We start from the raw sequence: 107,865 nt of genomic DNA on the forward strand, positions 1-107,865 counted from the left end.
ACACTTTGACTACTTGTCCTCAGGAGATAAGGCAATTCCATTAGCACCTGGAGGTCAGAGATCCTAATTCTCATAGGCCCCTAGGAAATAAAGCCCTGTATTTCCATCAGCCTCTGGGAAGCCAAAGTTCTCATTCTTATTAGTTTCTGGGATGCAGATAATGGAATTTTAATCTATTTTTGGATAATGATATTTGCAGTGTGTACCAAATGAACAGTCAACATCTGTGAGCTAAAGCCTACAATTCCCATCAGCCCCTGGGAGGTAAAGACTCCAATTCCCATCAGTCCTTGAGAGAAAGAGACACTAATTCCCATCAGCCTCTGGGAAGCCAAAATTCAATTCCCATCAGCCCTGTGCAGCACAGACTCCCATGTCAACTCCAGGAGTATTAATACTTTGACTCCTAGTTGTTTCAGGAGATAAGGCAACTCCATTAGCACTTGGAGGAGACCCCCAATTCTCACAGGACTTTGGGAAACAAAGACCCCCACCCCAACCCCTACCTACTCCCATTACCCCCTGGGAAGCCAAGCCTCTTATTCCCATAAGCCTCTGGGATGAAGAAACTTGAATTCTCATTAACTCTTGGCAAAAACGATTGCCTTGTGCACCAATCTAAGTCAATTTCTGTGAAGTAAAAGACTACAATTCCCTTCAGCTCCTGAGAGGTTAAAAACTCCCAACTCCCATAAGCCTCTGGGACATAGAGACTTCTAATTCCCATCAGCCACCTGGATTCTAAACACTCCAAATCCCATCAGGCTCTGGGAGGCTAAACCTCTAATTCCCATCAGCCCCTGGAAAACAAAAGCTCAATTTCTATGAGCTCTTGGAAAACTGAGGTTCCTCTGTGAAGCACAAACTCCCATGGGCCCTCCCTCCCCACAAGGATGGTGGAGTGAGAGTGATAGCTCCACGAATCAGGGACAATGGCCCCTCCCTGCCGCCACACCTGGGGAAGCCTGAGGACTACAATTCCCATGAGTACCTGGGGCTGGCCAGCCTCCTTCCTAGGGAAATCCACCCTAGCATCTGATGGGTGCTGGAGTTGGTTCATCCTGGGGACTGCCTGGTGGGGGCAGGGGGTTGTCCCCTCTCTTGCTGCCCAGTCCAGCTGTCCCTTGGGTCGCCAGAGTCCAGACAAAGGTCTACTGTCTGGAGTCCGGACAGCTGGACCCCACCCCCATCCTAAGGCGGGTAATCAACTTTGAGATGCAGACTTAGAACTCCCAGGAGACCATTGCTGGGGTGTCCAGTCATAGCACCCAGAGTTATGCTGGGGGATGAAGGGAGCCTCCAATGCTCCAGAGAGGGGGTTTTGGAAGAGGCCTGGGGCTTTGCTAGGCCCCATTGCCCTAGCAAATAGGAAAGGGATCTGCCCTTAGCAAATTGGGTCTGGCTGAGGGCATCAAGATGATCCAGTATCGAGTGTTCCCTGCAGCACAGTAGGGCGAGGGACTGGGGCTGGAGAGGAAGGGGGAGGATCAGCCTGTGTCCCCCACTCGGGATGGCTCAGGCTTAGCTGTCCTGTTGCTGGGGCACAATCGGCCTGTAGCCTCAGGCCAGCTCAGTGTGGGAACAAGGAGTGTTAGGAGTGTGTGTGTGTGTGTGGGGGGGGTTGTCCTTGGGCAGTAAGGAAGGGACTGGGCCTTCAGTGGCCCAGCCAGGAGAGCTCAAGTTTCCCCAGGCCCCTCCACGCCTTGTTTCTGGAAATGTCCCCCCCTAGGAACTTGGGGAGGGTGCATGGGGGGCTGGGTGTCTATAAATACCTACAAATATTTCTTGTTCTCGTAGACGTCGTGGAGCTTGAGGACATGTGGGTGCTCAATGAGCTTCAGGATGGCAATCTCCCGCTCCACCTGGGGGAAAAGGAATGGAGGTCAGCCTTGCCTCCCTCCCTGCCCCCAGCCCCAAAGGGTCCCCTCTTCCCCCAGCACACAGACACACCTTCATCAGCACCGACTCGGACAGCTTCTCCCGGTTCACGATCTTGATGGCAACCTTCTGGCCCGTGATGCAGTGGACCCCGAGTTTAACCAGACCTGGGGGATCGGGATTGAAAATGTGGGGTGCGCTCCCAGGGCATTCTCCCCACCTCTGACTCCTAAGCCCCCCTTGCCACCCCGTTTCCTCTTTCTTCCCCTGCTGGCTGTTTAACAGTGGCCTGAATCACTCTCACCTGAACGCCTGGGGGCTGACAGCCGCCATTCCCACCAGACGCAATTCTCTTCCGGCTCCCTGTTGCCCAATTCTGTTCCTTCTGATTGTCCGTCCACCTACCTGCCTCCCCCTCCCTCCACAGCTACCCTCGATTTAAGTTCCTCTCTCCACATAGTCTTGCCTCCTTGAATCTCCGTAGTTTTGTCTCCTCCAATCTGCCTCCTTCAAACAAACCTCTCTGTCTCTCAACCCATCACTTCCTTGAATTCTTGGCCCTTTACTCTTCTGGAGATACCATGTCTCCCAAGGAGTATAATCTTACGATTGTCCCCTTCCCAGACCATCCTCCTCCACCTCCTCTCAAACCCTGACCTCTTAATCCCCTTCTTTGACCTTCTTTTAATAGCAGCTGTAGCTGGAAGCATGCACACCCCAAGGGTATCCCCACTCCCCAAGGGTAAGCCCCAAAGCCACAGATCCAGGAGTCCCAGCCCCCAGCCCCTCTTCCCTCAGACCCCCAAGTCCAGGCCCATGGCCCCTTCCGCCCCCATAACTCAGGAATTCAGGTCAGCAACCCCTTCACACTTTTTGCACTAAGATATGGAGTCTGATCCTCTCCCAGCCCTGACCCTCAGCTTCATAGAGATCCGGGAGCCAATCCTGAACCTCGTACCCAGAACACAGGTGTTCAGCTCCTGTCTTACAGCCACCCACCTCCCACCTGGCAAGAAAGAGGTTACAGAGGTTTAGCAACAGTGAAAGACGACCCCCCCAATCCACAGCCACTCCTGAGGGATCTGCCACTTGCATCGACCTTTCCACCTCTCCATTCCTGGGCCCCACATTGAGCCAGCATGCCGGAGGAGGGGCAGAATGCTGTAGACCTCATCGCCCCAGCTTCAGTCCCCCGTAACCCCGACAGAGGCCCTCCTAGGCCAGAGGACAGTGCAGAGAGAAGCAGCTTCCTGAGGCGCACCCCCATCCCAGCACCTCACCCCGGCCTGCGGCTGTACTGCACCAAGGACCTCAGCTCCCGGCCCAGACCCTGGCTGCAGGCCGAGGCCCCTTTCCCACTGTGGCTCGGACCCCCCCAACCTCTGTCCTCAAAGGGTGGGAGCCTCTGGGCCCCAGTAACTCCTCCCAGGAGTCCAGGCCCCCAGCTTCCTTCTCCCCAGGACCCCAGAGTCTGAGCCCTCACCCCCCTCCATCCTAGACACCCGGCAGTCTGGACCTCAAGTCCCTTCTCTGTGAGGGACTCAGGGGTCTGAGCGGCCAGCCCTTGCCCTTTGAATACCCATGAGTCCCGCCCTCTGCCCCCATCTCCCCTCGCCCCCGCGCCAGGTGTCCCCTCCCCTGACTCACCTGTCTGTCCTTTGCCCAGCGTCTTCTCCAGCCGATAGGGGCCCACATATTGGGCGTGCTGGGGTGGGTGTGGGTGTGCGTGCGGGAGGTGGTAGGCAGGGGAGCCCCCGCCCCCCTCCTTGCCCCCGGACGACATGATGCCCTTGGTCCCGGCCCGACCGGCCCCCCGGCCGCCCCCCTTGCGGCCGGTCGCCCCGTCCCTCCGGTGGGGGCCGGCGACCGCTCCGTCCCGGCCCCCCCGGCTGCCCCCCACCTCTCCGGGGGTCCCCAGGGGGCTGGGCTGGGCCCCCCCCAGTCGGCGGGCCGCGGAGCTGGGGGAGGGGGGGCTGGCCCGGGGGGGTCAGGCCCCGGGAGTCAGCATGGCCCGGGGGGGCTGCGCGGCCCCCCCTCCCCAGCCCGTCCCTGGCCGGCCCCCCCCTGCCTGCGCCTCCCCCCGCCGGGGGGGTCTGAGGTGCGGGCCGGCGGATGCTGCAGGCCGAGGTCCCCCCCGCCCCCCCACGCGCCCTCTCTCCTCCGCCTCCTCCTCCTCTCCGCCTCCCCCCCGCCACCTCGTCCTTTCTCTCCCGCACGCTGACATCACCATCCGGGGACTCCGGGCCCTTCCCCAAAGTTAACCCTTTCGGAGGGGGGAGGGAGGAGCGGGGGCAGGGGGCGGGCCTGGGAGCTGGAGGGATGGAGAGGAAGTGGGAGGATGCTGGGAGGGATGGAGGGATGCAGGAGAGACGATGGAGGGACGGAGATGCGGAGCAAACAGGCAGGGGCTGAGGTGGAGCCACACAAAGGGAGATGAAGTCTGACAGGAGTCAGGGAAAGAGACAGATGGCAAGGGAGATGGAGACCACCAGAAACAGTGATGGGGCAAGAGAGGGAGATGGGGGAACACGCGGGCAGCCAGAGACAGGCAGAGACAGGAGAGATGGGGGGTGGTCAGAGAGACAGGGAAATGGAGAAAAGGAGAGAAGGTGATGGGGAGAGACAGAGATGGAGGAAACCAGAGATAGAAATGGAGAGAGACCGAGATGAAGGGAAAGAGAGTTGGAGAGACAGGGAGTAGGGGGTGGGGGATAGAGGCACAGAGATATGGAGAGACAGATGGGAAGAGAGATGAACAGAGAAAACAGAGCCAGAGATGGGGAGAGACCCAGAGTAATGGAGGGGAGACCACAGAGAGACAGCAGTGGAGACACAGAGAGATGGGGGAGAGAAATTAACAAAAATAGAGGGATGGGGGCAGAGAGGGGCAAGATGTAAAGGTAAGGTGCCGGGGAAGATGGCAGGGGAAGGATGGAGGGTCAGAGAACAGGAGAAAAGTGGGAGAGAGAGATGGAAAGGGACCAGGGGGGAGGAACAAAACAGAGAGACAGGTGGAGGGAGAACTGGAGAGAGACAGAGAGATGTAGAAAGAGAGACTGACAAAGAGAGATAGAGTTGGGGACCACAAAAGATGGAGGATACATACAGGTGAAGGGCTAGATGCTGGGGGGATATGGGACAGATTGGACGGGCAGAGAAAAAGGGAGACAGAAGCAGAGAGAGGGAAAGCATTAGGGGAACTGCTGATCCAAGGCTCATCTCTGTTCCCCCAGACCCCCAAGCTGTCCACCCAGGCCTCCGTTCCCCACTAGCATCAGGACCCTGTATCCACCCACAGCCCAGGGTGCCGGGTTTTAGATCATCTTGGATCCATACCTCCATTTAGTATCCACGATCCTCCTACAGAGAAACTTCCAGAACCCCTTGAGGTCCCTGTGTTTTTTTTAGGCCCCTGTCTATTCTCTGTGCCCACCATTGGATCCCGTAGATCTTCATGTGGGCTCCAGTATAATCATATGTCCCACTATAGCTCATCCATGGACCTGTGCACAGCTAGATTGCCACGTGATCCGGGATTCCCCTGTATCAGACACCCAAAGGTGTTAGGCACCCATTTAATTTCCAAATCACCTATAGAGTGTACCCATGAACCTTAAGTCTCCTAGTCAACCACTTTCATTCCGTGAATCTATACTCAGTGCCAAATCTAAGCCAGATACTGTTCCCAGTGTTGAGGGTACAGCAGGGAACCAAATCAACAAAGATCCCTGTCCTATGGAGCTCTCACTGCAGTGGATGAGACCAGAGATAAACAAGATAATCAAAATATATGGTATATTGGGAAGTCCCTGGTGGTCCAGTGGTTAGGACTCCGTGCTTCCACTGCAGGGGGCACAGGTTCGATCCCTGTTAGGGGAAGTAGGATCCCACAAGCCTCACAGCCAAAAAACAAAACAAAGAAAACAAAACAAAAAAAGCACAAAATATATGGTATGTTACAGAGTCGTGATCAGTGATGAAGTGGAAACTAAAGGAGGCAATGGGGACAGGAAATGTTTGTTGAGTAATTTTCTGTATGATTTTTTTTAAAAAAATATTTATTTATTTATTTAGGTTGTGCTGGGTCTTAGTTGCGGCACGCGGGATCTTTGTTGCGGCATGTGGACTCTTAGTTCTGGCATGCATGCGGGCTCAGTTGCAGCATGCATGCAGAATCTTGTTTCCCGACCAGGGATTGAACCTGGGCCCCCTGCATTGGGAGCATGGAGTCTTACCCACCAGACCACCAGGGAAGTCCCTTTATATGGTTTTCACTACCGTGCCAAGAAAGGCCTCCTCAGTGAAGGGACACTGAAGAAAAATGAGGGTCAGAGCCATGTAGATAAAGTGCCAGGAGCCTTCCAGGCAGAGGAAACAGCAGTGCAAAGGCCCTGTGGCAGGAGTGTGCCCAGTGTGTTATGGGAAGATTGAAGGAGCCAGTGTAGCTGGAGGGGAAAAGTGAGAGGAAATGAGGTGAGGAAGCAGATCAAATAGAACCTTAGATGCAGGGTGACCAGGGAATTCCCTGGTGGTTCAGTGGTTAGAACTCGGCACTTTCACTGCTGGGGACTGGGTTCGATCCCTGGTCAGGGAACTAAGATCCTGTAAGCCGCGTGGCCACAAAAAAAAAAAAAAGGAGGGTGACCACATATCCTGGTTTATGTCTGTTATTCTGTAATTATTAATAGGGTCCGTTTTCACTCTCAAGTGTCTTGCTGTGGATGGAAAATTATATGATCATCCTTCTTACAGATCATTGTAAAAGCTATGTCTTTTTTTTTTTTTGCGGTACGTGGGCCTCTCACTGTTGTGGCCTCTCCCGTTGTGGAGCACAGGCTCCGGACGCGCAGGCTCAGCGGCCATGGCTCACGGGCCCAGCCGCTCTGCGGCATGTGGGATCTTCCCGGACCGGGGCACGAACCCATGTCCCCTGCATTGGCAGGCGGACTCTCAACCACTGCGCCACCAGGGAAGCCCAAAGCTATGTCTTTTAGAGGGTACCTGAGGAATTTTCATCTAGGCTACCATTATATTAAACATATGTTCATATTTGTAATGTTATATACAGTTACGTGTTATATGTACGTATATATTATATGGCATTATGTATAATAATATATGTAAACAGTATTACAGATAGATGGACTTGTACATATGTGTACATAGGTATATTAGGCTGAACAACGGGTCCCCAAAGATGTCCACATCCTAATTCTCAGAACCTGTGAATATGTCACCTACATGGCAAAATGGACTTTGCAGATGTGATTGAACTGAAAATCTTAGGTGGGGAGGTTGTCCTGGTCATTTGGGTGGGCCCTAAATGTAATCACAAGAGTTCTTATGAGGGAGAGGCATGAGGATCAGAGTCAGAGGAGGAGATGGGATACGGAAAGAAACAGTAGCCAAAATGATGCAGCCACAATCCAAAGAAAGTGGGCAGCCTCTAGATGCTGGAAAAGGCCAGGAAACAGATTCTCCCCTGGAGCCTCCAGAAGAAACACAACCGTGCTGACACCTTGAGTTTAACTATTTTAACTCAGTGAGACCCATTCCGGGCTTCTGAACTGTAAGGTTATAAATCTGTGTTGTTTTAAGTTTTTGGTAATTTGTTAACAGCAGAGAGAGGAAATGGATACAATAGGGTACCCAGGGGCCCAGATCCTGTCTGATAGCTATCCTCCTCAGTGCTACACACACACACACACACACACACACACACACACACACACACACACACACACACACACACACACACACACACACACACACACACGGCTTATATGTTTGGTCTTCCCATCTCTGTCCAAAAGATCACCCGGCACATCCCAGACCGAGCAGTGTGCTCAATATATCTGCGACCTGTGGGCTCCACCAAAGTTGCGTACAACCTTTTCCTGGAGTGGGAGGGCCTCTTATGGAAGAGAGAACTAGGATTTCTCTAAGCCCAGTCCAAAGCAAACACCTCCAAAGACCAGGCACATTCCCGGACCTGAGCCCCAAATCTGGTGCAGGGAGGCCTCGAGCCGCCTAAACCACCTTGCCTGCGCATTTTACTTCCAGGCTTCAAGAATCACCTCCTTTGCACCTGGCAGGACTCAGGGAAGATTCCACGAGGGGGACGCTGGAGGATAAGAGAGGTCCGCACAGGTGCTGCAGGTGGGGGTAACGGGCAGCCTCCTATGACGAAAGGGGAAATTGAGGCCAAGAAGGCGGTGGGACAGGCCAAACTCTGCCTGGGTCAGGTATTAGTGTTGAGAACCCAGGGCTCTAGTAAAAGACGGAATCGGGGCCCAGGTGCAGGGGAAAACGCCCCGAGGGTGAGGGGACCCTCGCTACAGGCAACCACGGGGTGGGGCGGGGCCAGGAAGAGGGCGGGGCTTAACGGGGAGCGGCGGGTGCACGGGCACGGGGGCGGGGTTTAGCTGGGAGAGGGCGAAAGGCCTAGAACAGGGGCGGAGCCTTAAGTGGCGGCGAGGGGCAGAGTTTAGAACTGGGACAGGGTGCGTGGGTGTGGAAGGGGTCTAACCAAGGCGGAGCCAGACCGGGGAGCGGGGCCTACACTAGGGCAGGGTGGAGCTTGCAATGAGGAGGAGGGGCTCATTAGGGGCGAGATCCGGGCAGGGGGCGGGGCTTACACCAGAGCGTGAGCGCGGGGGGCGTGGCCTAGGTGAGGGGCCAGGCCGAGCGAAGTATCCCGCCAGGTGGGAAGGACTTAAGAACCGGGAGAAGTAGCCTCACGCCCAGGTACGGCCCTTAGTTGGGTGGCTGCGCGGGGAAATTCCGGGCGAGACCGTGAGTATTTCCGGTCAATATGGCGGCGCCCAGCAGAGTCAGGTGCGGGCGGGTTTGCCTTTAGTAGCGGCGGCGACACGAGGCCCGGGAAGGTGAGGTCCGCCCCGCTCAGGCTCCCCTCTTCGGAGAGGAGGGAGGAGACTTGTTGCTAAGAAGACCACAGGGAGGGCTTGTTGCTCTGAAGGCTAGGCAGTGGGGTTGCTAAGAGACGGGAAGGACTGCAGTGGAAATGGAGGAGGGGGTTGCTAGGGAGAGTAGGTGGGGCCCGTTGCTAGGGAGGAAGGAGGGACTTGTGACTTCGGGGAAGGGTCCTGTCGGTATGAGAGAAGAAAAGAGGGCTGTGGTTAAAGGGGGTGTGGGCAGAGTGGTTTGGGGTCATGCGGGGCCGCGGAGCTTCCCTAAAACGACCTTATCAGCAGACCCCCAGGAATCGACCCGCCAGGACGCCAGAGCTACCTCAGCGGGGACCATACCCTACCCCAACACATTCTTCCCTTCTTTGCAAACAGCCCATGGCGAACCAAGGCTCCGGGAGCAGTCGCCTTCCCCTGGCGCTGCCCCCAGCCTCCCAGGGTTGCTCGTCAGGGGGCAGCGGCTCCTCCGCGGGCGGCTCCGACAATCCCCCGCCACCGCGAAACCTCCAAGGTCTGCTGCAGATGGCCATCACGGCGGGCTCTGAAGAGCCAGACCTCCCTCCAGAACCCATGAGTGAGGAGGTAAAGGGTGGGGACCCGAGGAGCTGGGGTGAGGAACGTGGGGACAGATATCTGGGGAGGGGCGGGAGTCCCGCTGTGAAGGCATAGTAGACTGTATTTGTGCTCGATAGGGTTATTGTAGACTGAAGGTCAGATCCCTGGATCCCTGCACTGTGCTGGGAGACAGAGAGTCTTATGCTAAAAAGAAAAAGCAAGGGCTCTCCAGAGCCAGACAGTCGTGGATTCAGCATCATACAGCTGTGTGACCTTGGGTATATCACTTCATGTTTCTGAGCGTCGAGTTATTTAGTTGCAAGTTGATGATAAGAATAACAGTGGTACTTCACAGGGTAGTTCTGAGGTTCCAGTTGAAGTAGGGCTCAACACAGAACCTGGCACATAGGTCGTGCTCCTGAAGGCAGCAGGATATTATCATTAAGAACACAGGCTCTGTGGACAGACCGCTTAGATTTGACTTAAGGCTTTGTGGATGGCTGACTATGTGACCTTGGGCAAGTCGCACTTTTCCGTGCCTCCATTTTCTCATCTGTGAAGTGGGAATAACAGTAATCCTTAACCATGGAAGGTTGTTTCGGAGATTAATAGCAATATTTGTTATACATGATGTTTAGTTGGTGATGACAATTACAGTATACAAAATATGGTGCTAATTCGGTTACATCCATGATGTCATTGAACCTCTGGGACCATGAGGTAGGCAACAGGCACAGAAAGATTAACATCTTGCCCAAATTTATCCAGGACAGTGACCATGGAGCCTGGCCAAAAACCAAAAAAACAGCGGCCAGTTTTCAGCGCTTATCTTATTTGACTTACTAGTAGCATTTGATTACTACCCCCTCCCCTTGAGTTCTTTCTTCATTTGGCATCTGGAACAACATGCTTTTCTGCTTTTCATCCCACTCACTGGCTCTTCTTCCCCATCTCCTCTGTTGGTTCATCCTCATTCCCCAGCCTCTTAACCATGGAGCACACCAGGACTCTCTCTTCTACCCTCACTTCCTGTGTGATCTCACGTTGACGTTTTCCTCTGATGATTCTTTTAATTTTTTTTATTATTTTTTTTATGTGGTACGCGGGCCTCTCACTGCTGTGGCCTCTCCCGTTGCGGAGCACAGGCTCTGGACGCACAGGCTCAGCGGCCATGGCTCACGGGCCCAGCCACTCCGCGGCATGTGGGATCTTCCCAGACCGGGGCAAGAACCCATGTCCCCTGCATCGGCAGGCGGACTCTCAACCACTGCGCCACCAGGGAAGCCCTGATTATTCTTAAATTTATATCTCTAGGCCAGTGGTGTTCTCCTGGGGGGGCAGTTTTAACCATGGTGGGGTTGGGGGGGTGGGAGGTGGGGGCAGTGCTGTTAGCATCTGGTGGGTGGAGGCCAGGGATACTGCTCAATACCCTGCAGTGCACAGGACGACCCCCACGGCAGAACAATCCAGCTCAAAGTGTCAGCAGAGTCGAGGTTGAGAAATCCTCGAGGTTGAGATCAAGGCTGGACCTCCTCCCTGAACTTCAGGCAGCGTACTCAATATCTGGCCTTGGGTGTGTCATGGATCCCTCAAACTTAACAAGTTCAAAAATGAGCTCTAGGGCTTCCCTGGTGGCGCAGTGGTTGAGAGTCCGCCTGCTGATGCGGGGGACAGAAGTTTGTGCCCCGGTCCAGGAAGATCCCACATGCCGCGGAGCAGCTGGGCCCGTGAGCCATGGCCGCTGAGCCTGCGCGTCCGGAGCCTGTGCTCCGCAACGGGAGAGGCCACAACAGTGAGAGGCCCGCATACCGCAAAAAAAAAAAAAAAAAAAAAAAAGAGCTCTAAACCCTACTCCTCTTACTCCACTGCTGCTTCTCTTGCAGTCTTCCCCATCTCCTTCTAGTTGTTCAGGACAAAAACCTAGGTGTCCCTGACCCCTCTTTTCCTCTCACGCCCCACAGCCAGTCTCTCCATAGATCTAGCGTCTAGAAACGAGTCTGTGAGTAGAGAAGGTGCCCGGTAGGTACGTGCTGACTGAAGGACACTCAGCTCTCAGATGTTGGCTGTTATTATTAACGACTGTTGTTCCTGAGGTGATTATTGATGAGGTTTGCTTCTTTCCCCCACCCTCCCGCTCCGCCTCAACCCCCAGAGGCGCCAGTGGCTGCAGGAGGCCATGTCGGCTGCCTTCCGGGGCCAGCGGGAAGAGGTGGAGCAGATGAAGAACTGCCTCCGAGTACTGTCCCAGCCCACAACCCCCTCAGCTGGTGAGGCTGAACTGGCTGCTGAACAGCAAGAGCGCGAGGGGGCCCTGGAGCTGCTGGCCGACCTGTGTGAGAACATGGACAACGCCGCAGGTACAGCCAGGCCCGCTCCAGCCTGCCCCCAGCCTCCAGGGTCCTGTCCCTTCTGCCTTCTGGTCTCCCTTCTGTCTCTTGCCTCCTCCTCCTAAGCCCTGGGTCCTGCTGCAGCCCAGCCCTTGTCCTTTGTCTCAGGGACCACACAACCAGCCTCCTCCCAGCCTCCCAGCCTCACCCCTCCATTCCGGCTCTGACTCAGGCCCCAGGTGAGACTGCCCTGTCCCTCCCTGCTTGGTCTGCTTGCCATCAGGAGCAGTGATGGCGCCAGGTTCAGTCCACCACCTCCCTGATGCTCTCTGAGACTGACCATGTCACCCTAGTCTGCTGGAAGTCCATTGCCACTCCCTAGAGTAAGAGACAGGAGGTGGTCCTGGATGGGGTAGTCAGAGAAGGCCTCCCCGAGGAGTGGCATTTGATCAGAGACCTGAAGTGAGGGCGTGAGTCATGGGATTAGCTCTGGAAAAAGCATTCCAGGTAGAGGGAATGACCAGTGCAAAGGCCCTGAGGTGGGAACCTGCCTGGCCTGTGTGGGAACAGCAGTGAAGCCAGCAGAGCAGAGTGAGTGAGGGGTGAGGTCTAGGAAGTGACGCTGGGCATACAGGGGCTCACGGGCCAAGGCTGGTGCTGTGGGTTTTATGCTAAATGCCGAGAAGCCAATAGAAGGATGAGTGGTCACTTCCACTTGGAGGGGTGTGGTGTGGTCGTTGATGGTGTGGATTTGTCTGTTCTGGACATTTTAGGTACATGGAATAGTAGAATATGTCACCTTTTGTGACTGGATTCCTTCACTGAAGGTGATGTTTTCAAGGTTCTTCCATGTCGTAGCTGTATCAGAACTTTATTACTTTTTGTGGCTGACTGAGGCGCCAGTGTGTGGATGGGCTACATGTTGTTTATTCGTTCATCAGTTGACGGGCATTTGGGTCACTTCCCCCTTTGGTTATAGTAAATAATGCTGCTGTGAACACTGGTGTACAAGCATGTGTTCAAGTTTCTGCTTTCGATGCTTTTAGATATATATGTAAGAGTTGTCACAGGGTAACTCTGTATTTAACTTTTTGAAGAACCCCCAAGCTCACCAATACAGAAAACAGGTGGTAGGCTATAGTTTGCGGACGTCTGGTGTGGTGTGTTCTCCCACAGGAGATGTTCTGATTGTCACAAAGACTGGGGGTCAGAACTGGCATTTGGTGGACTGGAGCCTGGGACCCTGACCCTCCAAATGCTGACATTGTTGAGACACACTGGCCTTGGACAGACCCCCAGTTGGGTGCTTGGGGAGAGCCTGCCCTTGGGGGCAGGCTCCCCTCAGCCTCACCTGGTGTATTTGTCCAGTTGGGCTGCCGTAACAAAGCACCACAGACTGGGGACTTAAACAACAGAAGGCTCTTCTCTCACAGTTCTGGAGGCTCGAAGTCCGAGGGTTGATTTCTTCTGAGGCCCCTGTCCTTGGCTTGTGTATGGGGGCCTTCTTGCTCTGTCCTCATGTGGTCATCCCTCTGTGCATGCCTGTGTCCTAATCTCCTCTTTTTTATAAGGGCCCCAGTCATATTGGATTAGGGCCCCATCCCATGACACCGTTTCACTTTAATCACCTCTTTAAAGCCCTGTCTCCAGATAGAGACATATTTTGAGACCTTGGGGGTTAGGGCTTCAATGTAAATCTGTGGGGACACAGCTCAGCTCATCACACCTGGCCTGTCTGCTCCCCTCTCTCCACACAGACTTCTGCCAGCTGTCCGGCATGCACCTGCTGGTGGGCCGCTACCTGGAGGCGGGGCCTGCAGGGCTGCGGTGGCGGGCAGCGCAGCTCATCGGCACGTGCAGCCAGAACGTGGCAGCCATCCAGGAGCAGGTGCTGGGCCTTGGCGCACTGCGCAAGCTGCTGCGCCTGCTGGATCGGGACCCCTGCGATGCTGTGCGCGTCAAGGCCCTCTTCGCCATCTCCTGTGAGTGTCCTGGGGGCTGCCGGGGAGGGGCTCGGGTCCCTGGGGCTGGTGCCAGCTTCCGGATCTGCTTTGGGGCAGAGAGAGAGGGGCCTTGTGTGTTCGTTTATCCCCAGTACCTGCCGGGGCTCTGCTGGGTGCTGGGAACAGAGCGGTGAGCTTGCCACACCTGCCGCTGGTCAGAGAGCCAGAGCCTCACAACACGGGACGAGGCCCAGCTTGAGTGCTTTTAGGCCCCTCAGGGCTCTCAGTCTTGGCACTGTTGACATTTGGGGCCCCGATCACTCCTTGTCATGGGCGGGGTCCTCTCGGGGGCTGCTTGAGTGTCATCACAGCTCAAGCTGGGCAGTCAGCTTCTCCCAGAGAATGCAATCCAGGATGCCAGGTAGGAGCTACAGGAACTATCAATTCAATGCCCTTTATCTTTTTTTTTTTCCCTCTTTTTTGGTACCTCTTCAAACCCACCCCTGTCTTGTCCCTCCCCGCTTCCCTCTCATCACTGGTAACCACTAGTTTGTTCTCTACATCTGTGAGTCTGCTTCTTTTTTATTATATTCAATAGTTTGTTTTATTTTATTTTTTAAAAAATATTTTATTTATTTATTTATTTGGTTGGTTGTGCCGGGTCTTAGTTGTGGCAGGCAGCCTTCTTAGTTGTGGCATGCGAACTCTTAGTTGCAGCATGCGTGTGGGATCTAGTTTCCTGACCAGGGATCGAACCCGGGCCCCCTGAATGGGGAGCGTGGAGTCTTAACCACTGCACCACCAGGGAAGTCCCTCAGTAGTTTGTTTTATTTTTTAGATTCCACATATAAGTGATAACATACCATATTTGTCTTTCTCTCTCTGACTTATTTCACTGAGCGTAATACCTCCAAGTCCATCCATGTTGTTGCAAATGACAAAATTTCATTTTTTCCTTATGGCTGAGGCCTTTTATTTTTATTTATTTATTTTATTTATTTTTATTTTTGGCTGCGTTGGGTCTTTGTTGCTGTGCATGGGCTTTCTCTAGTTGCAGCGAGCAGGGGCTACTCTTCCTTGCGGTGCGCAGACTTCTCATTGTGGTGGCCTCTCTTGTTGCAGAGCACAGGCTCTAGGTGCTCAGGCTTCAGTAGATGTGGCTCGCAGGCTCTAGAACGCAGGCTCAGTAGCTGTGGCGCACGGACTTAGTTGCTCCGCGGCATGTGGGATCTTCCCGGACCAGAGCTCGAACCCGTGTCTCCTGCATTGGCAGGCGGATTCTTAACCACTGCGCCACCAGGGAAGCCCGAGGCCTTTTATATTTTTAAAAATTGATGTAAAATGCACATAACTATTTCCAAGTGTACAATTCCGTGGCATCTGTCTTCTTTTTTGGGGGGTGGGCATGGCTGCAGGGTATGCCATCGTGTGGCGGCTACCATTTGGAAAGTGGTTAGGACAGGCCAGCCCTGGTGCCACGAGCCCTTTCCTTGGTCGGTCTCCTGACTGCTCCTGCGGCCCGGTGCGTGGAGGCTCACAGAGGTTCACCCTCTGGCCGCAGACCAAGAGAAGGTCAGGTGGAGGAGTGTGTGAGAGCTGTGGAGGAGGTGGGTGGGGGCGCCCCCAGGGAGATGCATCTCCAGGCCACTGGCATCTAGTGGGCTCAGGCCAGGGCTGCCGCTCAACACCCTCCAGTGCACAGGGCGGCCCCCACGACACAGAATGGCCTGTACCCGCATGTCAGCTGTGCCCAGTGGAGAGGCCCTGGAGTGAAGGGAAGTGGTTGCTCCTGGATCCATCGTGAAGGCAGAGCGGACGTGGAGGGTTGTCCTGTCTTCCCCTCACCATCCGCCTGTCCTTTTTTTTTATTTTTTAAATTGAGTAATGTTTTATCTAACCCCATATATCCAAATTATTATCATTTCGGCCCATCATTATGTGGAGTATTAATGAGATATTTTACATCTTTTTTTTTCACTCTACGTCTTTGAAACCCAGTGTATATCCTACATATAAAGCACATCTCACCTCAGGCTGTATTTTTAGCTGTCAGTGTGGAGTGTAGTTCTAGTGAGGGGACGAAGTTGTGCTTAATGGGAACATGCTGTACCACTGCTTCACTTTTTACCCTAAACTGAAATAAATTAAACTCAAATGAGATTAACAACTCAGGTCCTCAGTGGCACTTGCCACGTGTCAGGGATTTACTGGCCACGGGTTTCTGGGGGCTCCCATCTATCCTGGCCTAGACCCTGCCCAAGTCGGCGCCTCCTTGGAGGTGCACCCCTCAGGCTGGTTCTGTCATACTCGGAGGCCTTCCAGGGTGCCTGTCACCCTCACGAAGTAGTCTGGCTCTCTGGGTCTTAGTTTCCTCATCAGTAAAATGGGATTCCTAGAGCACTCACCTCCTAGGGTGGTTTTGAGGATTAAAAAGAGATAATGTTCCCATCAATGGATGGATGGATTAAAAAAAACGTGGCTTATTCATACAATGGGATACTATTCAACCATTGAAAGGAATGAAATATTGATTCATGCTGTAACCTGGACGAGCCTAGAAAACATGCTGAGTGAAAGAAGCCAACCACAGAAGACCACATAGTGTTTGATTCCATTTATATGAAATGTCCAGAAGAGGCAAATTCATAGATGTGGAAAGCGGATTAGTGGTTGCCAGTTGGGGGAAGGGACTGCTAACAGGTATGGGGCTTCTTTTGGGAGTGATGAAAATATTCTGGAGTTAGATAGTTATGGTAAGCCAACCTTGTGAATATACTAAAAACCACTGAATTGTATACTTTAAAAAGGTAAATTGTACAGACTGTGGAATTATATCTCAATTAAAAATATATTTTTTTAAAGTACTCTGCTCTTTTTTAAAAAAAATAAATTTATTTATTTATTTTTGGCTGCCTTGGGTCTTCGTTGCTGCACGCGGGCTTTCTCTAGTTGTGGCGAGCGGGGGCTACTCTTCGTTGCGGTGCGCGGGCTTCTCTTGTTGTGGAGCACGGGCTCTAGGCGCACGGGCTTCAGTAGTTGTGGCACACGGGCTCAGTAGTTGTGTTGCGGGCTCTAGAGCGCAGACTCAGTAGTTGTGGTGCATGGGCTTAGTTGCTCCGTGGCATGTGGGATCTTCCTGGACCAGGGCTCGAACCCGTGTCCCCTGTGTTGGCAGACGGATTCTTAACCACTGTACCACCAGGGAAGTCCCTAAATTAAAAATACTTAAAGGTAATGCTTGCGAAGCACGGACCCGTAGAAATCGATGATGAGGATGGTGATGATACTGATGACGATATTGGTGATGATGATGGTGATAAAGGTGATGGTCTTGATGGTGATGATTGTGGTGTTTATGGTGGTGATGGTAGTGGTAATGATGGTAATGGTGATATATTGGTGATGATGGTGATGATGATGGTGGGTGATGATGATCATGGTGATGGTGGTGGGTGATGATGGTGGTGACGGTGAGGTGATGATACTGATGGTGAGATTGGTGATGGTGATGAGGGTGATGGTCTTGATGGTAATGATTGTGGTGTTTATGGTGGTGATGGTAGTGGTAATGACGGTAATGATGATATATTGGTGATGATGGTGGTGATGGTAATGATGATGGTGGGTGATGATGGTAGTGGTGATAATGGTGATGATACTGATGGTGATTATTGGGGATGGTGGTGGTCATGGTGATGATGGTGATGATGGTGATGATGATGAGTGTGGTGGTGATGGTGGTGATGGTGGTAATGATGATGATATTGGTGGTGATGGTGGTGGGTGATGACAGTAATGATGGTGGTGATGATGGTGATGGTGAGATAATGGGGACGATAATGGTGGCAGTGGTGACTGTCACCTCAAGGCCCCGCCTTCCCCCCTCCCCAGGCCTGGTCCGGGAGCAGGAGGCTGGGCTGCTGCAGTTCCTCCGCCTGGACGGCTTCTCTGTGTTGATGCGGGCCATGCAGCAGCAGGTGCAAAAGCTCAAGGTCAAGTCGGCGTTCCTGCTGCAGAACCTGCTGGTGGGCCACCCTGAACACAAAGGTGGGGTGGCCAGGGCAGGGAGCTGGGATGGTTCCTAGCGGGGAGTGCACAGGGGAAGGGACTGCCCCTCTGACCCCCTGGCCCTTCCGCAGGGACCCTGTGCTCCATGGGCATGGTCCAGCAGCTGGTGGCCCTCGTCCGGACAGAACACAGCCCCTTCCATGAGCACGTGCTTGGAGCCCTGTGCAGGTGTGCTGGGGCCCAAAAGGACCGGCCCCCCCGTGGGGGCTGAAGGGTTTAGGGTCAGAGGGGAGCAGGAACCACGGCGCTGGCCCTCCCTGAGCCTCAGTTTCCTCACCTTTGGGGGCTGCCACAGCAGCCTGGGGAGGAGGGGGAGGGTCTTTCTCACACTCATACTCCCCCATCCCCCGCACAAAGTACAAGCAGATTAGAGTCTTAAAACACGATGGAACGGAGCGGCTGGACAAGCAGGCAGCAGCTCTCACGTGTGGAGTCGGCTCCAGGCCGGGCACTGTGCTGAGTGCCCTGTTTTGTACAAGTCTCATCGAAGTCCCTGGGCTGGGGCGGGGACAGGAGTCAAGTCCACGTTGCAGGTGGGGAAACTGAGGCCCAGTGTGGGGGAGCAGCTTGCCGAGGCTCCCGTGGTTCGGGGCGCTGTGCAGAGCGAGGTCCCAAGAGCTGCTCTCCTGTCCCCGCAGCCTGGTGACGGACTTCCCCCAGGGTGTGCGGGAGTGCCGGGAGCCCGAGCTGGGCCTGGAGGAGCTTCTGCGGCACCGGTGCCGGCTGCTGCAGCAGCACGAGGAGTACCAGGTACTGCTGATGGGGGGCGGGGGCGCTGGCCCAGGGGACCCGGCCGCTTAGTGGGAGGGGCCAGCCTGGTGCCTGCCTTCTGGGTCTCTGTGGTCTCTTCGCCCACGCTTTTGTTTACATCCTCTTTGCAATTCATGTGTTTCTCTAGTCATCATTCAGCAAACATTTATTGCCCCCCCCACCCCATGTGACTCGTGCTGTGTTAACACCAGGGGGATTGCAAGGAGAACCAGGAGCTCGGGGTTTTGAGAGTTAAAGAGTTAACGAATTCATTTAATTTTTTTTTTCTTTTTTTTTGGCCATGACTCACAGCTTGCGGGATCTTAGTTCCCCAAGTGGAGATAGAACCTGTAACCCCTGCAGTGGAAGCATTGAGTCTAACCACTGGACCGCCAGGGAATTCCCCCAAACTCATCTAATTATTATCCAAATTATTTAATATTGTTGTTTACATCATATCATTCAAATATTTAAGTATTTTTAGATTGATAAATAAGTAAATGATAAATAGCAACAAATTAAATATTTGATTAAATAGGTAAGTAACTAATATGTGATAAATAACAACTCATTAGCTATTTAATTAGATAAAGGGTAACAAGTGATAAATAACAAGCAATAAATAACTCACTAAATAGTTAAATAGATAAGTAACAAATAAGTGATAACTCATTAGATATTAATTATATAGATATTGAGTAACAAGTGATAAGTAACAACTCAGGTATTTAAATAGATAAGTAACAAATAAGTGATAAAGAACAACTAATTACATATTCAGTAGTTATTTAATTATTTAACGGATTAAGTGATTTAGTTAACTTTGCTTAAGTAATTTATCCAGCCGTTATAGTACCGCCCAGACGCTGGTGCTTCAGCAAAGCTGGACACAGCAAACGGGCCAGCTTCTTGGGACTTCCATTGTGCTGAGATCATTCCTCTGTGGACACCATCAGGTGTTTACAGAAGGGTGCTGGGCACTGGGTGTGAGGAGCGGGGGTGACTGGGAGAGGCACAGTGCCCGCCCCCAGGGGCTCGCCCCCTGACCTCGTCACGGGAACCCGTGGAGATTTGTGCCCATGGCGGGCAGGGGCAGCCCCGGCCCTCGTCCGGCCTGTGGTTTTAGCCATCCTTGCTTGATGCATCCGTGTGTTTGTCCCCTGAGCCTCTGGTTTGCCAGATCCTGGTACCAGACCATGAGACCAACCCGGTGAGGGAAGCCTCGCGTGAACCGGCCAACATGCCTTGTTTTTTGTTTTCAAAACAAATTTTAGCAGCTTTATTGAGGTATAATTTACCTATATTGAAAGTGTGCAATGTGAGAAGTTTTACATACGTATACAGCTGTGGAAACCTTCATTTTTCCATCAGGGGCAGGTCACCCATGTGCCAGGTCCCAACCTGAGCACTGGAGATTTGGAGCAAAGGGATACAGCCTTGGTTCTCATGGGGCTCATGGGGTAACAGATAAACATGTAGACAAACGCACACACAAATACATATTTACAGATACATATCTATCTATACACACACGTGTAATACGTATCTATATAATTTAACATATACTGTCGTGTATAATATGACACAAGGAAGTTAGAACTACAGTGAGGAAAAATTAAACCAGTGAGGGGTTAGAGAATGGTGGGCTGTGATATTTTAGGTAAGGTGGTGCATTTGTTTCCTAGAGCTGCTGTAACAGAGTACCACACACTGGGTGGCTTAACACAGAAATGTATTGTTTCACAGTTCTGGGGAACAGAAGTCTGAAGTCAAGGTGTCAGCAAGACCGTGCTCTCTCTGAAGGTTCTAGGGAAGAATCTTTCCTTGCCTCTTCCAGCTTCTAGTAGTTGCTGGCAGTCCTTGACGTTCCTTGGCTTATGGATACATCCGTCACTCCGATTTCTGCCTCTGTTTTCACATGGCCTTCTTTCTCTCCTATGTGTCTGTCTTAGAACTCTTTCCAGATATGTAAATAGAAGTGTGCTTTAATTTCAGTGTAATTCAATATTATAATTGCATAGTATTCTCTGAAGTGATTACATCATGATTTAGCCAGTCCTCTTTTGTAGGTATTTTTGTGGGCCCTGTGTAGGGTTAAATTAAATTACATTGGTGCTTTTTGAATAGGCCCCACAGTCATGTGGTTCAAAATTCAAGATGCATGAGAGGATAAACAGTGAAAAGTCTCCCTCCTACCCCTATTCCTATCCACCCAGTTCTTCCTGTGGCCTTCCTAAGATAGTCTGTGCACATACAAGGAAATGTACATATCAATTCTTTTCCTCTTCCTCTCTTCATTTTGTGTAAACTCAGCCTATTCTGACCACTATTCTGCTCTTGCCATATTCCCTTTCTTAACATATCCACGAGTGTGTTTCCTGTCGGTGCCTATGGCTCTATCCTCTTGGAGTTTGTTTCCACTCTTTCACTACTATCAACTCTGCTAAAAGAATAACCTTTTACACATGTAACTTTAGGAGTATGTCTCTAGAACAATTTCTAGAAAGGGAAAGGCTGGGTTAAGGTAGGTTAAAGATGAAGTTACAGGGTTTAAGCGCCATGTCCTTAGCTGTTGCCAAGCTGTTCTCCATAGAAGTTGAACCAGTCGACACTGCAGCCATGAGGGTACTCAACTTTCCCACATCCTGGCCAGGATAGGGTGCCTCAAGACATTTGACCTTTCTTCAAGCTTTTCCTCAAGCCATTTGACCTTTCTTCAAGGTTATTGGTGAAAAGCAGTATTCCAGTCCAGTTTATGTTTGCATTTCTCCCGTGAGTGAAGTTGGGCATCTTTTTCCTTTTTTTGTGAACTACTCATTCATATCCTTTGCCCATTTATCTAATGGGTGGTGGTTTTGCAACTGATTCATTAAAGCTTTATTTTTTTTTTAAAAATTTGATTGATTGATTGATTGCTGCATTGGGTCTTCGTTGCTGCCTGCGGGCTTTCTCTAGTTGTGGCGAGCGGGGGCTACTCTTCGTTGCAGTGCGCGGGCTCCTCATTGCGGTGGCTTCTCTTGTTGCAGAGCACCGGCTCTAGGCGTGCAGGCTTCAGTAGCTGTGGCACGCGGGCTTCAGTAGTTGTGGCTCACGGGCTCTAGAGCGCAGTCTCAGTAGTTGTGGCGCACGGGCTTAGTTGCTCCGTGGTATGTGGGATCTTCCCGGACCAGGGCTCGAACCCGTATCCCCTGCGTTGGCAGGCAGATTCTTAACCACTGCGTCACCAGGGAAGCCCCCATTAAAGCTCTTGAAGTATTAAGTATGTTAGACGTTTGTGATGAGTTGCAAATATTTTTCACCTCAAATTGTTTTTCTTTCACTTTTGTTTCTGGCATCTTTCTGCTATGCAGATACCTTTTATGTTTATGTGGTCCAATCTATCAGTGCTTCTTTCTTGGTCTCTGGAGTTTGTATCCATGGAAGGGATTTTAAGTAGGGATTAATCGAGGTTGGTCATTTCTGGGAGTTAGGACAAGCTGGCGGGGGCTGATGTGAGGACAGACCAGTGGGGTGAGACAGGAAGCTTCTGGGGTGGTGGGTGGGAGGGAAGAGGAGCCGTTTCTGCAGGCAAAGCTGGTGAAGGCAGGGGGTGGCCTCTGCACTCAGGGCTCCCAATTTCACACCCCAATCCAGGAGGAGCTGGAGTTCTGCGAAAAGTTGCTACAGACCTGTTTCTCCACCCCGACGGACGACAGCATGGATCGGTGAAACCCGGTGGCTTCTCTCCCTCTCTTTGTGGGAACCCCAGGCCTCCTGACGCCCCCTCACCCACGAGGCCCTCTCCCAAAGGAGAGCAGGGCCTTGATGGTGCCGGGGCGTGTCAGCCCGTCTCTTCTCAGCCCTCAGAAGGGGCGCTGAAAAAGGCACTGGCTCCTTGGACCCCACCTCTCGTGCACCCTCACTCCATTCCCCCTTCTCGTGTCCACACTGGTCTTCCAGTAAAGGTGTTTCTCCTTCACCACCTCCTTCACTGCCACCTTTGTCACCTCCCCTGGAGAGTGCCTTGGTTGGGGAGGAGGGGCACGATCTTAGGGGACATGGGGAGCCATGGAGGGAACAGCAGCGGGCGGAACCTGGGAATAATAAAAGTGTTGCTATCTAAAGTCCAGAGCCATTGTCTTCTTTCATCCTCCTGGCCTCTCTGGAGAAAGAAATGTGTGGGATAGTCCTCCTCTTTGGCCCCTACCGTCTCTGCAACTACTCCTCTGTTTCAGGACTCTCAACGTTATACACCCGTGCTGCGGACCCTAAGGCGGAAGCCAAGTTCTTTCCCGGCAGGACGTGCGGGGGGGGGGGAATCACGTCGCTTCAGCTCTGCCAATCAGAGCTCGCCGTGCACCCGCTCGCGAGCCGCGGCCGGAGAACGGGGAGCACGTTGCGGAGGTCCCGCTGTACTGCCCGCGCCAGGGCTAGTGGTCACTCTGGGTACCTGGGGCAGGCCGTGGTTGGGCGTGGGCTTTGTTCCGACAGGAAAGCGCTAAGCCTTTTCTCCAGCCTTCTCCGAGATTGGGGGGGCGAGCTGGGACAGAGGGAAACTGCCTCGCCTCCTTTAATAAATTGCTTTTCAGTTTAGTCAAAGGAGCTTTCCTTTACAACCAAGAGTCCTGACCGGTGGTATATTTCAGACGAGGAAGCTGAGCCCAGGGTGGTTGTTCCGTGGCCAAGTTCATAGCCAAAATTTAGTCCTGGGCCAATTCCAAAGCTGTGCCCCTCCTCCCTGTATCCTGGTTTCCTAGACCCATTTAATGCCAGACTAATTCCTCTCCTGTGGAATTTACTTGTACGGGAGGGAATGGTTATTTTTTCACTCCCCTTCCCAAATTCAGGATAAATCGAAAGGTAGCTACAGGATCCGAGAATTGGAGATAACATATAACCTGTATCACTTTTAGAGCAGATACGAGAAAGCGGCATTGGTCTTGCTGCCACTTCACCCAGCATTGGATGTGGTTGTCTGTCTGGTCATAGGCAGTGCAGTCCTTCCCCTTGGGTGCGGGCAGCAGGTCAGAACACTGGGCAAGCTGGCTCCAAGAGGAGGGAAGCTGGAGGGCTGAGCCGTGATGCCTATCCAATCCAGTAAATCATTCCTCAGCCTTTGGAAGGGGTGAAGAGGCAAGGAAAGAGACAGCAATAGAAGTTTCTCCATGTGGAAATGTGAGCAATGGGGAATGAGTGTTCCCACCAAACACTTTTTTTAAAATAAATTTATTTATTTTATTTATTTATTTTTGACTGTGTTGGGTCTTCATTGCTGCGCGCGGGCTTTCTTTGGTTGAGGCGAGTGTGGGCTACTCTTCGTTGCAGTGCACGGGCTTCTCATCGCGGTGGCTCCTCTTGTTGCGGAACACGGGCTCTAGGCACGCGGGCTTCAGTAGTTGTGGCACGTGGGCTCAGTAGTTGTGGCGCATGGGCTTAGTTGCTCCGTGGCATGTGGGATCTTCCCGGACCAGCGCTCGAACCTGTGTCCCCTGCATTGGCAGGCAGATTCTTAGCCACTGCACCACCAGGGAAGCCCCCCCCCAAACACTTTAAGAAGCTCCTTCCAATTCTAATGCAAAGAACAGCATTGTCGAGCTGTGAGTTCTGACAAGGTGGAGACCCAACTTCAGTCCTAAGCCCCTGCAGCTTCCCAGGTTCTTGGAGATGGACTTTGTCAGCTTCTCAGGTTCCATTTGGTGATTTAATATGGCCAACCCCCTGCCCCTCAGTTCCTGAGCTTATGCGTTAAAACAGTGTGGCAACTATGCAATCGTATTGGGGAAAAAGCAAGCAAAATGCTGTGCAAACGACAAAAGAAGCTGATGTAGAAGATGATTCAAGGAACAGAAGGAAATGCCTCACAGATGCTTCAAGCTGTATAACAATAGTAACCTGTGTCCATTTTTAAACAAGACCTCAAAGATGAGAAGGTAAGCTTGGCAAACCTAAGGAAACAAATCGAGGACTGTGGTAATTAATAAATTAGATGGTTCAACAAATATCTGCTCCCTCTCATTGCACCTCCATGAGAGAAGTACATTTCCTCACCCATGGTGGGTGGGGCGTAGATGCCCGCCCCATGACTTTGGGCTTGACCACGTGACTTGCTTTGACCAATGGATGGTGCCACATGTGAGGCAACCTGAGCCTTGAAATGTGCTAACACAGTTTGGCTTGATCTGAGGCGCCTCTGTCTTTTCTTATGAGATGGTGCCCTGGGATGTCCATCGGTGCCCAGAGTACGAGAGACATGAGGAACAGAACCAGCCTCACCAACCTTCACACCTGCAGCTCTAAGCTGTGAGCATGATAGGTTGTGGTTGCCTGTCACTCAGCAGTAGCTAAGAACATCACATGCAACAAATACACTGGAAATAGCAAGGAGCAGAAGAGACACAGCTGTAAAATGAAATTATTGACATGTGGTAATCAGCAGATGCAGGTAGAAATGACAAAGATTAAAGCAATTACAGAGAAGCTAACAGATGTTAAGCACAAATGCATAACTGACATCCTTGAAATAGAGAACAAACAACTAAAATAGGATTCAGTGAAAATGTCGCTGAAATGGAAAAGGTAAATCTGCGAGTTAAAAAAATTTTTAAATGCCGATTCCTTACACGCACTTACAGCGCTGATTCTTACAGAAGGCCTGTAACATGGCAAGAGAGGGGTATGAAAATTGAGGAAACTGAGGATCAGAGCAAGATGGGACCTTAAAGAACATGGACACAAAGTCTAGGAGAACCCTTCCAGTCGATGTTGTTAGAGGATACTTGGTGCAGCGGCTGGCAACAGTAAAGACACGGCCTGGGCAAAGGCCTAGAAGTGGGACTGAAGTTAGCCCAAGGCACAGAGGAGGAAGGCGTCGAGAAAGATCGCAGCGGGACAAAAAGCTCCTGGCCGGGGTTGGAGAGAAAAGCCGAGATGGATTGCTCAGGAGCCGACCCTGGAGGCGAAGCAGGAATGTGATTGGAGGAGACAGAAGAGCAAGTGGATATCCAAAGGGAGCGAGGGGATAGAGAAATTCAGGAGCAGGATTTCCTGTGGACTTTGGAACGGAGTCGCAGAGAAACGATGCCCTAGTGTGCAGTGGGGCCTGCGCACTGGGTTGCCTGGGTTTACTTAGGAAGAGACCGTTGGCGCATATCGGCGCAAGCACTTCTGCGGCGGAGCTGTTCTAGCTGGGCGTGCTCCGCAGCGGCTGGCCCAGCGCGCATGCGCACTGTAGGGCTCGGGCACGTGGCCTCCGCACACCTGCGCACCGAGTCGGCGGCGGGAGGGCGGGGCCTCCTGTGTGCCTCCGTTCTCAGGGGATTGTGGGATAGTGGCGGACGGAGCCGGGCGTCTGAGGCCCTGAAGCCGACTGCAAAGCCCGGGAGCCTCGCCGGTGTGGGGAAGGGGGCGGTGGAGGAAGTGGGCCTCGGCTTCCGTCAGCCGTTGCTCAGCACTGCGGCCTGTTCGGACTGCGGAGTAGGACGCCTTCTGTGACCGGCCCTTGCTTTTCCGCAGGGCGCGCCGGGCCGGGGAAACCGGGGCGACTTCCCAGCTGAGGGCCTACGTGGGCCTCGCGACCCCGCCAACCTCCCTCAGACACCTCGCCTGCGGGCCCCGGACCCCCGCCCCACCCGGCCGGCACTGACCCCCGAAACTCTGGAACTCGGCGCGCGAGGGCCCCCCTAGGCCCGAGACGCTTGCGCGAGCCCCGGCGCCAGGGCGAGACCCCGCCGCCGCCCGTCGCCCCTACATACCGGCTCCCTGAGGAGGGGCCGGAGCCGCCGCCGGCGGGGCGGGGGGGGCGCCCCGATGAGCCCCGAGTGCGAGGAGCCGCCGCCCCCCCGTCCAGGTGAGCGGGCCGTACCGGGAGTCTCCCCGCAGTCCAAGCACCCGAGTCACCCTCCCCTCCCCCGAGTGCCCCGCCCAGGTATCCCTCGAGTCTCTTCACCCCTTCTCCTTCGGACCCTGTCCCTCGTCCGTGGGGGCTCCCCACCCCCGGTCTGTCCCTCTCAGCGCCCCAGGTCGCCTAGTCTCTCCCCCTCAGACACCCTAGTCTCCTGTCTCTCTCCCCCTGAGGCCCCCTAGTCTCCTGTCTCTCTCCCCCTCAGCCCCCATAGTCTCCTACTGTCTCTCTCCCCCTGAGGCCCCCTAGTCTCCTGTCTCTCTCCCCCTCAGCCCCCCTAGTCTCCTGTCTCTCTCCCCCTCAGCCCCCATAGTCTCCTAGTCTCTCTCCCCCAGCCCCCCAAGTCTCCTAGTCTCTCCCCCTCAACCCCCCAAGTCTCCTGTCTCTCTCCCCCTCAGCCCCCCTAGTCTAGTCTCTCCCCCTCAGCCCCCATAGTCTCCTGTCTCCCCCAGCTCCCCAAGTCTCCTACTTTCTCCCCCAGCCCCCCAAGTCTCCTAGTCTCTCCCTCTCAGCCCCCCAAGTCTCCTAGTCTCTCCCCCTCAGCCCCCCTAGTCTCCTGTCTCTCCCCCTCAGCCCCCAAGTCTCCTAGTCTCTCCCTCTCAGCCCCCCAAGTCTCCTAGTCTCTCTCCCCCAGCTCCCCAAGTCTCCTGTCTCTCCCCCTCAGCCCCCCAAGTCTCCTGTCTCTCCCCCTCAGCCCCCCTAGTCTCCTGTCTCTCCCCCTCAGCCCCCCAAGTCTCCTAGTCTCTCCCCTTCCGCCCCCCTAGTCTCCTGTCTCCCTCTCAGCCCCCCAAGTCTCCTAGTCTCTCCTCCTCCAGACCACCCTTCCTTCCCCTCTCAGGCCCATTCCCCTGCCTCAGTGTCTCTTTTTTCCACCTTCCCCTCCCTCACCTCGTGTCCTGCCTCCCCCCTCCTCACCTCCTGTGATTCCACGGGTGCCCCCTGTAGTTTTTAGTGTCTTCCCCCTCTGACCCCCCTAAGCCCCTGGGCTTCCCGCCCACTCCCTTCCCCTGTGGCCCACTCCCCCGCGGACCCTTCCCCAGGACACCCCTTGCCCTCCCTCTCTCTGCCTCACCCGCTCCTTCCACGCCTGCTTCGTAGACTCTGGGCTCTGCCTCTCACCCTGGGCTCAGGACACTAGAGTAGTCAGGCTTTCACCCTGGCCGTGGCTCCGCGCCCTGCTGTGTCGGGCTGTGAGGAGGGCCGGGAGCCAGGCTTCTGTGGAGCAGCCACCGCTCCGTCCCCTTTCTGTGAGGTGAGGCCGGCTGAGGGCACAGAGGGAGGGAGGGAGCAGCCCAGGCCCTGCCCCGGGGAAACAAAGGCAGAGCCGGACAGTCACCGTTGCTGGTGTAGTGACAGAGGTAACTCAGGGTGTTGTGGAGGCCACAGAGCAGAGGGACTGGTGAGACTGGCTCAGCGGGTGGCTTTTTCTATCTAGGAAGGGTGAGTAGGAGTTGACAGATGGAAAGTGGGAAGAAGGGCCTTCTGGGTGGAAGGAACAGCACGTGCAGATGTGTGAAGGTGGGAACCCAGGAGTAGTCTGCGCACCTGCGGTGCAGATGTGCTGGGCGCGCGGGTGGAATACCTTGGTCAGGCTGCTTGTCCAGGCCCTTGAACGTGACCCGGTTAGGGTCTTTCTTGCTGGATGTTTTACATACCTGTACGTCAGTGCCGAGGACACAGTTGTTACCGGTAACACCAGCCTGAAAGGCAGGATGTTTCTGGAAAGGAAGATGTGTTGTCAGGTGTGGGATGGGCTTCAGAATTGTAAAGAAGAAACTTCAGTGGGGTGTAGAGTGGCACTGACGTCAGTGCTGTCCTCATAGGGTGGTTCCGGGGATTCAGCGTGCTGTTTGTAGAAGCCTGTAGCAGAAAGCAAGGCACAGGAAGTGCACCAGGATGGGGAGCTTTTAGGGTTATTATTTAGTTTGGGATTATCCATTGCAGTGGTTCTCAACTCGGGGGTGGGGAGCGATGGTATCCCCCAGGGGACGTTTACTAACGGTGGGAGACATTTTTAGTTGTTACAGCTCAGGGGATGCTACTGGCATCTAGTGGGTGGAGGCCAGGGATGCTGCTCGACCCCCTCCAGTGCAGAAGACAGCCCCCCACAACACGGTGTTTTCCAGCCCAGCTGTCAGTAGTGCTGCAGTGGAGAAACTGCTTTCTTGCTTGGGTGTTGTATCCTTGTGGCTTATTTGCTTTCTTGCTACTGTGAGCGGCTGTATGTTCTGAGTTGTGTACTTTCATTTACTTTTGTGTTTTTAGTAGTTAGTTTTGTTGGGATACCTATTGTTCTTTCCAGCAAAGGAGAATCTGCTGGTCTCCCCCCAACCCACCCACCCACCCAATGTTCTTTCAGGATCCATGGCCAGGTGACCATAGCAGGTCACCTTTCCCCTCTGGACTCCAGTTTTCATCAGTTCAAGAAGTATCTCGAAAACAACAAGGCCCTATTGTATAACACAGGGAACTATATTCAGTATCCTGGGATAAACCATAATGGGAAAGAATATGAAGTAGAATGTGTATGTAGGTATAACTGAGTCACTTTGCCGTACGGCAGAAATTAATACAACATTGTAAATCAACTAGGCTTCAATAAAATAAATTAAAGAAGAGAAGTATCTCTAGCTGTGGGCTTGGCCTTATGCTAGGTCCCGGGAAACTGGCATCTTGCTGCGGGAGGCAGGCGACCGAATAGGCAAGTTCTGTCGCAGAGCGCTTGGATGCCATCGTAGTGTGACCACGGGAGCTGTGCAAGTGTGGAGAAGGCCTCTAACGCAGTCAGGGGAGGCTTCCTGGGGGAAGTGGTGTCTGTGCTGAAGCCTGAAGGACCCACGAGGAGCTAGCTAGTCAGGCCCAGAGAGCTGGAGGGAAGGCAGAGGGAGCAGCCGAGCAGTCAGGTGTGGCGGGAGTGTTGAGCACCATGCGGGTTGCAGCAAGAGATGAGGTGAGAGAGGCCCGGACGCCCTGGTGGAAACCAGAAGCCTTCCCCGCATTGCCGGGCTCAGTACCTGGGGGGTGGGGACACACCTTCCTTTGCAGGCTGCACCATGGTTTCCCCCGAACACTGCTTTTGTGTATCTTCCCATGGGAAGGGCCATCTTACAGTGGCCGCGAGGTGTCTCTCAGGGAGGAGACTGAGGCTTAGTGGAGTGAGGTCTGGTCTAAGGCCCCAGAGATTGGAATTTGGAGAGGCAGATTGGAACTCAGGCCTTTCTGACTTTGGATCACCCTATAACACTCACTCCTGCCCTCTGATTTCCAAGAGCTATTTCAAAATCTATTCGTTGCTCTTTTCCCCTTTGAACCCATCCAGGAGATGGCACTGAATGGGAGCTTTCGGGCCCCTCCTCAGTCCTTGGCCGGGTATCCCATTCTCTTCTGTTTCCTAATTGTTCCATCCTCTGGGATTGGACCAGAGCTGCCACCTCCCCTGGGCAGGTGTGGTCTAGGGCCAGGGTGGTGGGAGGTATTGCCCCTAACTGCTGCCTCCCCACTCCCCCAGCCACCCATGGGAAGGATGAGCCACAGGAAAGTTCCAGCCCATCGTCCCGCGTGGCCTTGGCCAGGTCCCTCTCCTCTGGCTTCTGCGGCCCCTACTTCCAAATGGATGTCCCGCCGCTTACCTTGCTGGGTCTGTGTTGGGTCCTGCTGTTGTCCATTGTCCCCTTCCTGGAATTGGAAGTCCCCCACCCCCATTACATTTCAGATTTGGCTGAGAGCTGACGGACGGGGGGCAGTTAGAGGGTGGTGGTCTTGCCGTCCTCTGACCTGCTGGGCCCTGCAAGGGGCTGGGAGCTGGCCAACCAGCAGCAGGTTCTCCCCTCCTGCGGCTTGCCTGGCCGCTGTCCCTTTAGGGGCCTGTTGGCCGGTGGTGGCTGAGGGCAGCAGCGGCAGCAGGCCTGAGCTGGCTTCTCCCAATGTTGGAGTCTCTGGGCATCTCAGGTGGCCGCCCCAAGGCCCTCCCAGAGGCCTCTTCACACTTGACCTCCACTTCCGGGTGCTTCAGGGCCAGGGCAGGCGAGAAAGGGGTGGCAGATAAAGGATCAGCCCACGGGCTCCCTTGCAGGCGGGGCTGTGTTTGGACGGACAGCGGCAGCAGCGGCAGTGGGGACGCTCTGTGGGAGCTGCAGTCGGGCCCTGTCTGAGCCCAGGCAGGGCCAGGGGCTGGCAGGCTCCTGAGAGGGGCAGCTGGTGTCGGAGGCCTGAGAAGAACGCAGCAAAGCAGGAAACCTGGGGCGATGGTGCAGAGCTGGCAGAGAGAGAGGTAGTTTTCGTTTTTAATGGCTTCCTTTCTCATTTACAGTTTCCCCTTCTTCCGTTTGCAGTCAGAGTCATGGTTTTCAAACGGTCGCTAAAAACCAGTAGGTAGTCACTTCCGTTTTCTTGAAGTTCACTAAAAGTTGCAACGAGTGGGGGTGGCGGGGTGTATGGCGCCCACCAGAGCACTTGAGTGACCTCGGTCACTCAGGCAAATGGGGCATTTCCTCAGGTCTTCTGTTTTTAGCGCCGTCACCCTGGGTAGTGGCTGTTCCTTCCCTCCTGCTCAGAAGTGTCCAGCCTCTAGCCTGGCCTCAGGGACAGATAGGAAAGGCCAACACCTGCTGAGCACCTGCTGTATCAGGACCACTAGCCTGACCCTGCTGTTCTCATAAAATGGCCCTTCCTGATGGCTGTGCCCCCATTTCACAGATGAGGAAACAAGGCATTTGGATGCCAAGTGCCTGCCCATATTCACCCCCTTAGAGAGTAAGAATGAAACCCACCTCTCCTGTCCAGTTCCCAGGGCTTCCAGGAAGTTCCATTAAGTGGAAGGTGGGATTGACTGTCAGGACTTGAGGCTAGAGTGAATTGAGAGTTTGTGGCGGGGGAAAGTGTTTTTCTCTGTTTTCTTATTTCCACTTCTCCTGTATCTGCATCTCTGTTCTGCGTAGAGCTTGAGACCTGATGTTTGTAGGATACTGACTACCACTCGACTGCATCTGATCTTTGCAGCCTTCTCTGATTTTCAGAGGAGGGACCTGAGGTTCTGAGAGTTAAGGGGCCACCTGGTTTCTGAGGCCGCTGGAGTCCACACCCCCAGCTTTGGGAGGGAAGTCCTACCTGCTGTCCGAAGCAGGTGGGAGGGGTGGGATGGGAGGAGCGTAGCCTGTGCCTCGTCTCCAGATGCTTTGGAAGTGTGTGGGCGTGCCTCAGCCTTGAGAATTTCCTCCTGTGCTCTGGAGAGGGTGCTGAGTCCTGGTTCTGCTGTGGCTGGACCCCTGCGGGTCCCCATCTCCTCAGCTATCAAATTGGAATAATAACAGTGCTGTACCTAGTCGTCTTGATTAGAGATACAGTGCCATGCAGGTGCACAGGTTCTCTGAAGGGGTTGCAGGGCCCTGTCCCCCAGCTCTGGGGGGCCTGCTTAGCTCAGGGACAGCCTTGGCAGCGAGGGGGGACCTGGGTGTGCTCCCGAGGTGGAGCCTTCACGCCTCAGCCTCGGCTCTGCCCTGGCGGCTTGTCAGTTCGGGGTGTCTTGGATGCAGAGCAAGGCCAAGGCCTGGCCCTGTCACAGCAGCCTCAGGCAGCTTTGGTGTTGTTTGTTTTTGATAACTGGTTTTTTGGTTGAGATGTAATTCATACACATATGTGACTTATTCATTTAAAGTGCACAATTAAACAGTTCCTGGTCTATTCAGAGTTATGTAATCATCAATCACCACAATGGATTTTTTTTTCAAATTTTAATGACTATTATAGACTTTTTTATTCCTTTCCATTTTGACAGTATATCCTAATCCAGACATTTTGTGGCTTAACCATTTCTTTCTTTTTTTTTTTTTTTTTGGCTGCGTTGGGTCTTCATTGCTGCGTGCGGGCTTTCTCTAGTTGTGGCGAGCGGGGGCTGCTCTTCGTTGCAGTGTGCAGGCTTCTCACTGCGGTGGCTTCTCGTTGTGGAGCATGGGCTCAGTAGTTGCGGCACACAGGCCCTAGAGCGCGCGGGCTTCAGTAGTTGTGGCGCACGGGCTTAGTTGCTCTGCAGCATGTGGGATCTTCCTGGACCAGGGCTGAAACCCATGTCCCCTGCATTGGCAGGTGGATTCTTAACCACTGCGCCTCCAGGGAAGTCCTACAATGGATTTTTTAAACTGAGGTATCGTTGACAAATAAAGTTGTATACAGTTGGTTTTAGAACTTTTTTTTTGAGAACATCCTTTCCCCAAAAGGAAACCCCATACCCGCTAGCAGTTCTTCCCCCCACCCCCCATGTCCACCATCTCCTGAAAACCACTAATCCGCTTTCTGTCTCTATGGATTTGCCTTTTCTGGATGTTTCGTGTAAATGGAAATATATGACGTAGTCTTTGGTGATTGGCTTTGTTCATGCCACCTGGGTGGCCTTTTGACCTCTCTGGTCTCCTTATCGCCGCACAAGTCTGTGATGTAGAAAGAGGTGGTGTTCTCGCCATGGTGAGCTCCTTGTCCCTTGGGCCCAGCAGTGGCTGCCCCTTGAAGTGATTCTGGTCCCAGGTCCACCTAGCTCAGGAAACCCATTCAGGCCCGGCTGTGTGTTGAAGTGAAGAGGACGGTGGAAGGGTTCCTCAGAGGTCTGGGAACTGGGCAGAAGTGGGGAATTGCCCTCGTGCAAAGGCAGGTCTCTGAGCACTTGCAGAGCGGGGGGTGCTGCCTTGATTTCCTTTTGGAGCAGTGGTCCTCACTCCGACACAGGGACCCACGTTCGGCACCGGGTTCAGCCCACTCTCCTTCCTCCCATCCCCAGCGTGCCTGCCCTGGTGGTCACCCCTACCCCACCCCACCCGACCTGTGACTGTGGTTTATAGGGAGCCTCTGAGGGTGGCGGCTGGGGGAGACAGGGTGGGAGCGGGTCCCTTTACTGATTCCCTGACAGGTATGTCAGCTTCCTGCCTCAGGAGCAGGGTCCGTGGGAAAACTTGGGGTGCCTTTCAGTTAGTGTTTCTGAGCACATATTGCATGCCAGGTACCGTGCTAGGTGCTGTCCAGGGTGCTCACAGCAGCCCAGCAAGGAAGGTTCTCTCTGCGTTGTCCGCCATCCTATCAGGGCACATTCAGCGTAAGGGCTGTACAGGCTGTGAGGGATCTGGCCCAGCCTTCCTCCCTGAACTCAGAGATGTCCACTGAGTAAGTGCTAGACTCGAGGCTGAGCGTTTCGCTAAGCCCTGCAAGGACCAGAAAAGAGCTGGCCTTCAGCTCCTTGAGGGTGTCAGCTGGTGAGAGCCAGGTTAGGGAAGGCCGTAGCCAGGGCAGAGCCAGTGCTGGCAGCCACCTCGGGCCTGAGTTCACTCACTTATTTTGTGAGTGTTCATTGGCAGTGGCTGGGCACCAGTTAATGGGATGAGGCCCTGCACCCTGAGAAATTACCTCCTGGGGTTTGGGTGCCGTCTCCACAGTTCACCAGCCCCCAGACCTCGGTGTACTTCAGTTTCCTCACCTGTAAAATGGGGCCATCGGTTCCTTCCTTGGGGGCGATTGTGAGGGTGGATTGAGATAATGGCTGTGTGGGCCTGGGAACGGTGTCAGGGGTGCAGCTAACGTGGTTTGTCCACTTCATGTGTCTGGCGTGTTGTCTGCAGTATGCCCCCATTCCCGCAGAACCAGAGGCATAGGGCTGGAGGCAGTGACGTCACACAAGAGGCTTCTCAGGGGGCTGCAGGCTCTGAAGGAGATGCGCCCTGAAAGGGCAGTCGCGGGGCGACATGTGAGCAGCCAGGCCAGAGCTTGCTCGGGGAAGGGTGGTACCAGGGGATGTGGCCTGGGCTCGGCACACACATGGAGGTGGGTCGGCCAAGAGGGTGGCAGGTGTGAAAAGCCTGGTGCACATACTCAGACAGGACTGGGACGGTGAGTGCTGAAGAGCAGGAGGTCCTGGGTGGGGAGCGCCAGGAGATGGTCAGGGGCCCTCGGGGTCTTCGTGCGGAGACAGGGGAGCCACCTCAGGGTCTCCTGGGGGGAGCAAGCATGAGGTGCTCACGTTTGTGTTTCAGAAAAGCGTCCTGAGTTGGGTGGGGTGCAGGGCTAAGGGGGCGGTCCCGGCATGCTGTCGGACAGGACCCATGAGGCCTGTGGGACTGGGGGCCCTCAAGTGCCCCCTTTGTTCACCCACTGTCTGGGGTCGGTGTCTGCTGCTGTCTCCCGAGGTCATGGCTCGTCCACTCCACCTTCAACCGTAGGTGGCCAGGGCTTAGGAACTGACATGAGTCCCGGCAGGGATTGCAGATTTAGAGCCACTTGTTCCCAGTCACTGAGAAGTCACCCTGAGGGCTGGGAGGAGATAAGTGAGGCTCCTGAGGAGGCTGGAAGGGAGAGCTGGATGCTGGTGGCGTCTTGAAGGAACCGAGGGGCAGAAGGCCAGTCGCCTGCCCGCGGCCACACGTGCCACCCAGCTCTGCCCCGCTTTCAGCCCCAGCTGCTTCCCGAGTCAAGCGTCTTTCTCCCCTGGGCTGGTGCCCCGTCTGGCAGGCATGCTCTCCGTGGTTGGGATGGTGTGGGCCAGAAACGGCGAGGGAGGGCTTTGTAGGAGAGGAACTGGCGTGTGCATCTGGGAGGTTCCGGGAGGGGCATCCTGGTCTCTGGGTCTGTCTTCAGTGGTCTCTGCTTCAGGTGGTCTCCACGAGGTGGCTGACGTGCGTGAGCTCTGGTCAGCGCCTGCACGGTGCTCGGGGGGCCCAGCTTACCCGGGTGTGGTTGCCCGTACAGTGGGGTGACCACAGCCCCTCCCGAGGGTCATAGGCACAGCACCCGGTGCATAGGGAACCTGAGTGGGCAGCAAGTGACCTGGGAACTGGCGGCCAGCTCAGGGCGGGTTTCTACCCGGTGGTCGACGCTGGGAGCCTATAGAAATCTTCAGAGGAGCAGCCAAATCCCTGCTGGTCGAGGGCTTGGACCCGCCTGGCACCTGCTCAGTGCTGCACCCGAGATGGCCCTAAGGCCAATGCCGGGTGGGGTGGGCCACAGCCAGGCGTACAGGGTCTCCAGTGCTGGCCAGCGAGCTGCCATCCTCCAGTGCTGGGCGCTGGCTTTCTGTCCTCCCTGCTAAGGTGGTTCCCTGTCCTGGTTCCTTTTGGCCCTGGGCAGCAGCTGTTCTGGGAGCTGCCACCCCCTCCCCTCAAACTTTTCCTCTTCCTGTCATGGCACTGGGTACGGGGGCTTGGGGGGTGTGTGTAGTGTCCAGGCAGCGGCCACAGCCTGGAGACGTCGCAGACCTTCCTCCCTCTGTCCCTACCCCACACCCTGCACACAGCACAGAGGTTGCTGGGCTGGATGGCAACCGTGCTGGCTGTCATGGGGCATTTTAATTTGTTCGGCAATGCAGATTGAAGCGAGTCTGATGCCAGAGGTTCCAGGATGAGCACAGTTCCAGCCTAGATGTGGGGACAGTGGACACAGGCCCTGCGGGGGACAGGATCATGGTGGCTCCGTGCACAGCATCGGGGCTGTTTTCCACGGGGCCTGTGTGTGGTCGCACCCGGGGGTCTTCCCCAGGCCTGGGGGCTCGGCAGTGGACAGGACAGTCACCCATAGGGTGGTCCTTGTAGGCTGGGAGGTGGAGGGAAGTGGGCGGGGTCGGACCCCACGTGTGACAGCCCCTGCCCGCAGGGCGCCATGTTTTGGAAGTTTGACCTGCACACGAGCTCGCACCTCGACACGCTGCTGGAGCGGGAGGACCTGAGCCTGCCCGAGCTGCTGGATGAGGAGGACGTGCTGCAGGAATGCAAGGTCGTCAACCGAAAGCTGCTGGACTTCCTGCTGCAGCCGCCACACCTGCAGGCCATGGTGGCCTGGGTCACCCAGGAGCCGCCGGCCAGCGGCGAGGAGCGGCTGCGCTACAAGTGAGCCCCGCCCTGTCGGTCCCCCACGGTGGGACACCCCGACTTGCTGTGGGCATTGTTGACTCCCGTTTTTGTTACGAGACTTCCCAGACGGAGGGATGGGCAGAACGAACCCGAGGACCCTTCCCCAGCTGTTAGGGGTGCTGTGTTTGGCCAGTGTGTTTCATTGGCCCACACCCCACCCCCACTTTATTTCCATGGTGTATTCAGTTGGATTTTTGTTCCCTTTTTGGAGGATGGGCAGCGTGAGGCCTGCCCCCTCACCCCCCGCGTCCCCCGTGCCCAGTGTGGCGCCAGGTGCTAAGGGTGTGCCTGTGCCCCTCCCCCACGCTCTTCTGCCCTTCCCTCCCCCATAGGGCCCTCGGGTGTGCCAGAGAGGGTGGGCGAAGAGGACAGGGCCTGCTGAGGGTCAGTAGGAATCGTCCCCATGACGGGAGGCTTCTGTCTGCCCTGGTCTCTGCTGCCCTTCTTTTTTATTTATTTATTTATTTTTGGCTGTGTTGGGTCTTCATAGCTGTGTGCGGGCTTTCTCTAGTTGCGGCGAGCGGGTGCAGGTGCTACTCTTCGTTGCAGTGGCTTCTCTTGTCGCCGCTGTAACTAAGCACGGGCTTAGTTACTCCGCTGCATGTGGGATCTTCCCAGACCAGGGCTCGAACCCGTGTCCCCTGCATTGGCAGGCGGATTCTTAACCACTGCACCACCAGAGAAGTCCCTTTGCTGCCCTTCTTGAGCCCTGCTCAGTCTGTCCTGGACAATCCTCTTGGTTCCCTGGTGTCGCCCTCTCCCTGGCCCCTCACACTATAGACACACAGGTGGTCCTTACGAGCTCTGCATCTTCTGTCCCCGGAGGTCTTGAGCCACATGGGGAGTGGGTGACTGCTTTTCCTCACTTTGCCCTTTGTGAAGTGGGGGTCTGTGAGGTGCTGCCAGCTGCTTAGTGTGGGGTCTGGTGCACAGTGGGGACCTCTGGGGGACCAGCAGAGTGTCCCCTGTGTCCCCCAGTGTTCATCTGTCACTTACCTGCCCCCACGTGTGTCTTCTCCCTTCTTTGCTTTGTTCGCCCGGCCTCTGTACCCCCTTGAGTGTGTCCAGTGGCCCCGTGGACTGGGCTTTGCTCATAGTAGCAGGGAGCCTTCATTCTGACACCTGTGCCGAGCTGCCCCTGGGGTCCCTGCCGTGCCTCAAGGAACCCGCTTCCCAGAGGCCTTATAGTTTATGGGGCAGAGCTGGAGAAGGTTGTGGTCCCCCAGGGCCCTGGGTGGCAAACTGGGTGGGGCAGTCCTCTCCCTGTCTGTACAAGGAGGTGAGGGGATGAGGTTGGATTTTAGAAGGGTCATCGGGGCTGGGCCTGGGTCAGACTGGAGGGTTGGGGGTAGAGGGACTAGAGGGACAGGTGTTGATAGGGGGTCAGGTCCAGGCTCAGGAGGCTGGATGCTGCCTTGGGGGGTGGGGAGCATGAATGGGCTGCGACTGGGAGGCGGGGTGGTTTGGCCTCCGCCCCCACCGTGCCCTCCCCGGCCCTTTCTGGGTGTGTCAGGTACCCCAGCGTGGCCTGTGAGATCCTGACGTCGGACGTGCCCCAGATCAACGATGCACTGGGTGCGGACGAGTCCCTCCTGCACCGGCTTTACGGCTTCCTGCAGAGCAGCGGCAAACTCAACCCGCTGCTGGCCAGCTTCTTCAGCAAGGTCATGGGCGTCCTCATCAACCGCAAGACCGACCAGGTGCCTGGGGCCCCGAGGAGGGTGGGCGGGTGGGCGTGGGGCCGGGTCCTGCGCTGACGTGCCAGTCCCTGTGTCCCCAGCTCGTGTCCTTCCTGCGGAAGAAGGACGATTTTGTGGACCTGCTGCTGCAGCACATCGGCACCTCGGCCATCATGGACCTCCTGCTGCGCCTCCTCACCTGCGTGGAGCGGCCGCAGCTGAGGCAGGACGTGGTCAACGTGAGTGCTGAGGGGCTGCTGCGGGGCAGCTGGGCAGGGGCGGGCGGCAGGAGCGGGGTCAGTGAGCGGAGCTCCACCTTCTCGCCCCCAGTGGCTCAATGAGGAGAAGATTGTCCAGCGGCTCATCGAGCAGATCCACCCATCGAAGGACGACAATGTGAGTGCAGCCCGCCCACCTGATGTTTCCAGCCTCCGCCCCACACCAACTTGTCCCTCCACTCCCTTCTTAAACGAGTTGATGAGAAAAGGAAGCATTTGGAACTGTGTGTATTTGAGCGGGGGGCTCCTGCTGAGAACAGAAAACGGGTGTACACACGTGGAACGTTTCTCAGGAACTTGGCCCATCATCCCTTGAGGGGTCAGGGCTCTGAAGGGGGTCCTTTGGCCCTGGCCCCTCGCTGCTGCCCTTCTCAGGGGCCCCTCTCCTCCTCCCCTCTGTTGCTGGCTCTGTGGCCTGGTGGCTCTTCCTGTCTCTTGTGCCTGGATCAGCTCTGCCTGTCCTTCAAAGAAGCCACCCAGGAGCCCTGAGTCTGTCCGCCCGGCCCACTGGCTTGTAGGCAAAGGTCCACAGGCGCAGGTAGTCAGCACCAGGCACTCAGCCAGTGCCTGGCCTGGGAGAGTGATGGCTGTCCAGGCCTTTGTGGCAGAGGGACTAGGGGTATCTGCCATGAGCCAGGTGGCAGGGCATCTGTGAGGGGCTCTGAAGTGTGGCCCTGGCCTGGTTGGTCTGCATGGGCCGGGGGTCTGTGTGGGTGGGCCCTGGAAGCACCTGTTGGGTTAGACTCAGAGCTCTGCTTATGGTTTTCTTTGTTTATCTTGCAACAACTTTATTACATACCACATAATTCACCCATTTAAAATCTAGGATTCAGTGGTTTTTAGTATATTCACTGGGTTGTGCAGCCCTTGCCATGTTGACTTTAGAGTATTTTTCATCACTCCACGGAGGAAATCCTGTACCCATTAGCTGCCGCTCCCCATTTCCCTTGTGGTTGCTTGGCCCCCACCAACCCAGTTTGCTTTCTGTCTCTGGGTTTGCCTGTTCTGGACGTTTCGTATAAGTGGATTGCATGATGCAGGGTCTTCTGTGACTGGCCTCTTTGCCTTAGTGCCAAGTTGTCTGTGTTCATCCATGTTGTAGTGTGTGTCAGCGCTTCATCCTTTTCTAAGGCCAAAGAACGTTTCAGTTTGTGGATAGACCACAGTTGCTTATCTGTTCACCAGGTAGTGGACGCCCAAGTTGTTCTCCTCTGTAGCTACTGTGCATAGTGTGGTGTCTGTGTGGGGTGTCTCCTTTTCCAGGAAGTCGGCTTTGGTTTCCCTTTCTCTCTGTCGTCTCTGCCTTCCCAGTGTTTGGTGCTTTTGTTCTCTCCCTCGGCATTTGTGTCCCGGGGTCTGTGTGACCCTCTGTCCTCAGGGGCGGGTGCCCAGTCTTCAGCTTGTGGGGCTTCCTGACACCAGGGCGGGGCCGGGGTGTCATCTCTGTCTCCCCCCTCCCCCAGCAACATTCCAACGCATCCCAGTCCCTGTGCGACATCATCCGCCTGAGCCGGGAGCAGATGATCCAAGTGCAGGACAGCCCGGAGCCTGACCAGCTGTTGGCCACCCTGGAGAAGTGGGTTTGCAGGTGGTGCCCAGTCCAGAGGGAAGGGGGAGCCATCTGGGGGCCCTCCTCCCTGACGCTTGCCACCCCCGCCCCAGGCAGGAGACGATCGAGCAGCTTCTGAGCAACATGTTGGAGGGGGAGCAGAGCCAGTCCGTCATCGTGAGTGGAATCCAGGTGCTACTGACGCTGCTGGAGCCCAGGAGGCCCAGGTGAGAGGCTGGCCTCCCTCCCCAGGTGACCCCCTCGGAGCCCCACCCTTCAGTTCCGGGGTGGGGGTCACTAGGGTTCCGGAGGGGAGTCCTCTTGTTCCCTTCTGGCAGACGAGGAAACAGGGTGAGTAGACCGCCTGTAGCTTCAAGCTGGTCTTTAGGATCCAGGCTGCTGGGGCGGTCACTGCCCCCAGGATCCCGGGCTCCCAAGGGCAGCAGCTTCTCACTCCCTCCCAGGTGTGGCCCACACGTGCAGACGTGTGCACACACATGCATGTGCACAGGCTGTCTGGGCGGTTCACTCTGCCCTCTGCCGTCCCTCTGCAGGTCTGAGTCTGTGACTGTGAACAACTTCTTCAGCAGCGTGGATGGGCAGCTGGAGCTTCTGGCCCAGGCAACCCTGGACAACGCCGTGTCCAGCGTGGGGACCCTGCATGCCCTGCGCCCACGGCTCAGCCGCTTCCACCAACTCCTGCTAGAGCCGCCTGAGGTGGGTAGGGTGCGTGGGGGAGGGGGTGGCAACAAGGGCGCCCCGCCGTCAGGGCAGCGCTGGGGCAGGGGCTGAGCTGCTCCTGTGCCTGCAGCTGGAGCCGCTGCACACGACATGGGGCACCCTGGCCCCACCGCTGGGCAACACACGGTTGCACGTGGTCAAGCTGCTGGCCAGCGCCCTGAGCGCCAGCGATGCGGCCCTGACCCAGGAGCTCCTGGCACTGGACGTGCCCAACACCCTTCTGGTACAGGGGACAAAGGGCAGGAGGCGGAGGGGGCACTGTGTGGAGGGATGGTTGGGTGGGGAGGATGGGGACTGGGTGGGGGCCGCTCGAGCCAGCCTGTGCCCCTCACCCCCAGGACCTCTTCTTCCATTATGTGTTCAACAATTTCTTGCACGCCCAAGTGGAGGTGTGTGTGAGCACGATGCTGAGCTCTGGGCCTCCTTCCAACAGCAGCTCTGACACACCCGCCCAGAACCCTGTCGTGAAACACGTGAGTGGGGCTCCCAGGTCCCCCTTTGATCTCTGGGGGTGAGCTCTGCCCCACACCTTCCCCTCGCCTGTTGGGTGCTGCCAGGCCATTCATGTGCCGGGGACTGGGAGCTCAGCCTCTTCCTTAGGTCGAGAGTCTTGGAAAGTAGAGGGTGACGTGTGGGGGTGGGGATGAGTGGAGTGGCGACCTTGGGGGACAGTGGATGTCGTGGGGGACTAGGAAGGGTCCTCCCAGGGTGATGGCCACCACGCTAGTGGAGATGCCTTTCTGGTTGTAGCCCGGGGCCTAGGGAGGAGCTGACCAGTGGGGCGCTGGGGGTGTGGACAAGCAGGAGTTGGAGGCAGGTGGAGTGGCTCTGGGGTTTGCTGGGTGGGCTGAGCGGGCGTCACACAGGCAGGGGGCATTTCTGGGTGAGCAGAGGAGGAGCGTGCGTGTGCACACTGGCTGCACGCTCCTTGTAGGCAGACCAGGGGCTTGGAAGTGGGCTGGGGTAGCAGGGCCCAGCCGTGGTCCCACCCCACGCCAGCCCCTCGCTGCTCCCCCGCAGCTGCTGCAGCAGTGCCGCCTGGTGGAGCGCATCCTGACCTCCTGGGAGGAGAACGACCGTGTGCAGTGAGCGAGCGAGCGTCAGGGCCTTCCCTGGGGAGGGCAGGGCTGGGCGGGCGGGGCGGGTCTGTGTCCAGCCGCGGCCCCTCTCACCCAGGTCCGCAGGGGGCCCTCGGAAAGGCTACATGGGCCACTTGACAAGGGTGGCCAACGCCCTGGCGCAGAACTCGGAGAAGGGGCCCAACGCCGAGCAGCTGGGGCAGCTGCTGAAGGGTGAGGGCTGGGGCTGGCCCGGGGGCGGGAGGAGGCTGGGCGCCCGGGGCCTTGTGTCCTCACACCCCCCTTCCCGCAGCAGAGCTGCCAGAGGACCAGCGGGAGCGGTGGGAGGTGTTCGTGTCGGGACCCCTGGCGGAGACCAACAAGAAGAACACCGTGGACCTGGTGAGGCCCCTGCACCCAGGCGCGCCCACGTCGGCCCTCACCGGTGCTCCTCCTTCTGGTCCAGCCTGGACGCCCCTCCCCACAGCCCCAGCTCGCGCACGTCCTCTCTGGGGGCTCCGCAGGCCCTGACCCCTGCCCTACCCCACCCCCGCTGCCCAGGTGAACACCCACCACCTGCACTCCTCCAGCGACGACGAGGACGACAGGCTCAAGGAGTTCAACTTCCCAGAGGAGGCAGTGCTGCAGCAGGTGGGGGCGGTGGGGGGGCGGGGCGGGGCGGGGCGGCTGTTCTGGACGCCGGGCACTGACTGCCCCCTGCACCCTGGCAGGCCTTCATGGACTTCCAGATGCAGCGCATGACCTCAGCCTTCATCGACCACTTTGGCTTCAATGACGAGGAGTTCGGGGAGCAGGAGGAGAGCGTAAAGTGAGTGTGGCCCATGCAAGGCTGGGGCAGGCGGGGCCCGCCGGCCGCGTGACACGAGGGACGTGAGGTGGCGAGTCAGCACGCGCTGCCGCAGCGTGCTCCTCCTGCCGTCCTCCCCGCATCCTCCTAGTGTCCCCACTGCCCGCCTAGCCCCACGTGGGGCTCAGCCTGGAGAGCAGCCGGCCTCGGGCCCTCTTCCCGCCACTTGAGGACCAGGCAGGAGGCGTGGGCGTCCTGGGACACGGGGGCTGGCTGTGCAGAGCTGGGCTGCGGAGCTTGTGGGACAGACACTCGCAGACTCAGAGCTGACCTACCTCCCCCCGTGGAGGCCTCAGAGCCTCATGAGAGATGGTTTTCAATGACCAGGTCTGATTATTTGTGTTTGTCCGGTAACACTGACAGCAGTCGCTTCTGGCCTTGCGCTCGTGAACTACGTTCTTTATTGTCCAAGTTTTTTGCTGACAGAGAAAAAATTAAAAGTTTTAGTGTTTTGTCAATTTCACGAGCAGCCTTACGACAGCAATGGGTAGATAGTGAAAGGAAGGTCAGGCAGCGAGAGTCTGAAGGGGAGACTGTGTCGGGGTGGGAGCGGAGCCACCGCCTGTGGACTCACACTGGACCCTGGGGGCCATGCAGGCTCCTGGGGGACGTGCTCAGTGACCGGCGCAGCCAGTGCTGTCAGAGTAGAAGATGAGTCCATGACACCCAAGAAAAAGTGGAACGGTCACCAAAGGGCGTGCCGTGGGGGTGTTCCTGAGCTGGGTAGTGACAGAAAGGCCCGGCTGGCCCCTTAGGGGCTGCATGTGGGGGCCGGGGCCCTGGCCTGGTCTGTTTCATCACAGGCAGCATGCCGGGCCCTCTCAGGTGTTGCCTAGTTATGTGCCATGACGACCCTCTGCTCAGGGCTCAGGATCCCATCTGCAGCCGGGACGCAGTGTTGTCACTCACCCCAGGGCACTCATCAGTTACTGTGGGAGGGTCAGCTGTGGTCTCTCGGGCCCACAGCGAGACAGAGACCCTGTAGGACTCAGAAGTGAGGTTTGTGTCTGCTGCTGCTGCTCTGTCCCGCACAGCGCCCAGTGCTGGGAGGCCCCCTGGAGAGGAAGGGCACCGGCCAAGGAAGACACCACCCCTCCTGGCGGGGGTGGTGACACTCGGTGAATGGCCTCAGCTTAGCCGGCTGCCCTTTTGGGATGAAATTGTGTTGCTTCTTCCGTCAAAATAAATCCCAGTGAGGTTAAAAGCTTTAAACGTAAGAGAAAAGTAAAGCCGTGAAGCATTCTGGAACAGAAAATGGATGAGTATCTTTCGTCTCAGGGCTGAATTAGCTGTTCGCAGGGCTCTGGTTGCTGGGCCTACCAGCTGTGCGTGCGGGCTGCTCCCTCTCTGTGAAGGAGATGAGAATACCTGCCCTGGTGGTGGTTGTGAGTCCATTTGTCACGTGCTTGGACGATGGCTGTGCCAAGTCAGCACTCAGAGATTGTTAATGTACTTCCTGAATCAGAGAGACAGATAACAACCTGGGGAGGATCCCTACCACATGGCGTGGAGCCCGGACCTCGGCATAGATACAAAGCGCTCTTTCCACAGAACAGGAGAAGGATGGACTGGTGCCCCAGGAAAAAAAGGGGGTGCAGGATGCAAACAAAACAAGTAGGAGGCTGTTGAAAAATTGCACAGTCTGTGGGTAGGAGTATAAATTAACAAATCTCTTTCCACAATTTGTGTCTGTGTTTAAAATGCATGGGTTTAATTCCTTAACCCAGGAATTGCACTTCTGTGAGGCCTTCTGAAAGAGAAAGAATTGAGCAGAGATGGGTGTGGGTGGATGTGGACACTGCAAGGCTGGAAGTTGGAGATGACGAGCACCGCACTCCCCGTGATCCCTAGGATCACTCGCCCCCATCCGGGTCCTGCCTCAGGCTGGCAGTGGGGCCCACACAGAAGCGTTTTTGTTTCAGCTCCAAGGCTGATTCTTTTGGCCCAGACTGACCCTCTTTGGGCTGGGGCGATGCTTTGTGTGGGGCGGCCCGTGTGAGGCTGCATCCAGTAAAGTCACTGTGAACAGTGAGCTGTCTCCTGTGGGAAGTGTGTACATAGAAAATGAATAATCTCACCCAGCATATGATCTCAGACCCTAAAAACAACCTCTCCAGCTAGGTTCTGTGTCCTTTATTTTACGGTAGAGGAAACAAGGTTCAGGAGTCTTATGTGGGGCCTGACCCCGTCTCCTTGTGGGACCTCACTCGGCTGGGGGTGTGCAGCTTGGGCGACTCACTTAACTCCGCTCTGCAGACATCTGCGCTGATGGAGGGTGCTGCCAGAGTTGATACGGGGTTATAGATCAGCTTTAGCGAGGAGGTGCGTTCGCTGGTACAGGGCCCGAGGAGAGCGAGGGTCGTCCAGCAAGGGGATGAGAGGGGGAAGTGGCCCGAGCCTCCCCTCAGTGCCCCTGTGCTTCTCCCGCAGTGCGCCTTTCGACAAGACGGCCAACATCACCTTCTCCCTCAATGCCGACGACGACAACGTGAGTGCTGCCCCCTACCCCTGCTGGTGGGGGCGGGCTGCAGGCAGTCAGCTCACCTCACCACCGCCGCCCCCCCCCCCCCGCCCCCGCAGCCCAACGCCAACCTGCTTGAGATATGCTACAAGGACCGGATCCAGCAGTTCGATGATGAGGAGGAGGACGAGGAAGAGGGCCAGGGTTCGGGGGGGTCTGATGGAGAGGATGGTGCCTGGCAGGGCGGCCAGCTGGCCAGGGGGGCCCGCCTGGGCCAGCCCCCGGGTGTGCGGTGAGTACCCTCCTACAGGCTCCCCAGCACAGCAGGGCCACAGGGCCCATGTAAAATGGTTTTCATCAGCTGGAGTGAGTGAGGAAAATAAGGAGAAGGTAGTATGTCTATTATTTGGGGCGCTTTCAATTGTGAGTGATAAAAACCCAATTCAGATAAGTTCAGTTACAAAAGGAGTAGGATAACCGCTTGTGCAAGGCTGGAACGGTAGGTGGGTCCTTCAGGTACAGCTTGGTCCAGGTGCGAATGGAACCATTATCTGCCCTCCCCCCCACTCTCCTCTCCCCTGCGGTAGCTGTGGGGCAGGTGTTCTTCCCAAAAGGGCAGTAAGTGTCCTGTCAGCTCCTTTCCCAAATTCCAGTGAAAGGAGACACGATGATTGTCCCTCACAGTCCCAGCATGCGGGTCAGTAAGCTGTGACCTGCTCTTGGTACAAGAAGTACATTATTTTTTCTCTTACTGGTTGGCCCCAGAATCACTGACTAAATGCATTTGGGTGGCATAGACTTGCCAATGTGGATACCAACTCAGGGCCTGCACCTTGACCCCTGTGGCTTCTGATTTGAGGGTTAGAGTGTTTTAACTTTTTAAATTGACGGGTGACTAGCATACAGACAAGTAGACGGATCTTAAGTGTCCGGACACGTGGACATCCCTTTGCCAGCACCCAGAGGAGGGAGCTGAACCATCCTTGTACCCCCGTGCCTTCTGCTGGCCGCCCTCCGAGGGTGACGCTCTCCTGACTTCTTGCCCTATAGATTCTGCCTCTTCCTACATGTGAGGCCTATCCCTCGGGTGGGTGTGGTTGTGTGTCACTTGCCATCCGCTGGTATGTCATTGTGTGACTGCCAAGTTGATTTGCACTTACGGGTGTCATTGCCAAATCCAAGGTTGTGATGCATCCCTGTGTTTTCAATGTCAGCTTTTAACGTTTAGGTTTTTGATCCAGCTTGAGCTAGTTTTTTAGATGTGGTGTGAGGTGGGAGGGTCCAGCCTCATTCTTCTGTGTGTGGGAATGCCAGTGTCCCAGCATCACGTGTTGAAGAGACTCCCCTCTCACTGGATGGTCTTGACACCTTTGTCAAAAATCTTACTACTGTACTTGCAAGGGTTTATTTCTGGCCTCTGTCTTCTGGTTCATTACTGTTTCATCGTAGTGAGTTCTGAAATTGGAAATGTGAGCATCCAGTTTGTTCTTCTGTTTTAAGTTGTGTTGATCATTCCAGGTTCCTTGAGATTCCAGGTGAATTTTAGGATGAGTTTGTCAGTTTCAACAAAGAAGCCAGCTGGGACTCTGAGAGGAATTGCCCTGGATCTATAGGGCAGTTCAGGGAGTGTTGCTATTTTAACAATATTTTGTTTCCCAGTCCATGAACATGGGATGTCTTTACATTTATTTAGGTGTTCATTACTTTTCACAGTGTTTTGTAGTTTTCAGAGTATAAGTTTTATGCTGCTTTTGTTAATTTTATTTCTAAGCGTTTTATTCTTTTTGATACAATCCTGAGTGGGATTGTTTTCTCAAAGTCATTTTGAAGTTGTCATAAGTGTGTAAAAATAAAAGTCCCTCGCACATTGATCTTGTATCCTGCATTCTTGCAGAACTTGCTTTTTCTAACAGTTTTAGAGGACTCCTTAGGTTTCTATATACAAAATCACCCTTTCTGCAGTTAGAGATAGTTTTGCTCTTTCCTTTCCAAGTGGGAAGAGCAGGCCCCCACATCACTTCCCTGATCTGGGGGGACATTGGGTCTCCCTGTTGAGTGTGACATGGGTTGTGGGTTCTGGAGATGGCCCTCCGAGGTTTCCAGGTTCAGGAAGCTCCCTCTACCCTGTCTGTCTACCCAAGCGTCTGGCTCGTTTTCACTGTGCGGACAAGCCCCTTCTGGTCACGGCAGTCAGTGACGGTGGAGCAGCATCCACGTTTGCTTAGCGGTTCCCCACTGGACACAGTGTCTGCGTGTTAGTCAACACTCAGCCGTTACGTTTGGAGCAGCTGCGCTGCTGGACTTTGCCCTCCTCCGAGGCTATAATGGATGGAGGAAGAGTGCGGAGTCAGCCTTCCCTGCGAGAGCTGTGCAGGGGGTGGGAGGTGTCCCCGTTCCTGCTGAGGGCTGGGCGGGGCTTTTCCGCCCCTGTGCTGCTGGCCGCGCTCTTTCCAGAGGGCACTCAAGTTCCCACCTGCCTTCCCACCACCATGGGACATGGGCTCTTTCTCTGGGCCTCTTCCCCGCTGCCCCCTCCTCTCCATCCCTTTGATTCCTTCCCATCGTTTGCCTGGGGCTGGCCTTGGTGGGGTCAGAAGGGTGCCCAGCACAGTGGCTGACTGACAGGTGTCCCTGGGGCAGGAGCGGAGGCAGCACAGACAGTGAGGACGACGAGGACGACGAGGACGATGAGGACGACGAGGATGGTGACCGGCGGGTGGCCCGTGGCAGGGCTGGGCCCACCTGTCATCCCAGCCCCGGCCCCCAGCCTCCGGGTGGGTGCATGCGCGGGGCGGGCGTGGTCAGGTGCATCCGGCTGTCTGCCTCTGTGCTCACCCCTGTGCTGCTCTCCCTCTCCAGGCCCCAGCTGGACAGCTACCTTTGACGCAGTGCCTGTGGATGCCCCGACCGGCCCCCAAGCCTGCAGGGAGAAGGAACTGCACTCTGGGCCCCCTGCCCCACAGGAGCCCCGCAGTGGGCCCCTGGACCTCCCTACCCCGAGCCCAGCTGGCCCTGCAGCCCCCAGCACCCTGCAGCTCAGGTGAGGCCTAGTGGTGGGTGCCCAGGGCCTGGTTGCCTTAAGCTCCAGCGCCGACCCCAGCTGCAGGGCGGCGGGGGGGCTGCACCTTAGGCTCCTTCTCTTGCCTCCTAGGTCTCAGGATCCCATCCCTTCCTCAGCACCTCAGGAAGCCACAGACGGCAGCAAAGTAGCGGAGCCCTCGGGTGAGCCGCTCTCTACCCACTCCCCATCCTGCCCACCTCACCCTCAGCCCTCCATACACAGCTGTCCCCTGGCCTTGTCCACACCTGGTCCTGAGGAGCGAGGCTGGTGTTAAGCTCGCCGAGTCTCACATCTCTGGGCCACTCTACTCCGCACAGCCCCCTGCCAGGCCTTGGTCAGTGTTGGGGACCTCCAGGCCACCCTCAGAGGGACGCACTCCGCCCCCAGCTCCTTGGACAGGTAACTGGCTAGGGAGCAGCCACTAGGGGGCCAAGAAGGGGAGACTCTGGGGCGGCGGGTAGAGCCTGGTCCCTGGGCTGTCCCTGCCCTGGAGCTAATCCACGTGGCCCTTGCAGGACCCTCCTCCCCACAGGTGTGTGCCACTGCCTCAGAGCTTCGGGAAGCTGAAGGTCTAGGGCTGTGCCTGTGCCCACACATGGCCACAAGAGAGGATCCTGGATCCCAGGGTCCCGCACTCAGCCCTGGGGTGGGAAGGCCCAGTAGGATCAGAAGGGGGCTGGAGTGTGCAGAGCTCGTGTCCCTCTAACCTTGAGCTGCTCCTGCCGGTGGGCAGGTCCCAGGGGTCTTCGGATGTGAGGGACGCCCCTGAGCCGTGCACTCCTTCCCTGCTTACACAAGCAGGGGGCTGAGGGATGAGAGTGCCCAGGAGGGTGTCAGTGACAGTAACCTCACGGGTCCCCCCACAGTGCAACCAGAGACCCTGCTACCTCTGTCCTGGCCCCCAGGGCCCACCAGCACCCCCAGACCACGGAGGGGGTGAAGAGCCCAGAGTCCTTGGGGCTCCCCCGAAGCCAGAGGTAAGCATGGTGCAGCCTCACAGGGCAGCTGGTGTTACATAGGGGGCACTGACCTCCCCATGTCGTCCCTCTCCCCCAACAGTGCCCTGGCCCTCGAGCCACTTCCGATGCCCAATGGCTCTGCCCCAGGAGGGCCGGCGGCCCCGGGCTCCCAGTGAGTGGTGGGGCTGGGGGCAGAGGGTGGGCTGGGGCAGGGCAGGCAGGAACTTCACGGGGTGGCCACAGGGTGGCAGGCTCCTCACGTGGGTCTTCCTCTCGGTTCCCAGGTAACTGCCTGGTCCCAGTGGTGGCAGCCAAATCCTCCGTACTCCACGTGGACCCTGTCCGGGTGGGGGCAGGGCAGGTTCCGCAGTGGCCCTGTTGCCCCATCACCCCATCCCTACCCTACCCACCCCAGGTCCTCTCTGGACTCCCAGGAGGCTGGTGCCAGGGAGACAGGCCCCTCACCCCACCCCCATTTGCACTGAGAGAAGAAATTATGGAGTTTTGTCTCCTAGAATAGAGTCAAATAGAGAGAAAGAGAGAGAGAGAGAGACCTATATTATATATTATGTGTGTGTGTATATATATATATATATATATGTGTGTGTGTGTGTGTATATATATATATACATATATATATATATATATATATATATATATATATATATCTCGAGGGGGGAGAGAGTGGGTAGGCGGGGAGCCAAAAGGAAGCAGGACTGGGTGGCAGTGGCTTGGACCTTCACCCTGTCCCACTGGGGCTGCTGTGGTGAGGGTCCTGAGGCTGCCACCCACCCTCCCCTCCCACCATGCCCACACACCCTCCGGTGCAGACGCCCACACCCACACTTGGCCTTTCAGCTCAGGTCCACCTTGGGGGAGGGCCCGAGTGGGGGTCGTGCCTTTGCCCAAATCCCCTTGCCTCGGACCCTGCACTTTGACCCAGGCTGGGAGCTAAAAGACCCTCCACCTGGCCCAGCCAGCTCTGTGGGAGGGAGCTGGGGGTCCTGGTCCCAGGGGGCCTCCCCAGTGACATTCCCTTGGGGCCCTCATGCACTCACTGAGACCCCCCCATCTCCCATGGACTCTGGGGTGGGGGTCTGGCTGGGGTCCCCGTCCTACTCCCAAGGGTCTGGGGTCCAGCCCAGCTGCCAAGTGACCTTGTCCCAGCTCCCTCTCCCCAGGCTGGCGTGAGTGTGCGCGTGTTTGTGCCGAGCTTCTGTTTCATATTGCAAATATAAACAAATAAAGGAAGACAGTTTAAGACTCTTGCTGCTCAGACCTTGAGTTCTGGGACATGGGGTCGGGGAGCCTGAGCTGTTCCCGCATCGTGGCCTCTGGGGTGGGACCCTTGGAGCATGGAATTAGGGTCCTCAACCTCCAGGCTCTGCTGTGGGGTAACTTCTGCTGAGACTGCTAAGCGTTTCCTGGAGGAGCTGAGCACTACCCGGCCTCACGTGGGTCTTGGTCCCAGCGAGCCATCCCCTGTCCACATGCGCAGGCTCTGGGAGGTGTGGTGAGTGGGCTTCTAACCAGCCCCCTTCCCAGCACCCCCTCACCTGCCCAGCGTGTTGCAGAAGCCATGTCCCCTGAACCCTTTCCCCGTGGTGGAGCAGTGGTAGTTGGGGGCAGCCAACCAAGCCAGACAGGTGGGCGCCCAGCGGGTCCATGTCTTCCAACGGAAAGGTAAAGAACATACCAGGTGCGCTGGTGGACATGTGCGGGAAGCCTTCCCTGGAGCTGAGGGCTGGCACGGCCTCCTGGGTCAGCTCCTTCCTGTTGGTTCAGCAGGCGTTTGTGGTGGGCACTCCTGCGGGAAGGCCAGGGCCGAGAACAGCGAGGGGAGGAGGGAGTCTCCCGACCTGTCCCTGGGCTGTGGTCCCCTGCCCTTCCCCCCAGCTCATGGAGGGGAGGGCATTGAAATTCCGCACCCCATTCCCTTCTGACCTGCCAGGCACAGCACAGTGGGAGGGGCGTTGGCAGCCATGGCTCCCTAGGCAAGAGACGAAGCCAGGGGCAGGGGGCTGTGGAGGAGGAGAGACCCCTGGGTCCCAGTGGGCACCTTATCAGCAGGTGCCAGGCAGGGCCATCCCCAGGGTGGGGGCAGCACCTCCCTGGGCCCTGTTATCAGTCCCAGAGTCCACAGGACGCTCCTCGGGTTAACGTGTAACCACACGCCATCCCCTCCACCCCGAAAGCCACCGGTGCCCACATGCAGGCCACTTTGGGTGGGTCACACGTTGACATGGACACCCGGGAAGAGGGGCTGCCTGGAAAACCTCGCTTTTCAGCTCAAGTGAGAGCCACGGAGTGTGGGGTGGGAGCTGGGCCTGGGCTTCTGGGAACCCACATGACCTGAAGAATTGGGGGGCTGGGTTCCGTGGGGTTGGATGTCCTGGTCCCCGTGCAGCTGCCCCCCTACCCCGGACAGCATGGCTGGCGTCCCTGGGTGGGGGTGGGATGGAAGCCCTGACTCCCAACTCCTGGCCATGTGGGGCCTGACCCCCGAAGGCTGGGAACTGGCTGAGACCAAAGCCAGGAGGGTTCTGGAGCCTGGTCCCAGGGCCTGGGGGCTGGGCTGAGTTCCAGTGGCTCAGCGGCCCCTTTGTCCCCCGAAGCAGCCGCATGTGGGCAGGTGGCTGAGCCCGTTCTTCCTCACCTGTGCCGTCTACTTTCTCCTCTGGAGCCCTGAGAACCAGCCGTCCTGGGTCGGTGCCCTGATCAAGTGCCTGCCCGTCCTCTACCTGGTGGTGTTCCTGTGGACCGTGTACCCCGGCGGGAGCTACAGCTTGCTCCTGCAGGGGGCCCTTCTGTGCTCAGCTGTGGGGGACTCCTGCCTCGTCTGGCCTGAGGCCTTCCTCCATGGTGAGAGGGGCTGTGTTGTGTTGTCCCTTCTGGACCCCGGGGGGGGGTGTCCGGGGTGCAGGGGGAGACTCCCCAACAGAGCCCCTGCCAAGTGCTTGAGCCAGTTGGCGTGTAAAGGCACTGGGAAATGGACGACAGTGAGGGGGCCATACCCAAACCTTGGGCCCCGAGGAGCTCTCCTTCCATGAGGGCGCGGGCAGCATTACCTGAGGCTGTGGGAGTGTCCAGAGGTCACAGTCCTGGGTACGCTGGTCGAGGACAGCCTCGCCGAGAAGGTAAAGTCTTGAAGCGGGTGCAGGGTACCAGCCCGGTGCCCTTCCAGGGAAGGCCCTTCCGGGCAGAGGGGCAGCAAGTGCAGAAGCCCTGGGGTGGGTGTGCCTGATGGGTGAAGCCGACTAGGGACTGAGCAAGATGGGGTGTCAGTCAGTGGACAGTTCTGAGCAGGGTGAGGATGGGATGCAGTGCGCGTTTTTAGGTCATTCTGGCGCCAAGAGCAGGAGGAAAGAGGACCACCAAGGAGGCCAGCGTTGTAATCCTGGCAGACGGGGTGGTGTGGCCAGGGTGGGAGCTGGTGCTTGGGGAAGGCCCTTTTTCTCAGGCTCTGAGGGCAACGAGGTGATGCTGGGAAGCAGGGGTCTCAGCAGGCGCACCCACCCCTGTCTCCTCCAGGCATGGCTGCCTTCGCCGTGGCCCACCTGCTCTACCTCTGGGCCTTCGGCCTCACTCCCCTGAAGCCTGGCCTCCTGCTGCCTCTTCTCCTGGCTTCCATCCCATATTATGGCCTCCTGCTTTGGCACCTCCCGCCTGACATGGTCCTGCCCCTGACGGCTTACTCCCTGGTCCTGGCCGTTATGCTGTGGCGTGGCTTGGCCAGGGGCGGGAGTACCTGCTGGGGCGCCCTGCTCTTCACGCTTTCAGATGCCGTGCTGGCCTGGAACCTCTTCGTCCATCCCCTGCCCCATGCCCACCTGGTGGTCATGGCCACTTATTATGCTGCCCAGGTCCTCATCGCCCTGTCGGCCTTCCAGAGCCCCAGGCTCAAGTCCAACTGACCAGGGGCTGAGGCAGGCAGATGTCCACCCCCCTCCTCCCTCAAGGACCTGGGCCCCCAAGATCAGTGAGGCCAGAGAAACACCCTTGGGGGTGAGAGCCAGTCCCCCAGACTCCCATCTGCCGGTGCCAGTCTATCTGGAGACACAGAACTGTTTCTGGCCCTGATCTGTTTTTCTGTTGCCTAAGTAAAGTGGGTGTTGCAATGGTGACATCTCCATTATTTGGGGAGGGGTGGGAAGGGAGGGGTGATCACAATAACAGCAAGTGGTTCGTTTTCCTTTTTTTTTCCTCCCACAAAATTTACCATTTTAACCACTTTTAAGTGTATGACTTAGTGACGTTAAGTACATTCACAGTGTTGTGCATTGAACACTTGCTGTGAGATCTACCCTTGGAACACGTTTTCACATGTACAACGCAATGTTTTTAACTATACCCACAGCAGACTCCCTGTGGACCAGTCCTGGTGCCCAGGACTTAGGGGATATGGAATAACCAACCGCCCCCCACCCCAGGCCCTTTGATGGTGGTGGGGATTCATTATGCTCATTGTACAGATGAGGATTTTACAGATTTGAGGCCAGGAGGAGACAGCTTGGTCAATGTATTAGTTTCCTGTGGCTGGTGTCACAAATTACCATAAACTGGGTGACTTAAAACAACAGATTTAATCTCTCACAGTTCTGGAGGCCAAAAGTCCAAAAACATGGTGTTGGTGGGGGTGCCCTCCCTCCAAAGCTCTAGGGGAGGGTCCTTCCTGCCTCTTCCAGCTCCTGGTGGCCCCGGCCACATTCACATGGTGTTCTCCCTCTGTGAGTCTGTCCTCTCCTGAGGACACCCATTGTTGGATTTAGGGCCCACCCTAAATCCAGGACGATCTCATCTCAAGATCCCTAATTACATTTCCAAAGACCCTATTCCTAACTAACATCACATCCATAGGTGCTGGGGCTTAGGACTTGGGCATATCTCTTTGGGGGCCACAGTTCAACTGACGACAGTCACTTACAGTACCAGGAGAGGAGAGGGTTGAGGAGATGAGGAAACTCAAGAAGAGACTTGGAGGAAGGGGTAGGTAGCAACACGGTGGGAATAGAGTACTAAATAAGAAAGAACCTGGGTATGGCCCTCGTCCTGGCTGTGACCTTGATAGCCCACTGCTCCTCTCTGGGCCTCAGGTTCTACATGTGAGGACAGAAAGCAGTCAGAGCTGCTCTCCAAACCCTGCTCAATTTCTACAGACATGATGTGCTTTTAGGGACTCTTACAGCAGAGAGGAGACTTCTACATTCATGATGTGATTTTTTTTAGGGACTCTCATAGCAGAGAGGAGACTTCTACATCCATGATGTGATTTTTAGGGATTCTTAGAGCAGAGAGGAGACTTCTGCATCCATGATGTACTTTTGGGGACTCTTATAGCAGAGAGGAAACATCTACATTCATGATGTGATTTTTAGGGACTCTTACAGCAGAGAGAGGACTTCTACAAACATGATATGCTTTTAGGGACTCTTATAGCAGAGAGGGAACTTATACACCCATGATGTGGTTTTTTAGGGACTCATATCAGAGAGGAGACTTATCCATGATGTGTTTTTAGGGACCTCCAGAGCCCACCGTTGGTTTCTAGTCCCTGCCTCACCTTCAGGCCAGGATCCCCACTCACCATAGAGGAAGGCCTCAGGCCAGAGGAGGCAGGTGTTCTGGGTGGGGGTGCCCTGCTCTTCACAATCTCAGATGCCACGTTGGCCTGGGATGCCTTCCTTCAGCCCCACACCCACTTGGTGGTCATGACCACCTCTTACACTGCCAAGGTCCTCATCACTCTGTCAGCCGTTAAGGGTGGGAGACTCATGACAGACTAACTGGTGGGTAAATGAAGTGAGCACCCTCTCCCTTCCTAAAGGGCCCCCCAGAACAACCTTCCACCCCAGGGAAACGTGCTAAAGGAGCAATATTTCCAGCCTCCATCTGTCTAAAGCCCATATTCTGTTTTGTTAAATTGAGATATAGTTGATATAAAACATTGTGTACCTTTAAGGTGTACTGGTGTTGATTTGATACATTGATATGTCACAGTATGATTATTACCCTGGTAATGTTAGCTAACATCTCTATGGCATCACATAACACCTATTTTTTTTTTTTGTGGTGGGACCAATTAAGATCTAGTCTTTCAGCAACTTTGAAATTTATGATACAGCATTGTTGTCTGTAATCACTATACTGTGACCATGTTCTGTTTGAAGGCATTTATATCCAATTCCTGAAAACGACGTTATGATCGCAGCTTTATTGAGATACTCTTCATATACCACCAACTGCCCACTCAAAGTGTGCATGTGGTTTTTAGTATTTTCACAGTTTTGCAGCTATCACCACAATCAGTCTTAGAGCATTTTCATCACCCCCAGAAGAGACCCCGTGCCTTTTACAAATCACCCATCCCCTCCAGCCCAAGGAAACCACTAGCATAATTCACTTTTTTTTTTTTTTTTGCTGCGCCGCGTGGCTTGCAGGATCCCCGACCAGGGATTGAAGCCGTGCCCTCGGCAGTGAAAGTGCAGGGTCCTAACCACTGGACTGCAAGAGAATTCCCCATAATTCATCTCTAAATGTTGGTGTTTCCAATCATTTGGGTGGTTTTCAGTGTTTTTTTTTCTTTTAATTTTTTTAAAATTGAAGTATAGTTGATTTACAATGTGTTAATTTCTGCTGTACAGCAAAGTGATTCAGTTATACATATACAAACATTATTTTTTAAATATTCTTTTTCATTATGGTTTATCCTAGGATACTGAATATAGTTCTCCAGGGACTTCCCTGGTGGTCCAGTGGTTAAGACTCCTCACTTAAAATGCAGGGGGCGTGAGTTCCATCCCTGATTGGGGAACCAAGATCCCCCATGCCCTGTGATGTGGCCAAATAACAAAAGCAAACAAAAAAAAACCCCGTCAAATATAGTTCTCTGTGCTGTACAATAGGACCTTGTTTATCCTTGTGTTTCATGATGATAAACAATTACTACTCTGCACTCAGTTCCAGTGTGGGGCTTGCTCCCCTCACCAACAAGCCAATCTCCAACACCAGCTGGGCGTCCTACAAGTCAGCTCAGTTCTGACGCTATCCCACAGGTTAAGGACTCAGTCCTACAAGACTGCCACCTTTTACCCCCCACCCCCACTTCAGATTCCGGTGACAAGCCCAGGTTGTTAACCTGTGCTTCTGACCAACTGGCTATAAATCAGAGGTTCCCAAGACCCCCCTCCTCGGGTTGGATTAATTTGCTAGAGCAGCTCACAGAACTCAGAAAAACGTTTTGCTTACTAGAACACTGGTTTATTACAGAATGTAACTCAGGAACAGCCAGATGGTAGCACAGGCACAGGGCAAGGTGTGGGGAGAGGGCACGGAGCTTCCATGCCCTATCCAGAAAATGTTCCTCTCCCCAATCTCCACGTGTTCACCAACCCCGCAGGCTAACTATAGATTGAGACTAGGCTGGGACCGGGTGGCCTGACCCCTACTTCAAGGTCATTCCCTCCAGTCCCATTTCCACCTGGCGCTCTGGCCACACAGAAATCCCCCCAGATTACCCCCAGCCCTCTCCTCCCTCTTAGCCCTGACATGGGCTCTCCCCTCTGCCTGTGATGACTTCCCAATGCAGTTCTTCACTTGACCAAACCCTGCTCTTGTACGAAGACTCAGCCCCAGTGTCACCTCCCACTAAGGGACAGATGCTTCCTCGGTGCTCTCACCATTGTAGCCCACTTCATGTCACTCTGCGGTTACCTTCCCAGTCTGCCTCCTCACCACAGTGTAAGCTTGGCCAGGGCTGGAAGAGGCTGTTTGCCCTTGGAGTCCCCGGTGTTGGTAGAGCTTGTGGTCCTGCCTGTAGGAAGCCATAGGTGTTGGGAAAACACCTGCAGGCAGGCAGGGAATTGCTTCAAGACGGTGAATGAACACGGCTTCAGTTCTTGAACCACACAAGGAGAGGAAAGCGTGGAGCAGAGAGACTGAAGTCCACTGAGCAGCAAAAACAGTGAGAAACTCCTGGGAAGATTGAAGGGGATTGTGAGCTGGTGGTGGAGGGGTGGACAGGGTTGGCAGCTGGAGCGGGCTAGAAAGAGGATAGCCACGGAGTCTGTAAAAAGAGAGTTTGGCCCCTCCTGGGGGCAGGCCCCACAGAACTGAAAACATACAATGTTTTCGTACATACAACATACAACTGAAAACATACAAGTCAAGCAACATTATTTTTAACAGCCAAAAAGGTGGAAACCCAAATGTCCATCAGCTGGTGAATGGAGAAACAAATTGTCATCTATCCATAGAGTGGAATATTATTCAGCCACGAAAAGGAATGGAATATGGACTTTGGATGATTATCATTGTTTTCATCAATGGTAACGTGTACATTTTGGGGATGTTGACAGTGGGGGAGGTTATGCATGATGGGGGCAGAGGGTGTATGGGAAATCCCTGTACCTTCTACTCAGTTTTGCTGTGAACCTAAAAGTTGTGGTGAAAATAACTATGTCATGGGCCAGCAAACTTTTCCTGTAAAGGTCCAGGTAGTAACTTAGATCAGACATGGGAGCAATGAAGGTGAGTGGACTCCAAATCCCATCAGGCCATGGGGTCATGACTTCATGAGCTGCAGCGACACAGAGAGTCCAAGTGCTCATGGGAGTTGTAGTTTAAGGGGGCATGTCTATTTGGGGACAACAGAGAATGAGGGACGAAGAGGTATTTTGATTTAGGGGAAGGAAGGGATAAGCTATTTCTCAGAGAACTGGCCTGACTGGTGAGGAGTGGGGAGTTGGAAAGCCCTCCTGGATGGAGCCTACTGATTCCTCTTGTCCCCTCCACCCAGCCCCGGACCCCGTCACCATCACCTCCTGTATCAGCACCTCGGGGGGGCCACGGAGTCACCCTCACCTAGTCCTGCCCCCTGGGAGGCTATGAGGCCTTTGAGTTGGAGGTGGGCGGGCAGCGGGACTCCAGGACAGCTCCTCTTGTGGGAGAGACGTGTGGGTGTCGGGACTTAGGCCGGCTCAGTCCTACCCAGCCACCATCACGACCGTCTGGGATGGAATGAGGGCCCAGTCTGCCTCCGTGACCTGCCACACCGAGAGCACAGGTGAGCAGAGCCCCACGGGGACAGAGAGCTATTGATACAATGACATTCTCTCCAGACCCCTTCACACCCTGTTGTGAGACAGTCTCACCAACCCATGGAGTCCTTTTTGTTTGTGTTTTATTTCCTGCTTTCTTTTAAACAGCTCTGTTGAGTTGTAATTCCTATAACATACAACAGTTCACCCATTGAAAGTGTACAGCTCACTGACTTCTAGTATATTTGCAGTATTTGCCACCATTATTACCATCAATTTTAGAATATTTTCATTAACCCATAAAGAAGAGTCATCTCCTTAAGCCATCACCCCCTAATTTCCCCAATCCCCCACCAACCAGCCATTGGCAATCTCTAATCTGCTTCTGTCTCCATAGATGTGCCTCTTTTAGAGCTTTCCTAAAAATACAATCACACAGTATGTGGTCCTCTTTGACTGGCTTCTCTCACTTAGTATAATGTTTTTAAGGTTCATCCACTGTTCTGGTGTGTATCAGTGCTTCATTACTTTTTATTGCCAAAATAAGATTTCATTGTGTGGATAGACCACATTTTGTTTATCCATCTGTTTGATGGGTCTGTTGGGCCATTTCTACGTTTTGGCTATTCCGAGTAATGCTCTGAACATTCGTGTGCAGGTTTCCATGTGGACGTATGTCTTCATTTTTCTTGGGTGTATACCCAGGAGTGGAATTGTTAGATCATATGGTAAGTCCGTGTTTAATCTTTTGAAGAACTGCCAAATTTTTTTCCAACGCTGCCGCACCATTTTTCACCCACCAGTGGGGTATTTGAAGAAGTTTGAACCTCACACTCAGGAGATCTTTGATCACGTACCATTGACCGTGGTCATGGGCCTCCCTGGGCCCTGTCAACCATTTCCTAGGAATGAAAGCCTCTTATGAGATGGGGTCTCTGATCTGGAGACACTGGAGTTCGGTGTACTGATAAATGGATGCTCTTCCAAATTGGGCTCAGTGGGTCCCAGTGTCCAGGATTCTCTGGTTTAGCAAGAAGGGTCTCTGAGAAGACAGGGCCTCTTGGATCCTGGACTGGATCGCTCTTTCTGATGGGGAGGGGAGGCTGCCCTGGGCATTGTCAGATGCTGTAAGCAGCATCCCCGGCCTCCAGCCACTAGATGCCAGTGGCACCACCATCGCAGCTGTAATAACCAGAAGTGTCTCCAGACATTGCCCGATGTCACCTGGAGGGCAAAATCGCCCTCTCTGAGAACGACTAGTCTAGGCCAACTTGGGGGAGAGTCACTCTCTAACAACCAGGTCACTTGAGAAAGTGATGCCTTTGGATCAGGCTCCTCGGGAAGTGAGGACCTAAGGGGGAGAGGTTGGGTGGGAGGTAGGGCTCTAACCAGAAGCTTTCTCCTTTCCCTTCTCTGCCCTCGAATCTACCCTCTAGACCCTCTGATCACAGTCTGGGTGAGGACAGAGGTAGGGGAGGTGGGACAGCAGGAGAGCAGACCTAGGCTCTCACAGCCCACCACGCCTCCTTCCCCCAGGGGCCATCGTGGGAGCCATAGTCAGTCCCCTTCTGTTTCTCATCCTGGTGGGCCTGCTGGTTTTCTTCCTGAAGAGGAGGTGAGACTTGGCGCAGGGCTTATCGGGCGCCAGGCGGGAGGGGGCCTGGGGAAAGATGGGGATCCGTGGTTCTGGCCTCACTCCCCATGTCCTTTTCCCAGGCATAAGAAGAGTGAGAAGAAACCAGCACCCGGGGGTCTGGTGTTCAGGTGAGTGGGTTTGGGGAGCATTCAAAAGGCTCACTGTCAGGTCAAATCCAGCTGGTCACTGTATAGGTCAGAGGGCAGGGCCAAGGAACCCACCCACACCAGCCTCAGATCCCCACTGCGGCAGGGATCGCAATGCCTTCACCGCTGCCCACTCCCTAAGCAGCCTGGGCCGATGGCTGTGGAATCTCTTTCAGTCTCAGTTCTGGGACTTCCATTCATTTATCCAAAAAGACATTCACTGAACCCCTGTTAAGTGTCAGGGACTGTTCTAGGTGCCGAGGAAACTGGCTGAAACAAAGATTCCTGCCCTTGTGGAGCTTACATTCTAGCACAAGCAGCCATTAATAAACAAGATGATTAGGAATTCCCTGGCGGTCCACTTGTTAGGACTCCACGCTTCCACTGCAGGGGGCATGGGTTCAATCCCTGGTCGGGGAACTAAGATCCTGCAAGCGTGCAGCGCGGCCAAAACAAACAAACACACAAAAAACAAAACCAAGATGATAAAGAACGTGATGCTTACTTGGAGACAAATAAAGCAAGAGGTGGAGGCAGGAAGGGTGGAGGAATATTTTAAATAGAGTGTCCAGGAGAGGCCTTACTAAGAAGATGACTGAGACGAAGTCATTTGAGGACAGACCTGAAGCAAGTGAGGGCAAGAGTCCTGTGCCCATCTGGGGAAAAGGCATTCCAGGCAGGGGGATCAGCAAGTGCGATGGCCCCGAGGCAGGCACAGGCTTGGCGTGTTTGGAGAACGTGGTGTGTCTCTGAGACTGAGCAGAGTGGATGAGGCGGGGTGGGGGTGGGGGTGGGGTAGGAAATGAGGTCGGAGAGCTACCAGGTGGGATCAGATCAGGTTGGGCCTTGTAGATGATAGTGGGGACTTTGGTTTTATCCTGAGATGGGAGTTTTTGGAGGTTTTCGATAGACCTGTGACACAGTCTCACATTTTTATGAAGCAAAGGCAAAAGTAGGGAAGCAAAGGAAGACGTCTGTATATAATCCAGATGTCGGTTATGTCTTGGAGCAGCAAACAGTTAGAGGGAATCAGATTCAAGATGCCGTTTGAGTGTTTGAAGAGCAGACCTGGTTGAAGAATGGATGTATGGTGTGGGATTCGGAGAGGGCTCAAGAGTGAACCCCAGGAATTCAGCCTGAGCCCCAGGGAGGCCGGAATGGCCATTACTTGAGACAGAATGACTATGCGGGGTGCAGGTTTGGGGGAAAGTATCAGGAGCTCAGTGGTGGACACACTGATTTTGGGATGCTTGTCAGACATGTGAGTGAAAACGCTGAATGGGCTGTTGGATACAGAGTTCCGTGGTTCAGAAAAACGTTTGTGCAGATGTCTTCATCACTCTGAGTCCCCTTTAGGTTGGGTCAATCATCATCAAATCTCTATGTCAGAATGATCCCCAGGGATCAATAGAGGAGAGATAGACCAGGGAGTTAAGGGATGTTGCGAAACCAGGTGAGACAGCCTGGGTGTAAAAGAAAGAGGCATAAACTGAGGGCGTGGCCATCAGAGGCAGGGGCTTGAGGGAGAGTAAATATGATGATGTCCAGTTTCTCCTTCGCCATAGAATCTGTCCTGGCCAGCGTCCCGCCCCACTCACCCTGTGACCTCTCCCCTCCTTACCCTGTGTCCATTATATGGCATCTGCAACAAATCACTGCACCCATTGGATTCCAAGTCTGGCCCCACCTGTATGCTGAGCATCTTGCCCTCCTCAACCTCAACGTGCGTGTTTGGATGTCCCAGTGATGACCCTCGAGGACACACAGGTGGAGATTCCAGGAGGCAGGTGGGAAAACAGCTCTGAAGCTCGGGAGGGGGAGAAGTAGGGACTGGCAATGGAGATTCACAAATCACAGGTGAATGGATGGAAAGCGAAGCTAAGGAAATGGACAAACCCCATAAGAAGTGTGTGTCCAGTGAGAAAGGGGGGATTGAGGATGGGCTTCTGGGGATGCCCACCTTTTAGGATGGGCAGAGGACAGGGGCCCACCAAGGAGATGGAGAAGCAGCAGTCAGAGAGACGGTGATGGTGCAAACCAGGAGAGGGTGTTCAGGAAGAGGGTGGATCCGGAAGAAAGGAAGGCGCGGTCAAAGGTGCGAAGTGCTGCTGAGCACTGAGAGGTGGCCTTTGGAATTGGTGATAAGGAGGCAAATAAGATAGGGGACTTTGAAAAAAGTCCTTGTTCCCCTGTAGTCGTGGTGGAGACACCAGGCCATGGTGAAGGTGGGAAGGAAGCAGAGAAAACCGGTCAGTGTGAGAAGTTTGAATGTGAAGGTGTGTTTTCATAGGTCGTCTTATTGTTTAGGTGTGATAAGGACAATGGATCCAGAGACAGACACCACCGAAAGATAGTTCATTACAATCACAGATCCCAGGAGAGGGATTACACGTTACACCAAGCAAGGCCATGCAGAGAAGCACAAGGGTCAGCTGGGAGGTCGGGGAACACCTGAGGAAGAGGCTTTACTGTGGTTTCTGCAGCAAGAAGTGGGCAATCCAAGGCAAACGGGTTTAGTTTGAATCATTTCAGTGGACTCTGATGCACAGGGCCTGTCCCCTGTTCCTGGCGGGGATTCTAGCAGATGGATCCCCAAAGGGGAGGTGGTGAGGGTGTGGATTTAATCAGCTTCTCAAGAAGGAGAACTGGGGAAATGCCTGGCGGTCCAGTGGTCAAGATTCCAGGCTTTCACTGCTAGGCCCGGGTTCAATCGCTGGTCGGGTATCTCCCACAAGCCACGCAGCGTGGCCAAATAAATAAACAAAACTGTAAAAACAAACAAACAAAAATACCAGTCACGCAAAAAAGAAGAAGGTAAACTGACGAACCTCCAACCAGGGTCTCAAAACTGAGTCAAGACTGTATATATAACATTGTATATGTAACACTATACTACAAGGGGAAGAGAGACAAAGAGCGGGAGCTGGAAGCACAGGAGGTCTAAGGATTCTTTTTTTAATACAGAAGTAAGATTAGCATGTTTACACACAAAAGGGAAGGAGGAGAGGGGAGAGATACAGCAGAGAGGGAAGAACCACAGCTAGAGAGGGCCACAGGGAATTGGGGCCCAGAGAAGGGCAGTGGTCCTAAGTGGGAGAAGAAATACCCTTTCCTTTTTTTTGAGTCAAAACAAATTTTGATGGTGGTTAAAAAAAAAAAAAAACAACCTCCAAATAACAAATTTACCACCTCAACCATTTTTAAGTGTGCAGTTCAGTGGCATGAAGTCCATTCACGTTGTTGTGCAACCATCACCACCATCCATCCATAGAACTCTTTTTTTAAAAAACTTTATTTATTTATTTATTTTGGTCACGCCACGTGGCTTGTGGGATCTTAGTTCCCCGACCAGAGATTGAACCCACACCCTCAGCAGTGAAATCGCGGAGTCCTAACCACTGGACCGCCAGGGGATTCCCCGTAGAACTCTCTTCATCCTGCAAAACTGAAACTCTGTACACATCAAACACTAACTCCCCATTTCCCCCATCTCCCAGCCCCTGGAAACCACCCTTCTACTTTCTGGTTGTATGAATTTGATGACTGCCTCATATAGGTGGAATCGTATTTGTCCTTTTTGTTTGTTTGTTTGTTTTTGCGGTACGCGGGCCTCTTACTCTTGTGGCCTCTCCCGTTGCAGAGCACAGGCTCCGGACGCGCAGGCTCAGCGGCCATGGCTCACGGGCCCAGCCACTCTGCGGCATGTGGGATCTTCCCGGACCGCGGCACGAACCCGTGTCCCCTGCATCGGCAGGTGGACTCTCAACCACTGCACCACCAGGGAAGCCCGTATTTGTCCTTTTATTTGTCCTCTTGTGACTGGCTCATTTCACTCAGCATAATGCCCTCCAGGTTCATCCATGTTGTATGTGTCAGAATTTCTTTCCTTCCTTAGGAAGAATAATATTCCATTGTATGGTTAGACCAAATCTTCTTTATCCATTCATCTATCAATGGACACTTGGTTTGCTTCCTCTTTTTAGCTACTGTGTATAATGCTACTATGAACATGGGTGTACAAATATCTGAGACCTTGCTTTCAATTCTTTTGGATATGTACTTACAAATGGAATTGATGAATCAGAAACAACATCACTAACTTGAAAAGATATCTGCACTCCCATCTTCATAGCAGCATTACCCAGAATAGCCAAGATATGGAAACAACCTAAGTGTCTCTCAATGGATGACTGAATAAAGAAGGTGTAATATAGGGCTTCCCTGGTGGCGCAGTGGTTAAGAATCCACCTGCCAATGCAAGGGACACGGGTTCGAGCCCTGGTCCAGGAAGATCCCACATACCATGGAGCAACTAAGCCCGTGCGCCACAACTACTGAAGCCCGTGTGCCTAGAGCCTGTGCTCCGCAACAAGAGAAGCCATTGCAATGAGGAGCCCTCGCACCGCAATGAAGAGTAGCCTCCGCTCACTGCAGCTAGAGAAAGCCCATTCACAGCGACAAAAGACCCAACGCAGCCGAAATAAATAAATTAATTTTTTAAAGGTGTAATATACATATAGAATGGAATATTATTCAGCCGTAAAAAAGAATGAAGTAATGCCATTTGTGGCAACATGGATGGACCTTGAGGGTATTATGCTAAGTGAGATAAGTCAGACAGAGAAAGACAAATACTGTATGAGATAACGCTTACACAGTAAGTCCCTTACACACAAATGAGTTCCGTTCCAAGACTGTGTTCATAAGTCCAACGAAGTTAGCCTAGGTACCCAACTAACACAATTGGCTATATAGTACTGTACTGTAGTAGGTTTATGATACTTTTCACACAAATAATACATAAAAACAAGCAAACACACAAAATAAAACATTTTTAATCTTACAGAACAGTACCTTGAAAAGTACAGTAGTGCAGTGTAAGAGCTGGCATACAGGGGCTGGCACTGAGTGAACAGGAAAGAAGAGTTACTGACTGGAGGAGGGAGAGGAGGTGGGAGATGGCAGAGCTGAAGGATCCTCTCAGCCTTAGGAGACGGAGGGCGAGCTGCAATGTCACTCACGCCTTATGTGATTGGACATGCGAACTCACATTCGCGTCTTTGAAAGTTCACAACTTGAAGTTTCGTATGCAGGGGACTTCCTGTGTGTGGACTCTAAAAAAAAAACTCGAGAGAATTCCCTGGGGGTCCAGTGGTTAGGATTCAGTGCTTTCACTTCCAGGGTCCCGGATTCGATCCCTGGTCGGGGAACTAAGATCCCACAAACTGTGCGGCGTGGCCAAAATTTAAAAATTAAAAAAACCTCGAACTCGTAGATACACAGAACAGACTGGTGGTTACCAGAGGCAGAGGGTGAAATGGGTGAAGGTGATCAAAGGTACAAACTTCCAGTTATAAGATAAATAAGTCCTGGGGAGGTAAAAAAAAGGAAACAAAACACAAAATCCTTTTCTTTTATCCCAAGCGCACAAGGTTAAAGGAGGTTATGTGCCCCTCTTCCCCCACAGCTTCCCAGGGGACGTCCTGGCTGAAGACTTTGCCGACCACGTCAGGAAACACGAGGACAGCGGCTGTGGCTTTGCTGAGGAGTACCAGGTCGGGTGAGAACAGAGGGAGACGAGCTGAGCCCCACGTGACCACGGAGACCTTTCCACCCCTTTGGGATTGAACAGAAGCAGGGATACATACTTGGTTGGCTCATACAGAAATTCTCAGCCATGATTATCCACCTTCTTGACTCACTGAACTCTTACTGTAGTGTTGGTTGGATGGGTTAATCCTAAAGCAACACCTTGGTTTTCCCCTGACCCTTCCTCTCTCACCTACCTCTCCAGTCCCCATCCTCCTGCCCTTCCTCCAAAATGCCCCCCCGGGGGATGGTGCACACACTCGTCCTATTTCTTTCTTTCTTTTTTTAAAAATAAATAAATTTATTTATTTATTTTTGGCTGCGTTCGGTCTTCGTTGCTGTGCGCAGGCCTTTTCTAGTTATGGCTCATGGGCTTAGTTGCTCCACGGCACATGGGATCTTCCCAAACCAGGGCTCGAATCCGTGTCCGCTGCATTGGCAGGCAGATTCTTAACCACTGCGCCACCAGGGAAGTCCTACTTGTCCTATTTCTGTAGGTGCTACAGAATTCCAGGGTGTAAGGGGTGAGTGGGGTGGCACTTAGGAAGGCGGAGGGAGCAACGCGGGTATCCCTGGGGGAGGGCAGAGAAAATCCAGCATCTGTGCACCCTCCCCTCACTTCGCCCCGAGCAGCCGGCCCTGGAGGACCACAGCCAGTCCCAGACGGTGGCCTCAGCTCCGGAGAAGAGCGCCAAGAACCGTTACAGAAACGTGCTGCCCTGTGAGTCACGAGCCTCTGCTGACTTGGTTCTCAGCCGTGACTTTGTCAACATCCCAGGCCTGACCCTTGCCCCTTATTACCCCTGAGGGACAAAGCTCTTGCCCCCGTGAGCTGAGAAACCCCAGGCCGGCTCCTCCCGCCCGAGGTCCCTCAGACCCTCTCCCAGCTCCCCTTGTCTGTGTGCAGCGTGACGTGTCAGCGTGACCTCTATCCCGGGTCTCCCACCCTGCCCCCTGCATCGCTAATGCCGGCCTCTTCCCCTAGATGACTGGTCCCATGTGCCCCTGACGCCCCTCCCTGGGGAGCCAGGCTCTGAGTACATCAACGCCAGCTGCATCCCGGTAAGGCTGCGGTTGGGAGCCAGGAGGAAGCTGAATGAGCCTCGGAAGACGAGGGCCAGATGAGGCGGGATGTGACCTACCTGTTTTCCTCAACCAGGGTCTCTGGAGCCTCCGGGAGTTCATTGCAGTCCAGGGCCCCCTTCCCCACACTGTGGGCGACTTCTGGCGCCTGGTGTAGGGGCAGCGGAGCCCCACACTGCTCGTGCTGACCAACTGTGTGGAGTCTGCCCAGGTGAGAGGACACCTGGGTCCTGGGTGCTGACCCCTGAGCTCCAGCCCGTGACCCTGCCCCAGACACTGATCCCAGGGTAGACCTTGACTTAGACCTCACTGATTCCCTCCACCACAGCCCCAACCTTCCTGTCTCCCCCAGTCCACCCATTTGTCCACTTACAGGGTGAAGCTGATCTCAAGGACCTTGTGAAAGAAGAGTCCTCCCGGCTGGGATGAATCTACACCTGGCTGCCTGTGGGTCCTGCCTTGTCACCAGAGCAGGGGGGATTCCCCGGCACTGAATACAAGAGCCACCCTGCGGAGGGGCACCAGGGAAGGTGCTGTGGGGCCTCCTATACTCTGACCCGCCCCAGTCTTCCCCCAGGTGAAGTGTGAGCATTACTGGCCTCTAGACGCCCAGCCCTGCACCCATGTGACCCTGGTGGGTGAGGAGGTGATGGAGAACTGGACAGTACGAAATCTGAAGCTCTGGCATGTAAGCCCCCATCCCACCCCTTCAGCCCCACCTTGACCCTCAGTTCCTCCCCCGTGATATTCCAGGCAGTCCCCTCCCCAGAGCTCCCCATGAAGTCTAAGCTTCTGCCACTCCCGCAAGGGACCACAATGTGCCCCAGGGATGTCCCCACCGGTCAGAAACCAGCCCCTGGGTCCTGAGCTCCCCCCAACTCCCCTCCATCTAGATGCAAGAGCAGAAGACTTTATCTGTGCGTCAGTTCCACTATGTGACCTGGCCAGACCATGGCGTCCCCCACTCTCCAGACCCCTTGCTGGCCTTCTGGAAGATGCTCTGGCAGTGGCTGGACCAGACCGTGGGGGGAGGCCCCCCCATTGTACACTGCCCGTGAGGACCAACCAGAGCCCTCTGTCTGTGAGGAAACCGCCCCCTTGGGGCTCAGAAACCAGGGTTCTCTGGGTCCTTAGGAACTTCTAGAGGAGGTGGAGGAGATGGGGAGGGCAGAAGGTGAAGGGGCGGTGATGCAGGTCAAGAATGATGATAAAGGTGAAGAGATGGGAAAGAAAGAAAAAGAGGTAAAGGAGGAGGCATGCATGGGGAGAAGGAGGGAAGAGGGGTGAAGAGCAGGAGGGAGAGGCAGCCAAAGGTTTTAAGAAACATTTAAAACAGCTCCTTGGGGGCTTCCCTGGTGGTCCAGTGGCTAGGACACAGCACTTTCACTCTCGAGGGCCCAGATCCCACAAGCTTCACAGCGCAACCAAAAAAAAAATTTTTTTAATGAAAAATAAAATAAAACGGTCATTTTCATGTTTAAAAATTTTTTTTTTTTTTTTTTTTTTTTTTTGCGATACGCAGGCCTCTCACTGCCGTGGCCTTTTCCGCTGCAGAGCACAGCCTTCGGCCGCGCAGGCTCAGCGGCCATGGCTCATGGGCCCAGCCGCTCCGCGGCATGTGGGATCTTCCTGGACCGGGACACGAACCCATGTCCCCTGCATCGGTAGGAGGACTCTCAACCACTGCGTCACCAGGGGAGCCCTAAAATTTTTTTTTAAATGACAAGCTTGGGAGCTCATCTTCCTGTGTATGAACCCTAGCTCTGTCACTTACTAGCTGAGTGGCCTGGGACAATCGACTTCACCTCACTCAGCCTCCATTGCCCCGTATGTAAAATGGGCACGCTCAACTAATGGTTCCTACCTCTTAGGAGTGGGAGGAGTGAAAAAAGCACGTAAGGCACCTGGAACAGGGCCTAGCAGGTAGATAGAACACAGAGCATAGTCATTTGTTATTACTTCCTACTTAATGAAGTAACCCCCACTTAACACTGTAGCCTCCAGAATAGTCTCACTGAATACCCTGACCCCTGGGTGCTCCGAACACAGATCCCTGCAGTCAGCTGAGACTCCCCCTCCCGTGGTCTGACCCTTCTTGTCCCCGCCTAGCGCTGGCGTGGGCCGCTCGGGCACCCTCATTGCCCTGGATGTCCTGCTGCGGCAGTTGGAGAGTGAGGGTCTCGTGGGGCCCTTCAGCTACATGATGGAGATGTGAGAAAGCCGGCCACATATGGTGCAGACTGAGGTGATGGGGATCCTCGGGCACCGGGTGGGTGGGGTGGGGTGGGGCCCCAGAGGAAAGCAGGCCGAGGCTCAGTAGCGCACCCTCACCTGCCCATGCTCTGTCCCCAGGCCCAGTATGTGTTCCTGCACCAGTGCATCCTTAGGTTTCTGCAACAGTCATCCCCAGTGCCCGCTGAGAAGGGGCCCACCTATGAGAACCTGCTTTTCGAGAATGTAGCTCCTACAGAGGCCTAAGCTGCGGGAGGGCTGAGACCCCAGCCCATCTAGACTCAAATTCTGCATCCCTACTTCACCCCAGATGCCTGGACCCCTGGGACAGCAGAGGGCTGGGGTCCCACACCCCTGGGCCCTGCAGGAAGAGGGGGCTGGCAGCCTAAATTCCTGCTTTCCGGAGGGGGAGAGAGGTCAGGTGGGAGCCCAGATCCTGGATTTCCAGTTCCTTGAAGAAGGAGAGGGATAGGATCTAGGATTTCCTTGTTGCTTTTTGAGGGAGGAAGAGGCTGCAGGGTCTCAAGGAAACAAGCTGATTTCTGAGGAAGAAAGGAAGTAACAAGGGTCCAGAATTGTGGCCACCCAAGGCGCGAGGGCAGGCCAGGCAGGATCCTGCCCGTATTTTACTCCAGAAACTGAATCATCAACCTTCGAGGATCTGAGGTTTCCCTGCACCCCACTGCCTGTACATATTTTTTCTTTTATCCCATAATTTATTAAATCACTATGCTCCCCAGAGACACTTGCCCCATTGGATTTCTGGGTCTGGAAATAATATTGGGGTGGGTTCCTGACGTTTAGGTACTGAGGCCAATGTCCTAGGGAGGAAACTAGAGGGACTCACAATTTGCACCTGAAAAATGTAGGTTTGGACAGTTGAGTCTCTCCAAGAAGGCTGTAGGTCTAGGGTCTGGGCAGTGTGGACTCGCTTCCCTGGAGCTGGGAGCACGGGGGCTTGCCTTCTGGGCACGGCCTTAGGGGAACTTAGAGGGTGGAGTGAAGTCTTTATCGGATTTGCTGGAGAATTTCACGCTTAGTCTCCTGTCTGGATATCTGAATAGCTGGGTCTCCGGAGAGGGTCTTCTGGGTCCTAGAACCCGATATCCTGGAGCCTGGTTCTATGGACAGTCCCGGGGTCTGGGGTGGGGAGAAGGGGTCTGTATGCCCGGTGGCTGGACTAGAAGGCAGAAATCCTTGGGACCAGGATAAATATCCGTGGGCGCCCTGGTGGTTCCAGGCTGGGGCGGGACGAGGGCCGGGGCGGGGTTCTCCACCTTCCGAACACGCACGCGCACACACACATACACACTCTCAGGCTTTCTCTCACACACATATACACGCTTACACACACGCACACGGGCACATACACACCCCGGGCCGGCTCCGTTCGGCTGAGCCCCCGCCCCACAGCGCTCCGCGATCAGCACCCAGGACAGCGCCAGCCACACGCGTGCCGGGGCGGGGTCCGGGCGGGGCCGGCGCCTCGGTATCTCTCGGGAGGGTCCTGTCTAGCCACCGAGCAGGTAGGAGCCACTGGAACCCCCTCCCTAAGCCCCATCCTCATTTCCATCCCTAGAGAGATGGTGTGTGTATGTGCGCGCGTGTGTGTGTGTGTGTGGTGGCGGGGACACTGGGAGAGACCAGCAGATGGAGTGGGAGGGCTGGAGCCTGAAATAGGGAGAATGGGATTTAGAGACAGTTGTGGAGACAAAGAGCCAGAGGGAAGGGAGGAGCAGGCAGTGGAAGAGGGTGCGAGACCCCGGTAGACTGAGATCAGACAACAGGCAGAGGCCAGACAACCCAGACGGAGGAGCGGCGAGAAGCCGACGGGGAGACGGACCTCGATGTGGGGTCGAGAGAGGAATGGAGGCCGAGGCGGTCACGAGGACAGGTGTGAAGACAGAGCTCAGGGTGCGCGGAAGAGACAAACAGGCTGAAAAGGATGTGGTGGCCCAGCCAAGGCAGCAGGGCAGCCGCCCGCCCCTCACATTCCCCGCAAGAGTGGGAGAGGGAGGGCAGCCTGAGTCTTCACTCCCAGGGCCAGATGTGGAGGGAGGAGCCAGCCTTGGGCGCGTGGACAGACGCACGGGCAAGGCCGCGTCCTCCCCATCTTCGCTTGTCAGGGGTATCCGGGTCTGAGGTCCCAGGTGGGACGGGGAACCGAACCGGCTTGCGCCTCTGGGACTCGGCTTCTGTGCGTCAGCCCCGCCCGTTGTCCTGGCAACAGGCCGTTGCCGGGGCAACCAGCGCTACCTTCACCCCGCCCTCGTGGAGCCAGCCGTTGCTCTGGGCAACCCGGTGCGCTGGTTCCCACGCCCGCCCTCGCCCACTTCCGGTTCAGGCCCCGGGGAAGGGCAAGGAAGGGACAGAAGTCAGCGGGATTGGATTCCTGGAGGCCTTGGAGGGAGGGGGCGTCCCTTGGGATGAGACTTGGTCCTGGAATCCACCCCCAGCCCTCGCCCTCCGTCGCAGGAAGGCTGAAACAACAACCCCCAGCATGCCTCGCGGCGGTTGGCAGGTTCCCATACGGGACCATACGGCCCAGGGTGCCGATGGGAGTTGGAGTTCTTTGTTGTTCGGATGGCTCGACGGATGCACGGGGTGGGTGTGGGGGGACTAGAGCATTTGGGTGCCTCCGCAGAAAGAACAGTAAGACCCCGCCGCCATGTTCCCGGAGCCCCCAACACCGGGGCCTCCAGCGACCGACACGCCTCCTGACTCGAGTCGCATCAGCCACGGCCCTGGTGAGCGAAACCCGGGGTGGAGCGGAGGGAAAGCCAGGCTAGGATTCCCAGGGGCGGGGTTCGAACGGGTGAATTCAGGCTGGCGGGCTGGAAAATACGGGTGAGATTATAGTCGGCATCCTGGATTGGAATCTAAATGAAATGAAAAAGGAACAGGTTTGTGAGAAAATCAGGAACCAAATCAAGGGGTGTGGAATGGAATGGAACTGTGGATTGGTGAATTGGAAGGTCCACCTCTCCCTTCTTTTAAAGAGGGAGACTGAGGCCCAGAGAAGGGTTAAGCCTTCTAAAACACAGCGGTTGAGCAAAAAGATTAGAATGGGAGTAGAAGAGGAGGTGGAACTAATCCTAATAGGCAAGAAAATCTAGATGGTGTCAGCCTGCCTTAGGTCTTCAAATAGTTTTATATGTGAGACCAGTTGGAAGGAAAACATGGGAATAAAATGGAATGGAAATGGCTGGAGGGAAAACAAGGCCAGGATTTCAGCTGACACGTGTCATACAGAATGAATCAGCCTGCTTGTCTCTCAGGGCCTCAATGTTTGCTGTTTCCATGTCCTCTGCAGTGCCCCCCTGGGCTCTGGCCACCATCGTGCTGGTCTCAGGCCTCCTCGTCTTCAGCTGCTGTTTCTGTCTCTACCGGAAGCGTTGTCGGAGGCGGATGGGCAAGAAGAGCCAGGCTCAAGCCCAGGTCCACCTTCAGGAAGTGAAGGAGCTGGGCCGGAGTTACATAGACAAGGTGTGGCATGGCCCAGCCCCTCAGCCCTGCTCCTTCCTTCACCCTTACTCCTCTCAATGGCCCAGCAGCCTCAGTCCCTGCTCCATCCCTCTTACACCCGCTGTGTTTGCTCATCTCCCTTGTGTGTCTAGCCCTAACCTGGACCTGGGGACCTGGAGATAGACCAGACATTCACAAGAACCTCCAGCCTGATGGGGAAGTCAGATGCTCATATAGACATTCAAACTACAGGGTGGTATGTGCCACATTAGAGGCAGTACAGGGCATATGGGAGCACAGAGAAACCACCTGACAGCCTAGGCGGTCTGAGAAGGCTTCCTGGAGGAGGTGACTTCTGTGTTGAGACCCAGAGGAACTCAGAATTAACTGAGAGCAGAGAGAAGGACATTCTACCTCAAAGGAGGAGCATGTGTTGAGGCCTGGAATCCTGATTCTGAGGGATATTTGGAGAACAAAGAGTCATTCTTCACAATAGCTGGGGTATAACATACAGATATCCTGTGCTCTAGGGTGAGGTTTCTGGAGAGCTCAGCAGTACCCATGTAATGAAGGTGATTGGGAGCCACAGAAGTTTTGAGTGGGAGAGGCACAAGGTCACATGGGCTTTAGGATGAATCCCCTGGAACCCTTGTGGAGGACAGGTCTGGGGCAAGGAGACAAAGGAGGAGGCTGTATGGCAGCCTTGAGAGGTTGAAGCAAACGCGAGTTGGAAGACGTCGTTGGCGTGGAAAGCTACAGGTGCAGGTATCTGAGCACTGGGCCTCTGAATGCAGAGTGGAATGAGACTCTCCTGGGAGCCAGAGTCCTAGGTTTCCAACCCAGAGCAACCGGCTCTGTGACCTTGGGAAATTCACTGTTTGTCTCTGAGCCTCAAGTTTGTGGACCATAACTAGTATTTCCTTACCTCCCTTTTCAACAAATAGCTGTTAAAATTATTACCCTTAAGGGGTGTCCTTTAGGGCCCTGGTATCCAGTCTTCATCCCTCTCCCCTAAGCCAGTGACTCCAAAGACCATCAGCATCAGAATCAGTTCAGGTACTTGTTGAAATGCAAATTCTGGATCTTGTGCCAGACCTACTGAATCAGAATCTCTGAAGTGAAGGCATTTTGCCACACTACTCAGGGGAATTCTGATTCACATTGCATTTTGAAAATCGGTGGCTTAGGTTAAGAAGTTTTCTGACTTTGTTGTTCTAGTTTAGAATGGCAAATACACACTAAATATGCCATTTTTCCTCCATATTTTCTGTCCAAGATCACTGATCAATGTGGCAGTTTGGACAATCATCCCAATACATCCATTAAAGTGTGAACTAAAATCTGCATCCATCCTGTAGGCAATGAGACACTGTCAGTGCTTGTTTTTCTAGTCTAGTCATGACAAGCACACTGCATGTGTGTCATCACGTCTATGCCCCACCGGTAGCAGGCATCACTAATAAAACACTGACAGATGTACCACACTGTGTTGCCATGGCTAGTCCCACCTGTGGCAGACATCACTAATCAAACACCGACTCTGCTTAGCTTGCAAGTGTTCAGGTATAGCTGGAGGGATCTGTGAGTCTCCTTTGGCTTCTGCGCCTGGGTGGATATCACTATCAGGGGAAGAGTTCACCTGCCCTTGCCCCTGGCTCTCTAAGGTGCAGCCAGAAGTGGAGGAGCTGGAGCCGACACCATCTGGGCCAGGGCAGCAGGTGGCAGAGAAGCATGAACTAGGACGACTACAGTACTCACTGGATTATGATTTCCAGAGTGGCCAGGTGGGTGTGGAGGAGGGGAGATGCTTTGGAGGGGAGGGTCCCAGGGGTTCTAGCCCCTTCTTGGAGGAAGCTCTGGAAGGGAAGCTAAGACTAGGGTCCCCTTATCACTGTACAGCTGCTGGTGGGCATCGTGCAAGCTGAGGGATTGGCAGCCTTGGACCTAGGTGGCTCCTCTGACCCCTACGTGCGGGTTTACCTGCTGCCAGACAAACGGAGGCGGCACGAGACCAGGGTGCATCGGCAGACGCTGAACCCACACTTTGGGGAGAACTTTGCCTTCAAGGTGAGCTCGTGGCCTCAGTGCTTTATGCCCGGCAGCCTGTCCCCAGTCTCTGAAACACTTGGGACCGATATCTTCGGCTTTTACTGGTGGCAGCTACCAGCTCTGGGGACTATTCCACTGGACCCTGCGTTGTCCCTTTGGGGGGCACTACTGGCCCCTGGACTGCTTCGTTGGTCCTTGAGCTGTCCCATTTGGGGTCCATAGGCACTCCCCTAACTGTTCCTTGGGACCCTCGCTGCCCCCACTCATCGCCTTCCACCTGGATGTGCTGTGTCCCACTTCCTACTCTCACCGTGTGCTTTCTTTGCGTCCCCCTTCCCCCAGGTCCCCTACGTGGAGCTAGGGGGCAGGGTACTGGTCATGGCAGTATACGACTTCGACCGCTTCTCCCGCAACGACTCCATTGGGGAGGTGCGGGTCCCCATGAGCTCCGTGGACTTGGGGCGGCCAGTGCTGGCCTGGCGGGAGCTGCAGGCGGCTCCTCGGGAGGAGGTGAGCACGCGTGGCCACGCCCCCATATCTGGCCCCGCCCACCTCAACCCCGGGCCAATCAGATCACAGGCCTCCGCGATCCTCTGGGCTACGGCACTTCCACCTGCTGCAGAAGAGTAGCTCCCAGGTCTATCCTGGTGGATCAACGCCTCCCCTCGGCAGTCCCCCTCGGATTGTACCACCCGGGTCTTAACTCTGGACCATACCATTTCAACACGAGGGGGAGGGAAGAAAAATCGCAGAGGGGTTGGATGCGGAGCCCCGGTTCTGGTGATGAGTCCCTCTCCATCTTTTAGCAGGAGAAACTAGGTGACATCTGCTTCTCCCTCCGCTATGTCCCCACGGCCGGGAAGCTCACCGTCATCGTCCTGGAGGCTAAAAACCTGAAGAAGATGGATGTAGCAGGGCTGTCAGGTGTGTGGGAAGCAAGCAAATGGTGATGATGGGCGGGGGAGGTTCTCTGGCTAAGGTTCTGGCAGTGTCTGGGCCCCGAGGGTCTCATAGGGGAGAGGGGGATCCCGGCTGTCATGGAGGATTTAGATTCTATTTGGGCACAGAGAAAGGGAGACCTGAGGGGTCCATGGGCTGTCTCTGTGTTGTTCCAAAGAAGAGTCTCATGCATTCCCCTCAATCTGATCCCTTTGGACTCACCAGAGTGGTGGGGTTATAAGATTCCTCCTCCCTCTCCCCAGATCCGTATGTCAAGGTCCACCTGCTGCAGGGTGGCAAAAAGGTGCGGAAGAAGAAAACGACCATCAAGAAGAATACTCTGAACCCCTATTACAACGAGGCCTTCAGCTTCGAGGTGCCCTGTGACCAGGTCCAGGTGAGCTCAGACCTGCCCATAGCCCCTGCCAGAGCAGCCCTTACCCCGGAGTCCCAGGCCCTTAGAAACCCCCGTTGCTAAGGGAAGGGAGACTCCTTAGCAACCCTGAGAAGCCAGGTCTTGGGGGTCTGATTGTGTTCTCAATCTCAGTTTCTCCCATGAGGACCAGGAAGCCCCACCCCCAAGCAAGACCAGGGTGCCCGTTGCCCTCAGGAGCTCTGGTTACTGAGAAAAAGAGACTTCCCCACAACCCTAAGGCCCGGCCCCTCCACCCACTTCAAAGTCTTGAAGATTTGCCCCCCTTAGGAGGCTGACCCTAAGGGGCCTCCTAACAACCCCTGAGCAACGGGGTCCTGAGAGTTTATCCCCTCCCCCGGTCCAAGCTCCAGATGAAGCCTTAGCCCAGGGGCCTAGGAAGACCCCTCAGAATGAGGGTTGTGAGGGAGAGGGTCTCCTTAGCAATGAAATCTGAGTCCCTCACATTACCTCCTTACCCCACTCTCTGTCTCTTCTTCCTCCTCTGCCCACCTCAGAAGGTTCAGGTGGAGCTGACTGTGCTGGACTATGACAAGCTGGGCAAGAACGAGGCCATCGGGAGGGTGGCCGTAGGGGCAGCGGCCGGGGGCGCTGGGCTGCGGCACTGGGCAGACATGCTGGCCAACCCCCGGCGGCCCATCGCCCAGTGGCACTCGCTGCGGCCCCCTGACCGAGCGAGGCCACCGCCAGCACCCTGATACCCACCCTCAAGCCCCTGACCCCAGACTCCTGTCCAAAGCCACGTCCATGCCCACCTATAAGCCTTCTCTGAACGCTAACACCGCCCCCCCACTCTACCCATTCCTGCCTTCTCCCCATCCCCATTATGCCAATCATGATAACCTGCCAACTCCCCCAATATGGCACATGCCCCAAAGCCCCAGGGACCCCTGGGGGAGGAGGAGAGCAGTCTGGTCTCCCGCCATCCCAGGGTCTCGCCCTCTGCTTTGACAATCAGTGATCCCAGCCTACTATCCCCTTGGCTCCCAGTATCCCTTTTCCTGCACAGTATCACCCAGTCCTGTCCCCGGTCTGATTCCTGCACCGCTCCTGGGACCAAATAAATACTCAGCAACTTTGCTGGCCTGGACCGGTGCTCCTTGATGGAGGTGGGTAGGGGTGAAGACTGGGAACGCAGGAGGGACCCTCCAGGGGTGGGACCACACAAGGGCAGGGATAGGGCTGCCTATCCTGGAAACACACACGGAAACTCACCCACCCACTCATCCATCCATCCTTTCACCCACTCACTCTCCCATTCACTCCATCACTTATTCATTCACTCACCCCTCCAAGCTTCAGCTTCCTCACCTGAAAAAAATCATGATAATACTAACACCTACTGTACATTTGCTGTGAGGAGTCAATGAGAATTCACTTAGTTATTCATGAATTTATCTGCTCCCTCACCCATGATTTACATAGATTTTCGTACCCATATTTCCCTCCCTCCCTTTCTTTCTTCCTTGCATCATCCATCCTTTCTATATTCCCTGAGGCCCTCTGTATGCCAGCTTCTGTTGGAAGCTCGGGACCCCGAAATAGATGCAAATCCAGACTTTACTTCCAAGCAACTTATTGTCATCAAGGAAACAAAGTAGATATGCAGCGTCTAGGAATAAAATCCCCAGAGAATGAGAGAAAGGGCAAGATTTCCTCAGGGAGACACAGTAGTTCCAGCTACACCTCATTCTTTTTGCAGCAAATTCTTTCTCTCAGTCTGTGTCTAGGAAAGTTGATCATGTTATTGGCTTCTCCCCCATCTCATCCCAGACAGGATTTCAGGTGACGGACAAAGGTCCATGACATTTGGCAAGAGAGCTCTCTGAGCATCAGGTAAAGTGGAAAATGAGCCAACAAGTACTGCCATGTGCTAAGGAAAGGGGCAGAACTTACCCCTGAGCTTCCTGGTAGCCAATGGGAAAAGGGAAATCTGATCAGTTACCTAGGTTTTGAGGTCCATGAAATTTAAAAATTTCCTCCAAAGGAATGCAATAATTTCTCATGTGTGAGTGAGTGGGGGGCATCTTTATAACGACAGTACTATGTGTATGTTATTACTATTACTGCTGCTACTTTTGATAATAATCCTCACAGCAACCTCATTAAATAGACACGATTATTATTCCCAGTTGACAAATGAGGAAACTGTGCTTCAGGGAATTAACATGACCTGCTCGGGATCATACATCCAGGAAGTCCTTCTCTAAATCCTGGGGTTGAATCTGTTCTGAGTTAGATGATGACATTGGGATCCCTGGGTCTATGTCTCCACAAGTAAGCAGACAAATGAGAAGTATAAAACCATTACAAGTGGCGACCAAACTGGGAAGGAAACCAGTAAGGGCTCAGATCATTTAAAAAGGGTTGTCAGGGACAGCTTCTCTGAAGAAGTAGTGTTTAGGCTGTGATATGAATGACAAGAAGGCATGAGGCTTCCAAAGATGAAGGGGAAATACGATGGAATATGATCCAGTCACAAAAAGGAATGAAGTAACTGATTCATGCTATAGCATAGATGAACCTTGAAAACACGATTTTAACCAGACATAAAAGGCCACATATTGTATGATTCCAACTATATGAAGTATCTAGAATAGGCAAATCCACAGAGAAGAAAAAAGTAGACTAGTGGTTTTCAGGGACTAGGGAGAGGGATAAATGAGGAGGGACTGATTAATGAGTATGGGGTCTCCTTATGGCATGATGAGCAATTTCTGGAACTAGATAGTGGTGATGGTTGCACAATACTGTGAATGTACTAAACATCATTAATTGTAAGCTTCGTATTGTGTGTATTTTAACACACACACACAAAGATGAGGGGGAAGAGAATTCCATACAGAAGGAACCCCAAGTTCCTTGCAAAGGCCCTGGGGGCAAGAACAGGCTTGATGTATTCTCAAAAGAGCCAGGAGGCCAGTGTGGCTGGAGAGGAGCATCAGGGTGGATGTATGGGGGTGGAGGTGGGGACATGACGTAAGAGACACAGCCAAGAGCCAGATCACACAGGAACTAGGAGGTGAAGCTAAGGAACTGGGATTGTATCTACCTGCAGTGAGAAACCTCAGTAGGGTTTTAGAGGGAAGTGGCATGGCTTGGTTCACATTTCAGATTACTCTGGCTCCTCCGTGGAGGAAACGTTGTGGAGAGTGGCGGTGATGAAGATAAAAGACATTAAGCCTCACTGGAGAAAGTCAGGATCTGGGGCTCTAGTGGGCTGAAGGCTGACTCAGGAGGGGCCCAGGTTGGCTGGCCCACTCCTGGAGGGTTGCTGAAAACTCAGCCTTCATTTCCTTCCCACTAACCAGAACTGTCCTCAGCAGGCAGGTGGACCTTCTTTCAACCCACCACACTCCTGCTAGTTGCATGTTACCTTTCCCATTTTACAGAACATGACACTGAGGCAGAGAGGGTGACTGACTTGGCTAAGTTCATGTAGCAGGGTGAGGAGAGGGGACAGAGAACCGAGGCTCCTTGGGTGCTGTGCCCTGGGCTGGGTGCTGGGGATGATCTGGAGATGTGTCTCGCTGGAGTCCCTGCCCTTGTGGAACTCACAGACAGGTTAAGTCACCTGGCCGAGTTCTCTCAGCCAGCAAGTGACAGGACAAGGTGTAAACCCAGCCATGGCTGGCACCAAAAGCCACATTCTCAAGCGTCCTCAACCCCAGATATAAAGTACTGGGAGTCACAGGGTAGACTACAGTGGCCATCTGCTGAAAAAGCAGGAGCAGAAATCAGGAAGATCCCTGGCTAAGGTTAGAAGGATTTGGAGTTTTCCAGGGGGAGAAGGGGAGGATGTTAGAAGGAGCAACACAAGCCATAAAGGGACTTCCCTGGTGGTTCAGTAGCTAAGACTCCGCACTCCCAATGCTCCCAAGGCAGGGTGCCCAGGTTCGATCCCTGGTCAGGGAACTAGATCTCACATGCCGCAACTAAAAGATGCCATGTGCTGCAACTGAAAAAAAAAAAAAAAAAGATCCTGCGTGCCACAACTAAGACCTGGCTCAGCCAAGTAAATAAATAAATAAATAATAAATAAACAACAACACAAGCCATATAGACCTGGAGACAACAGAGGACTTGGTGTGGTTCCTGAGGTGTGCTGTTACCATCTCTCTGAAGCCCTGTTGTGTAGCTTGCCCCCTTCCATGGTGTAAATACTGTCACTGTGGCTGATTTCAAGCCACCGATGTGAAGTCTGAATATAGAGTTGAGAAGAGATGCCTACTACCACACCATCCTATAGTATTTCCCAGAGTAGAACAAGGGTCCCAAAATTTAAGGCAAAGCCAAAACAAAAACAAAGTCACCAAAACCAACACACCCAGTAATCAAGATAGAAAGTATTTTAATGCAATATTTTTTAAAAAATTTAAAGACAGGATCTGACCCTTCACTTGGACCTCTCTGCCTTATCCTAATCCTGGCCCTTGTTCTAATAAAACTTTATTTACAAAAATAGACAGCCCATGGTCCTAGTTTGCCAACTTCATTTTTTAAACTATCGCATGAAAATAGCATTTCCTTCTTACAGGTACAATAGCCGTAAATAACCTTAAGACCATCAATAATTGTAAAATATAATAAAGTAGGAAGTGATGAGTTTTGAGTATGATTACTTTTATTTTAATGTATTTTATTGGAATTTAATTTTTAGTAAAAAGTTTAATTTTTAGTAATGATTGTGTGTAAAACCAGGTCATAAAATTCCTGAAAATGTAGCAACCGGAGCCAGTGCTAGCTGGCCTCAGTACTTCGCTGTGTTTTTCTCACCTGGAGAGAAGCCCTGTGTGATAGAGCCAGGGTGTGAGGGGAAATGGGGCCACAGAGGTCTATAGTTTATGGTCTAAGCCACCTCAGTTTAATTTGGGTTGATCAAGATTCTGTTCCGTTCTAAATTTGAATCGGCCCAGGCCTCCAGCTTCCAGAAATTTGGATCGCCCCCAGCTCCGCCCCAGCCTCTTCCGGCCCCGCCCCTTCCCCTTCAGCGCCGTCGTCATGACAACCGCGTCCTCTCGCCCACCGCTCCCACAAACCCTTAGCGCTCCCATTGGCTAAAAGTTTGCAACGGGCAGGTCTCCCTCGCTCTCATTGGTCAGTTGATGGCGGTGGTGCCAGCCCGCACACTCCTATTGGCCGACTGATTGAAAAGGGCGGGGACTATGGGCAGCAGTTGTGTAGGGACCTTCGGATCCCAGCGCCGCACCGAGAGGGGAGGGAGGGGACGTCTCGGGTTATTTAGAAGGATAAAGGTGAGGGGGCTGTGAAAGGGGCGAGAAGTCAGCGGAGGTGAGAGGGGAATGGGTGGGCAATGCAGACACGATATTTGGGGATTCCCGGGTTGTTTGTCCCGCAGGGAGATGACCACACCAGCGGGCTCGGGCACTGGCTTCGGCTCTGTGTCCTGGTGGGGCCTGTCCCCGGCGGTTGACCTGCAGGCTGAGAGTGAGTCGCCCACACAGGACTACAAATCATCCGACACAGCGGCTACTTTCACAGCCTGGCAGACACTAACGTTCTGGCGCTAACGTTCTCTGAGGCTCCAAGGGCGGGGGGCGCCCTCCAGTGGACAGCCTAGATACCTCTGCGAACTACGAGTCCCAGAATGCTTAGAGGCACAGCTCCTTTTAAAACCAAGGCCAGGGCTTTCCTCGTGGCGCAGTGGTTGAGAGTCCGCCTGCCGATGCAGGGCACACGGGTTCGTGCCCCGGTCCGGGAGGATCCCACATGCCGCGGAGCGGCTGGTCCCGTGAGCCATGGCCGCTGAGCCTGCGCGTCCGGAGCCTGTGCTCCGCAATGGGAGAGGCCACAACAGTGAGAAGCCCGCGTACCGCAAAAAAAAACCAAAAAAACAAGGCCCGGGGTGCAAGTCCTGCTGGGAGTTGTAGTTCATCGTGTGGGGGGTGGCTGCAGGGGGCGTTCTCCAGGCCACCAACCCCAGCCCGCTGTCGTCTTGTCAGGTCCTCCTGTGGACCCAGACTCACAGGCCGATACAGAGCACGGGACCCCCGAGCTAAATGTGCTGCTGTTGGGCTCCGTGGATGGGCGACACCTGCTACGGACCCTGACCCGGGCGGCTCTCTGGCCTCGAAGGAGGTTCCGTGTAAGCTGGGATTATGGGGTCCTGGAAGGAGGAGGATGAAGATAAGAGCACAGATTCCTGAGTCCTTGAGGGAGGAGGGAGCTGGGGACCCAGACTCCTAGGTCCTGAGGAGGGAAGGGGCTGGTGTTGGGGACTCCTGGGTTGAAGTGAGAGGAAAAGCCTAAGGATCAAGTCTCCTGAGTAGTGATGGAGAGGAGGGTTCTGAGTGCCCACACTCCTGTGTTTAAAGGAGTGGGGCTGGTGTACAGGTCTCCTGGGTCCTGTGGAAGGAGGGGGCTGAGGTTTCCCACTCCAGGGTCTCCTAGGGGCCAGGAACACAGGTCTCACAATCATTTTTCCCTGTCCATCCTTCCAGTTTTATGTGCTGGAGAATAATATGGAAGCTGTAGCCCGACACATGCTGATTTTCAGCCTAGCCCTGGAGGATCCTGAGAAGATGGGGTTGCAAGGTCAGCAAATACCCGGCAATCTGGCCCCCAGCTCCTTCCCCCTCCCTGCAGGAATTCTGGCATTTCAAGGGTGCGGTTAAACATTTTGGACATTGTTCCCTATTTCATCACTTGCTCACTTGTTTGGTAGCCTTAGAGCCTCAGCTTTTCCCACCTTTGAAATGGGGATAAAAGATAATACTTCCTAGAATCATTTAGGGAATTCCAGGAGAAAAGCAACGTAAAACTCTCAGAACTGTGCATGACACAGTGTAAGCATTCAAAACCTCTTAACGAGGGAGAAGCCCAAAAGAGATCAAAGGGCTTCCTGAGAGGTAGTGAGTCCCCCAGATGTGGGGAGGGTTTGGCTGAGCTGAGCTCAGTCCTGCCCAAAGCCTGAGTCCTGAGTCTCCCTTAGTTAGAGGTGGGCACCCCAGGGAATCTGCGTGGAGGAAGCGGCCTTGGAAGTAAGATTATAAGGAGGAGGGGGAGAAGGAGGATTTGGGTGGGAAATGATTATTTCCCAGTAACAAAATCTTCAGTTTAGTGCCTAGAGCAGAGTGTAGACTCAGGCAGGCTGTATTCAAATTCTGACTCTGTTTGCTGTGTGACCTTAGTTGCGGCAGGCGAACTCTTAGTTGCAGCATGCATGTAGGATCTAGTTCCCTGACCAGGGATCGAACCCGGGCCGCCTGCATTGGGAGCGCCGGAGTCTTATCCACTGCGCCACCAGGGAAGTCCCTTTTATAAGATTCTTAACTAAAATGAAAATATTCAACACTTTAACACACATAAATCTTCATCTCCATCTATATCTATATAAAACTTTTCCATTTTTAAGGCAAGGGAAACAAACATGAAATTCAGGATTGGGGTTACCTGCAGGGGGTGGGAAGGAATAGGCGAGGAGACCTAGGTGGGGTGTAAGTTATTCTTCGTGTTCTAGCTATTCGGGTGGGTAGGGAGTTTGCCTGCGTCCGTTGTGCTGATTACACGACTATGGAATAAGAAGATCACTATAAAGTGGGTATGCGTCATCCGCACGGGTCTCATTTCTGGGCTCACTCCTCTGCCCCCTCCTCTAATTTTCTCCCCCCTCCCCGCAGAGAGGAGCGAGACCTTCCTAGAGGTGTGGGGGAACGCACTGCTGCGCCCCTCTGTGGCCGCCTTCGTGCGCACCCAGGCCGACCGCCTGGCTCGCCTCGTCCCGGAGCCCGATCGCCTGGCGGAGCAGCTGCCCTGGCTCAGCCTGGGCGCCCTCAAGGTGCCGCCGCCCGGCCTGCGACCGTCACCGGCGTGGATCCGGGTGGCGGTGGGAAGAATGGGGATAAGCAGTCCAAAAGGGTTTGCGTTGATGGATAGAGCTGAGGGCTCCCCGGCTCCCACAGTGGGATATGGCCCTGGGGGTGGCTTCTACTCTTGGAGCCTCAGTTTCTTCATCTGAGAAAAAAGAGAATCGTTCCCACGCCCTGGGAGGGAAGGGAGGATCAGGTAAGAGAAGCCGCCTCTCTCTCGTTCTCTCTCCACGCGGGCCTGGTCGTGCAGTTCCGCGAGCGCGACGCCCTGGAGGCCGTGTTTCGTTTCTGGGCCGGAGGGGAGAAGGGGCCCGAGGCTTTCCCCATGAGCCGCCTGTGGGACTCGAGGCTGCGCCACTACCTGGGCTCCCGGTACGACGCCCGGCGCGGTGTCAGCGACTGGGACCTGCACATGAAGCTGCACGATCGCGGGGTGAGGGCTGGGAGGAGGGGCCTGGGGTCTCCAGTCCTGGGTGTGTAGGAGGAGGGGCTGCGGCTTGAGGAAGCAGCGGTTGGGGGCCCCGAATCCTGGGTCTGAAGGAAAAGGGTGCCAGAGGCCCTCAGTGCTGGGTCTTTGGGAGGAGATCCTGGGATCCATATACCAGATTCACTGAGGCCTCTTTTCTTGCATCCCCCCACTCCAGGCCCGAGTCATCCACACCAGTGAGTTCCGGCGCTGGAGGGACACAGGAGTCGCCTTTGAACTCAGAGACTCCAGCGCTTATCACGTGCCCAACCGGACCCTGGCGTCCGGTCGCCTCCTGAGCCACGTACGAGTCCACTCCCTGCCCTGGCTGCTGCTTCTTTTCGGGGGCCCAGGAGTCGGAGTCCCCAACATCGACCTCACCCGTCTCATCTCTCCCTGATTTCCCAGCGCGGGGAGCGTGTAGCAGCGCGCGGGTACTGGGGGGACATCGTCACAGGGCCCTTCGTGGCCTTCGGCATCGAAGCGGACGACGAGACCCTCCTGAAGACCAGCAACGGTCAGCCTATCAAGGTTTGAGGCTGGAGGTGCTGGGGCTGGAGGCGAGTTCGCGAGGCCCCGCCCCCTATGCGCCCCCTCTCTACTTCCTAGGGCCAGTATGGAAGTGTAAGCTTGCCCGCCAGATGCTAGCTCTGGGTGTGGGGGAGTGTGGGGATGGCGTACTCTAAGCCTCTCCCCTGCCATTCCGGCCCCGCGGTCCTAGCCCCGCATCCCGCCACGCCCTTTCTCCCCCAAAGACCGCGGGCGAGATCACGCAGCACAACGTGACGGAGCTGTTCCGAGAGATGGCCGCCTGGGAGCGCCCGAGAGCCACCCAGGGAGACCCCGCGCAGGTGCAAGGCGACGCGGATGGAAGCCCGGAGCCTGGTAAGCGACGGACTCAGCCTTCTTCCTTGAGATGGGAATTGGGGCTCGGGTGATCATGTCTGGGAGAGAATGGGACCCGGACCCCCGTCCCGGGCTTCAGGCTCCTGGTGTTTCAAGTCCAAGCATGAACTGGTATGGTACCTAATGCCTGGACAAGTGACCTCCCCTTCCCGACATCCGGTCTATTTTTCTCTCCTCTCTTTGAGCTTGTCTCCCTTTGCTAAATCCTGACACCATCCTTAGCATTCTGAATTCCAGTAGTAGAATTCTCATCCTACCTGCAGAAGTCCAAGAGGCTGAGAACATTTTAACAAGGTTAAGCTGGGTCCCAGCTTAACGCTGGAGAGCCCTCCCCCCCAAATCTGGTCGTGCCTCCTTCCACCCATCCCCTAACTTGGCCCTCCCGGGTGAATGGATGTCTTGTGTGGCCATGGGCCAACCACTCTCTTTTCTTCTCTTGAATCTCAGTGGCCTGGTCTGTAAAATGGGTCTCTGTGTGCCAGGCCAATCCTCCCAGAATTTTCCAGGAATCTGCCTAAGAGGAAGGATGAGAAAGGGCTTGAAGACGGACAAGGCGAGTCATCTCCAAGTTTTGTCTGTTTGCCTAACCCTGCCAGTCTTCCCTTCCCCAGCAGCCCCTGTCCCGGAATCCTTCACTGTCCACTTCCTGTCCCTCGGTTCTGCCCAGACCCTCCACCACAAGAGCTGCTACAAGGGACGGTTCCAGCTTCTCTACGTGGCTTGTGGGTAAGAGGGCCTGGGAGGTTCCCAGATTTTCCTCCCCCAACCCCTCCTCCCTCAGACCCAGAAATCCAAGTCTCCAGACCCTCCTTAATCAGTGTCTAGGTCCCCAGCCCGCCTCTTCCCTCAGGACCTAAAAGTCTGAGCCTCAGCCCTCCCCTTTTTCTCTCTGCAGGATGGTCCATCTTCTCAGCCCTGAGCTCGGTGCCTGCGTGGCCCCCGGCGGACGCCTCATTGTAGAATTAGCCCAGTGAGCCAGCGGAGAGCAGGGCGGGGAACTTCCAGGCTGGGGGCGGAAAGCCAGGTCCCCTAACACGCTGCTTCCTGGTTCCAGGTTCCTAGTGGACCTGCGGCAGGAGCAGCTGCAGGGGTTCTCCACCCGGGTCGGGGAGCTAGCACAGGCGGCTGGATTCGCCCCACAGCCGGGTGCCAGGAGCTCGCAGACCTTCGCGCGCTTCTACAAGGCCAGAGACTCTGCTCCCAGCCACAAGGACCCAGCTGTGGGATCTGGGACTCCGCCCCCTGAAGTCCTGGCCCCGCCCCTTGAGGCAACCAACCCTCCCCCCGAGGACCTGACCCAGCCCCTTGAAGGCGGGATCCCACCCTCTGAACCCCTCAAACGGCTCTCAGAGTCTCAGGCTTCACTGTTGGAGGCTTTGGTTCCACCCACAGGGAGTCAGACCCCCAAACCAGAGTCTGACTGTACCTCCGGAGACCAACTCCCCAATCCCTAACTTTTAAAGTCGGGTCCTAGAATCAGAACGCGCCTCTAGAATACTCAATTATACTCCCAGCATTCTCAGCGCCAGAGGTGTCGCTAGAATTTCAGATTCCATTCCTGGGATTCTATATTTTATTCCTAGAATTCTAGATTGTTCTCTTGAGTTCTACATTCCACTCCCAAGACTCTAAAACCAGCCTGGAGATCCGGCCCTGGGGCTCAGGCCCTCTGCGTGGTCCCCTCATCCCCAGGCGTCCCATTCCTAACTAGGGGCTGGGGGTGTCTCCTCTCACAGGCTGGTCAACACTAGGGTGGTCCAAGTAAAGAGAGCCAGATCCTCTTCTCCGTGTGTCCGTGTGTCTTTCCTGCCCTCAGTCTGTCTCCAAGGGCTGGGAGAGGGGAGGGGCAGGAGTGTTCAAGAGAAGAGACTCGAGACCAGATTTCTGGGTTCCCAAGAGGGCTAGGGGTGAATTTCTCCGTGCTGCCTGCTGAGAGCCTGGGCACCCCACACCTGGATTCTCAAATAAATCAGCAAAATTTATGGATTGGCTAACAGGTTTGGGGCACTGAAACTGACCATAACAGGGTAAAAAAATGTTCTAGCCCTCAAGGAGAATTACAATTTAGTGAGGGGGCGGGGCCTAGACTCCTGGGTCTGAGGGAGGAGGACGTTGGGGTCCGAACTCTTGTGTCAGAGGGAAGAGGGGCTGGGGGCCTGGACTCCTGTGTCAGAAGGAGGAGGGTTTTGGGGGCCTGGACACCCATCGGGGTCTGAGGATGGAGAGGTTGGGGGTCTGGACTCCTAGGTGGGAGGAGGGAGGGGCTGGATTCCCAGGCCGCCAAGATGGAGAGGTGATCCAGCTGGAGCATGGCCCGCCCCAGCCCTCACGCGCCCCGTTATCTCGAATCCTGGGCAGGGAGGGGAGGGGGCAGCAATATATTTAGTCTCTGTCCTCGCCCTTTATCTCAGTGTCCTCAGTGAGGCTTGAGCAGACCGGACGAGACAGAAGCCCCAGGGGCCTTCAAGGTCACTCCGGACGCCCCCTCACTGACCCTCCAAGAGCCCCTTGTCCCCTGCTCTGCCTTCCGCAACCCCTGGCTTGAGACTCAGCATGGCGGACCGGTGAGTAATTGGTAACCGGGACTCCTGAGAACCGAGGCAGTGGCGGATAGGGGGGTGATCCCTCGGGTTCCTGTGAGGGGTGAGAGCTGCGAGGTTGGACTCCAGGCCTGAGAAGGGAGGTAGGGACAGGACTCCTGGGCATCGGAATGAGGTAAGAGTCTGGGAATCTGACCCAGAGGAGCCGAGAAGCGGCAGCTGGCGGGCCGGACTTGTCGGTCAGAGGGGCCTCTGGGGTCCCTTAGGACACGCGTGGACAGGACCCAGGGCTACCATTAATCCCCTTTTCCTGGTTTCTCTCCCTCCAGGAGCGGCGATGCGGTGAGAGTCGGCGTGGGCTGGACCCGCCTGGCCGGGGAGGGCGCTGCCGGGAGGGCTCTGGGGCGAGAGGCTGCAGCCCTGGAAGACTGCATGGAGAGGGACTGGGGGGGGGGGTCCCTGTGATAACTCAGCTCCGTTCCCCAAATCCCAGGCGGAGGACCCGCCTCCCGCGCCACCCCCTGTACGACGCCGCTCCTCAGCCAACTACCGCGCCTACGCCACGGAGCCGCACGCCAAGGTGAGGGCGGGGCCAGCGCGGTGGGCGGAGCCGGGCGGGACTTCGCAGGATCCGGATTCGGATTTTAGGTTACCCGCGGCTGGGGGAGGAGAGGCGGAGCCAGGGCCTTTACCGGACTTTGGTCGAGGGCGGAGCCCAAGCGGATGAGGCGCTTCAGGGGCGGAGTTTATCAGAGGTCTGGGCTCTGTTTGGTGAGAGCTTGCCTATGGGCGGAGTCCCGCTGCCCGTGGGAACTGAGATTGCTTCGAGATGGTGGGGGGAGGTGCGTAGCCAGAGACAGCACATTGGTGGATGGGAATGAGGGGCGTGGCTTCCCGTAGACTGAAGGCTGGAGTTGGAGGCGGGACTAAATCTGGACCCGGCTTGAGGGGGCGGGTTCTGAAGCTCCTCCCGGCGTCCTCCTTCGGATCCTCCTCGCTCATCCTTCCTTGCTCTGTCTCACCCCGGCAGAAAAAGTCTAAGATCTCCGCCTCGAGAAAACTGCAGCTGAAGGTGCGATGCGCCTGGGGAGAGCGCCTAGGTGTCTTCAGGGGGCGGGGCTTGGAAGTTGGGTGGGGCTTCGGAAGAGAAGGTGGGCGGGAGGCCCTGAAAGGGAGGGGCGGGGCCTTGGAATGATGGACATCAACCTTGGGGGTTCAGGTCTCTGGAAGCAGGCCTGGGATTAGAGGACGGGGCCCGGCGGGGGTGGCTATCCCGCTCTGTCCTCATCCCCATACCTGTGCTGCCATACCCGTCGTGCCCTCCCCAGACCCTGATGCTGCAGATTGCGAAACAGGAGCTGGAGCGTGAAGCAGAGGAGCGGCGAGGAGAGAAGGGGCGTGTTCTGAGCACGCGGTGCCAGCCTCTGGAGCTGGCCGGGCTGGGCTTCGCGGATCTGCAGGTACCGGCTCCAATCAGGGACTCCTGCCTAGCCCGGCATCTGAGTTTCCTACTGTCCGGTCTTGCATCCCTTAGGACTCAGGGGTACAGTTACTATGCCCCCTTTCTGCTCAGGACCTTCGGGTCCACTCTCCCAATTCTTACCCTCAGGAGTTCAGAAATGTGGCCTGCAGCTGCCTACAATCTCAAAACCCAGAGGTCGGTTCCTCCAACCCACTCCAGTCCAGATTCTCAGAACACCTGGCTCTGGAGTTCTGCTTTGTTCGCAGTCCCCCAGGGTCTGGCTTCAATCTACTCCTCCAGGACCAGATGTCCAGGTCCCCAGCTCCTCCTCCCTCAGACCCCAGGAGTCCAGAACCCCAGCCTTCCCCCCACCACGCACACTGCATTCCTCCACCAGGACTTGTGCCGACAGCTCCACGCCCGCGTGGACAAGGTGGATGAGGAGAGATACGACGTGGAGGTGAAAGTCACTAAGAACATCACAGAGGTGGGAGACACTGGGCCGTCTGGGTCGCTTCAGGATGGGAGGTGATGCCTGGGGCTCTGGTCTCAGCCTGGACCCTTGCAGCTGCTTAGACACCAGGAGACCCAGGACAACTCTGTGAGCCTGGCAGGGAGGGGGCAGAAGGATGAGTACAATACGGTCAGGGAATGCTGTTCTAGGCAGAGGGAACAGCACATGCAAAACCCAAGAGGTGGGAAAGCGGAAAATATGTTTGTGAAAATGTGTGGCTGGAGCCTCAAGTGTTGGTAAGTGAGTTCAGGTGTGGGCCAGGGAACTGTGAGATGCATGTAGCTGGACTGGGTGTGTCAGTAGTTTTCAGAGATGAGGGTGGGGCAGATCAGGTTCCAATTTCAGGATGGGGAGCTTGGATTTTGTCTCGAAGGTGGTAGGAGCCTAAGCTAGGTAGAACCTGGATCGAGATAGGAGGGAAGTGCAGGGTGGAAGAGTGAGGCAAGGAGGAAGTGGAAGGAGGGGTCTCCACCTCTCCTTATGGCTGCTACCAGATCGCAGATCTGACCCAGAAGATCTTTGACCTTCGGGGCAAGTTTAAGCGGCCCACTCTGCGTAGAGTGCGGATCTCTGCAGATGCCATGATGCAGGCACTGCTGGGGACCAGGGCTAAGGAGTCCTTAGACCTGCGGGCCCACCTCAAGCAGGTGAAGAAGGAGGACACGGAGAAGGTGAGTGGCTACAGGTCCAGGAAAGGGGGTGCTTAGGGAAGAAGGTGTGTGTGTGTGAGCGATTCTAGGGACTAGCCTGAGGGCAGGTGGCAGTTGGAGTTGTGGGGAGAAGTATCTGGTAAGGGTCTTCCACAGGAAGTACAGGAGGGGCACAGGAAATGCAAGAGGAAGACAGAATGTAGAAGTGGAAGACAGGAAGTGCATTAGGGAGAATGGAAATGGCAAGGAGTCAGGAAGTGCATGATGTCTGCAGGATGTTTGTGAGAGAAAAGGAGTGCAGGAGGGAGACAGGAAGTCCAAGAGGGAAACGGGAAGTGCAGGAGGAAGACAGGAAGTGCAGGAGGGACACAGGAAATGCAGAGGGGAGACAGGAAGTGCAGGAGGGACACAGGAAATGCAGAGGGGAGACAGGAAGTGCAGGAGGGACACAGGAAACGCAGAGGGGAGACAGGAAGTGCAGGAAGGACACAGGAAGTCCAAGAGGGAGACAAGAAGTGCAGCAGGGAGACAGGAAGTGGGGCAAATTGGAAGGGATCTTCTGAGGGGACAAGAAGTATTCCAGAACTAGACTGTGTGATGGGCGTCCAGAATAGAATGGCCCAGCAGGCGGGAGGGCAAGTGGAGGATATCTGAGAGCCTGTAGACCAGGAAGACACCCTAACCTCTGACCCATTCCTCCAGGAAAACCGGGAGGTAGGAGACTGGCGCAAGAACATCGATGCGCTCAGTGGAATGGAAGGCCGCAAGAAAAAGTTTGAGGGCTGAGCCGGCCTGTGCACAGCCCTGGCCCTGGCCCTGAGGATGGCCCCGAGGAATAAAGCTTCTCTCTGAGCTGGGAGTGGCTGTGTGTCTATTACCAGGGGCGCTTAGGTGTGAGAGAGGCGGGAGAACTGAGGGCCAGGCTCCCCCAAAGCCACAGCGCACATCAGGAGCAGAGCTGGGTCTCCACGTGGAGAGGAAAAACAGGCGGAGATTCATGGGAAGAAGTGCACAGAAAGGGGAAACAGACAGATATACACAGAGAGACAGAGATGACCTCGCCCTGGAAGAGACAGAAATAAGGACCCACAGAGGGAGAACTGCAGATACAAAGAGACACCCGCCCCCCCCCACAAGAACTAGAAAGATAAAAACAGACACAGAGCTAAAGACCCAGAAACCGAGTCACGGAGAAGCACAGGGACACCTGGAGACACAGACCAATAGCCAGACATCAAGAGAGGCAGATACGCAGAGACACCCGCGGAAATGCAGAGAGAAAAACTGGCGGCACAGAGACAGGCAGAGTGAAGAACTCAGAGACAGAGATGGAGAGAGAGCCCCAAAGCCAACCCCTGAGAAATGCATAGAATGAAATGCGGAGAGAGACAGACACTGGCATGGAGGGGTGAGGAAGCCCCTAGAGTTCAAGGTTGTGGATTGGCTGGGAAGGGGGAGGGGCTACCAAAAAAGATCGGTGTCCGATGGAGGTGGGGAGTGTGAGGTCCTCTGGGCCTGACACACCCCCTCCCCCGCCCCTCCTCCTCCCCCTCACACACCTGTTTCCCTGCTTTAGCGCCTGTTGTCACCAGGGTGGAATCCTGGTGGCAGACAAAGGGATGGGGGTGGGGAGGGGGGGACAGAGAGATGGACAGAGACAGAGGTGGGGAGACGGAGAAGCTGAGACAGACACACACAGAGAAACACAGACGAAGAGTCACAGAGACAAAGGAGAGACAGAGACAGGGAAACGGGGTATGGGAAGTGGAGGCCCAGAGAGACACAGAGAAAGGGACCCCTTCATGGAGCGAGAAGGGGTCCCTTGTACCCTTTTCATCAATAAGCGTCCTCCAAGGGGCTTCGGAGCAGTGTGCCGTGTGATCTGGGAGATGTGGAGCCCGAGGGTGGCCTGACCCAGCCCGGGTTCCTGGACAGTGCTTTTGGGATGGAGGAGAGGCCTTGGAACAGCCAGGGGGTGCCTCTATCCCGAAAGTGGAGCCAGAGTGGGGGCAGGGCAGCCTCTGAGTGTGAGGAAAGGAATTCTCTACCCCTCCCTCTCTCCCTGGGGCGGGGCTGAGCCTCCCACTATAAACGGGGGGGTGCTTCAGCCTGCCCAGCAAGACTGCCCCACCGCTCAACCTCTGCAGACGCAGCCTCAGGTAAGGGTCCCAGAGGAACTGGGGATGGAAGGGAACGTATCAGGACTTGGGGGTTACAGAAGCTGGGAGTGCAGGGTTTGGGGGTCCCAGAATATAAGGACCTCGGAGGGCTGAGTCTGAGGGAATCTCAGAAACTGGGAGTCCCTGGGCTTGGATGACAGACATGATTCCTGGGGCAGTGTCTCAGAATCTGACGATTTAGGAATTGAGGTCGCGGAATCTCATGTCTCATGATGGGAGGTATTAGAATTTGTAATGTCATATTTGGGGGTTTCATGAATCAGCCCCCTGAGTTTATGCATCCAGATTTTGGGGTCTCACAGTCCCGAGGTTTCAGAATTTAGGGGATGTCAAGACCTAGGGGGTCGAGATTTTAGGGCACGCATAATCGGGAGTCTCGACAGTTGGAGTCTCAGAATCTGGAGAGATGAGGAGTTACTGTTTTTCAGAATTCATAAATTGGGGTCTGTGGGTATGGGGATTTTGTGGGGCCTCTCAACCTGGGTGCCTCGGAGATCTCAGAGATTGGGGAGTCTTAGTATTTAGGGGTCAGGATGAGGTCTGGGGACAGAAGGCTGCTCTTATGTGTCCTCTCCCCTCCATGGCAGTGGGTGAAGGTGAAAGGAGGCGACAGGTGGGCAGATGACCAGCCAAAGGGGAGGGGACCTGGGGTGGGAGAGGGCAGCGGGTATGATGAATGCTCCTAGAACCCCCCCTCCACGAGTACTTCTCAAGAGATGTCCTCGGTGTCACCCTCTACGACATCCCCCAAAATAGACCCTGGGGGTGGGGCAGCTATTGTCTTCGGACCACTGTCCCTTCCCAAATACCTCCTCCTAATGCCTACTCAGATCAGGTTCCTACGGACTTGTCATAAGACAAAAGGCGACAGCTGTGGTCAGGGGGCGGGGGCTGCAGCCTTGGGGCTCTGCCCGGACCGTATCTCCCAATGCGCTGCCTTCACCCTCGGTTTAGGAGTCTTTAGGAGTTGGAGGTCCCCAGCCTCTCCTCCCTCAGACCCAGGGGTCCAGACCCCCAGCCCCTGCCCCCTCAGACCCAGGGGTCCAGACCCCCAGCCCCTCCCCCCTCAGACCCAGGGGTCCAGGCCCCTGGCGCCTCCCCCCTCAGACCCAGGATCCAGACCCCCAGCCCCTCCTTCCTCAGACCCAGGATCCAGCCCCTCCTCCCTCAGACCCAGGATCCAGGCCCCCAGCCCCTCCCCCCTCAGACCCAGGGGTCCAGACCCCCAGCCCCTCCCCCCTCAGACCCAGGGGTCCAGGCCCCTGGCGCCTCCCCCCTCAGACCCAGGATCCAGGCCCCCAGCCCCTCCTCCCTCAGACCCAGGATCCAGGCCCCCAGCCCCTCCTCCCTCAGACCCAGGACTCCAGGCCCTCAGCCCCTCCCCCCTCAGACCCAGGGGTCCAGGCCCCTGGCGCCTCCCCCCTCAGACCCAGGATCCAGGCCCCCAGCCCCTCCTCCCTCAGACCCAGGATCCAGGCCCCCAGCCCCTCCTCCCTCAGACCCAGGACTCCAGGCCCTCAGCCCCTCCTCCCTCAGACCCAGGGGTCCGGGCCCCTGGCCTCTCCCCCCTCAGACCCAGGATCCAGGCCCCCGGCCCCACCCCGCTCAGACCCAGGACTCCAGGCCCCCGGCCCCTCCTCCCTCAGACCCAGGGGTCCAGACGCCCCGCCCCTCCTCCCTCAGACCCTGGATCCAGGCCCCCAGCCCCTCCTCCTCTGCACCCCACCCCACTCCGCCTGTTCTCTGCTTTTCATAGGTTGCAGCAGGACACCAGGATGTCGGACGCCGAAGAGCAGGAATATGAGGAGTGAGTGATGCTGGCAGGCGGGCTGGGGCCCTGGAGCGGTGGAGACACCTCCCACCTCCAAGGCGCCTAACTCTCCCCCTCCCTCTTTCCTTCCCTCCCGGGTCCTCAGGGAGCAGCCTGAAGGTGAGTGGAGAGTGGGATGGCCTTGGGGGGGAGGGGAGGTGGGGACACCTTGGCGCATCTTAGCCCACCCTGCCCTACGCCCACCCTCCTGGTCCGCACAGCCCGTGGGAAAAGCTCAGTGGGCCCACTTGCAGCTGAGGCCCAGAGGGGTCCCCCCGTCTAGATGAGACTCGAACCTGAACGCGGGTCTCTGCGCACTCACGCACTCTTCCCCCCATCTGAAGCCCCTGCCGTCCCCCCCACCCCGGGCTCCTCACGCCTCCTCTTGTCTCCCCCACCCCTTCCAGAAGAGGAGGCTGCTGAGGAGGAGGAGGAAGGTGAGGCCCTGGACTCCGCAGGTCTGGAGCGGGACGCGGCACCGGGGGGCTGGTGCGGTGGGGACGCTAGTCCCCGGGTGCAGGCTGGGCGGGGGCGGGGATCTCGATGGTCTCGGCCTCAGCTCCTTTAACAGCCTCTCCCCTCTCTCCCCTCTCTCCCCTTCCCGCATCCGGGCATGGCTGCTCCCCTCCCCCGGCTCCCCAAACCTAGCTTCTCCTCCCGCCCCCTCCCCAGCCCCCGAGGAGCCGGAGCCGTTGGCTGACCGAGGTAACCGCGGCTGCTTCGCTTCCTGAGGCCGATTTCGGGGGTCCTCAGGGCCCAGACCTCCACGATGACTCCCTCCCCGCTCCCGTAACCCGTCCCCGTAACCCGTCCCAGGCCCGGTCCTTTAAGCCCCGGAGAGCTCTCGCGCTCTCCAGTGGCCAAGAAGGGAAACAGCCTCGCAATGGCTTTAACCCGTTCCCTTCCTTCTTAAAGGGACCAACACCCAAGCCTTCTTCCCCAGTCTGGAGGAATACTTATAGAAGGGTTGGATGTTTGCGGAGAGGCACCCCTCCCCCCTCATCTTCGCCTGTCTGTTACTTGTCTCCTTCATATACATTCAAAGGTTGGGGCGTGGGTTGTAGAAGGGACTAGCAGTGGGAGTCTGTATTCCTCTGTCCCCAAGGGGGAGGGGGCTGGGGACACAACTCCCGGGTCACCGAGTGAAGAGGGGGCTTGGGGTCTCCCTGCACTGCTAGATCTTGATGGAGGGCAGGAGCTCTGGGTATGTAGAACGAGGGTCTGAGGGTTTGTTTGTTTTTTCTCCTTATGGTCTGGCGGTTTGGACACCTGGGTTCCCAGAGAAATGGGAGGGGGATCCCCACACCAGTTCTGAATGTATATCTGATGCATGTGACCCTCTCCCTCCTTTATGGCCACCCCGATTTCCCTTATCCTCTTCCCCCCCCCCATACCCTTCCCCCAGAGCTGCAGGAGAAGGGAACTGGGCTTGTGGGGACCAAGGCTTGGAGGCGGGCCCCTCCTTTGGATGTGTCATGCCCACCCCACGAACTCTTGCTAATTATCTTTTTGTATCCCTCCACCAGAAGAGGAGCGCCCCAAACCAAGGTGAGATCCTGGGGGGTGGGGCTCCCAATCATGTCCTCTTAAATATATCACCCACCTCCAGAGATAGGCTGCAAGAAAGGCAGAGAAGGAGAGTGGGGAAATGGAAACATAGAAAAGGACAGTGACTCCTCCTTTCCACAAACATTTCTGGTGAACTTCCCACTGTGTTTGGCAAGAGTCAGACTCTTGCTGTCCTGTTGGTGTAACAGACCCAGATACAGCAATGGTAGTGCAGAAGAGGGCCCCATGTGTGCCCTAGAATATCAAGGAAGGCTTCCCAGGGGAGGTGATGCCGAGTCCTGAGGGCGGAAGAGTTTGCTAGCTGAAGGAAGTGGAGGGGAGATTGTAGATGACGCAGCGGAGCGGTGTGTGCAAGGTCCAGTAGCTGGATCTTGGCCAGTGTTTCAGGGAACAGATGCAGACACAGGTCATTCTGATGAGAAAGATCCAAACTAGGCAGACCAGGGAAGACTGTGAGAGCTCACCCTGGAGGGTGTGACACTGGGGACAAAGCTTGGAGATGCAAGGAGGCAGCAATTGAGCATGAGATGCAGAAATTCTCTGGGACACCGGGGAGCCATGGAAGGGTTCTGAGCAGAGGGGGCCGAGTATCAGATCTGGCTGAGAGCACAGGGGCACATGAAAGCACAGGTGTGCTTCAGTGTCAGGGAAAGCTTGTTGGAGGAGGGAAGGTCTCAGGGGTGGAGTATATCAGGGGAAGGGCATTGTAGGGCAGAGCAAACAGAGTGTGCAAAGGCCCGGGGGCACAAAGGCACATGACATGGCCAGGGAACTGTAGGATGTGGTGAGTTTTCAAGGGGAAAAGGCCTAAGCTGGAGCAGAGGGCATAGGGTAGAAAGGGGCCACAGACTGAGAGACCCACAGGTTGATGAGCTCAGTTGGGGCAGGGTGTGTGCAAAGGCAGGAAATGTTCAGGAAGCATCTGTTTACTGGAGTCTGGGGTTTGGGAGAGAGTCTGGGCTGGAGACAGAGTTGGTGAATCCTCGGTAATTGATGATAATCGAAGTCACAGGAGTGAATGACATTAATCACAAGAGTGTCCCACGAATGAATCAAAGGGCAAAGCTCTCTTAATTTGGTTAATAGAAATTGTTGCTTTTTATTAAGCCAGGAAAGATGAAGCATAATTTGTTTAAAATTCTCTTTGATCATTGAATGACCAAAAAAGGAAATAAAGAGTCAAATATATGAGGGATTTTTTCATTCCTTAAGTTAAACTTTAAAGCTGTATTTAAGAAATCAAATCTTACAAAATCCTGGAAGGTTTTGGTAATGATGATGATAATTTCAAGGAAATTAATAAAATAGCTATTGATTTTAAAGTGTATTTTATTCAATAGTTTTGGTATCTTGCCATGGAGGATACTAGCCCAGCCTAGCAGAAAAGTGCAATATGTAGAGCGTATTTTGACATTTTAAAAGTTATATTCCGGGTTTCCCTGGTGGCACAGTGGTTGAGAGTCCGCCTGCCGAGGCAGGGGACGCGGGTTTGTGCCCCGGTCCGGGAAGATCCCACATGCCGCGGAGCGGCTGGGCCCGTGAGCCATGGCCGCTGAGCCTGCGCGTCCGGAGCCTGTGCTCCGCAATGGGAGAGGCCACGGCAGTGAGAGGCCCGCGTACCGGAAAAAAAAAAAAAAAAAAAAAAGTTATATTCCATAACCATTTTGAAATGCTGGGCAAACATAAAAAAAAATCCCATACAAAGTTATTTGCATTTAATTCAATTAATCAGGCAATTTGAAAGCTAATTGATTAAAACACTGTAATATGATTGAAATTCTGTAACATTTTAATGTTATTTTTACTCTACTGTGAAAAGTTTTTTTATACGATATACACACCCTAGTTTATTTTTGTGTCTTACTGTGGACTTATAAATTTACTACAGGTATCTTGAGCCAGGAACACAATCAGGTTTCAGGCCAGTTTGATACTGGCTCTTCTTAATTTTCATATGAGTGTAGGACTTCAAACCAAATGTTATGTCAGTGGGACTGTGCTGTCTGTGCAAGTTAATAAATTACATGATCATTTTCTTCAGACTGGAAGGAGAGTGATAAATAAGATTTGGAGTCATAGGATACCGATGTACAATTTAAGGATTCAAGTTTCTTATAAATCAATTGTGAACAATGAATTATTAAAAAATGTTGACTTCCTAGTATAAAACTGCAAGAATAAAAATAAATTCTCCAGCTTAAAAAAGAAAGTAAGAAAGAAAGAAAGAAACCAAAGGAAGAGAAAATTCCAAGAAGTGGGAGTGCCCAGGGCAGTCCCCCAAAGCAACACCACCCAATACAAATACAATGCAAGCAACATATGTAATAACTTAAGAAACAATTTTTTTTTTTACTAGCAGCCTTTTAAGAAGTAAACCCAAACAGGTCAAATCAATCCCAATAGCGTAGTTTACTCAACCTGTCATAGCCAAAATCTCAGAATTTCAACATGAATCCATATAAAACGTTATTAGTAAGGTATTTTACATTCAGCAGGGAGGTCAGACTACTCAGTGTTTCTTCTCTTCTGTCCACTCAGCCGGCCCGTGGTACCTCCGCTGATCCCCCCAAAGATCCCAGAGGGGGAACGTGTGGACTTCGATGTAAGTAACAGACATCCCATCCCAGGAGGGGCTGCTAGCCTATAGGGTGCAAATTAGGAAGGGGTGCCCCTCCCTAGCCACTGTTTTTTGTTTGTTTCCTACCCGCTTCTTCTGGAATTGTGTCTTGGCAGCCCCTTAGTTTAGTGTCAGAATACGATGCTTTGCTGCCATCTGCTGGAAACACAGTGCATGGCAGACGTCTGTCCCAGCTGTCAACCCCACCAATTCTTTTTTTTTTTTTTTAATTTATTTTTGCCTGCGTTGGGTCTCCGTTGCTCCGCGCGGGCTTTCTCTCGTTGCAGAGCGAGCGGGGGCTACTCTTCGTTGCGGTGCGCAGGCTTCTCATTGCAGTGGCTTCTCTTGTTGCGGCGCACGGGCTCTAGGCGCACGGGCTTCAGGAGTTGTGGCTCGCGGGCTCCAGAGTGCAGGCTCAGTAGTTGTGGCGCACGGGCTTAGTTGCTCTGTGGCATGTGGTATCTTCCCAGACTAGGGCTCAAACATGTGTGCCCTGCATTGGCAGGCGGATCCTTAACCATTGCGCCACCAGGGAAGCCCAACCGCACCAATTCTTGCTGCAAAGGGCTCCCCCTCCTGATGCTTCTCAGAAGTGCTGAGAGGTTGGCACCCTCTTGGGGCACCACCTGGGGAATGACCGTGCTCCCACCCTCTGTCCCCTAGGACATCCACCGGAAGCGCATGGAAAAAGATCTGCTGGAGCTGCAGACGCTCATTGACGTGCATTTTGAACAGCGGAAGAAAGAGGAAGAGGAGCTCGTGGCGCTAAAAGAGCGTATTGTGAGTCAAGGGAGGTGGGGTTCCCCAAATTCTTCTCCCTCCTTCCATCCTTTGGGCCTTGGGAGATACGTTCCCGTCCACTACAGACCCAAGGCTGAAACTTTTGGGAAAGTACCCAAGTTGGTGCCCATCACCACTCTTGACCTACCCTGGGAAGTGATAAAGGGGGTGCGTGGTGGTCCCTGCACCCCCTCATTCTTCTCTCTCCCCCAGGAGCGGCGCCGGGCGGAGAGAGCTGAGCAACAGCGCTTCAGAACCGAGAAGGAGCGCGAGCGTCAGGCTAAGCTGGTGGTGGGTGTTTCCCCTCCTCCCAGAGCCCAAATGTTACTTTCTCAGCTGGACACTGCAATTTTCCACTCATGACATTCTCTGTGATCCCATAACAGTCCTCATGCTGTATTATTCAAGGGTCTTTCTGTTGGAAGGGACAGAAACTCCAACCCAAACTGAACTTAGCAGAAAGAGAACTTTATTGGCTCATGTAACTAAAAGGTCTAGGGCATGGCTTACTTCAGGCATGGCTGGATCAAGGGACTCAAATAATATCACAAAGACCCAGCTTTTATCTTCCCATCTTGGCCAATATTTCTGTGGACAGTGTGTCCAGGAGGGTGAGCAACTCATCCTGGTTTGCCTGGCACCTTCCTGGTCTGAGCCCTGAAAATCCTGCATCCCATCAGTTCCAGGCAAACCAGATGGGTCCCAGGCAGGGGTGGCAAACGGCCACCAGCAGCTCTGGCTTAAACTCCTCTTTTCGCTGTCTCCTGCACAAATCCTGGGATGTTTTCAAATTGTTCACCTGTCCACTGTGGAGTGAATCACTGGCTAGTTGGGAGAGAGTGGCTAGAATGCTCCCATTGGTTTAACCCTTGAAAACATGACCTGACTTGGCATCAGGAGTGGCTCACTCAAACCACTTTTTTTTGTTTTTGTTGTTTTGCCATGCTGCGCGGCACGTGGGATCTTAGTTCCCCGACCAGGGATTGAACCCATGCCCCCTCACAGAGTCCTAACCACTGGACCACCAGCAAAGTCCCTCAAACCACTTTATTTATTTATTTGTTTGTTTATTTATTTATTTTTAGCTGCGTTGGGTCTCCGTTGCTGCTGGCGCGGGCTTTCTCTAGTTGCGGCGAGCGGGGGCTACTCTTCGTTGCTGTGCGCGGGCTTCTCATTGTGGTGGTTTCTCTTGTTTCAGAGCACGGGCTCTAGACATGTGGGCTTCACTAGTTGTGGCATGCAGGCTCAGTAGCTGTGGCTCGCGGGCTCCAGAGCACAGGCTCAGTAGTTGTGGCGCACGGGCTTAGTTGCTCCATGACATGTGGGATCTTCCCGGACCAGGGCTCGAACCTGTGTCCCCTGCATTGGCAGGTGGATTCTTAACCACTGTGCCACCAGGGAAGCCCCCTGAAACCACTTTTAAAGAACAGGAAATGGGTGGTGTGGTACGCAAAGGACTGGTCTCCCAAAGATGTCCACATCCTAGTTCCCAGAGACTATGAATATGGGAACCTGCCTGGCAAAAGGTATGTAGGTATGATTAAGTTAAAGATCTTGAGATCAGGAGATTCTCCTGGATTTCCTGGGTGAGCCCAGTGTTATCACAAGGGTCCGTAAACAAGGGAGGACCTTTGAAGATGGGGGAAGTGGCCCTGAGCCAAAGGATGCAGGCGGCCCCTAGAAGCCGGAAGAGCAAAGGGAGTGAATCTCCCCTAATGCCTCCAGAAGGACCCAACCCTGTCCATACCTTGACTTAGCTCATGAGACCCATTTCAGACTTTTGACCTGCAGAACTATAAGCTGATAAACTTTCATTGTTTTAAGCCATTCTGTTTGCAAATTACAGCAGCAAGAGGAAATTAATTCAGGTGGGGAATCCTGGGCAAGTGAAATACCATCATGCCCATCTCACCTGCCTCTCCAGTGGGGATGGGGCTTTGGTCTGGACAAGCCACTAATTCTGGAACATGCAGTGCAGACTTTCTGGGTGTGGTAATGCCTTAGTGAAGGCATTCTAGAACCTCTTCCTCAGGCTCAAGGCCAAGAGCCTCTTTACTGCCCCAAGCCCCCCGACTCCCATCACAAGTTACCTTCCATGACCCTCTGAGGACAGTCATTCTCCTCTCATGAGACTAAAGAAAAGTCCCAGAGAGGGTACGTGCCTGCACTGAGGTCACACAGCAGAGATCACCATTGGCCATTTCAGGCCGGAGCATGCAGAAAAAAGCAAGCACGTCCCTCCACTAGTTTAATATTTTCCTTGGGGGTGGTATATAAAGTCTCAAAGAGGAGGAAGGACTTGCAGGTGGTCACACAGCCGGGCCTGGAGAGGTGAGGAGGGGACCGTCAGCATCCTTGCCTGTTCTGATATTGACCTTGTTTTATGCTTGGGTCTGATTGATCCCTGCTTCGCTCAGTGCAGAAGAGGGCCCCCTCCCACGTGCCCATCTCAGACCCCCTCCCCTCTCAGTCCAGGGTGCTGGAGGGAGGCCCAGGAATTAACCCCTTTCTTCCCACAGGAGGAGAAGATGCGGAAGGAAGAGGAAGAGGCCAAGAAGCGAGCTGAGGATGACGCCAAAAAGAAGAAGGTTCTGTCCAACATGGGGGCCCATTTTGGGGGTTACCTGGTCAAGGTGAGTTCAGCCTGCTAGGGCCTGAACAGGAAACGGGTAGTGTGGTACGCAAAGGACTGGTCTCCCAAAGATGTGGGAGGAGGGGCTGGGGGCCCGGACCCCTGGGTGGGACGGGGGAAGCACTGAGGCCTGGACCCCTGGGTCTCTGGGGAGAGGGGCTGGGGTTCTGGGCTGAGGGAGGAGGGGGCTGGGGCCCGGACCCCTGAGTCTGAAGTGGGAGGAAATAGGGGCAGGACTCCTGGGTCTGCGGGGGGAGGGGCTGGGGGCCTGGACCCCTGGGTCTGAATGGGGCGAGGCGTTGGGGGCCCGTTCCCCGGTTCTGAGTGGGGAGGGGCTGGGTGTCTGGGCTGAGGTGCTGGGGCCCTGGATCCTTGGCTCTGAGGGGGGTGGGGCTGGGGGCCGGGACCCCTGGGTGTGAGGAGGGAGGGGCTGGGAGTCTGGGCTAAGGGAGGTGGGGATGTGGGCCCCGACCCCTGAGTGTGATGGGGAGGGGTTGGGGGCCCGGACCCCTGGTTCTGAGGGAGGTGGGTCTGGGGGGTCTGGGCTGAGGGAGGATGGGCTGGGAACCCGGACCCCTGGGTCTGAGGGAGGAGGGGCTGGGGGCTGGACTCCTGGGTCTGAGGGAGGAGGGGTCTGGGGGCTGGACCCCTGGGTCTGAGGGGGGAGGGGCTGGGGGCTGGACTCCTGGGTCTGAGGGAGGAGGGGCTGGGGGCCTGGACCCCTGGGTCTGAGGGAGGAGGGGCTGGGGACTGGACCCCTGGGTCTGAGGGGGGAGGGGCTGGGGGCTGGACTCCTGGGTCTGAGGGAGGAGGGGCTGGGGGCCCGGACCCCTGGGTCCTGATGTGCGGAGCCATCCGGTGGACCCATCCCCTAGTTCACGATGTCCTTTTCAACCGTCAGGCAGAACAGAAGCGGGGTAAGCGCCAGACAGGGCGTGAGATGAAACTGCGCATCTTGTCGGAGCGTAAAAAGCCTCTGAACATCGACCACATGGGAGAAGAACAGCTCCGGTAGGTGGGAGGGGCCTGGCTATGAGACAGGCAGATAAGGGGACGCCTGACCCAGATCCGAGTGGGTGGAAGCCCTGGTGCTGTGTGCCTTTGGGCAAGTGTCTCTCCCTCTCTGCGCCCCTGTAGACTCCCCTGTGGAATGTTTCACTGATATAGGCCCCACGTTTTGTGGGTGCCGAGACCTGTAGAGTCTGGGTGATAATACGGAAGCCAGACAACAGATCTGACCTAAATTTAGAAGATGATGGTGTTTTGATGGCCCCTGGGAACTCTGAATGGGCCCCATCTTTTACGTGAATTAAAGCCAGATGCACTGGCAACAGTTTTCCAGCCACATCTCTTCTGGGTGGGGCTCTATCTTGCCCTTCACAGCTCACTGTCTGCACAGCCTGCATCACGTGGTAAAGCCACCTGAGGGGAGGCCGGGGAGGGTCTTCCCTTCAGGGCCCTCGCCTGCGTCTTGACATTATCTGGCCCAGGCACAGAGTTTAAAGTCAGAAACATCCACAACCTCATAGGCCGCACAGTGATGGGGTTTGGAGCTCAACATCTGAAACCACTTGCCAGGGGCTCAGTGCCGGCTTCACCACTTACGGCTGGGTGACCTGAGGCACGGGGTTTACCTTCTGTGAGCCTTGCTTACCTCACTGGTAAGATGAGGCGGTGATGACAAAATGTACATCACAGAGCAGTGAAAGGTCAGTATGGCAGCATACAACCCTATGAGGTAGACACCCTCAAGCAACTGGAACATTAAAAAACAAAAAAAGAGCAACCCTAGGCACAGAGAGGTTAAGTAAACTTCCCAGGGTTGCACACCTTGCAAGTGGGAGAGTGGGGATTTGAACAGGCAGTCTGGTGCGGTAGTCTGTGCTCTTCATCACTCTTTCACAAAGTGGTGTGATGGTAAATGTTTAACAAGTGGATCTCCAGGGCCTAAAAGTCCACATCTTAGCATTTGCTCATTTCCACGGTGTAAATACTCCCACCATGCTGATGTCAAACTACCAGCGTGAGAACTGTGCACTCGGAGTTAGAGTCGGGAAAGGATGCGTGGATTTGGCTCCAGCCCAGCACTGGCGATGTGCCGTCCTTCCCCAGTCACGTTATCACAGGGCCTTGCACTAAGTAACATGTTGCGAAAGTTCCTTCTTCCTCCTCTTTCCTTCCCTCACCACACGTCCACTCATAATGTGGATCTACTAATATTTTTTGAGGATCTCAAGTTATTTCAGTTTTATTTATTAGATAGAGGTCATATGATGGTCTCTAAAATTTTAAAGTAAAACACACCATGGAAGAGACAGCCTTTGAAGACCATTAGCTGGCAAAAGACAACAAAGACTGCTAGTAAGAATAAAAAGAATGGTAACAACTAGCTTTGTCGAGTGTTTAGCACGTGCCAGGTATTTTATACCTATTCTCTCATTCTGTAACAGTTCAAGGCAGTAGATTTTTAACAGTTCGGAATAAGTTTGGCCTCTAATAACTGAGATCTGACTATAGCAGCCTAAACTATAGAGGTTTGTTTTCTCACATAGAAGAAATCGGTAGTCCATAGCTGGTATTTGAACCAAGGCTTTCTAACTCCAGGGCCTAGGCCCTTAACCATGCTCATTCTCCCTTAGAGAAACCTGAGCTCTCTGTTTTGGATATGGAGAAGTGGGCAGAGATTTTAAAACCCCTTGCTGCAATTCACTTTGAATACTGTGGCCTCAAATATTAACAAAATAGCACCAATAATGTCGAACTCAGAGACTCGCTGTGTGGCTTTGAACAATTCCCTCAACCTCTCTGGGCTCATGGCCTGGCCTGGCTCCCTTCCATGACAGCCCTTCTGCCCTGCCAGGGAGAAGGCCCAGGAACTGTCGGACTGGATCCACCAGTTGGAGTCCGAGAAGTTTGACCTGATGGAGAAGATGAAGCAGCAGAAATATGAGGTGAGACCCATCTCTGCTGGAGGCCGGGCTGGGCTGGGGATGGCCGGGTGGGGGGCTGGGCTGGGGCTGGGTAGGCGGTGAGCGGGCCTGTCCCTCCGGCAGTGCCCGAGTCTCCCTCCTGTCTTTGCAGATCAATGTTCTCTACAATCGCATCAGCCACGCCCAGAAGTTGTAAGTGTGAACCCGGCCCTGAGCCCCACGCCCTCCATCTGACCCTTGGGGCCTCTCTTTCCTTTCCTCTGGCTGTCCCTTCCTCTGAGTTTCAGTTCTCCACCCTTTCTTGGGGGCTCTGTCTTTATCCCTCTTTCTCTGGGACGGTCTCATAATGTGTCCTTTCCTCTCCACCCTCCAGCTCTCTTCTGGGGTCTCGATCCCTGTTTCTATGTCCCTCTAAATCACTGGTTCTCGGGGCGGGGATGACCTTGCCTCCGACCCCGGGGACATCGGGGGATGTCTCCAACCTGTTTGGGGAGGGGGATGCTACTGGCACCTGGTGGGTGGAGCCCAGGGCTGCGGTTCCACGTCCTACAACGCACAGGACAGCCCTCACCGCAGAATGATCCGGCCCCCGAATGTCGCTGGTGCTGAGGTTGAGAAGCCCGGCTTTTCCTCTGTTTCTTGTTCTGTCTCCCCTGTGTCTCCTTCCCTCCCTCCCTCCCCTCTGCCTTCTGTTCATCTTCTCTCTCCATCTCACTTTCCATCTTTCCGTTTCTTTCACCCCAGCCTCCCCGACCCTCTCTCAGTCACTCACCCTTTCCTTTCCCCATCCCTGTACCCATAAATATTTATCAGTGCCCATATGAACATCCTGAGCTCACCCGCTGACATCAACTCCTGCCCGCCTGTGGGCCTGTGACCACTAATCACGCCACCAGGCAGTGAACCCAATGAGAAGGCACTTGCCGGCCTCTTCCTCTGGCTGGGAGGGCGGGGATTTGCGGGGATGGACTCCCTGAATTGAGGACAGGGACCCATCTCAGAGGTTGGTCAGGGAGGCCTTCCTTTCTGACACCCCTCCTTCTCCTACAGCCGGAAGGGGGCCGGGAAGGGCCGCGTTGGAGGCCGCTGGAAGTGAGGATCTGGGCACTGCCCCCCACCCCCTCCAGGCACCCGGGAGCCCTTGGAGTGTGTGTCCCATCTGTGGCTTGAAATAAATGCTCCCCCTGCAGCACCTGCTGTTCTTTGATTATTATTATTAGAATCTTCAACAATCATGACGGTGATGTGTAAGGTTGAACCCTCACACACAGCCGGCAGGAATGTAAAATGGGGCTGCCACTTTGGAAAACATTCCAGCGGTCCCTCAAAAAGTTAAACGTAGAGTTACCATAGGACCCAGCAATTCTGCCCCAATAGAACTGAAAATCTCTGTCCTCACAAAAACTTGTACAGGAATCCTGGCAGCATTACTCATGATAGCCAAGAGGTGGAAACAACCCAAACATCCGTCCACTGGTGAAAGGATACAAGGGAATATCCTTCAGCCATAAAAACGAATGAAAAAAACAAACAAACAAACAAAAAAACGAATGAGGCTCTGACACAGGCTACAATGTAGATGAGTGTCCAAATCATAACTAAAGAAGCCAGACACAAAAGGCCACGCATTGTGTGATGCCACTGATAGGAAATTTCTAGAAGGCAAATCCATAGAGGCAGGGAGTACAGTCGTGGTGGTCTCCAGGGCCTCAGGGGAAGGAAGGAATGAGGGGTTATGGCTAAAAGGAATGGTGTTTCTTTTTGGGGGTGATGGGAGTGTTCTGGAATTAGACAGTAGTGATGGTTGCACAACCTTGTCAATAGACTAAAAAAAACACAAACCCACTGATCACACTGCTATATATAAGATAGATAACCAACAAGAACCTACTGTAGAGCACAGAGAACTATACTCAATATTTTGTAATAGGGTGGTTCAGTGGTTAGGATTTCACTGCCGGGGGCCTGGGTTCGATCCCTGGTTGGGGAACTAAGATCCCACAAGCTGCAGGGCGTAGCCTAAAAAACAATTGTAATAACCTATAGGAGAAAAGAATCTTAATAATAATAATAAATAAATATATATATATAAAATAACTGAGTCACTTTGCTGTACACCTGAAACTAACACAACATTGTAAATTAACTGTACTTCAATTTTTAAAAATGCTTAAACAAAGGCACTGTGGCTCTTGAAAACAAAACAAAACAAAAACAGAAAGCGAAAAGTGGATAAACCTAAAAAAAAAAAAAACTGCCATCGGAAAAAAGAACAAAAACAAACAAAAAAAACCTGCCATCGGGAACCGAGATGCCACCCGCCTTTCTGTTCTGCGTCGTCTGTGAGGTCACAGATGGGTCACAATATGATTTCTGGCTCCGGGACTGCTATCCCCTTTGTGTCCATCCCGACGGTCTCCAGGCCTCACGGGATTTGTAGTTTATTATAATTATTATTATTATTATTTTTGCACAAGCCCAGGGACTTCAGAGTGGGTAGGGCTGCTCTGACATCCCTTGGGAAAAAAGAATCTTGCTTCTGTTTGGATTTCAGCGCCGTTATGCTGAAACGTTTGCGCTTTTTATGGGTCTTTGTTCCGGTCTAAAAGTGCCTGCCTCTTTCCCAATGAGGATTTAAGTGCAGAGTGCTTAACATAAGGATTATTTCATGCTTTATGGTGCTATGTATGAGGCAATTCACCCTCCACATCTGTTCGAGCTCCTCGCCCTGGACTACAAATCCCAGCATGGCTTGCGAGGATGTAGAGCCCGGACTACATTTCCCAGCGTGCTCCACGTCCCAAGGAGACAGTCAGTAGCGGGGAGGGCCAGTGAAAGCTCTGGGGGAGCTGTCATTGTGGACCCCGTCTCTTCGGTTCCTTTCCCGATGTGACCCAGGGGTTCTATCAGGGACTTGGGGTGCTTTGGGACTCTGCCTAGGACCAACTGTGCCTTTAGGGGCGTGGCCCCGAGGACTACGTTTCCCAGCGTGCCCAGCGGCCAATCGCCGTGACCTTTGTACCGCAATCTTTACTTCCCAGCATGCCCCGGGAGGTCACCCAGGGATTGTCTTGGTCTAAGGGTTGCGGACTAAATTTCCCGTAGTGTCCTGACGTTTCCCACGACCTAGGTAATCCATTCATTCATTCATCCAAAATACTATTTCCGATCGCGTTTTATTAGGCTCAGGTCTTGGCACTGGGAGCAAGTAGTGCACACGGAAGACAAAAATTCCTGTCCTCCTGGGGCTTATTTCTAGATGAAGCGAGCAGACTTTTAGGACTTTTAGTCCTTTTAGGACTCCCGGGCTGTCAAGTCCATTTCCTACTAGGTCCCCAGGGGACAGTTCTTCGTCCTTTTGATGCTGTGAACTACATTTCGCAGCATGCCCTGGGGGGCACACCTGTAGCCTTTAGACTCCATTTCCCAGCACTCGCAGGAGAATCCTCTAAATCATGTTTCCTTTCGACACCTCGGAGCTGCGAACTTCCCGGTGTGCTTCGGGGCCGATC

General features: G+C 54.8%; 9 protein-coding genes and 1 long non-coding RNA gene across 30 annotated transcripts in view; 8 read left to right on the plus strand and 2 right to left on the minus strand.

Moving 5' to 3' along the window:
* The window catches only part of BRSK1 (BR serine/threonine kinase 1), a 23,868-nt gene extending 20,207 nt beyond the window's left edge, over window positions 1–3,661 (minus strand). The window contains exons 1-3 of one of the 2 annotated variants that reach the window (XM_060131143.1): window positions 3,526–3,661; window positions 1,951–2,045; window positions 1,777–1,862 (exon numbers count right to left, since the gene is read on the minus strand). In XM_060131143.1, the coding sequence (XP_059987126.1) occupies window positions 1,777–1,862; window positions 1,951–2,045; window positions 3,526–3,661 (317 nt within the window). Of the gene's footprint in view, window positions 1–1,772; window positions 1,863–1,950; window positions 2,046–3,525 lie in introns of those variants that run through there. The other variant, XM_060131144.1, reaches the window with a different exon arrangement.
* Window positions 3,662–8,359: 4,698 nt separating this feature from the next.
* Window positions 8,360–22,553, plus strand: HSPBP1 (HSPA (Hsp70) binding protein 1). Of its 5 annotated transcripts, none has more exons than XM_060131290.1 (8): window positions 8,360–8,381; window positions 9,183–9,389; window positions 11,515–11,719; window positions 13,447–13,671; window positions 17,524–17,679; window positions 17,772–17,868; window positions 18,339–18,450; window positions 22,084–22,553. In XM_060131290.1, exons 2-8 carry the CDS (start codon window positions 9,186–9,188, stop codon window positions 22,156–22,158), a joined length of 1,074 nt encoding a protein of 357 aa, XP_059987273.1. In that variant the 5' UTR covers window positions 8,360–8,381; window positions 9,183–9,185; the 3' UTR covers window positions 22,159–22,553. The 5 variants fall into 5 exon arrangements, 4 of the variants coding, with proteins under 4 accessions (XP_059987273.1, XP_059987270.1, XP_059987272.1 ...); XR_009537133.1 differs by lacking the exon at window positions 8,360–8,381 and adding an exon at window positions 8,512–8,625 and having other exon boundaries at window positions 17,524–17,657; window positions 22,084–22,121; XM_060131287.1 differs by lacking the exon at window positions 8,360–8,381 and adding an exon at window positions 8,512–8,625.
* A 1,139-nt stretch (window positions 22,554–23,692) lies between these two features.
* On the minus strand, window positions 23,693–29,984 carry LOC132509850 (uncharacterized). Its single transcript, XR_009537147.1, has 3 exons — window positions 29,959–29,984; window positions 27,985–28,189; window positions 23,693–23,918 (listed from the first exon to the last, which is right to left on the minus strand). It is a non-coding gene; the product is annotated as an uncharacterized LOC132509850 (long non-coding RNA).
* On the plus strand, window positions 25,709–50,127 carry PPP6R1 (protein phosphatase 6 regulatory subunit 1). Of its 5 annotated transcripts, none has more exons than XM_060131118.1 (25): window positions 25,709–26,275; window positions 35,951–36,183; window positions 37,721–37,907; window positions 37,988–38,125; window positions 38,217–38,282; window positions 39,628–39,740; window positions 39,827–39,940; window positions 40,268–40,430; window positions 40,525–40,677; window positions 40,793–40,927; window positions 41,475–41,539; window positions 41,631–41,746; window positions 41,829–41,914; window positions 42,074–42,163; window positions 42,244–42,341; window positions 43,415–43,498; window positions 44,811–44,868; window positions 44,961–45,133; window positions 47,482–47,546; window positions 47,701–47,881; window positions 47,993–48,063; window positions 48,220–48,301; window positions 48,769–48,879; window positions 48,962–49,033; window positions 49,146–50,127. In XM_060131118.1, the coding sequence occupies exons 2-25, from the start codon at window positions 35,957–35,959 to the stop codon at window positions 49,147–49,149; spliced, it is 2,652 nt and encodes an 883-aa protein (XP_059987101.1). In that variant the 5' UTR covers window positions 25,709–26,275; window positions 35,951–35,956; the 3' UTR covers window positions 49,150–50,127. The 5 variants fall into 5 exon arrangements, with proteins under 5 accessions (XP_059987101.1, XP_059987099.1, XP_059987102.1 ...); XM_060131116.1 differs by having other exon boundaries at window positions 25,714–26,275; window positions 47,482–47,615; XM_060131119.1 differs by lacking the exon at window positions 48,962–49,033 and having other exon boundaries at window positions 25,716–26,275; window positions 47,482–47,615.
* Window positions 50,128–50,245: 118 nt separating this feature from the next.
* TMEM86B (transmembrane protein 86B) lies at window positions 50,246–52,979 on the plus strand. 2 transcript variants are annotated; one of them, XM_060131316.1, is made up of 4 exons: window positions 50,246–50,374; window positions 51,057–51,154; window positions 51,477–51,723; window positions 52,393–52,979. In XM_060131316.1, exons 2-4 carry the CDS (start codon window positions 51,071–51,073, stop codon window positions 52,773–52,775), a joined length of 714 nt encoding a protein of 237 aa, XP_059987299.1. In that variant the 5' UTR covers window positions 50,246–50,374; window positions 51,057–51,070; the 3' UTR covers window positions 52,776–52,979. The 2 variants fall into 2 exon arrangements, with proteins under 2 accessions (XP_059987299.1, XP_059987300.1); XM_060131317.1 differs by having other exon boundaries at window positions 51,480–51,723.
* A 1,108-nt stretch (window positions 52,980–54,087) lies between these two features.
* Window positions 54,088–69,323, plus strand: PTPRH (protein tyrosine phosphatase receptor type H). Its single transcript, XM_060131358.1, is given in 15 exon segments — window positions 54,088–56,821; window positions 57,114–57,185; window positions 57,656–57,696; window positions 57,698–57,773; window positions 57,776–57,922; window positions 59,433–59,511; window positions 59,613–59,660; window positions 65,146–65,233; window positions 65,901–65,988; window positions 66,253–66,329; window positions 66,427–66,561; window positions 66,928–67,038; window positions 67,244–67,404; window positions 68,460–68,595; window positions 68,703–69,323. Coding segments are annotated over 14 exon segments (1,356 nt in total). The 5' UTR covers window positions 54,088–56,821; window positions 57,114–57,142; the 3' UTR covers window positions 68,829–69,323.
* A 415-nt stretch (window positions 69,324–69,738) lies between these two features.
* On the plus strand, window positions 69,739–76,547 carry SYT5 (synaptotagmin 5). Of its 4 annotated transcripts, none has more exons than XM_060131277.1 (9): window positions 69,739–70,108; window positions 71,227–71,329; window positions 71,896–72,068; window positions 73,712–73,831; window positions 73,947–74,114; window positions 74,439–74,606; window positions 74,903–75,020; window positions 75,299–75,432; window positions 75,966–76,547. In XM_060131277.1, exons 2-9 carry the CDS (start codon window positions 71,251–71,253, stop codon window positions 76,164–76,166), a joined length of 1,161 nt encoding a protein of 386 aa, XP_059987260.1. In that variant the 5' UTR covers window positions 69,739–70,108; window positions 71,227–71,250; the 3' UTR covers window positions 76,167–76,547. The 4 variants fall into 4 exon arrangements, with proteins under 4 accessions (XP_059987260.1, XP_059987259.1, XP_059987261.1 ...); XM_060131276.1 differs by having other exon boundaries at window positions 69,740–70,108; window positions 71,206–71,329; XM_060131278.1 differs by lacking the exon at window positions 69,739–70,108 and adding an exon at window positions 70,124–70,476.
* Window positions 76,548–80,655: 4,108 nt separating this feature from the next.
* On the plus strand, window positions 80,656–86,720 carry DNAAF3 (dynein axonemal assembly factor 3). 5 transcript variants are annotated; one of them, XM_060131198.1, is made up of 13 exons: window positions 80,656–80,723; window positions 80,828–80,916; window positions 81,432–81,574; window positions 81,930–82,023; window positions 83,109–83,266; window positions 83,548–83,730; window positions 83,942–84,067; window positions 84,172–84,280; window positions 84,519–84,648; window positions 85,117–85,222; window positions 85,337–85,395; window positions 85,565–85,639; window positions 85,724–86,720. In XM_060131198.1, the coding sequence occupies exons 2-13, from the start codon at window positions 80,832–80,834 to the stop codon at window positions 86,121–86,123; spliced, it is 1,668 nt and encodes a 555-aa protein (XP_059987181.1). In that variant the 5' UTR covers window positions 80,656–80,723; window positions 80,828–80,831; the 3' UTR covers window positions 86,124–86,720. The 5 variants fall into 5 exon arrangements, with proteins under 5 accessions (XP_059987181.1, XP_059987182.1, XP_059987183.1 ...); XM_060131199.1 differs by lacking the exon at window positions 85,117–85,222 and having other exon boundaries at window positions 84,172–84,294; window positions 85,281–85,395; XM_060131200.1 differs by lacking the exon at window positions 85,117–85,222 and having other exon boundaries at window positions 84,172–84,294; window positions 85,284–85,395.
* Window positions 86,721–86,951: 231 nt separating this feature from the next.
* Window positions 86,952–90,687, plus strand: TNNI3 (troponin I3, cardiac type). Of its 2 annotated transcripts, XM_060131320.1 has the most exons (8): window positions 86,952–87,233; window positions 87,539–87,551; window positions 87,703–87,789; window positions 88,240–88,281; window positions 88,538–88,669; window positions 89,069–89,158; window positions 89,680–89,856; window positions 90,538–90,687. In XM_060131320.1, exons 1-8 carry the CDS (start codon window positions 87,223–87,225, stop codon window positions 90,619–90,621), a joined length of 636 nt encoding a protein of 211 aa, XP_059987303.1. In that variant the 5' UTR covers window positions 86,952–87,222; the 3' UTR covers window positions 90,622–90,687. The 2 variants fall into 2 exon arrangements, with proteins under 2 accessions (XP_059987303.1, XP_059987302.1); XM_060131319.1 differs by lacking the exons at window positions 86,952–87,233; window positions 87,539–87,551; window positions 87,703–87,789 and having other exon boundaries at window positions 88,081–88,281.
* Window positions 90,688–93,775: 3,088 nt separating this feature from the next.
* TNNT1 (troponin T1, slow skeletal type) lies at window positions 93,776–105,545 on the plus strand. 3 transcript variants are annotated; one of them, XM_060131308.1, is made up of 13 exons: window positions 93,776–93,822; window positions 93,923–93,945; window positions 94,233–94,262; window positions 94,474–94,530; window positions 95,352–95,373; window positions 97,933–97,996; window positions 98,675–98,791; window positions 99,005–99,082; window positions 101,311–101,424; window positions 102,325–102,434; window positions 104,284–104,374; window positions 104,505–104,545; window positions 105,404–105,545. In XM_060131308.1, the coding sequence occupies exons 1-13, from the start codon at window positions 93,791–93,793 to the stop codon at window positions 105,447–105,449; spliced, it is 825 nt and encodes a 274-aa protein (XP_059987291.1). In that variant the 5' UTR covers window positions 93,776–93,790; the 3' UTR covers window positions 105,450–105,545. The 3 variants fall into 3 exon arrangements, with proteins under 3 accessions (XP_059987291.1, XP_059987292.1, XP_059987293.1); XM_060131309.1 differs by lacking the exon at window positions 94,474–94,530 and having other exon boundaries at window positions 94,233–94,283; XM_060131310.1 differs by lacking the exon at window positions 94,474–94,530.
* The last annotated feature ends 2,320 nt before the right edge of the window (window positions 105,546–107,865 follow it).

Source organism: Lagenorhynchus albirostris, chromosome 19 (assembly GCF_949774975.1).
Source record: "Lagenorhynchus albirostris chromosome 19, mLagAlb1.1, whole genome shotgun sequence".
NCBI lineage: Eukaryota > Metazoa > Chordata > Mammalia > Artiodactyla > Delphinidae > Lagenorhynchus > Lagenorhynchus albirostris.

Excerpts from the sequence above, each read along its gene's own strand:
- TNNI3 (XM_060131319.1), top strand. The coding sequence starts at position 88,081 with ATGGGAATGAGGGGCGTGGCTTCCCGTAGACTGAAGGCTGGAGTTGGA. Across the intron at positions 88,282-88,537 it reads CGAGAAAACTGCAGCTGAAG|ACCCTGATGCTGCAGATTGC; the intron begins GTGCGATGCGCC and ends TGCCCTCCCCAG. Across the intron at positions 88,670-89,068 it reads TGGGCTTCGCGGATCTGCAG|GACTTGTGCCGACAGCTCCA; the intron begins GTACCGGCTCCA and ends TTCCTCCACCAG.
- HSPBP1 (XM_060131290.1), top strand. The coding sequence starts at position 9,186 with ATGGCGAACCAAGGCTCCGGGAGCAGTCGCCTTCCCCTGGCGCTGCCC. Across the intron at positions 13,672-17,523 it reads GGCCCTCTTCGCCATCTCCT|GCCTGGTCCGGGAGCAGGAG; the intron begins GTGAGTGTCCTG and ends CCCCCTCCCCAG. Across the intron at positions 18,451-22,083 it reads AGCAGCACGAGGAGTACCAG|GAGGAGCTGGAGTTCTGCGA; the intron begins GTACTGCTGATG and ends ACCCCAATCCAG.
- SYT5 (XM_060131277.1), top strand. The coding sequence starts at position 71,251 with ATGTTCCCGGAGCCCCCAACACCGGGGCCTCCAGCGACCGACACGCCT. Across the intron at positions 71,330-71,895 it reads TCGCATCAGCCACGGCCCTG|TGCCCCCCTGGGCTCTGGCC; the intron begins GTGAGCGAAACC and ends TGTCCTCTGCAG. Across the intron at positions 74,115-74,438 it reads GGGAGAACTTTGCCTTCAAG|GTCCCCTACGTGGAGCTAGG; the intron begins GTGAGCTCGTGG and ends CCCTTCCCCCAG.
- PPP6R1 (XM_060131116.1), top strand. The coding sequence starts at position 35,957 with ATGTTTTGGAAGTTTGACCTGCACACGAGCTCGCACCTCGACACGCTG. Across the intron at positions 45,134-47,481 it reads GGCCAGCCCCCGGGTGTGCG|GAGCGGAGGCAGCACAGACA; the intron begins GTGAGTACCCTC and ends TCCCTGGGGCAG. Across the intron at positions 48,302-48,768 it reads GCCCCCAGCTCCTTGGACAG|TGCAACCAGAGACCCTGCTA; the intron begins GTAACTGGCTAG and ends GTCCCCCCACAG.
- DNAAF3 (XM_060131196.1), top strand. The coding sequence starts at position 80,832 with ATGACCACACCAGCGGGCTCGGGCACTGGCTTCGGCTCTGTGTCCTGG. Across the intron at positions 81,575-81,929 it reads GGCCTCGAAGGAGGTTCCGT|TTTTATGTGCTGGAGAATAA; the intron begins GTAAGCTGGGAT and ends CCATCCTTCCAG. Across the intron at positions 84,068-84,171 it reads CCGGTCGCCTCCTGAGCCAC|CGCGGGGAGCGTGTAGCAGC; the intron begins GTACGAGTCCAC and ends CTGATTTCCCAG.
- TNNT1 (XM_060131308.1), top strand. The coding sequence starts at position 93,791 with ATGTCGGACGCCGAAGAGCAGGAATATGAGGA. Across the intron at positions 102,435-104,283 it reads ATGGGAGAAGAACAGCTCCG|GGAGAAGGCCCAGGAACTGT; the intron begins GTAGGTGGGAGG and ends CTGCCCTGCCAG. Across the intron at positions 104,375-104,504 it reads TGAAGCAGCAGAAATATGAG|ATCAATGTTCTCTACAATCG; the intron begins GTGAGACCCATC and ends CTGTCTTTGCAG.
- TMEM86B (XM_060131316.1), top strand. The coding sequence starts at position 51,071 with ATGCAGGCCACTTTGGGTGGGTCACACGTTGACATGGACACCCGGGAA. Across the intron at positions 51,155-51,476 it reads AACCTCGCTTTTCAGCTCAA|CAGCCGCATGTGGGCAGGTG; the intron begins GTGAGAGCCACG and ends TGTCCCCCGAAG. Across the intron at positions 51,724-52,392 it reads GCCTGAGGCCTTCCTCCATG|GCATGGCTGCCTTCGCCGTG; the intron begins GTGAGAGGGGCT and ends TGTCTCCTCCAG.